The sequence below is a fragment of the Sparus aurata genome, chromosome 12 (genome assembly GCF_900880675.1).
Source record: "Sparus aurata chromosome 12, fSpaAur1.1, whole genome shotgun sequence".
In the NCBI taxonomy this organism is placed as follows: domain Eukaryota; kingdom Metazoa; phylum Chordata; class Actinopteri; order Spariformes; family Sparidae; genus Sparus; species Sparus aurata.
In genome coordinates, this window is record NC_044198.1 from 10,516,663 (window position 1) to 10,660,841 (window position 144,179).

At 40.5% G+C, this 144,179-nt stretch overlaps 6 protein-coding genes across 11 annotated transcripts; 2 read left to right on the forward strand and 4 right to left on the reverse strand.

Annotated features, from left to right (window-relative positions):
* Positions 1-14,230: 14,230 nt before the first annotated feature.
* Positions 14,231-47,892, reverse strand: galt (galactose-1-phosphate uridylyltransferase). The gene is made up of 11 exons (XM_030436013.1): positions 47,737-47,892; positions 46,819-46,988; positions 46,566-46,641; positions 45,867-45,915; positions 40,338-40,467; positions 39,071-39,127; positions 33,039-33,161; positions 26,063-26,195; positions 24,913-24,996; positions 16,094-16,248; positions 14,231-15,335 (listed from the first exon to the last, which is right to left on the reverse strand). Exons 1-11 carry the CDS (start codon positions 47,771-47,773, stop codon positions 15,240-15,242), a joined length of 1,110 nt encoding a protein of 369 aa, XP_030291873.1. The 5' UTR covers positions 47,774-47,892; the 3' UTR covers positions 14,231-15,239.
* A 262-nt stretch (positions 47,893-48,154) lies between these two features.
* sigmar1 (sigma non-opioid intracellular receptor 1) lies at positions 48,155-51,724 on the forward strand. The gene is made up of 5 exons (XM_030436014.1): positions 48,155-48,465; positions 48,607-48,658; positions 48,874-49,022; positions 49,265-49,357; positions 49,469-51,724. The coding sequence occupies exons 1-5, from the start codon at positions 48,321-48,323 to the stop codon at positions 49,696-49,698; spliced, it is 669 nt and encodes a 222-aa protein (XP_030291874.1). The 5' UTR covers positions 48,155-48,320; the 3' UTR covers positions 49,699-51,724.
* Positions 51,725-53,630: 1,906 nt separating this feature from the next.
* katnal2 (katanin p60 subunit A-like 2) lies at positions 53,631-59,904 on the forward strand. Of its 4 annotated transcripts, XM_030436842.1 has the most exons (16): positions 53,632-53,795; positions 54,552-54,622; positions 54,961-55,127; positions 55,254-55,296; positions 55,460-55,562; positions 55,647-55,733; positions 55,911-55,982; positions 56,197-56,274; positions 56,671-56,769; positions 57,616-57,679; positions 57,825-57,943; positions 58,063-58,154; positions 58,463-58,573; positions 58,861-59,023; positions 59,214-59,316; positions 59,424-59,904. In XM_030436842.1, the coding sequence occupies exons 1-16, from the start codon at positions 53,745-53,747 to the stop codon at positions 59,561-59,563; spliced, it is 1,563 nt and encodes a 520-aa protein (XP_030292702.1). In that variant the 5' UTR covers positions 53,632-53,744; the 3' UTR covers positions 59,564-59,904. The 4 variants fall into 4 exon arrangements, with proteins under 4 accessions (XP_030292705.1, XP_030292702.1, XP_030292703.1 ...); XM_030436843.1 differs by lacking the exon at positions 55,911-55,982; XM_030436844.1 differs by lacking the exon at positions 56,671-56,769 and having other exon boundaries at positions 59,424-59,563.
* Positions 59,905-60,022: 118 nt separating this feature from the next.
* hdhd2 (haloacid dehalogenase-like hydrolase domain containing 2) lies at positions 60,023-66,071 on the reverse strand. Of its 2 annotated transcripts, none has more exons than XM_030436846.1 (9): positions 65,985-66,071; positions 63,307-63,416; positions 63,112-63,214; positions 62,755-62,860; positions 62,181-62,265; positions 61,714-61,879; positions 61,486-61,536; positions 61,111-61,174; positions 60,023-60,371 (listed from the first exon to the last, which is right to left on the reverse strand). In XM_030436846.1, the coding sequence occupies exons 2-9, from the start codon at positions 63,405-63,407 to the stop codon at positions 60,268-60,270; spliced, it is 780 nt and encodes a 259-aa protein (XP_030292706.1). In that variant the 5' UTR covers positions 63,408-63,416; positions 65,985-66,071; the 3' UTR covers positions 60,023-60,267. The 2 variants fall into 2 exon arrangements, with proteins under 2 accessions (XP_030292706.1, XP_030292707.1); XM_030436847.1 differs by lacking the exon at positions 65,985-66,071 and adding an exon at positions 65,804-65,965.
* Positions 66,072-67,068: 997 nt separating this feature from the next.
* On the reverse strand, positions 67,069-69,621 carry ier3ip1 (immediate early response 3 interacting protein 1). The gene is made up of 3 exons (XM_030434717.1): positions 69,461-69,621; positions 69,058-69,159; positions 67,069-68,615 (listed from the first exon to the last, which is right to left on the reverse strand). The coding sequence occupies exons 1-3, from the start codon at positions 69,549-69,551 to the stop codon at positions 68,560-68,562; spliced, it is 249 nt and encodes an 82-aa protein (XP_030290577.1). The 5' UTR covers positions 69,552-69,621; the 3' UTR covers positions 67,069-68,559.
* An 843-nt stretch (positions 69,622-70,464) lies between these two features.
* On the reverse strand, positions 70,465-82,445 carry skor2 (SKI family transcriptional corepressor 2). Of its 2 annotated transcripts, XM_030434862.1 has the most exons (9): positions 82,121-82,445; positions 78,203-80,216; positions 77,481-77,544; positions 76,661-76,738; positions 74,274-74,339; positions 74,050-74,148; positions 73,720-73,787; positions 72,510-72,573; positions 70,465-72,062 (listed from the first exon to the last, which is right to left on the reverse strand). In XM_030434862.1, the coding sequence occupies exons 2-8, from the start codon at positions 80,186-80,188 to the stop codon at positions 72,517-72,519; spliced, it is 2,418 nt and encodes an 805-aa protein (XP_030290722.1). In that variant the 5' UTR covers positions 80,189-80,216; positions 82,121-82,445; the 3' UTR covers positions 70,465-72,062; positions 72,510-72,516. The 2 variants fall into 2 exon arrangements, with proteins under 2 accessions (XP_030290722.1, XP_030290723.1); XM_030434863.1 differs by lacking the exon at positions 76,661-76,738.
* Between the last annotated feature and the right edge of the window lie 61,734 nt (positions 82,446-144,179).

Below are 144,179 nucleotides of genomic sequence, written 5' to 3' on the forward strand. Positions count from 1 at the left end.
GAATAACAGCTACAAAATGTGTGATTTTGTGTTATTCTGTTTTTCCGTTTTTCCGTTCTGGTTTTAAAACAAAATAACAGAAAAACAAAGTTGTTTTTCTGTTATTTTAATTTGGCCTCTCTCTCTTTGAGTCCACACTTTTGTTCGGCACCATATGGATCGCTGTACGCACAAGCAGTATTCTCTTATATTGGTGCATTTCTGACACAGTACTCTCATTAGGCATGTTTGCTGTGATTTGTGTTCAATACACCTCATTTTGAACAGAACTCTGGGGAATAGTAGCCTACATTAACACACTTGCAATACCATCCGTAGACACAGGTGCCAAACCAAACAAAAATCTCTGAAACTCTAAGGTGTGTGGACGTTATACAAGTCAGGCTTCATCACTGTATCTCGCTGTCAATACTGCCCTGTGTGGTTCGGTCCACACTCAGTGGCTCACATTGATTCAGTATAGACAGTCAACTGTCAACAGACTAAGCACTAACTGATCCGTGCCTTTGTGTATGTAAACTACAGTTAGTGGACTTGTAAATAAAGTAAATAAAGGACAGCAACTAATAGACGTATCATCGGTACGGCTGAGTTTGCAGTTGATCCAGAGACAAAACAATAAAAGGGACAATGACACCAACAGTGAGCTAAAAACACACACACACACAGAAACACAGACACAAAATAAACATGAAATACACTGACAAAGTGATTAAAGAAACAAACAAGAAAAGATGTGATGAGTGTGATGAGGCTGAGAGATGGGACTCCTGCCAGCTAATCCAGTGCCAGTATCCACAGCAGCTACAGCAGCGCCAGGCTGAATCACGAGAAGATGAGGTGTCAGTCTTCCAGGCTACCGACCTTGTTCTCTGCCAGGTAAAATAATTGTGTGACTCAGGATAATCTGCATATTCAGAGCAGTGTTACACTTGTACAGCAGGTATGACGACAGCCTGCAGTCAATGATATGAAGCATGCGTGCCAAGAAAAAACCTGTGGTTCCGACAGCAGTCTATGAATTCTACCAAATATAGGAGAGGTCCTTGTCAAAACCAAGCTGATGCTTCAGATGATGCTATTGCTCAATTGGGTGTGAAAAAAATGGTAAGTAACTGTATCACCTTTGCAAACGCTGCTACACTGATGAGTACTGATGTGTGCCCGCAGTCTTTGATTCAGAGATCCGATAGTTGCGTAGTTTGTGGCTCTTTGAAAGGCGAGGCAAATGTATCTGCATAGCACCTCACACCAAACAATAATACTAAAAGCAGATGATGAAAACAATAATAGCAAGCCAAAATCTACCACTCACTACTGACTGTCAGAACTTTTCAGCAGCTGCACACACACACACTGTACAGACTGAGTCTCCTGAGTGTGCTGCTCTCTGCCCTGTTCTGATCACTACACATGTCCAGTCACTGTTTTTGTTCTCTTGGTTACTCTGCACTTCCTCCTCCCTCACTCCTCTGTCCCTCGCTTCGTCACTCTCTGTGTCTTGTTTTTGTTTTCATGCAGTCAGTCTCTTCTTGGTTGACTTCCTACTGCTCTCACAAAGCATTTGTTTTCTTGACATTTCACGCAAACAGTCATTGCGACTGCTGTCACTCCCCTTCCTCTTTTGTCTCGTTCTTCTCTCTCTTTTAGTCTCTATAATGTCAGAAGTTTGACATATTGACTGCCAGCATCAGTGTCACTGTTTCAAATGACCTCTAACAGTAAACTGTATTGGAAAAGCATTTCCTATGTTTTACACTGGGGATGCACAGGCCAGTGCATTCGTAACTGCTGATCCCAAGCCTGCATTAATGGGGAGGGTTGCGTAAGGAAGGGCATCTGGCGTCAAAAACCAAATCATATGCAGATCATAGAAATAAGCTGGGTTTAGTTGGGACCAAAGAGATAAAAACTTATTTTATTTGACTTATTCTCTTGACATTTGTTTGTTATATATCAATAGACATTGCATTATTTATTCTATCAAAGGCAGATTTATTTCCCACCCTTCTGTTGTTGCTCAACTCTCTCCAGAATAAACATCTGCTACATGAATCTTTCATACCAATCAAACACATTATCAGACATTGTTTTGTGGTTGCGTTTTTGCTTCGGCTGATTTTCACCATCTTTGCTGGTGTATTCATTTCTTTGGCTGTATTGTGTGCACACTTGTTGAAAAGATGCAACACGGAAGGCTCGAAATATCAATAATACCATTGGCAGATGGAGTGAGCAGTGCTAGAACTGTCGGCTCTTCGTACAACTCATCGGTAAAAAACATTAAGGTGTGTTTATCTTATACCATCCCTCCTCTATCACCTTATGTTTCCCGTTGCTCTCTACTGTCAACTATATAAAATATCAACTGGATCTTGGGGATCATATATGTGCCTCATCTATTATGTATTTCTCCCTGTGCTATTGTTGCATGCTGGTTCAAAATTCTCTGCCCAGAAAGAAGCAGGTCTTATTTGATTGTAAGGGACTGACAACAAAAACCTGACATTTACAGCTGCTGTTGTAGGGAGAAGAAATATGTCCTTCTATAAAAATCAATCACAGCTTCACTGGAGACATAATGTCACACATTCTGTATTTGCTCCTTATCCACAGGGATATAAAAACACTACCAATAAACAACAGTGTTAACTTGTTTTAAAGTGAATCTTCCTCCCAGAAGACCTTTCTGCTCCCTGCTCCCTCTGCAGAGGGAAGAGATGTAAATCTTTTACATATTGATGAAGTGATGTAGAATAGTAGACTCCACAGGAAAAAAATATATATAATGCAGTCACCTGGTGCACATGTGCGTATGTCCCTGCACCACCTCAGACATCTGTGGTCTTGTGAGGGATGTGTTGAGTATAAAATAGACTTCCCGGCACTGTGGCCGAGCAGAGAGGGATAATGCATTTTTTGAGGACTGATAAACAGTTTGCTTCCTGTTCTACCTCTGCACGTTCATCACTTTGTTCATTACAGCAGAAACAAGAACAATGCACATTCATTTTTGTTTAAAAGGATTTGGGCAGATTTATGAATGAACCTGTCATTTCAGCTTAAAAAAAAACAACTTCTATCCAGCTGCATTAATGCAAGCGGTTGCATTTCTCTCACAGCATAAGAATTAAAAGTATTACTGTTAACATGCAGCCACTAAATGTGGAACTCCATCTCCCCCCTTCCATTACAGCGCTGTTGTTCCAAACCATCTGCTCCCTCAAGTGGCTGCAGATGTAGATGCAGCTAATATTGCTAATGATAGTTACCTAATGTTAGCTAAATGTTAATGTTGCTGCTGCTAACATTGCTTAAGCTAGAAGCAATGTTGCCATATCTAGCTGACTTTAATGTAGCTAACACTTGCTAACTAACATTAAGGCAATACAGAAGAAGTCAGACATTGTCATGTTTTTATTTCTTAGAACTAGCAACTGCCAAGACTCTTGATGCTGAGGAAACATGGATGCCATGTAATTCCAACAGCGTTATACTGTTGGCGCATAAATCTTGCTAGGATCATAAATCAACTTTCAAAGTTCTTACACTGAGATAATAAATCAAAAAATAAATCAAAAAAACATTTGGACCCAACTAACATTTTAAAATAATTACTTCATAGTGATGATAAAGTTTTTAAGAAAAGAGATACTTTTGTTCGGCATCTTTCTACAACCTCTGTAGATGTATGTTTTAATTATTATTATTTGATTGATGTAATCAATATAAACTTTCAAATGAAACAGATTTTACATTTACACAATGTCAATAATCCACTAACAGTACTTGTCTTTTGTTTGTGTACTTATTCTAGATGGTGTTGGAGGAAAAAAAAAACAAAGAGAGAGAGATGGGTTCAACACATTCAAAGAGAGACAAAACAATCTGAGATAAGGAGAAGTGTCTGCTCACTGTATCCCCAGTGCGATTTTATTTATCACACATGGAGAGGACCACATGATGAGTTGAAACATATGCGTCCCCACGCTTGATAAATAACAGCCCCTCCTTTATGTGATACGGAAAAGCTCAAAGCCTCTCCACGACCAGATAGCGAAGATAGATTTACATTTGGGAATTAAAAAACTGCAATCAGATTGTCCCCATGGGGTAAAATTGGGTTTTGTCTGCTCCCTGTAGAGAACGTCTACGGTAAAACAAATTCCACAAGACAACAAATGGAACAATAAACACTACAGAGTGGCTGGCGAGATAACATCCACATAGCAGCAATGGACAGCATAGGTTAACAAGTGTTTGTTTAACAGCGCTATAGCAAACAGGATAAAAGACCGTTTGTTGTTCTTTCCTTGGAGTCCAGAGACCTGGAGGCTTATCCCAGAAGTCCTACGGCGTTCAATCTTTCTTATCTTGATGTGACAAGCATTGGGGTTATCAATCGCAGCCTCTCAGCACGTGCGTTTGTGTATGTGCGCGTTTCATTATCTACTAAAGTAAAATTTGTTGTAATTTTGGGGGGGGAAATATCTGATGGTGGATGAAGATGTATCCGTCTCCTCTCCAGATCTAACCATTTTCTCTCCAATGTGAGTGTGAGAGCTTTGGGGATAAAGCCGCGTGTTTATGCTGTTTATTTTGCAGACTAATAAATATTATAATCCAGCAGCCCTCTGTTCTGTTTTATGAATTGTTGTTAAGGGAATGTGCGGCAGCTAATATTGAGCCTCTGAAATCCATCTGCTTGCCAATTCTCTCGAAAGCCATGTAACTCCTACGTGGCCCCGTGGGGCTATCGATTGTATCTGTTCCCCTTGTCAATGTTATAAAAAAAAAAACACAATAACACCAACAGCTGCTTAGTCAGCACTTATGCTGATAAATTATCCCGGGGGGGCGGAGGAGGAGGAGAGGATGAGAGAGCGGAGATAGAAGAGGGAGATGGTGGAAAATGAAAGGGGGCTGTAAAAGAATAAGAAAGATGATGATAAAGGGATGAAGATAAGAGGAAGTTAGAACGAGGAGGATACAATCAGAGATGAGGATGGAGGCAGAATACAGTCTGTGTATCATTCTATAGAAGGTGTGCCATGCGCATGATAACCAGTGTGTTGTACATGAACTGAAAGAGAGTGTTCACTGAACGGGCTCATGTTTTTGGCGAACGGTAAACTGAGCATATCTATCTGTAACTAATGAAAGTGAGCATCACTGACTCCTGAGAGACTCAACTCCACTCATGCACTGTTTAACAACATCTGGCTTTAAATGGAAGAGGGTAATGGTTCCCACTGCTTTCCCCTTTTTAATTATCACAAGAAACCAATCATTGGTGTGTTTCACTTACTAATATTTTCATATAATGTAGCATAAATCCTCAACTCATGGCAGCCTTGAGAATAAATACATAGACCACAATGGAACATGACAGATTGAAGGAGAGCAGAACACTAATGATACTGACTGTCACCTTCACCAAGCGGTTGAGATGTTTCTGCATCTTATTTATCCAGAGAAGCACTTCCTGCTCTCACACTCACACAGTAACACATCTGAGAACTCACTAATCAACATTTTGACAGATGCTCGAGTGCTAATTGAGGATTAATGTTAATAATGTAACGTGTAATCTGTCTCGTACGTCACCGTTATTAGTTAAACGTCTGTTACTGTCATCTGTAGTTCATTTGCATGCCTCTGCAATCAATATAAAGGTAGCAGGCCCACATAAGTAATAACAATGTCTCTGGGGTGTTATCGAAGTGTTATTTTTCCTGCCTTAAGATTTGCTACGCCATGAAAACTACATGATATGGACAAAAGTATTGGACCACCTACATATTACACCTACAGGAGCTTTAATGACATCCCATTCTAAATCCATAAGCATTAGTATGGAGTTGGTCCCCCCTTTGCACAGCTTCCACTTATCTGGGAAGGCTTTTCTACAAGATTCTGGAGGATGTCTGTGAGAGTTTTTGCCCATTCATCCAAAAGAGCATTTGTGAGGTCCGACTGATGTTGGACTAGAGGGCCATCTCCGTTCTGGTTCATCCCAAAGGTGTTTAGTGGGGTTGAGGCTAAGACTCTGCGTGGACCAGTCGAGTTCTTCCACAACAAACTCATCCAACCATGCCTTTATGGACCTTGCTTTTTGCACTGGGGCACAGTCATGCTAGGACATTTTCCCAAACTTTTTCCACAAAGTTGGAAGCTTAGAATTGTCCAAAATGTCTTGGTAAACTAAAGCATTAAAATTTCTCATCACTAGAACTAAGGGGGCCTCGGCCAATCCCAGAAAACAACTGCATAGCATTATCCCTCCTTCACCAGACTTTACAGTTTGCACAGTACAGTCAGACAGGTAACGTTCTCCCGCCATTTGCCAAACCCAGACTCATCTATCATACCACCAGATAGAGAAGCTTTATTCATCACTCCACAGAACAAGTTTCCTCTGCTTTAGAGTTTTATACACCTTTGGCAATGGGACTGAGTGAAACACCTGGATTCTATCCTAAGGAGGTCTGTCCAAATACTTTTGTCCATACAGTGTATCTTTTGGTCACGTTAATACTAACAGTCATGAACGACTGCAAAACCCAGCCGTGAAAGTTTTCATCCCCATTTGCTGCTGCTGGTCCGATTTCAAACAGAGCTCCAAGGCAGAATGAAGTCATGCTTGGCCTGAAAATCTTTGCCAGAAGAGAATGATCCATGCAAGAAAGCTTGATTTTCCATTGTTAATTTAAATAGATAACACATTGGCTTACTTTTCATTATTTCTTATAAAGTTTTTTGTGATAATGGCAGTGCTGTGGTGATATCTGAATCCTGTTTTGGTTGTATTATAATAATAGTTTTTTGCTCTCTAGAGAGTCTCCCCATGTCAAGAAAAACAATTCTCCATCTACTTCCATTACACCAGCACTGCATGGCTGCCTGGGCCAACTGTGAAAGTTTTTAGCTGCATTTGAGCTCCGCCGCTGATCTGATTTGAAATAGCGCTCTGAGGCAGAGATAACTTGTGGGTTTGTCTGAGAATTGAAAAATGCACAAGTGTTGCACACAAGGGAAAGTCTGATTTCAAAGTTCACAGCTGTTAAGTTGCCGTTGCCTACAGAAAGATGAATCCCTTGTACCTTCTCTTCAAATTTGAGTGCATAAAGAGGATATGTCTGGATTTATAGCGTGAAGGCCCAGTAGATAGTGAGCTAAACTTTATTTAGCCTTACTATACTTATAGTCTCAACTCTGCAGAGTCCTATGTCTAAGTGTGATGTCTAGTTGGAGCAGATGATCTAATACAGTCAAAAGGAAAAAGAAAACAGAATACTTCCAAATAATATGTTTAACTATGGCCATATTTGGAGATGTTCCAAATATTGGATTAGGTCCAGAAGAAACTTCCTCTTTGAATCCGTCATTTGTCTTCACTATGTATTTATCTAATTTCTGTTTCTCTCTTATTTGGGGTTGGTTCTTAATCATCCGTCTTCCCCCTGTTAAAAACGTTATCTAAAATCATGGTTTTCCTTTGGCTTCCATTGCATTGTGCTAAAACAGAAAACATATCACTTCCTGTGTGACATCCCTGCTCTGATAAGGCTATATCTGCATTAACGGTCAGAAAGGTCACAAGCTGCTGTACAGCCCAATAGCAGTGTGTGGGAAGTAAGAGCGCCCTGCCATGAAAATAATAAACGATTGTGATGCATAAACACAAGATGGAGCTAATCTATAAGATTTTTATAGCCATTGCAGTTGAAAGGGGGTCAACTGCTGTGACCCAACCCTGCAGCTTTGGAGATTTGGGCTGAAAAACCCCACAGATCATCACCATAAATGTGGTTTCAAGCAAAAGTAGGGACCTGTTGTCAGCAAAACATAAGTAAATAACTAAATAGATTTACCGCATTGTGGGTGCATGCCTCTACACACCAGTCAAGTTGTTGTTCCAGGGTCTTAACATCGAATAATGGCCAGAACACTTTCTTGTAGGATATTATGATGATAGTGCATTCAACCTCTGACTTTTAGGATGTCAAATGTCAAAACCTTACCATTTTATGGCCAAAAATGTGATTTGTGAAGTCACAGTGACCTCGACCTTTAGCCTCCACCAAATTCTAATCGGTTCAGCCTTTAGTCATAGTGAACATTTCTACCAAATTTGAAGAAATACCCTCAATACGTGTCTGAGATAGTGTGCTCAAGAGAATGGGGCGCCATGAGTTCACAAATACCTTGACCTTTGACCCTAGGCTAACAAAATCTAATCAAATTTGTTAGAAATGTTCACTTGGACACTTCTGAAGAAATGCCCTAAAACCATTCTTGAGATATCGGACATAGACAATATGTTTCTCAGGAGCTGTTTGAGAGCAAACCAGACTTACAGAAACACCAAATAAATGCTAATGCGGCTCGTTGTTCGCTGGATGTAGGCTAAGCAGTTCTTTGCTGAAACAAAAGCCAAAGTAAATCAACTTCATATGAAGATGATGCAGTGTGTCAGAGCTGTTGTTGAAGCTGAGGATGACAATGAAGTGCGCAGATGGAGTGGGAGGGTGCTGTGTCACAGCCTCATAACAAAGGGCACTCGAGCTATGAACTGAGACAAATTGCAGGAACATCCTCCAACATAATACAGCCCAATACAATCATCTTATATAACAGTGAATTGTTACTGCTCTGCCAGGGAGGCCCTGATACGACTAGGATAATGTGTGAAGCTGTAGCTTTCGGAAGGTGGAAGTTTTTTAATTATTTTCTTTTAAATTCAAATGAAGTCACTCTTCGGTGTCCTCACATCCCGCTGCCACACCTCACCCTCCTCCTTCTGCTGCTTCGCCCTGCATCCCCTGCTCTCCTACCTCCCTGTCTATCCCTCGCTTCCCTCTGTCTCATCTCAGGGTCTCTAGCACCCGGCGAGGTGACAGATTAGCAGGAGAGAGGCTCGCTCATGCCTTCCTCTAATTGGAGTCTACTGAGCTGTTAGTTGTGCCTGCATCTATCGAAGAAGGGAGGAGAGGAGAGGAGGTTATAAGTTCTTTAATAAATCTAATGTCTTCTTGACAGTCAGGACCTCACTGAACCGTAAAGGTAAGCACATCAGAGGTGTAAATTAGACTCAGTATGATTGACATCATTATGCCCGTTTGAGATTTATATATATATATACATATATACATACATATATATGGCATTTGGTTTGACATGCAAAAAGTAAGATGACTAACATGGCAAACGTTATACCTTTTAAAAGTAAGCTTGTAAGTGTCATCATCATTTTGAGTGTGTTTGCATGCTAACGTTAGAATCTACATCAAAGCACTGATGCGCCTACATACAGCCTCAAGCTACTAGCATGCTAAAAACAGAAAGAAAGAAAAAGTTAGACAGCATGTTTTTGAGTAATTAAAGTGCTCAAGACATTTGTGTAAAATGACTTTATAAAATAACCAGTGCACACATTTGTGCAGCTGTTCAGAAGTAAATTTCAACAGCACATGAAGGGCTCCGCAGCCAAGTTAGCAATAACACATAATATATGTAGTTTACGTAATACAATGAAGCTTGCTAAAGAACATTTAACATTACGACTTTCTGACTGTTGTTAATGTTGTCAACCAGCTGTGGTTTGGTGGTTTAGATACCACAACTGCCTGGTAAGCTTTAGAAAAAGATTGTCCTCTGGTTCATAACTAGGTTCAATCTCGTAACATACTTAACAAAAATAAAGCCTCATTCATGTCATACAAAGCAAGTGACGTAAGAGCATCACTAACACAACACAGGTCACATCATTTACGTTCTCTAATTTACTTACACAACATAACATAACGGTCTCCAGGGGAAATGTCCAGTCTTCCCTTGCTCTTATTAATACTTTTAATAACACGTATTGTTGAAAAAACGTCAGAGGTGTGGGTAGTAAGCTCCCTGGTGTATTGTGTTGTAAGGCTCTCACACAGGTGTTCATTCATTTGTATCCACCCCCAAGCAATCATATTGTTGAATGTTCAAATAGCTTGCTTCCTGTGTTTTTTTTTTCAACTTCATATGTTGTTACAATGAGGACATGCAAATCTCACTAATCAGATTTCATAAAACACATTTGGCATCATTAGCTGTGCTGGGAGAACAATCCTCAACCAGAACGGCGCAGGAAAAAAGACGAGCGCAGAGAATCTGTTTGGCGAGAGAGCGAAAACAATCCTCCTTCCTCTGCCACCAAGGAGATACACTGAGGTTACACACAAACACAGACATATTCTAGCTATCTGTGTGGAGAGAGAAATATAAAAAAATATATCTTGGACACACACACGCACACACACACACACACACACACACACACACACACACACACACACACAGAGAGAGTCTCAAAGGAGTGATGAAATAGATGAGAAGAGGATCCATGGTGAGCCTAGAGGACTGGATAAATATTGACCTGAATGAATGAGGTCTGTCACAGTACATAAAAAGGGCTTTACACCAACACACACACACACACGGACACACACGGACACACACTGTCAAACCAACATCCATGCCCTCAGAGAACCTCCCGGTCTGTAAACCTGGACATCTTCACTGTTCAACCGTATATTTTAACAAAACCTGGAATCAATATTAATAATTTATGGAGAAACTGAGATTGAAGTAGTATAAATAATGAAACCCATGAGTGTGTGTCGCCGTGTGTGGAAATGTCACTGCCCTCGTGTCATCGCACGTTTACAGCTCCCCACTCACCACAAAAAAGCTGAAATACTGCAAAAAAAAAAGAAAAGTTTCTTGCCTGAAGGGGAATGGTGAATCAATAAAAAGAAGGAGCGATAATGGCTGATTGAAACAGATTTTAGTGAGGACAAGCAAGATCTGTTTTTTCTTAAACAGTGGTATACAGCTGCCAACCAACAGATAATCTGTAGTCCGCTACCGAGCCAAGATTATGGATTTAATGAAAGTTCAAAAGAAGATCCACCAGTACAACATTTATTCTGGTGATTGGGTTGACTATGATGTAAACTTGACTTAAACTTGATGGCTATGGATGATGACTAAAGTACACGCAAAACGCATCTAAACTTTCGCTGTGGATCCCAGTTTACGTAAGGACAGGCACTGCACCAAAAGTATCTGTGTGTGTTTGTGGGACGGGGGTACAACTTAAATAAGACATTAAAAAGCAGGAAATATATGATGGATAAGTAATATCTGATGCAATGCTTATGCGCGATAAAAGTGAAAATCACCCTAAATATGAGCTGAATGTGGGGATGGGGAAAGCAGAATTGAGTCAAAGGTTCCTCTTGATCTGAGAAAAATAAGAAGGTGAGGCCAGACTAAATGATGCAACCCCAAGAAACGAGAAGGCAAAGGAACTTCAGTTCCATATTCATCTGTCAAGATGGGGTAAACAGAACCAAGTATTTATGAAGAGATGACAACAGTACAGGTACATCCCACTTATAGTAGTTGAGGCAGATGGAGCCCCTAAAGTCCTCAAAGGTGCTCATTTTATATCTTGTGTGTGTTTTTAAAAGAACACAGCATAAGATATATATATAGAGAGAGATAGATGGATGGATAGATATTATGCTGTGCTCCCTGATTAAAAAATGTGGAGTTCCAGGGGACACTGAAGCCAGACTTGTTGGAAAGAAGATGACGCATGCAGCTGTTTCCCTGGTTACCCGGTGTTTTGGATGGAGGGTTAGTTGGCCTGGACAGACCTGAGGGAGTTATTAGCAGAGAGAGAAGTCATAATTGATTTAATTTTTTGAATTTTTCATGGAACCGTGTTAATCCGTCTACGCAAAACACACTTTTCATTGGCTCCCAAAAAATGCAGCTCGCCGCTGGATTGGCATTACACACACCCTCTGCTATGCCTCTCCTCCCCACGTGGCATGCAGTGACTCACCAAGATGCCAAACCTGCACAGTCTACTGTAGCGACCAACCCCAGAACTCCCCGGGAAAAATTCCACCGTGGCGACATGAAAATAGAGCTTCTGCAAATTGATTTTGATATCACGCTGAAATGAAGTGAATCCAGAAGCTTCCTGACAGGTGGAAAATAAAACTTAGGTAGTTCTGGGAGAAATGGCCATATGGTCCTTACCAGTCCGTACCATCTGACTAATTTGACAGGCAGTTGGCGCTGAAATTGCTTTAATTAGAATATGATCAGGACACACACACACACACACACACACACACACAGGCTTGTACTTAAATACTTGTGAGGACCTTCACTGATAGGACTATTTTAGCGCCAATGCAGTATACCCATCTATAATGCACTTTTAATTGTAGTTCAAATACTTAATTACATTTGATTTGAGATACTTTTAAGACTTTAATCTAGTGATGGTTGACTTTGACTTTCAACAAGGTCATGTTTTAACACAATGTTTACTTTTAAATATTGTACTTTTAGTCACTAGTTTCTTATTAACTTTTGAAGTATAATTCCGTTTAACTTGTGTTATTTATACTGAAGTACATTTCATATCAGATACTTTAAGACTTTTACTCAAGTATGATTCATATGGGTGACTTTTTATGTTTACCAAAGTAATATTTAACATGATGTCTACACTTTTACTTTAAGTATGACTTGGGTACTTTTTACAACACTGCTCCTGATGCAAAATTCAAGACTCAGTCCTGTACCTGTGTGCCCCAAGCCATCAGAAACTACACTTTTATGAATTTGTTGATACACTGAGAGGATCACTATCCGTCCTCTGCCCTCTGTTGCTTTTGCATTATTCGATCTCATCAACTACTACTGCTCCTAATTTTACTGCCCGAACAAGAAATGACATTTTTCTAATGGCGATGCATGTTTCAGAGTCTTTCATTGTATTAATGATCCATTATCTGGTGTTCCACAAAATGTGTTTCCTCTATAAAAGGCAACATGAACACTGTACTTATGTGTTTAAGAGGTTGAAAACTGACCCTGACAACATGTCTGCAGAAGAGTGGTGTTTACAGACATAAAGCCTCTCTGTGCACTCCAGGAGACATACTCTTGGCCTCTCACATCTTGCTCAAGCATTCTTCAGCACAATACTGAACACCTATTTGCTCTAGTGGTACTATTCTCTGACTGACCCTGAACTGTCTGCTGAGGGAGAAAAAGTTTACCAGCCTAAGGCTTTTAGTTCAACTGAAGAATAGAAAGAGAAAATTGCATTTGTTTAGGCTGAAGCGCAGTCAGATTCTGAGCTTAAGTCATCTTTCTCACTTTTTAAGCAACACTACCATCTGCTGTCGTCATGGTGAGAACACACCTCATTTCACATGTTAGGAATGCACTTGGCATTTTTGCTTGCATGGTTAACAGTCAGCTGACAAACACAAGTGCGTATTCAAGTTGTTTTGAACCTTGCAGGTATGCAAGTCCACGTAAGTATCTCCATCCTTTCAGCTTTAATGTGTTAGAGTGTATCCACTGAACTTTCCTGCAGATACTTGAAATTCTAATTTTATATTCTGTATTTAATTATAATGGAATAAATTAGAATGAAGACTGAATGCGGAACAAATATAAATTAAGCATATGATGTGAAATATACATATTGCTGTGTTATAATACAATACAAGAGTGCCACATCCCTGCCGCACACTTGATTAAGATGCACTTAAAAAATGCAATCCCATCCTCAAACATTCACCTCAGGTCTCTCTGTCTCTCTCTGCGGTGCTCAAAACAGTCCAACTCAGCCACTCAGCGTCTCTTTCCGTGGTGCTGAAGTGCTGAACCCCATTCTCCATTTCTCTCTCCATGGTGCTTAAATATTAAAAACTATGCCTTGTCCCAAATCACTCCCTCATCCATTAATTAGCCATCCCCGACCTCTTGTCTTATTTAGAGCACTTTTGTTCCTCTATTGGCAGGCGTACTGTCGAATAAGTACAATGAACACATCTGCCGGTGTAGCAGTGGCGTGCACATACCACCAAAGCATCGAAATTCTGTATTTAATCCTTGACTTGTTCCAGCTATTCAACCAAGTGTGAATGACAAGTTGTAAGCGATTCAAACAGTGAATATATGGTCCATTCGACAGGATAAAATGTTGGCAATTAATGTTTCTGCAAACCACTGATATGTGCACATTTGCACGTGTAATAGGCTGCATACCACACTGACATTTCATATCACACTCACATCACGTTTATGACCTGAACTTCACATCTGGAGGTGGAAAGGATTGTGGCTGACTTACAGTGAGAGACTGTTTTTCAACCTTTGTCAGTGCAGAACCACTGGACACTTTATTGTAGGACCATCAACTTTACAACATATATTTTAAGGGGACCTTGGGACAATTTCCAGCCGTGCTTGTGGCAACAAAATAGATATTCTTAGCCAAAGCATGATATTTTCCCAACCCTGACCAAGTGGTTTTTATATCTAAACCTAATCAGATCCTAAGCACAGTATCGTCACACCATACAACATAAAACTGAATCTAAAGAAATGTAAAGTTGCAACATACAGAAATGAAAACTTTCAATATGTTTTGCAGAAACAACATATATTCTTAAAATTGGGGTGGAATAGTTCAGTTTTTCAAAATTGGGTTGGAATAGTGTTCAGTGTTCAAAAACACTGTTGTAGCTGATAACAATTCCATGAAGCAAACTTGATGTTATTTCACCATAATATTGACTCTGTTAACGTAAACAGGAGAAATGGCATCTGTCAAATCATTTATTTTCAATATAAAAATAAGCATTACTCTGTCACACATTTGACGCTGAAAGCTGTCAGACTCATTCACGAATTGCTTCCCGTGTAAAACACAATTCTGAGAAACAAAGGAATTCATTTGAATCACAAATAACTCATTGTGTTGTTGGAAGGGAACGTCGCTGTGGTTGAAAGGTTTCCAACATAACCAAACAACAAACAAAGTTTGTTTAAATTCTGCAGAAGGAACAGCTGAGAAGAGGAGAGTAATGTTCTTTATCTCCCTGAAACACGGAGGACGGGTTCCTAAGCACATTTTGTAAGAAGTCCAGTTTATAATTGCAAAAAGGAGCCCAGTAGTGGCTCTGTGTGCACAGAAATGTCTTTAAAATATGAACATATACTGTAAATTGTGCAAGGAAGAATATTTTAATGTCCTGTGTTCAGTAAGGCACTTCAACAAATTGCATCATTTCAGAGAATCATGTCACAGTTAATCATCATAAAATAAAAGCAATGCATTCATTAAATAAAGCTGTTCCCCCCTTTGACTTTTACTTTCCTCCGTCTTCCTTCTCTTTTCCTCCTTTCTCCTGGTTCTCTCTATTTTTATAGTGCTCTTCTGGTAGGTTCCTTAACTTCTCGGCAGCCTAAAAATACAAGAACACAGCAGTGCCAAGCTGTTATACAGCTTTAGAGACAAAGGCAAAGGCAGAGAGGAAATTCAATGCAGTTGTTTTTGCATTATAATTAGTATGCAGCATAAGGGTCATCTTTTGATGATGGGCCTCTGATGGCCTGGGGTGAAAACAAAGCCTCTTATTTCGTATCTCACATTTAAATTAGGGGACTTGAAAAAATGAGTAATACAATGAATTAAGAGACGTCGCCATTGAAAAGGTCACAAGTTTAATCTCTAAAGCTGTTATATGAGTTGTGACTCATCGGCATCCGCCTCTGCATAAAAAATCATCACCTAGATGCCAGAAATGTAACTGCGATCTCCATCCATCCATACATTGTCTGTAATCCCTTTTATGGGGTCACGGGGGTTTTGGAGGTTTTTGCTTGAGCCAATCCCAGCTGTCTCTGAGCGAGGGCAGCGTACAACTTGGACAAGTCGCCAGCTCATCGCAGGGCCCTCTCATCGGTGGGTGGAGCACACCAGGAGCAATTTGGGGTTCAGTATCTTGCTCAAGGACACTTCGACATGCAGCCTTCGACATGCCCCCCAGCTCAGCCCAGAGCTGGGATTTGAACCAGCGACCTTCCAATCACTAGCCGACCTGCTCTACCCGCTGAGCCACAGCCGCCCCAACTGTGATCTCAACAAGCTCAACCTACAACAGACGTCAGTCTCCCTACTGTATAAACCTGGGTTTTCACAAGGGTATGTTTCAGCACTCACCTGTTCAGGGGTGAGGTCCCTTTGCTCCTGGGCCAGCATCTCATACCCCACCATGAACTTCTTAACCATCGCTGAACGCAGCAGAGGAGGGTAGTAGTGAGCATGCAGCTGCCAGTGAGAGTTGTCTTCCTTTAAATGGGGGCCGGTCGGGGCTCCTGATAAGAAAAGAGAGAAAGACTTTAGACTGGAGACACAGAGGTAGCTTTACTCACCCAGTCAATCAGAGGCTTGGGTCACACTGGCTGGTAAAAATAATCACGGTGGGTTGAGTATAGCTGAAAAAAAAGCTTTTCTCAGAGCCCCCAGAGCACTGTTAGCTGGAACAGTTCGGATATCGTCTTTTTTTTTTTTAAATCCAGTTCGAATCTGCCATGTCCGCAATTTGTAGAATAAAAAATTCTGCAGCAAATTACAAACCATATTTCACCAAACACAGGCCATGTGATAATATTAGTCTCTAATTACAAGTCTCTTAATCCTCCCATGAGGGTCACTCAGTACCGAAGACACATTTCAGTGATTTGAGACTGTATTTAACACCTAACAGCCCTATTGGTTGCCTGTGCTGCTTTCTGATTTTGGCAGAAGGTAATCAGATGTAGAAGCCAAAACATATCTCGCTTAAACAAAACACACAGATATTTTCATCAGTCCTTGCAGACATTATATTCTCGGTAAAAGCCTTTTTCCTTTAGAGTCAGTTTCCTGACAGTGGGCTCTGATCAGACACAGACAGGAGGTCGACATAAAGGAAAATAATGGATGGTGAAAGAAAAAGGAAGCACAGGAAAAGGACTGAGGAGTCCAGATAAGGGATGAATAGAGATGGAGGCTCCTATTAGTAGACAATTAAGCACTTTTAGATAGAGTTTGTGGGTGTGTTTGTTCTGCTGCATGTGTGTGAGCATTGGAAAGCATCATCTATTGCATGATCTAGAATGAAATAAAAAAAATACCCCTGGATCAGGGCCCACCAGTTGTAACAGTGTAATAATACGGTAACTGTATAAGTGATATATGTTCTACTGCTTCTATGAAGTACATCACGCGTATTGCAATGTGCCGTACTGATTCAATGTGACTAACTTTCTGCCTCCTTACATTTTCATCTCTCCCCTGCTGCATCCCAGTCCTTTATCCAACCAGATAAAACAGTCTGTAATGTGTTGTGTGTTTTCCTCCTGACGGACTAAGCAGGTAGATTTAGCTTATCCATAATTTCCCAGGCGACTCGAACGCCTTCCAACCACTTCTCCCCTCACATTTGCCACTAATAAGCCTAGCCCCAAAATAAAAAGCCGGCTGCTTCAAAATGAGCTAAAATAAAGCACAAACACAGACGGGGGAGATAACGCAACTCATTAGGTGGGCCAGCTCTTTTTGTGCGTGTGTTTGTTCCCAAAATTAGGTGGTCAATGTGTATACCATATGTGTGTGTGCGCGACAGACACACCGCATGCTCTATTATAATCTCAGCAGTCTATTTTCCCTTAATCCCCTATGATGAAGTGAAAATAACACTGTTATTTTGGGAGAGAAAGTTCTAGCAATTAAAAAACAGTTGGAAACATAACATATTTGGTAAAACGGAAGATCCTCCTCTGCACAGCAGTGCTTCCCTTCAGGGTGCAGCCGGTACAGGGCAAACCACGATGGACCAAAAAGAAAATAAAAATCAATAGTCCAGCACACACCAGGATGCCACTCACATTATTTCACTAACAATTACATTAAAACCTACAAAGACAAGTTTTGCATGTTGCTTCGTCAGATTCGCTCTGCCTTTACATTTTTCATGTCGCATGAAAAAAATATATACTATCATGGGACGTGTACTGCTGTTAATCATGAGTTTTGCATGTAAGAACAAATATGTCCATATGCGTATGCCAGTGTTATGCCATTAATATTGAATGTGAAACCATGTAAATATGTACCCATGTAAATCCCCTGAGCACAGCATATATATGTAGCAGCCTGTTATGTGATGAAATGTGGAAAATGTGGGAGATCTATGTGGTTTTCCGTAAGGATGGCATATTTAAGTCATTAATCCATTGGTGGAGTCATGCTGTTTATTGTATTTAACATGTGATACCAAAGTCTTTATCAACTTGGCTGCTTGGCCTCGTTCTTGATCTTTTCTTTCGGCATCCTCGTCTTCATCTTGACACTTTCCTCTCACTCAATTAATTTTTTTGCAAAACGAGAAACCCGAGGCTGCTTATAAACCAAACTGTGACATTTCACAGATAATGAGACGGGCAGGTGTATTTTGAAAACTCAGAGAAAAAAAGCTGGAGTTAGTGTGAAACATGCATTTGCGTAGTATTACAGTGTCTTCTGGCATTTTACACTTAAATGAAGAGACTGTAAAGGCTGAATTGTTGGTATCATTAGCCGTTAACTTAAAACTTGAAAAAGGAAAATGGAGGAAAACATCTGCCACCCCGTACGCCACAGAAAATAAGATGAATCGACTACCTGCCAAAAACACATATCTCTACCTTGACCTGTAAGTTTAGTCTCCATCTTAGAAATAAAACAGACTAGGAGATTAAAGCCAGAACTTAACACAAGATCTGTAGGAGCCTTCACCACAGGCAACTTTTAGACTGAGATTTTACTTCAAAGATTTGATATCAGATAAAATAGAAAAGGAAAAAAGTGTCCTCTCATGCCCTCTGTCCTTTTCTCTACACTTCATTTGCAGTGTACCATCTCTCTCTATTTATAAACCGTCTTTCATGTGGGCTGACTTGCTTTAAACAAAAAAAACAGACTGGCAGGTGATAAAAAGGTGTTCACAAGGCTACCGCACTTCATCCCCTGAAATGGATCTTAGATGATACAATCATGGCCTGAAAACGGTCTTTTCAACATCTTAAATTTGATGAGTTACCTCCTGAATATTCAACCTGGTCGTTAGTTCTTATTAGTCAGAACTGTGCGCACACCTCAGCGGCCTGGAGCTGCTCATAAAAGATGAAAGAGATCACAAGAAGCCCGATCATTTGGAATTGGAGTAGAACAAGATAAAACATTATAAGGGGAAAGAGAAGGAGAATGAGGTATACACCCTGATGGAAACTATTAAGGAGGTCGGCCTTGTTAATAAGAATTTTTCTTGCCAGTGGTAATTGTTGGTCTGTGTTGAAACACCATTAACCTTGAAGCTATAATATCTTTGATTTAATTAGAAACTCAGCAAACTCTGAAACTATTCCAATTATTCCATTCGATGTCGGAACAGGACGTAGAGTCCGCAGCTATGGGATGGCTCAATGAGGCCGGCAGCTGTGCTTTAAGCGGACACGCTCACAGTGACAGCGCTCTCATGATTATGTTCAACAGGTATAATGTCATCTGTGATCACCATCTTAATTGAGTGCAGTGGTTCTCAAACCTTTTCTGGAAAACAAAAGCCAGATTATTAATCTTTAACAGTTACTGGGGAAGCAACAATTAAACAAGGATCCAGGCAGAATTTTAATGAAATGAAGGTCAGCATGAAAAAATCTCCTTTGTTTATTTCCATTATTTATATCACTCTTGAACTTCGCTTCGCTCCTTGTTTCCCCTGGTCATCCACGCCCCCCCAAGCTTTTTAGCGTACTGATAGATGCTAATTAACACTCAGTACAGATGAGGGTGATGGGAGTGTTGCAAGAATTTGTTAAGCAACAACAGTTCTGTCCTGATGATTAAGCTGGATGAAACCAACTCACAAAAGTTATTATACTTTGTAAATACGTTTCAGTCTTAACCACGAATGAAGCCTCACGGAATCACCATTGGCATCATCATCATCAACTATTGATGTCTGAACAAAATTCAATGGCAATCCATCCGATAGTTGTTGAGATTTTCAGTGTGGACCAAAATGGTGGACCGGCCAATCAAACATTCACATCGCTGTCCAGAAAGTCAAACCCCTAGCAGCTAGGCTAAAGAAATTTAGTTCAAAATGCCATTTGTGCAAAAGAAACACACCCAAGGTCTTTCAGAGAAACATGTCCTTCTTGCATACAAGATGCATCTAAACAAGGGTGACAAAGGCAACACCAATATATAAAGGTGAGCACGTTTCAGGAAAAAACAATGGAAATCCCATTATGGCTAAAAGCAATGAGGTATATGCAGTGGGTGATTTGTTAATTTTTAACAAGGGGGATGGCCCAACGCGAGCATCACCCTGCCCCGACACACCTATGTACACACTCTTAACCATAACTATGACATTTCTAATTCTACAATTCCATTTTATCCAGTTATCTTCCTTCTCTACATACTACAATTGTCTTTTTATAACTGAATTAAAGTATTGAGTAAGTACACCTTTAAATTGTATGCAGTGGACTGAGTTTATTCAGGCAGCGTTTTCTCATGTTTCTCAGACATGGAATTTTTTACCATCTAAATTTCTTGAAGGACACTCAATGAACATTGTGCAAAATAGTAGAGCCTGACCGACTTATTTGTTGGCCGATTTTATCTATTTATTATATCTATTTATCCAATATTATGACAGATATATCGGTATCAGCGAATATATTGTCCGATATGAAGACCTTTTATTTAAAAACTACAAATACAGAATGAAGAAAGTCACTCCTACAGGGTGGGTAAAAGAGCTCCGAAATGTAACAGCTACCTCACTAATGGTTAAACTATAAACCAGCACAAAAATGACAATAACCAACATAACATAAGCCACCATGTTCTTAAAAGACACACTAAAAACACTCACAAAAAGTAACATTTAGTTTTAGAACATAAATAACAAACTTACTATTGATTTTAAACTGTCAGAAAAAACTCATCTCTGAAAAAAATTAAACATTACTGAAACTAAACATGTTACAGGTTTTAATCACCCTCCGCACGGCATCATAACGGGAACGTTTCAGAAGCGGAGTCTTTTCGTTTTTATACAGTCGGGAGTCTGCACAGAGTGTTTTATTTTGAACTGGCTGGATACTCTATGCCGTTTCCGTGTCTCTGACTTCCTGTTGGCGCGATCTGCTCTGTGCAGCTTGTTGCGGCTTTCATCAAAAATAAACCGGGCAGTCGGATCGCAAAGCAGCCATGCCCAGCTTGACTCCACTGTGCACCGGAGCTGATCGCGGCCACTTGTGATTTTAGCACACTATCTGCTACTAGCGGATGGAGACTGATGTCAGGTTAACACGGGGGATGCTTTTTGGTAATTTTGCTAACAAGAGGGATGGCATCCCCCCTCATCCCCCCTCAAATCGCCTACTGGGTATAAGGTTAGATTGGTAAAGGTAAAAATGCGTGACAAACTGCATCATAGCGAATTTCTAAAGTGCTGCAAACACACGTTATTCTCCAGAGCATGTGATTCACATCACTTTCACACCTAACAAACGATCCAGCAACTCACGCCCTCTGGAAGGAGGAAGGAGGAACTGCCATCCATGTAGAGATCATTCCCAAAGGGATGGCACTGTTTCAGCACACAATATGTGGACCACTGGTAACTTTGTATTGATTTACAATGACTCGTCAATCTAAGGACCCAAACCATGCCAACAAAATGCCTCCCACAATATAACAGAACTTCAGTTTCTCCACTCATTGGTTAAGGTTTTTACTTTAATTTGTGTACTTTAAATTGTGTCTGAAGTGTCTGTAGATCCATGCTGTAGTCTTGCATAATGGCACATCGAAATTCCTTTAATCTCATTCGTCAAAATTTCTTGGTACAAGCAATTTTTTTGCATATTTTTCACTTTGTCTTTAAGAAGTGATGGTGTCCTAATTTTAACAGTGGTGGCCACATGTGTAAATGACACCTATGTGAATACTACACATTTGGTGAACAGCCCGGTTTCCACTCTTTGAAACCACTCGGCAGGACAAGAATGCTGCAGGGATTGAACCTGCAACCTTTGGCTTTTGCAAGGCTCACTCAGACCACTCAGCCGTGGTGACACCGCTCCCCTCACTGTCACACATCACTCATCGCCTCACTGCTCTCTGCTAACCTTTGTTCCAGCTCGAACCTGCTCACCACAGACGATTCGCTCAACGTCTCAGTGCAGGTAAATATCAGTGGATGTCTGTGCTGCACCGCGGTTGTCTCGAAGGATGTTCCTCACCTGTCTGTACAAAGCTTGCGGTCCTCTGTGTTTGTGCAAGCTACCTCATCACACCAAGCCAATTAAACCGTTATCGTTCCCGTGGTTAAAAGAAGATTAATAACCACCTTTTGAATGCTGTGATGCACAACAGATTTATTTTGGATTTTTGTTTCTGGGGTCTATGCAAATTCGCTTCACTCTGCATGTTCTGTCAAAAGGAAAAGGTTATTGGGCCCTCACTGCAAAGATGACATTTTCAAGCATTTTTTGCATGTTGGCTTGCTTATCTCCTTGCCCGCGGTCTCAGTACTGGTTCTTTTGCTTCCTCTGACAGTGGTGTTCTGCTGCGTTGCCAAAGTAACCACAGGAGAGTAGGATAGCAGGATCCAGACACACAAATGTGAAACAGCAATTAACCTGAACATAATGGGAAAATTGCAGCAAACATTGAGAACAACAACCTTAACTTTGAAAAATATTGTAGTTTACTGCAGATTTGTGTCAAAAAGTCTCCACAAACAATACAATTAAATCATTATGATCTTAATTTCAGCCATGGAAATCGCCCTGAAGTAACACCAAACTATGTAAAGCCTTCAGTAACATTTAAAAAGGTTCAGCGGATTCGTAAGAAACATTTTGACAAAGGAAATCACCCTACATCCCCTGTGACATTATTATCCCTCTACAGACTGTATGACATGTTTTCCCTTGAGCTTTTGTGCCTGTGAAGCACTCCGTGTTCTTGCTCTTTTTAAAAGGTAGTTACTTGATACAGGAGTGTCCATGTCACTGAGAAAAAGACACTTTGGAATTAATGATATGGAGGCATGTGTGTGGACAAAAATAATTAATTACGCTGAAAGAATTGTTTGTGAAAGATAAACATTGTCATGATTCATGATGCCAATTTTTAATTAATGAGGTTAATATAAAGCTTGTCGCACTGTATGTAAAATGCTCATATCTGATGCGTCAGTTGTTTGTCGAGCTCAAACAACAGGATTTCAACTTCTCCCTGCACCAAGGGCCAAGAGAAGTTCAGCAAACAAAAAGAAAAACCTTCCTGCGTTCGCTCTAACATGATTATTCATCATTTCTCCGGGGACACGAATTTGTGAGCCAGCTCCTAGAAGAAAGTCTGAACAACACCTGGAAGGACAGGCAGCAGAGACAAACAAGTCTAACTCACAGAACTCATAAATAAAGTGGGAAACTTTTTCCTTCCAGTATAAAATATTCAGCAAAATATATTGAAACCATTGGGTTGTTTTCAGTATATAAAACCCTTAAAGCTGCTGTAATCAACATTTCATATTAGCAGTAGATCAAAAGACTATATGTAATGTGAAAGGTGTTGCTTATGGTGACAAATCTATACAGCTATCACCCAGCTGTGCAGTTCCCCCCAGCTCTACGCAGCGTTTTACCATCTTTCAGCTCATTGTTAGGTTGTTGTTTTTTTTTAAACCACCGACACTTCATTGGACCTATCTGGACACCTTCTTGGATTGCGCTCAGCAGTTACTCATCAGCATCTAGTCCAGCTAAAAATCCAGTGTACAATGCCTTACCAGCACCAAATGCTATACAGGCACAGTTAGCAACTAGCTTTTGAATATTTAGCATTTAGCAGCTAAAAATACTGATGTTTCTCTAAAAAACATCTCAATTTCTTCTTTAAAAAGAGAGCTATAAGAAATGCAAATATTAGATTAATATTCATCAGGTGTAAAGATAAGCGATGTGTCGGTTCAGTGTATAAGCCCTTAGATGCTAATAACAACTTGTTTAACCCAACAACTTTATAAGGAGATGATATCCAAAACTGTTTCCTATCATATAAAGATCATATATGTAACTTTATATGACCGTTCAAAGCTTAGATACACTGTGTGTGCCCTTTTCCTGTGAGACCCACTGCTTTACTCTGTGGTGATGCTGATGTGTTCTATGCATGCATGGATGTGATAATGAGTGGGTTATCTTACCTGCAGGAAACCTTAAACTGCACTTTAATTTACACACATCTTTCCCATCACAATGGACAAGCTAATTACTATTCATATTTCATATCAATGCCTTGTTTGTGCATGAAATCAAGTAAAAAAAAATCATGTAAAATTATTTTATTAGAGGGAAAAGATTGAAAGACAGTAACCACACCACAGCATCTAATACTGCAATGAAGAAGACGGAAAGATGTGCGGAGAACGCACAAATGATTTCAATCTATCGTTAAAAGCACTACACAGAGTGAATGCCGACCTCAAGGAGGAAAGAAAGGGATGAGAGGATGGGGAAAAAGAAATGAAAGTGCAAAAGCGAGAGAGGCAGGACTGTGAAGGGCGTGAAGAAAAACTTGAGGCACGGTGTGAAAGCATTTTAATGCATCTCTTCCTTCTTTATCGCTTGTCAGTCTGCTTTAATTTGGCTCAACGGAGTCTTTTAAAAAGCTCGACTGTGAAAAGACTTCACATACTTCATGATCGGCTTTCGCAGATTAAGATTCAGACGAGCCTTCAGACGACTGTGAGAGGAGCTCATTCACACATCAAACTGACTTTAAAATTAAAATCATCTTTAATCATTGCCCCCATCTGTCCCTCCCTCTTTGTCTTTCTCCCCAAAAGAGACTTAAAACAGGTCATCACATTTATACCAAAACTTTTATCCCATTCAACCTTCCCACTCTCCCACTGTTTGTCTTACCGTGCCAGCCCATGGAGTAGGGGAAAGAGATTTCAAACAGATTGTCGTACTTCGTCAGCAGGCGCCTCATAATGTCAGCCAGACCTGATAGACAGAGGAGAGGGGGGGATACAGTTAGAGGACAGCAGGAAGGTAGGCAGGGGGGAAGAAAGAATACATTTGTAAGTGAGTATTGTTAATAATGAATTCCACGAGGGAGGGGAGTTGAAGTAGAAAAAAAAATAGTCCCTGAAAATTGAGAAAGACACGTACAACTAGAAATGCTGCACACCGAAAAGAAGATGAAACTTTTATTATTCTTGAGAGAAAATTAAAATAAAAGAAATGTCTGAACACACGAACAAGTCAGAGACATAAAAAAGTGCATAGTTTGATAAACATTAACAAGTTCCTCCGAACACAAACCTTTGAGAGATAATTTTCAACTAAACTAAAGTAAACTACAGTCGAGGCAAAAACTGTGAATCGATAGTTTGATGTGACTGGAAGCACTGAATCAGACGTTAGTTCAGACCACAAAAACATCATCCTTCCTGACATCTTCCGACTGCAGGAGCCGATTTCGATTTGTTATTCCGCGCTGATTCGCCTCCGAAGTTCAGTGTGAAACGGCGGTAATGGGCTGTGTCTCAGAAGACACCTATCCCACTCATCCCTCTTATCTGTGTGCCTCGGGCTTCGCGACTTCATTACGCACGGGCTCAATCAGATAAACAGACTCGCGACTGTCAACAGAAGTCTTCCAAATGAGCCCTTAGTTAATTTAAAGACGCTGCGGTGTTTGTCCTTGAGAAAGAATGGTCGGTAATCTCACTAGATCAACCGGATCTTCAGAGAATTCATTCACTGACAACAACATCTGCTAGAGTCATTCAAACACCACGATTTAAGAAAGAAAAGGGAAGCAAAAAGGAAGCAAATCTGAAGCAAAAGTTCACAGAGGGTGTAAAATAAAAGTTTCCTTCAATGACAAGCTGGCATATGTTGTGAATTATCATGGAAGAGACACACACACTCACAGGAGGCACCTTGGCGGGGAATCAAACCTGCAGGCTCCCCACTGAGCCGCTGACTCACCTTAAACTTGTCTTAATTGCCTTATCGCGTTCCAAGTCACTCACGCTGCCAGTATCTTCGCAAACACACTCACCCTCCCTCTCCTCTGTTGTCAGGTCGGTGATCCTGAGGACATGTCGTCGGGGCAACAACAGCGTCTGGTAGGGCCACGTCGCCCAATATGGGACCACCGCCAGCCAATCAGGACTCTCCACCACCACGCGCTCCTAAAAGAGACAAAATTGGAATGTTTTGCGTAAGATATTTCATTGTCAGTTAAGAACTTTTCATCAAATTCAAAAACACCAATATATACCAACGGATTTCAAGTTTCACTCAGAAGTCAGGCAACACCATTCAGAATCATCTGTAACAATGCTAATGACCACAAATCCAACCACACAACTTAATCTGATGCAGCAGTTCTCTCTATTGTCATGACTGGCATAGTGCATTTGAACACATGATAAATTGCTGCAAATAAATAATAAATAGTGGCGTACTCTTTTATTTTTGTGATACAAGACCAACACCAATATGGGTTAAACTACAGGTCACTAGGTTGGCGGTTAAAGGCCAGACAAGTGGAAACTCAACAACTGCTGCATGGATTACCATGAAATTTCGACCCACATTCACAGTTCTCAGAGGAGTAACCCTTCTGAATGACTCTCAACGAATGCCACCATGAGGGTGACGTTTGTGGTTTCGAGAGAAATATTGCAACAGCTACTGGCTGGATGGTCATGAGATTTAGTGTGCACATCCATGTTCCAGACAGGATGAATTGTATTAATGCTGGTGAGTGATTTTTTTTCCAGCTAGGGCCATAATCAAGTCATGTTTTTATAGCCAAACCTGGTCAAATTAACGAGGTTCCCATCAGACTTTGGTGATAAGTTGCTAGCATGCTAAACTGCTAAACTAAGATGGTGAACATGGTAAACATCTTATAAAGAGTCAGCGTTTGCATTCGCGCTTAGCTTGATGTGCAGGCCTGTTTCCAAACCATTAGAAAAGATGGATATCACAAGTAAGAAAGAAAAAGTTACAAAAGCCGATGGTGCACAACCTGCTGCGCAGGAAGATTCTCATGTGAGTTGTAGTTACTGAAGCTAGTGCAACGTGGTTAGCCGGACCACGAAGTCAGGGCTCTGCCTCTCTGAAGGCTTGTTGGCCAATTTCACATTCTATCAGACACTTTTACAGGAAATGTAGCAGACCATCTTTTCCCTGTCTATGCTGCATTAGAAAGTAGAGCAGGTGCATATTAAATATGGCAGTACACTTCCCCAGAGGGGAAATGAAAGCATGCCAGGTGTTGAGCTGAAATTATCCGAGAAAAGTTTGTTTATTCAGTGGCAAAGTCAAACCCGCCCCCCTGACATAATTAAGTATTTTTAACTGCTGCTTTCTATATAATAAAGTCTGGGAGTACTGGTTTTTACATCTCTTCAAAACTCCCTCATCCAGTCAAAAATTTGCTTTTCTGTGGTTTTATTCAAATGCCGACCGTGTTATTTGACAGTCTTTCTCCCCTCTCTCTGCTTATTTGGTGCTTAATAAGCAGGTAATTACTGTTTCACACTGAATATTTATTCAACATGCTGATGAAATGACCGTGCATCACATTTACCCTCACACTTTATAATGAACACAGTTTTATGAATAAAGAAAGACAGTAATAAATACATGAATTTGATCACACTGCTTCGGCTTATTAAGTCACCTCCCACCATGCATTGAGACCAGAAGGACGCAAGTAAAAACAGGGAATATTAAGTGGAAGAAAATATAGAGAAAAGCTTGACTGAGCACGCTCTTATTTTGTAACCATCAAAACAAGTCAGTCAGGATTGACTGTTTGCAGCAAGAAGCCTAATTATCATAAACTGCTTAAATGCAGAATGTGTCAGAAGCTGAGATTTAACAAGCTGATGAGTGGGCACAAACAGGACCTGACCTTTGTATTACAATCCATCAGAAATAGATTAGCTCAGTGTGTGTGTGTGTGTGTGTGTGTGTGTGTGTGTGTGTGTCTGTCTGTCTGTGTGCATGTGTGTGTGTGTGTGTGTGTGTGTGTGTGTGTGTGTGTGTGTGTCTCTGTGTGTGCAGCAGTACGAATGTGTTGGTAGTCGGCTCCATACTAATCCCAAAACAACACGGACAAGCTGTGCATCGCCTGTTTTTCTTTGCACTGGACTTCCAGCAACTGCGTGTTAAAATATATTTTCCAAACACAACTCAGTCTGATCACAAACTGAAATGAAAATGCTGGTGTGCAAAGGCCTCAGAGCATAAACAACAATTTGCAACACGGTCGATAGCCAGTCGAGTGCAGTTCTTGAACCTGTATTATTTGATTTTTTTTGGTCACTTGGGGGCAGAAGAATCCTACAACAAGATGAATAACACGCCATCCTGACAGATAACAACCTTATCGAGTTGTTATGGCCCAGGTTGTTAGCAAACAACAGGCTTTTTAGACGGCAGATGGAAGCAACATTGGCATTCATGTCCTCTGGTCACCTGAGGAACACAAGTCAAAAATGTATGGCTGTAAAGCTGCTGAATGCTCCTCGTGTTCTCCAGTGTTCCCAGCTAGCTGCACACTTTGTTTGGTGTTGGGGAGGTGGCATGCAGTGAATTTATCAGAGCCACTTTCCTGAAAAGAGACATACAGTAAATGTGCCACCGACTCAAAACAATGAGCTAAAGGGGGCTAAAACACCCCATAGAGCAACATAGTTGTATGATACTTCTGTTTGATTTTACTAGCAGCTACATCAGTTTGTGCACAGTGTGGGATTCCTTTCCATATATCCAGCTAGCTAGCTAGCTGTTGGCCTAGCACTTGCTCTTTTAAAGAGGGTCCAGAAGTCGACTTGTTTCAAAAACACTTGGCACATATTTCCACATGCTTTTTGAGTGTTTCCAGGTTGTATTTTACATGCTCAATATATTTTTTTTATCCAGTGTTATTTGGTTTCACATGTCCTGTCTACCAAGCATTGTGCTGTTGAATGATCACTCACTCCTCAACAAGAGTGTCTTTTCTGTTGCTTATTGTTAAGTTGGACTGTGGGTGTATGAACTGTATGACTTCTCTTTATATGAATTTTTTCTTTGCCTTCTCTTGAATGTCAGATTAAATCATGTCATTATTTTGCTCTTATACAGGATGGATATGTTGTGCTGTTCTGTGTGAAGTACAGAAAACTAATTAAACAAAAGTTAAACATAACCAGAGCGAAGAGAGAGTGTTTGGGCATCCTGTGCTGCAAATCTCCCAGCGGTCTGAACAAAATTGCCCATGCATTAGTGCGTAATTCCTAAAAGGGGTCAGTTCGCTTTTCTTTTCCTTTTCTTTTTTTCAAATAGCATTTAACAACAAAGGAAAACACAAACATTGAAAAAAAAAAAGCAGTCAGTTCTTATAATAATATTATTATTGCCTGTCGCAATAACACAGCGGCTACAGTTTCCCCTTTCAACACATAATTTGAAACTATGAAAATGAGTAGGGAATGAAAATGAGGGCATTGTATCAATATTACGTATATCTGCATTATTGATTTTTAAACTTTAAAAACACGGACTTTGAATATTCAACTCCAACCTATAAACTAAAAAAACATTTTTTTTCTGGTCCAGTTTCAGCTTCCTCCTCCTCTTCAATATACCCTCTCGACCCTCTTCACTGTCTTTTCCACATCCTTTCTTCCACTGCCTTTAACGGGATTATAAAGAAGAACAATGAAGATAGAAAAAGAAGAGAGAACCGAGATGGAGAGGGAAGATTGAGGAGGAGGAGTGGAGTTGAAGTGAAGAGTGAGAGAGGAAGCGGAGGATGTCCTAAAGCGGACACCTCACGGACTGCAAATCCCACAGAGCACCATTCAATTAGCTTAGAAAGTTTTTGTTTCAAAGTCAAGAGTGTCACCAAGGAGCCGAACTCCAATTCAAGCTCCTCCAAACACTGCAGTGTGCCAATTTACGGTCCTAACCCCAGCTCAGAGGGACAGGCGTGAAAAGACACACACACACACACACACACACACAAGGACAAGAACAAGAAGTTGGAGGCATCCTAGCAAACACACACACACACACACACACTTCTGCTTTCACTCTGATTTTATAAAGGTCAGTCCCCATGAGCAGCTGTCTAGTGTCTACTCCACTCTCTTCGAACCCTTAATGCTATCCCTCCTTTCTCTCCCACACACACTCACTCACACACACTCCCAGTAGAACAGGTATAAGCTCATTCCCTGAATGAATCAGTGCCTGTCTGATTTCTCCTTTCCTTCTCGCCTTCACATCTACTCTCTCGTTGACTTTGTGTCTCTGTGTCCGTCCTTGTTGTTTCCATCCACTCGTTTGTCTCTTGTTTACAAACTCCTTTGGTCAATTCTATTCTCTTCTATAATCCTTAAGCCCAAAGTCAATTTTTGAAGAAGAACTAAATACTTTACTACCCTTTAAAGACTTATCCTTATCTACTCTTGAATCAAAGTTGAATCAGAGTAGAAAAACCCTCCTCTTATGTTGGACCTCAATTCGATTTCAGCTTTGTCTGTGAAGTGGCTAATCAACAAAAGTAATGGCCGTGATTTGTTCCAGGAAAACATAACAAGTTGCAGAAATGGGACCCACTGAAATGAAAAACATCAAAGAAGCTGCTGTACTTCGCCCAAACTACTGACAAAGAATTTTGGAGATTTATCAGCCCAACCTCGTCAGGAACACAACCACTTAGGCCACCTGTTAAAGGAAGTCAGGTAGTAGTATGAAGGGCCAAAAGTCAGCATCAGAAGGAGGCCAGGGTGAACAGTTGGGGGAAAACAGCAGGAAAATGTCCAGTGTGAAAGCAAAGGTCAAAGGTGACTTATTTCAACGTGGTAGTTAAATCTCGCAACGTACGTAACTTAAGCTGCTTACTTAACGTCTGTACAATCATGACGTAATTTGTAGGTATTTTAATCCCAACCTCCATGTTTTCCTGAACCCCTGAAGTACTTTTTTTGCTTAACCCAAACCATGTGCAATTTTACAATGAAGGTCCAGCCCTCCTGTTACTGGCAAGCTGCAATTACATGTGTAATTACACGTTTGGTGCTAACAAGCCTGGCACTCTTCCTTGGGACATGGTGTACAAATGTCCCTTCCTTCCCCTTTATTGCTAAGCTATGCTAACAGCTGATCATACAGATTTGCAGTATAGACAATTCAGTGGTATCGAAAGACACCTCTCACTGTTGGCTGTAAGCTAATGAGTACTGTATCTAAAAAGTCAAACTAATCCCTTAAGACACACAAAAAAAACAAATAAAATAAGTCTGAAACAGAGGAAAACCCAGTGCACAAAATCAAATCAACACAAGAGAACAGGGGAAGGAGGGTGATAAGAAGTGACATCAAATTATCATTGTATGTACCGAATAACAAAAACCTAAAACCTGTTTATCACCATTTAAATTCAAGGGACGATTATAGGTGAAAGCCTATAAAGGTAAGGTGATGCCAGAGTGGCTCATCACTGGATCAACACAACTAAAGCCACTTTAAAATAGGGTTTTAGCTGAGAACATAACCAGAGATCAAGTGTATTAAATAATAAAGTGGCATAAGTGAGTCATCTCGTCACACTCACTAAAAAGTCATGGCTCCGTCAAGTTTAATTCTCCTTTAGAGCGTTTGTTCACAGTTTCCACCAAATGTCTGCTTACTAATAAGATATTTACTAACATGTTTAATGTGCTCAGTGCTCAGTTAGGCCCTGTCCGGGATGGTTACCACTACTGAAGCTCCACACACATGGCTGGAATATCCCTCTCTCACACACACACACACACACACACACACACACACACACACACACACACACACACACACACACACACACACACACACACACACACAAGGAGTGGGTTTTCTAATCTTCACACAGGTTGAAGATGGATGCCGCAGCATTATGCTAATGAGTGTCTGTGCTGTCCAATCACACGCTTCACTGACTGAACGACAGGCAGAGGATGCTGATAGGGGGGAAAAAAGAGAAGGATGAAGAAAGAGAAGGGGAGAGAAGGATGGCGGGAAAGGGTGGAGGTGAACGGATGAAGGGAGAGGCAGTGAGGGCAGTCAGGGTGAGAAAAACACAATGTCACTGTTTTGCATATTTTGAGGTATTTTCATTTTTAAAGCAAGCCTTTGAAGTTCATTATAAACCATTATCACACAGCTCCAAGGTTCCCCATCATCGCCCCTGATTTTGCTCATGGTCTTCAAATCCAAATTTCAGTGAGGGGGGGGGGGGGTTCCACTGGGCAATATAAAAGAAGCACTTCATTTACTGCCAGTTTCTACGGTAGCCCAGAAGGGACAAACCAAACACCGCCTCTAGAGAGGGCCTCTAATGTTTTTAGTTTCCTCCATAGGGAGTATGATGCGAGGGGTATTCAGTTGGTTGCAATCTGCAGTCTCAATGCCGTATGCCAATAAATCCTGGTCCAATAAGCCATGTATTACTTCCCTTACTCACAACATTCACAACACAGTTTCATAAACAGACCTCTGTAGCCTGTAATGCTGGATTTGTTGCACATCTGGACGCCATGTTTTTTTGTTTTTTTTTCAAACTATTATTCCAGGTACAAAAAGTCCCATTTCCTTTTTAATTTTAGAGCTTCAATGAGCTGCAATGATTAATCAATAAATCAGTTAGTCTATCAAAAATGTAATAAGCCTGCCAACTATTTTGATAATTATCTAATTGTTTAAGTCACTTTGAAAGAAAAGTGTCAAACATTTGCCGGTTGCAGTTTCTTAAATAGAAGGATTTGAACTGTATGAAATGTTGCTGTTCTTTAAGGTCAGTCTGTATATTCAATTTATCAGTCATAAAGAAATCAGTCAATGAAGATTTTTTTCTTCTGATTAAACTTTCTTCCCCAAAACCACATACAGCTGACGGTCAATCAAGAAAAACAAGTCTGTGAGGGTAAAATTGAGCTTTAATTGTTCTTTTAAAACTTGATTTGTCTTTGTGTTTATGTGAACAGCAGTACCTTTCTCTCAGCCTCTTGTCTGGCGTATTGCTGCAGCATTGGCTCTCCGTGTTTCTGATAGTAGGACCTCTGACAGCGGTCTGACAGAGCAGGCTCATTAGGCAGGAAGTTGCTGGCCCACACCTATGATATTGGCAAGAAAAATGAAGGAGAAGGAGGAAGATGAGGATGAGAGAGGAATATATAAAAAAAACATCTTCCAAGTTAAGTGTGGGATATTCTCCGTTCAGAAAATAAAAGGGGCAACAAGCTAATTTTCCTGCTGCCCTGATTTCAAATGACCTCATTAGATCTGTGACTTAACGAGAACATTTATCAATACCACTCAATCAATAAAGGTTCCCAGGTGCACAGATTTCTGGGTTTCAAAACTCATTTTCATTTTTTTTCCATTCAGACTTTTTAGATTGATAAATGGGTTTCCCCTGGCAGGCACTGGCTTTCATTTATATCAATACAGTGTGAAAATCAACTTGCAGACTCTAAAACATAATTAAGACAGGTACTTCATCACAGGGAACAACATCAGCCAGGTTCCATCCACAGACATTAACGGTCCTGATAAATGTTTTCTCAAGCAGATTGTCAGCGGTAGGGTTTGAAAGTACATGGCACAACACTTTCTGCAAAAACCACAACACAACACTTTCTGCCAAAACCACAACTGTTAACTAATTTTCACATTGGGAGAGTTTGGGCAGGGCAGGGTTACGTTCGAAAAGGTGATGCTGTTCATATATTAGGATTTAGCAATATATGACCAAACCACACCCAATTAGTCTTGTCTGAGAAGATGAGCTAAGTTTGTAAGATTTAAAGTCTTGATTGTTATTCATATCCTACTATGTACTACTTATTATTAATCATACAGAGGAATACTTTGAAACCAAGTCTTCAGGGGCTTTAAGCCTAGTCATAGGTCTAAATAAAACTCTATTTGAAAATAGTCTTCAACCAGCTAAATATGCTCCCTTATAGACTTTGAATTTGGAATTTGGAATTTGTCAAACCCCATCAAATAACCTCAGAATTTCTCACACACAACCAGATTTTTCATCCAAACCAGCACCTTCCGCTCAACCAGATCATCTATTCTGCTCACTTGGTTATGTGGTCAGGCAGTTCATGACCTGTTGCTTCTGTAGCGTGCCCCTTTAGACTTGTTGGCCTGTACTTACTGCCTGCCCACACATGGCTGAATTAGATCAGTCAATTGTTGACCTTTGTCTTAGTTCAGTGCATTTAACAGATCCTGTCAAGTGAGTGAGTAGTTACGTCTTCATCTCTGTAGCCTTAAAACCTAAACTGTAACCGTTTCTGCTTTCCTGCCATGGTACTGTTGAGTTGTGATGAAGATGTAATCGGCAGGATAAAATATTGGCAGTTAAGGTTTTTGCAGACAACTGAAACTTTCAACATTTGTATGTGTCGTAGGATACGTACCATATCGACAGTTCGAGAAAAAAAAAGGTGCCATACCATGTTCATATTGGGAGGTGGAGGAGATGGTGGTGGATTTACAGGCGGGAAAGGCTGGCAAGCACGTGACTGCAGTTTGAGACCACATTTCAACATTTGGGTATTTTTAAGGAGATCGCAGGATGATTTCCAGTCATGTTTACAAGATTATTTTTAAGTTTAATCAACAAGACCTCATGTCTACATCTCCGGTCGTGTTTGTTGGCGACCTAAACATGATCTTTTCACAACCCCAACCAAGTGGTGTTTGTGCTTAAGCCTAACCAGACCATAAGCACAGCCTTGTTACAACATAACATTGTCAAATGAACATGAAGAAATGTAACACTGCAACATAAAGAAACTTAAAGTTTCATAACTATGGTGTGCAAAAACATACTTTGCCAATATATATTCTGGCGATTGGGTTGCAGAGAAACAAATGCATCACACTACAAATACTCCACTCCAAAGCATATTGTTAAAATCACACTAAATTACAGCTGTAGCAGTTGTAAAATATTAAGGTTTGGAGTAAACAAGAATGTAAATGTCAGATCAATGATCCATGTGCTCAGAGGCAGAAGCACACACTCACGGACAAAATGATCTGCCTGATTGTGATTAATAACAACTCTAAATATAGATTTACAAGTTTAAAGCAGCTGTTTGGACTGAGACAAACACGCCGTTGAAACTTTCCTCTCATCAGCCACCAACTGTCATTCTGCAGCAGACAGTATTTACGCCAAACAAGACGTCGGTATTGACTGTGAATGGAAAAGTAAACTTCCCTGGAGAAAAACAGGCAGTTTGATGCTCTAAAACAGATGAGATACTGCGGGTCGTTTCATTCGTGGAAAACATTTGTCTGCGTTACTCACTTCCACAAAACGGCAGTACACTTCGGTTTTCAATCATGCTTTTATGCTGCGAAATTAGCTTCACAACGTACTTCCACTGCATTTCAGAAAGCTTTTTTGTGGATCACGACAAACATTTGGATAATTTATGCTCGCACTTTATGGTATTTTAATGGCTCTAAAAGCCGACATAGAGTGCTAAATGACTTTAAAATGTAACTACTGACTCGCTGCTGCTTGATAAATCACTACCTGGGATAAGAACGTACTCAGGTTTCCATTGGGGGGGTATTTATATATGGGTTTGTCATAACATCATCCAAACTAATGGACACGAGTATATGCATGCAACCCGACAGCATAAAAGTGTGTATTAAAGTGTGTGTAAATTCATGCTCGGATGAGTTAGACCTTAACCAGAATATTGATTAGTTATTGCCGCACTGGGGAGGAAAGCTGTTTGTGGGTGTTTGTGGCTGGTTGTGGTCTAATTTGGTTCCTTTGCATTATTTGAGCATATTCCCCCTAGGAATGACTGTAAACTGCTCCCGCGGGGTATTCTTACCCTTTTGTCTTAATTGTTAGAGAGATATTAGGCCCATTACATTGTATTCGTGTCACCAGGAGTGGGTCTTCCAATTATAATATTCCATCAGCACGAACGGAGTAATAATCAGAGGCATTCTCTGCCGCTTCAAGCAGCGCTGCTCAAGGCTGCAAGGCAAATTGTCTCCTGATTAAACATTCCGGGATGCAGTGCGAGAATCTCACTGTCATAAGCTAATACAAATTCTTTATAACAGGGAGAAAAAGCCGCATTAACTTCATAGAGGAAATGCACTGGGGGTCCATTTGGTGAGCATTTTTTTACGTTCGGAGGCAGTGTATTAGTTTCTGCTGGTCTTTCCTTGAGGGCAAATGTCATAAAGCTGCATCATTCTGAGTTTAGATGCACGATTAATACTAAACGCGCTTATAAATATGAAATATATATATTTGTTTAAAAATCTGGAAATTATCAGCATTTGTTCGTATTCTCGCCCTAGGCCTTGTGATTCTCCGCACATTGGAAGCAGAAAGTATCTTAGCATAATATCAACATGATGGCTTTTAAACACTGGCTGAAGGCTGCAGCATGTTTATGATCGTGATACCGGAAACACCGAAAGGGACAGACATGGTTGAAGTGTGAGCTACATCTGCAGATACTGTACATCTACATGCCTCCAGGGATCTATCATTCTCACAGAAAAGTAGAGATAATACAGAGAGAAAAAAACAAAGATATACTCCTTTCCCACAGGACGGTAATTCTAAAAAAAATAACAGGCATCACTTTTAAAAGCTATGATGACACCGTCGCTCCTTTTAACTTCAAGTGCTGCTCTTCAAGAGCGGTGAGTAAATATGAACTCAGGAACCATCTACGCCTGAGAGGCAAATGTTTTCAAAGTCACTCTAAGCACTCCGCAGAATTAATACTGCATACTTACGTAAAAACGAGTATTGCTATTCCAAAGGCATAACGATTTCCTTCCTCCTCTTACATAAAAATACATACAGCTCCATCCCTACGAGACCAAAAGTTATCAGAAGCAACGCTGCCTCCAGAACATGATTTACATTTTCTGTTCGTTATTCCTTCAAAGTTTTAGATCTTTTCTGCTTCTTACGTTTTTGGTTTTTTTTGGCCTGAAGGGATTGTCTGGCTGTACACACAAATTTACGCATTAACTCTTTTCTTGGACTTTGATGTCTTTAAAAAAAAAAAAAAGTGGGGAAATCTGGACTGCAGGAAAAAAGAGACAAGAAACAAAACTGCTAAAACTTTTAAAAAGCTTCCATCAAAGCCTGGATCCAGGTTTGATTTGAAATTCTTTTGTAGCGGACCACGTGAAAACAAAACACATAGTTTTTTGATCTGGCAGCAATTACACAAGCACAAACAAGGCTTGTCTGCAGCTGAACACATGTATTGCTGGGGTTATACCTTAATGAGAAAATGTCTCCTTTAACAGTGGCTGTGTCTTCGCGTTCGTTTTTAAAGCAACTAATAAAAAATAAAAACCTCAACCAAGAATCTGACCTGATCAGTCATAGAGCATCTATGACTGTGTTAAAACCATGTTATTCTGAGGTCACATACTGCCCTCTGCTGCTAATTTGTATATTACAGCACAGCTGTAAAGCTACTAATCAACCAGGGAGGAGGAACTTACAATACAATCAGCTACATTACAAAAATACCTTTAATGAGCTCCTCATCTCAAACATTTGCAAATTTTCTATTTCAAAGTACATTTTGGGGTAGAAATATGATACTGTTTTTAGAAGCATCTTTTTCTGCTTTCACTTCTAATATTGTTGTCCCCTGTACACACAGTGTGAAAGGAAATTTGGAAAAAATGCTGCTGAAAAGCAAGAAAACAGCCGGTGTGACCAATAATGTTAAAGATGGCTTAATTCCAATAAATGTCCAAGTGAGCAATGGCAGTGAGTGAGCATGCACAAAACCAGCGTTCTGGAAGTAGTTCACCTAAATGTAATGCAGCTATCATTAAAGTAAAAAAGTCTACTGTTAAAAGGGTCAATTCCTAAAGGAACAGTTCAACATTTTGGGAATGAGGTATAACCTGTTAATTAGTGTACTTTAGGTTGGTAAAACTTTCTTTTTTTCAGCTATTCCTTTGAACATTTTGGAAACATCCTCAGTAAATAAATAGCAGGATTTGATTTGTGGGCTGCATTACTTTGTCTGCCATGGTAAGCTATGGTATGGTATGGTAGCTATGGTATGGTAAGCTGCTATGCTAAGTTGTTTTCATCTGTTTACCATCATTTTTCTGTCCTTATCTTTATTTACATGTGTTTGCTGATCACATCAGCAAATGTTGGGACATAAATGTAGATAAAAACAGAATGCAATCATTTGGAGATTCATTCTGTATACCTATAACAGTATTATAAAGTGTTTTTGTGTCCATGCATTATTATCCTTTACAGGCCATTGTTCTTCAAACCTGTACCTCAGAGTCCCCTGCTCTGCATATTTGAGATGGTTCCCTGCTACAACACACACCTTTTTTAGAATTGTGAATTTTAAATTATTATTGAAGCATATACAGGTGGCGAAATGGCTCTAGCTTCCCTGACCAATCAGAAATCCATCTCATAGGTCAGAGTGAACACAAAAACACCTAGAAGGCTGAATGAATCTATAAAAGCAACACCTATGCATTTCAAATTGTCCTGTCTTCCTTTGTGTGTTTCACAGTTGTTGTGTTTTTTTTCATTATAGGTTTAAGGCAGTTTCACTTGTTTTCTACATTGTCTGGAGAGCTGATATATTATTTTGACCACACTGACAACAGCATACCTGTTTGAAATTCAACCTATCACTCTGTTTACCCCCGCTAACCGTCTGTCTGTTTTTGTCCTGATTGTGCTCTTTCCCGACACACTGTGAAGCGACAGTTTGACAGGAAATGTCTCAAGTTGTTCATCTTGCCTGCATCACCTTTCCAAATAGGCACACAGAAAGAGATTAGACTTTGCACATTGTGAAACTGTCGATTGTTTAAAGTATGTTTTTCCTGAACTTCATGTTCTCACTTCAAGGACGAATAATTAATTCATGCAGGCGAAATCACTCAATGTTTACACATTTTGTGCACACATCTAAGTAAAAGGAATGGGGTTCGCATTTCCTACCTGACAGTGAGGATGTGGATTCGAACAACCCATCATAGCTCCTTTATTCTCAAAGATCTAAAAACAGAAAATACACGGAAAAGTTAGTTTACCTTTTACACTGGTATGTGGAGCAACAATATGAAGGTGGGGTAAATCAAAAAGACAGCAAAGATATTAACAGACGAGGAAGGGCAGTACGTTGTATGTCAGCACTGGGCTGTCCAAGTAAACTGTGACTGACAGAAAAATGCTTTTTTTCAGTCAAAGTCAAAGTCAAAAGTCTTTGTAGTACTTTGAAATCTTGATTGAGGAGACTCAACAGAATTGTCTCAGGAGGAACAGACTAATCTGGCAGCATGGCGCTGTCCTCGGTGCTGGTGTTTGGTAGTTAACGATTCCAGTTCCCCTGCGGCTGTGTGCTTTTGTTTATTTTACTGAGAGTCTTCAGGGATCCCAAATGATTGAGTGTCTGGTTCTGATACGGCAAGCAAGGCGTTTTTGAATTGGAATTTTGATTCTCGGCCATGCAGAGAAAGCTATCAACATCTACCACAATCCAGGCTAAGGGAGTGGTCCCTTAGCCTGGATTGCGGTACAATAGGTCAGAATTGTAGAATATGCAGTAACTCTATGGGCTTCACTTTTGTCTGTCAACATAAGGTAAGAATGTCAAGGCTTTACAAAGCACACACTGGTCAAACAGAGTCTGGACAAGAGGAATGGGCTTGAATATATTTGGAAGGTTAGGATCCTTGAGGGAAAGCTCTATTGTAATTTATCCTACAAAAAAATTCTGATTTTGTTTAAGATGTAAAGCTTGCACTGATGGCTTATGAGGGGTAGTGGGTACACTGTGTTCTTCCAGATTCACTCATCATTCCATCTGTATACCTTATAATGTAACATAACCAGTAAAGATGTATGTCAATGCCTATCAACAGAAACACAGCATCTTTAATGGCTGCATCAGTCTCCGCATTTGATGAAGGAAGAGTTCAATTACTACCCCTACCCGTATAAACTTCGACATATCCTCTCATTTCAATCGTTCTCTGCCGCCGTTTGAACTTTGCGAGTTTGCCCAGAGGTATCATTAAAGTTTTATCCAATCCAATACAAGGCACATTAAAATGAAAAATATGTGAGAGCATAACACTGACTGATCGGTGACGCTGGAGAGCGTGATGTAAAGTTTACCTGTTGCAATTTTACACGTTTCCAACCCCTAGGAGAAATTCCATCATTAATGTGTGAGTGTGAACAGGAAATGGCGCATATACAGTACCTGAACCCAGGGGTATGTGGCGCCTAGTTCTTCAACAAGCCCCGCCCACTTGTCAATCACCTTGACAACCTCGTGCATTTTCATGAGAGGGAGGGTGACGTCAGACCAGGGATGGAAACACATGACCTTGCTTAAAAAAACATGAAGAGAGAGGCAGAGAGGAGGCATCAGAGATGCTGGATAGTGTGGGAATGATGATGCACTGTATCAGTATCACATAATTCAGGCTGCACGGAGAATCAATTCTAATGCACTGATAAAATATGTTGAGTATGTCAGAACTGAGCTAAAATACCTCCCTCTGGTGAGGATCACGCCATGACTGAAACATGAGCAGTGTATTGAGTAGAGATGCATGATATACCGATGTTTCTTCAACTCATTTTGGCCAACTGACAAAGCCGATATAAGTAAATTTTTTTCCACCTAATTGAAGGGAACATCAAGTATCTCCTGTAATGGAATCAACCTATAAGTAAGCCTACAGTACTCTTATAATCATGGCCCACACCACTGTTACTACTACTCAATCCACGGTTCACGTTGCTCTGCACTGCAGCATCATCATAACAACCTGTCACATCAGATTCAATGTATTTAATTCTAAAGCGATTTTTTTTTTATAAAGCTATATCGTTTACCTGTTGATATTATGAAGCATTTCTGGTATTCAGCATAACCCTTCTAACACCTGATTTATAACACTGGATAACAAAAGTTTCAAAATGACTCATAAATTTGAAATGTAAAGACTTTTTATTAATCATAAATTACCTCTCGTGACCCACACTATGGGAATCAATGCTCTATAACCTGTACTTCTATTTGTTTCAGCACTATAATGTTGTTGAACATTTTCATTAAGTTGATAACCAATTTATAAACATTCATAATGACTTCTTTTGGGGATTTTTTAGTCAGCAATTGATAAACTATAACATCAGTTGTGTGTAATTAAATCACTGAAATCCAGTGAAGTCTGCACGCCAACTGAACCCTCTGGAAGTCTGCAGAAATTCCGCTCGGGGCCCCTTGTGGACTGGGTGAACTGTGCGCTTGGACAGCGCTCAGCACTCACAGACTTCCCGGGAACATGCCTGCAAGGTCTGCTGGAGCGGTTAAGTCCAGACATTTGGATTCAGCAACAGAAAACAACAGTGAGAGCCTGCATCAATGCTATAAGCACTATGAGGCATGACACAGTGCTGGTTTGAGCTACATGCAAATAACGTCAGCATGCTAGTCTGCTAACGATGACAATGCTATAATGCCGTTTTAACGCTGACGGCAGTACCCATCTTAGTCTAGCGTACAGCATGTTAATTAGCATTAAAAACAAAGTAAAGCTAAAGCTGATGAGAATTTCGTTTTTACAGAGATTTGGTTTCAAACCAAACACGTGGATCTGATGACGGTGCTGGATGCAAAGATAAGAGAATCGATGCAAAGACTCCCCAACAAATCCATCACATAGGTGTTGAGATATATGTCAGGCTGTGGATCGTCACCGAGCTATGCTAGAAAATGGTGTCAAACACTGTGCTGTTAACAAATCGCCTTCTTAATAGGACTCTCTAACGGTACGGTCAGTCAGTACTTCTTGGAATACATGTGTAACGAGTAAAAAGATGAAAGAAGTTGGAGTTTGATACTTTTAATGGGTACCTTGACTTGCCTTGACTCCATTTCTCTCACTTTTTCATGTGCACTGATCCCAGGTGTTAAAACCTTGGAAGAAAAACACTATTCAAAAGAAGTTCATTCTTCACCTCTCACTCCGTCTCGCATCCGTCTTTCTGTCTGGCTCTCTCGTTTCCTTTATTATTTATTATGATGTTCTGCTCTTGTAATCCTCGTTTGCAATTAATAAGTCATGAATGCGCTGCTGCTGTCTTGTTTGAGTTTTCCGTGACACGTATTTAAAAAAAAAGCCTTGATCTTCTGAATTCAGGACTAGCCTTGTTACAAAAGTAAAAGTGATGCTGTAACATATCTGACGCATGGTGCTGAATGGTGTGAAATGAGTCTATATCTCTCATAGAACACACAAAACAGCTACCTGACTTCTTTGACATCTTTTTCTATGGATTTTCTTTTGTTGGTGGTGCCTTTCAGACCAGCTGAAAAATGGTAGCACTTAAAGGAAAAACAGCAAGCCTAACAACTTGTGGAATCAGATTAATGTTTTTGCTCATTATTACAGAGTATTATTTACTTAATAACTCAGATTTCCTGTAAGTATTCTTGAGATCCTGTGAAACCCATCTAAATTCTGTTTAAGTTCTGTAGAAGGTCAAATTGAGATATGTGCAGGACAAAAAATTTGATATCCGATGTTTTTACACATTAACTGGAAAGATAAGAGACAGGCATTTTGCACTCACTTCTCTTTTTAAAAAGTGAGCATGACCAACTGAAAAGAAACACGGCCTCCGGACAGCCTGTAATAATGTTTGAACCACTGCACAGCCTTTAGAAGAGGGTATAGTTAATCCACATCCTCAGTGTGTGTGTGTGTGTGTGTGTGTGTGTGTGTGTGTGTGTGTGTGTGTGTGTGCGCCATGTCCATGTGTATGTTTGCTCCAAGTTTTACCTGTGGCACCCCGGGGATACCAGCACGACTGTCTGAGTCAGAAAAATGAAATTTGTATCGACAGACAGGCTCTTCGTAGATCCCCGACAGCTAGTTCCTGATCAATAATTGAACGTGACTCTGGTGTTTATGCTCTGAGCAAAACCGAATGGTCGTATTTATGAATTGTTCATGAGTATTATAGCAGCTGCCAGCACTATGTTATGTTATGTGTGTGTGTGCATGTGCGTGTGTGTGTGTGTGTGTGTGTGTGTGTGTGTAGACCTCCGACAAGCACAGAATGTAACAGAGACCCAACATTAACGTGCTCGCAGTGCCGCTGCTAACATGCTGATGCTAAGCTGGTGTAATATTGTAATATTGTAGTTAAAGCAACATCATGTAACTTTCTCACCGTGAAATAACAGTTTCAACATCATTTTGATGGTACAGTGTCTTGTGATAGGGTGAGTGGTGTCTCTGTCTCAACACCTCCGCCCTCCTATCTCTTGTTTCTGCACTCCGTGAACTTTGTGAGGATCACGGTGTCACATACACGTTTACTTCAACAGACAAGTTTTCAAGACATAACACTGTTGTCATTTTATGAGTTTTGTTTGTAGTTAGCTCCTACATTATGCCAGACAAATTGTTACAGACCTGGGATTTGAATTCACGGCAGTGGTGTTGCACTCAGAAACTGCGGGGGTACATAGTGTTGCTTTAAACGAATCATTACGCTTGCATTTGACCTTATGACCGGACAATGATGGTGCTAGCCAAAAAAAGTCAGGGCATCACAAAGGTTTTCACACCTCTCCTGACATTGCTACACTGCTGGGATGGCTTAAAACAAGAGCAAGCATAGACATCAGTTAATAAGTGGTATCAGGGTGGGTTGAATGATGTCTAAACAACTAATTTAACAAAAATCGTTGGAAACTAAATATCTTGACTTTTATAACTATGTAAATTGGTGTCGCATTAACAAAAAAGAGTGTTCTAAGCATAACAGAGTGATGACCTATTCATTTATTTGAGTTTTTAAAGAAAGAACCGGGAACTGATATAAAAGTGATCTTACTATAGTGGATTAAGTTGGGCGCAATTTAGAGGCGGTTGTTGATTTCCAGAGAAAATTCTTTTCAAGAGCTGAAAGTTACATTCACTTTGCTGTACTTAATGTGACGTGTAACGACTGACATAAGATTTCAACTGTCTGTCATATGCAGGTTCTTAAGGAATTACAGTTACATAACAGATCCTTTACTGACACCATCAAGCCTGTAAAATAGTGTTGCTAAATCTTTTGTACCAGGATTTTTGTACCATTTTGCTCGAAAGGAATCTTCGAGTGAGAAGGGGCGAATACAACAAGTCATTAGGAATTTCCTCAACCCATTTCTCTTTTCTCTCCCACAACCCAAATCCCCCCCCCCCCAATCCCATTTCCCATTTTGTTTCCCCTCTAATTGCCTCTCTGAATGTTGTTGCAGGGCAACAAGAAGTCCAGTTTCCAACTTCCTCTCTCTTTGACGTGACTGTGAGACACACACACACACACAACAAAAACCATACTGGTCAAAAAAGTGCGTACAACCACTACCTCAAAAGAACAAGACTCAATCTGTGGGGAAGCGGAAAAATACTCTGAAATTTAACAATCAATACAAACACAGAGCAGCACATCAATCAGTGCTGTATCCCTGCATTATTACTCTGTGAGCGCGTGTGGCAAGCGAGGACGGACAGACTGAACATCTGCCAACGTATGGGATTCAAACACCAGGTTCGGGTTTCAACCGGCACATTGCAGCGCAGTGTTTTGATTTAATCTATTATTCAGCTGTTGTGTAACTCTGCTGTCAGGCAGAATCATCCGAGGATTCCCGAAATGCAGGATTGTTCCTGAGCGTCGTCAAAGATTAAAACAACCCACACCTACAGACTGAGGACCTTATCTTTGAAATGGTGTGAAAACTGAGTGGGTTGCCGTTATGAGGCTACATTTGCCGATTGATCCATGGCACAGTAAGAGCAATGTGAGGTAAAGCTTCCGGAGAAAGAAAACTTTATTAGCGAAGGTTTTGTGCGACTTAACTCTCTGTTGATGATGTAAGTGCACACTAACAAAAGATTAGCTCTCCTGTTAGGCTTCTCAAACTGTCTATCAACTCTGACAGTGAATACATCCAACAGTCAGTCTATGGATCAGAGTGCCGCCCACATTTCATGACTGAACATAGATTATTTAGCCATAGGGGAAGCTTTAATCCCTTTTTTACCAACACACAAGGTCTGTGGGTACATATCACTGGACTGAAATCTGAAAGAGTGGTGAAAAAACATCCCCATCTGCTGGTGTCACAGAGAACACACACCCATCTTGATACACTGTATGAACGGTGGGAGGATTTGTGATTTTGTTTTTGCCACAGTTCAAAATGTCCTGAAAACAGGTGGCACGCAGCGCGTTGATTAACAAAATTAGCTTCACCTAATAGCTGATTATGATGATGATGATGATGATGACAACAATGAACGAGAGGCACCTCAGCGTGACTGCTCTGATTGCACTCATCAGTTCAGATGCAATTAGTCATAAATTTGAATGCATTATCATTTTTAAAACAAGAACACTGATTAAGATGCATCACTGAATATATTTTGACCTTCTAACCACATGTTAATCATGTTACCTATGTGTTTAACATTTATCTCATTGGAATATTGCGGTAAAAAACAAAGTACAATATAACAAATACATGATGCTATTTGACGTATTGGAATGGATTTAGTATAGAGTTTCAATACATTTTCAGTCCCTTTCAATACATAACAGGATGGGAGCATCAATCTAAATAATTATTACTCCTGCAGTTCTTCACACACATTCTTATTATAAGACAGGACACATTTATCATCCTGTAGTATGTGACATGAAGCTTTGCTCTTACCAGACACCCCTGGCAGCTTTAGACTGGAACAATGGATGTTGATCGGAACCTGAAGAACACAACAGCAAATGCAAGTTGTCGATAATGTGTTACACTTTCAGCAATTCATTGGCTTTGTAATTTTCAGCCCAAGTACTTTGATATACCAGTAGCCGTGATCAAATAGTTGATTTTGCCATAAAACTATCTAAAAAAGTATCATGTGCCTAACACCTGCAAAATTACATGTTCTATGTAAAGGTATGGAAATAGTGTTAATTTAAACCTTTGATTGACTGAAGTTAAATCAACAAAAAAAAACCTACATCTGTGTGACTAACGACTAACCACAAAAACTGCTGCAACTTGCAATTATTTTCATTAGCAATTTATTTGCCAATTATTTTCAAGATTAATCGATTTACAGACTAGTGTAACCTCAAAACGATGTCTTCAAATTACTTATTTTGTCCATACACAGTCCAAAACCCAAAGACCCTAAATTTATTATCATAAATGACAAGAAAAGCAGTAGATCGTTGCATTAAAGAAGCTGAAACCAGCAAATGTTTGACATTGTTGCTTGAAAAATGACTGAAACAATTAATCAATAAAAAAATTAAGTTGGCACACAATAAGCATAATATGAGCTCTTTAAATATTTTCTGTTAGGTAACACAGTTACTTGTAGTAGTTTTCAGTATCAGTAATGGCCCTCACCAGGATCTGGAGCATCTGGCTGAAGAGCAGGGAAGTCATTTTCGAACACGTAAGTGCTGTCATAGTGTGAATTTACCTGGAGGAAACAGACAGACAGGGAGGTGGAGCTGAGGTAAAAGTAGTGGCTGAAAGACTGAAAGACCTGTTTAAAAGTTCCAGAGTTCAAAGGAAACCATGACCTAACAAGCTGCCATGTGTGGTTTCATATGGCCTATATGCATCTGTTGAATTACCTGCATCTACCTGATCTTACCTTTCCATTTGCCCGTGTGTTCCCAGGACAGAGTGGGTTACCAGGGTCATATCTAGGTATATGCTCCTCAGGAGGTTTCTCCACCTGACCCGCCCATGGTCTCTTCATGCGATGGGCCGACACAAGGACCCATGTGTCCCGCAGAGGGTTATAACGCAGGTGTTGGTGGTCTGAGGGGTTAAGACAAAAGACAACTCAGTGTGTGGTCACAGCTGATGTGTATTGTTGAATTTACCAAGCATTGTTGTAACCAGTGATTTATTGTCAATTAATAAGTCACTTGAATAAATAAAATATCAGTAAAAATAAAAAAAAAATGACACAATTCACTACACATAAACAACACACCAGAAATCAGTCAGGCACATGTGATCAAGGTACATATGTGAATAATAATAGTGATGACAGTGTTTTTGTTGCAGTAAAAGCAGCAGGAACTCCTGTCACATGACTGCTCAGCTGCTGCCTGTGGACTGTAGAGCAGTAAGTTAACTAAGCACTCTGTCAATAGGTGAAGGCAGGCATGATAAATTAGCTTCATCATGTAATTGTGTCACTGCACTGGACTGACTTGAAGCCACCATATATTGATTTCAGCATAGCTGTACGTTCTTTTTTCAAATGGAAATTCAATGTGACCGAACTCCGTTGAGAAAAGCGTTAATTTAATAGTTAATCTACTATCGAGAAAGCCAGCTTCGGAGTAAATTACATTTTTGTACATATTATGAAATGCTATGACCTGCCGTTAATTTCGGCTTGTTAATGATCCATTAAAAAATCAGTTTGGTTAAATTAATATGTTGTAATATTTGGTCAACGACATTGTTTTGGGACATTAGCAAGCAAAGGTAAAGTGCAAGATTTTAAAACACAGTTTGGAATTACTCTGCGCCGAGAGCTCACAAAGCTGCATACCTTTTGCATCAAAACTGACTTCTTTATTGTCGCTCATGTCGGTCGGTCAGTCGGTGCTGTTTGGGAACTCTCACCTCCCCTGTGTTCAGCTGTCAACAATTCCCTGGATTTAAGCTAACACGGCTACCTAACAGCCTACTTCCTGTTTTCTGACAAGCGAGAACAAACGTGCTCTTTGGACAAATCCACGTGTTATGACAAACCTCTAGAAGTCCAGAAATAAGGGTGAAAACAAGAAAAATAATGATACACTAGAAATAACATTTTCTCATTTAACTTAGCGTTTTTGAATGTATCTTTATGAATGACTCTTTTATATAAATATGGAAAATAGCAAAAAATCTACCTAACGGGGGTTTTACAGTATGCTGGCAACCTTGAAGTTGCCGTCACAAACGCGAATGACTCGCTCTCTGATTGGCTGAGCTGCCACTCCCCGCCCCCGACTTATCAGGAAGCAGCTGTCCTCCCATGACTCCACGCCTCCTCTGCCGATGGCGTGTTTGGAGCTACCTGTCTGCCCCTTTCTCCACGTGTAGTCCGACCTGCTGCTGTCTCTCTGTCTGTTCGCTGTTGTTTTAACCATGTCTATAATCAGAACGAGTTTAAAACTGTTCTTGTTCGGCGCAGTTACCGTCCTGGTTGTGCTGCTGCTGCGGCACTGGATGGCCACCAAGCAGTATGTGTTCAACAAAGAAGACGTCGCCAAATTGGCCAAACAGTACGCAGGTGAGTTTGACAATGTGGAGTTTTATGTCAAGACCAAGCTGCAGTTTACTCAAATGCAAAGTAAAGTAAAACACGACTGTGTGTACTCCAAGTTGTCCCCCCACCCTCAGTGCTTTCCATTTATGTTATGTCTGCTCACAGGACAGGACCATGAGCAGGCCTTCTCCAAAGTGGTGGTGGAGCTCAGGAAGAGGTAATGATAACACTGCTTTGCATTTGTAATATATTCAAATTTGGGGATCCAGGAACTGACTGGCTATTATTATTCTTTTTTCAAAAGTAAACAATGTCCATCATGCCCTTCACAACAGTCACCCATGCTATTTCATAGTCAGTCAGTCACCTTTCTGGTGTGATTACTTGTCATGTGTCTTAAAAAACCAGCTAATAAAGTGTAACTGAACTTAGGTATCCTGGCCACATCCTGCCAGATGAGGACCTGCAGTGGGTGTTTGTGAACGCCGGAGGTTGGATGGGCTCCATGTGCCTCCTCCATGCCTCGGTCACAGAGTACCTGCTGCTGTTTGGTACCGCGGTGGACACAGGAGGACACTCAGGTGAGGAACGATGGGGATGGAAAAGTCATGTCTGTCTGTCTTGCTGTAACGCATGCGTGAAAAATTAAGTTCCAAGAGTGATATTTGGTTTGTTTAAATGTGTCATAGCCAAACCAAATTACTGAATTAATGGTGCGAAGCGTAGTATTAAGGGTCATGAATGGAATAAAATATTGATAAGTGTGTTTGGTGTATAATCACCTGAAACTAAGAGAAACTTGCCTGCTCTCCTCTTTCATCAGGACGTTACTGGGCTGAGATTTCTGACACTATCATATCCGGCACCTTCAGACAGTGGAAGGAGGGGACAACCAAGAGTGAAATATACTATCCTGGTGACTCATTGAATCTGAATTTTGATGTCTTCTTACAAATGATTTTCTATACTGAGTGAGCTAGATAAGCAAATCTTCCTTCCATATCTTTTTTTTTTTTTTTCCGCACAGGTGACACCATCGTACACAGTGTCGGCGAGGCCACGTCGGTCCAGTGGAGCGCCGGGACGTGGATGGTGGAGTACGGCCGAGGCTTCATCCCCTCCACGCTGGGGTTCGCCCTGGCAGACACCCTGTTCAGCACCCAGGACTTCCTCACGATGTTCTACACCGTACGCGTCTACGTCAAGGGAATGCTGCTCGAGGCCGGCACGCTACTCACGGAGGCCGGCGTTTTCTGAGGCTCGGACATCGGCACGGGGACACCGAAAGGTCGCCTTGTCGTCGCACGCCATTTTTTTCCCCCCTGACCACTGACATCTAGCATGAGGAAAACATCTGTGCCAGATCATTCAAAGTTTAAATATTCTAACCTGGAATTGTAGACGGTTCAAATTTGCATCAGTACAAATTTGATGTGATCACATCCCTCTTTACCCTGTGACTGTACATCAAACTGCAACACCTACCAGTGATTTAAAGGCTGTACCTCTCCCCCAAATCAATGACACACAAGAACATATCATTCTGAATGAAGCCTTAGCTCGTCCCCCGGAGTCCCACAGTGATACTCAGCATCTTACTGCACACAATGAACATTCCTCTGAGAGCTCAAACTGCCCACACACAGAAAGTCTTCAGTACCCATCAAAAATATGGCATCCACATTGTTTTTCTTAAAGAATGGAAGCCCAAAGAACTTGTTCATACAATAAAATACTCAAATGAGATTCTTAGAATAAATTGTAACCAGGCACTGGCTTATTAGGGACCCTGAGCAGCGACGGTTTAGGGGACCGCAACAGCACTGGAGGGAAAAAAAAAAGAGTCAAATACCAAATCAGATGTTTAGCGGTAGCTGTCCCTCTACCCTCACTGCTCAAAGTCCCTCTTAACTCTTTTAGCAAACGACCACTTTGAAAAACAAGCATCGATGATGAAACACTCGAGCTGTGATATGAAAACTCTGGACCAAGGAATTACTTTTTGAAACAAATATGCAATGTTTAATTTGGCTTGTAAAACAAACAAAACACATAATTCAAAGCCACTATTTTCTGAGGTAATACCCACTACATATGTATATGCATTTGGACCTAATGAGAGTCCTTATTTAATGTCTTAAACCAATAACAGAAACCAGCATCAAGAAGCCAAGAAAGCATGTATGTTCCAAAAATCAAGCCTGTCTTGACATTTGGCTCCATTTCTTCATTCACAATCAATCAAACTGTGTGTATATATACTATATATTTTTCTGAAAATGTTGAAAACCTGAGGGGATGTGTGTGCAGTGTCCTGTTTCTGGCTCAGTATAAGTCAAAGTCTGATTCATGCCAGCTCAGAGACAGCAGTGTTTTAATGGTTACGGTTACTGTCACGGTGTTAACTCAGAGCTTCAGAGCTGCTGTGCTACAACAAATTTTAAATTTTAAAGGTGCAATTCCCATATTTTTTCACAGTCCCAACTTTTTCAGGCTTGATATGAAAGATTCCAGTCCTTTTCGTTTCCGTCTCTAAACTTTGGTAGAGGTTTTTCCATTGAATCGAATCACTTTACGACATTTACGTTTATTCTTTGGACAAATTCAGGAGCCCTTTTGAAATGGAGAAATGCTGCTGTTCTATACTTCAAACCTCGGTTGTGTTATACTGTAATTGTACTCCTTTAATGGGATCGGTTGAATTAGTAAAAGCTGACTTACTTCAAAATCTGCATCTGAAATGTTTCAGGGAGCTTTATGAACTAAGAGTGTTGGTACAATCAGTTTGAAAATGTTGAAATGAACTTGAACTTGAATGATTTTTTTGCTCAAGTGACACTACTCTGCCTCCGTTCATTGTCTGGAACTTTGCACTAGCCCAACAGGGCCAAAACAGAACAATGTCCACAGGCCTCGTCCTCTACATGATACTGAGAAGAAATCACAGAAAATCAAAGCCTTTTAGATATATTATTTGTGTATTTCACCTGTGAGTTCACTACGCAAGCATATCACTGCTGCTGGTTCTACCATTTCCACACTTGAACCTGGAACCCCAGGACCATGTCCGGTTTCCACAGGAGTTAAATTATAATGTATTAAACTGAACTACCCAAAACTGGAGTAATTTGGCTTATGTACCGAAGCAACAATAGCAGTGTGGTCTCATGGATGGATGGGTGGCAAAACGGAAAAAAAACCTCCTAAATGTTCGGATGTGCAATTTACTGTAAGGTAAAGCTGAAAACTGAGAGTGCCAAAATAAAATGTTTTTGAAGGCAAATGATGCAAGCCTGTTTTATTATTTAGCACTATATCCACTTCAAAAATAAATCAGTCTGAAATAACTCACCTGTACTGAGCCTTTACTAGTGTCGTAGCCCCACTAGACTATAGGGCTTGTCATGACTATCTATCACACAAGTGTGTAATTGCAGTACATATTGGTCATGTACTGACCTATAATCGCAGTATGTACAGTAATCCATTACAGATTCTTCAGAACAAACAGAAATAAACAGGAGGGTTAATCTAACATTTAGTGAGGAAACAAAAAAAATGTGTTGCCTCACAAATATGACACGTTTTTGTAAAAACTAACCAGGTCATTCTTTTAGTATTTACACACACGATTTAACTTATTCAAAATTATCTCAATTCACCCATCATCCCCATTGTTCAGGGATTGCGATAGGTGGAGAGATGCCGCGTGAACAGACGGTGTTATTCAATAAAACAGGCCGCCAGAACAGAGGACAGACACATCAGTCCTCATCTCCGTCTGTAAATGTCAAGAGGATGCAGACAACCTGATTTGTTGTTCTCATATCCATGAGAGAGGTCCAGGTGATGATGATAGAAGTGTGTGTAATCTAGGTGGGTCTGTGTTTGCTCGTGCCTGCTTTTGTGAGTGCATGCATAGACGTGAGAGTGTGTGAATGTGTGTGCTTTTGTACATGTGTTGCGTACCATTGCACATGGGCTGTTTTGGCTTTTAAGCCTCTGTATATATACTCTGATGTTCCTTCCTCCCTGTCCACCTATCCATCTGTGTATGTGTGTGTTGCCATATTATCCCACATATAGATTTAATGTCAGCCTAACAGAACGGCCTGACCCCGCCACCCTCCTTCTCTTTAAGCCCTTTAAAGGAGATGTATTCAGAATCGAAGACGGGCGAGCTAAAATACCAGCGTGGCCGGGCAGCGGTCGCACCTTAATGGTACAGACGACAGGCATTTTGACTAATCGCTTGGCGTCCTCCAGGCCGACGATGTCCTCCCACCCCAGGGGTGAACATACACAATCACTGTGAGTTATGGATGCAAGTATAAAGGATTGCAGAGAACGGATGCAAACAATACCAAAGTAATACAAAGCAAGATGTATATTCACAGAAGTAGAAAGCCATCACACATACATAAACACATCCATCTGCGATAAGGTTTGCATAAACTGGTGTCCTTTGGAATGAAAAATCAGATAAGGAAACTAGATAGAATCTGGGCCCTCAATAATAGATGGCTTCAATTTAGACACAACAAAGCTCCTCACTGCTCTCCAGTGAACACATTCAGTATCACAGAATATTGTTTTGTTCAGTCTTTTTACATGATTTATTAGGAGCAACATATATGAGACCCTAAATGAGACTGAAGCTTTATTTTCAACAGTAATATTTATTAGTAACTCAAACTGAATCTAAATTAATCTCAACTGTGTTTACCATTTGTGTTGAAGCTGAGTTTGTGATACCTTACATGGAAAACATTTTGGATTTGCTGAAAAAATACAGTAAGTTTTTTTGTTTCATTTGTTTGTTCTTAAATTAAAGACTTAAAGACAGCTTTAATTATTTGTCACATGAAGTTTTTCTTAGACCAAAAAATATATTGCTTTTCTTTTCAGACCTTTCACCCACAAATGATCTCATGCTCGCGTCTTAAACTTGTTGGATTTTGTAGTTTTGGAGGGATTTATAAAGCTTTCAGTCATTGTTATTATACAATTCATGTAGTTATTTTATACCAATTAATAAAAGCCTGCTATAATCACACACTTTTAGCTGCCCTGTGGCATTGTCATTGTTTAACAGTATTATCTGTATCTGTATATTGTCTTTTTAATATTGTTTGTATTGACAGACACACACAGGCAGACACAGGACAGAGTACAGTAACTTTACACCTGTATGTACGGTAGCCCGCGAGGGGACAACCATACGACCCGAGACAAAAACACGGTGAACAGACGAACAGCACAAAACTGACAGAATTACAGTCTCACAAACTCTTCACATCATTATGGAGCTTTCATATCAATCAATGAAAATCGCCCATCAAGTCCGGGAGGCGGTGAGTGAAAGAGGAGTTTTGTGTTTTTGTTTTCTTGGCGATTTGACGGACAACTGTTGGTCAGCTAACAACTTTTAGCTAACTAGCGATGCTTCTTGGGAGAGAGGGGGGTGACGTTACCTCTGCTTAAAGCCTAAAATGACTGTGCTTGTTAGACAAGTAACATTATGTGTCCAGGGATGGGTCAGTATATTATATGCATGTGTTAGCAAACAGCAGGTAAACCCGCCGTGAAGCAGTTAGCCGCTAATCGGGCTAAGTTTGCGAGCATCCAGAGCCACAATAAATCGGCGTCCGCTTGTTGCCTAGGTAACGACACAGCTGGTTCTCATCTGGTGCGTTTTGTCGCCCTCTGCTGGCAGCATGTCTCTGTCCCCATCACAATGTGTCACCGTCCTTCCCACTGTGACACCCTCCACATGTGTAAACAACCAAGAGAGGAAAGGGTGCTTTAGTTAAATAGTTAAATACTATTACTCAACTGCATGTCGGACAGAGGTGTTAATAATATCATTAATGAGGTCGTCCTGTGTCATTATTAACAGGGACACATAACCATTAAAGCCCAAAGTGATCATTGTTTATTTCCACCTGTACTTTTCCTATAAATTCAAGTGAAAAAGGCCTTTGATCACGGGTTTTCCACCTACAATCAAAACACAGATAATGTCACACACTCGCTCAGCCAAACTGTAAGTGATTGCTGTTGACATCATTGTGTTTGAGTCTCAGTGCTCTGTGTCGCTGTCCCAACAGGAAGAGCTGAGGACTGAGACGCGGAGGAAGAGCCTCCTCATCCTCATATACCAACACCTGCTGGGACAAGGGTCGGTATGAGGAAGTGTGTTGGGAAATGTGTGGCTGACGAGCAGTGGCGTGGTTGGCAAATGTCACAGTCCCACGTGAATGGACGGAAATGCAATTCATTTGTATGTAGGGATTCATTTGCAGCTTACTGAGGAGGCAGGTGTGTGAGTGACTTGTGTGCGGGTGTCTGTGCTTTAGCTGCAGTTCATCAACAAAACACATCTCGACTAAATCACGCTGGACTCCGCGGGCTCAGTGAGCAAGACAGCAGACGTAGTCGACCTTGTTTGTGTCAAGGTGTGACATTTCCAGCGGCATGCATGCGTATGAGTTCTCGTGTCGGGTGTCTGTTCACCAGCTACGGGGCTGCAGCGGTGGCCTTGGACCAGGAGACTAATGGAGGTGTGAGGAGGTTCGAGGTTTGCGACAACATCGACCTGGAGATGGTGCTGATGGAGTACGAGAGCTATCACTACGTCAAGTTCCAGAAGTACCCCAAACTCATCAGGAGAACAGCAGAGCCAGGTAATGTCAGGACTGAAGTCATATCTCGCGTTCGGTGGGATGAAAATGCTGTTAAACTCTGAATTACTGGGATGCGCTCATTAAATCTCTGTTGCGCTTAGTTGATGTTTTCTGTTCTTTTTTCAGGCCAAGCTGAAAACAGATTTGGGAGAAGTAGTGGAGCAAAGCGGTGAGTCTCACCTCTTGATTTTTATTTCATGCTCAGGATGTAAAAGTCAAACACTGTCCGCACATGCTTACATATACACAGCATTAGTAACATACGAATCAAAAAGCTGATTAAAAATCTAAAAAAAAAAAAAAAATCCCCTGTGTCTGTCTCTGTGCGTCAGGAGTCAATGTTCAACTGTGAAGCCTCTCCCCAAAATCAGCCCTTCCCAGAGCCCACAGTCTGGAAATGGAGCCAAGAAGACAGCAGCCAGCTCCCATACAAATGTAAACATAGACTAACCAATATTAGAAAACTAGAATAAATACAGATTATTGTAACATCGTGATGCCTGTGCTTATATATTCCAGGAGAATGGCTCCTCAGTTTCTCCAGAGTCGTCCGAGTTTGGCCTCAACGTTTCCTCCATCAGAAATGGGGCAGCCGTGGACAGAAAGGTACCGTGGAGTTTTTTTGTTGGTATTCGTGGATGAAGGGGATTGTTTTTTTATTTGTTTTCCCCGGAAAATCCTGTCATCCAAATGAGATTTCCCTGTCATTTGTGATGATTTTCTACAAATAGTAATATACACTTTCAAGATCGATGTGTCACAATGTTGTATCGGCTGTCTTAGGGCCAGATGGGTGATGGCAAGGGTCCAATCCCTGATGCTGTCAAAGGAGCTGGCAGTTACTCAGACCACATGGTAATTACACCGGTGCCTCTGAGCAACACAAAGGAAATGAAAATAGCAAAAATCCTCATAATGAGCTTTAAATCTGGTCTGTAAAGCATGAAAAAAAATATAATATCAGTTCCTCTTTTGATTTCTCAAGACGACATTTGAATGACACAAAATGCACGAGTGATCAAGCAATAGTAAGACTGATAAAATGCTGATGCTCTATGCTCTGCTGCAGGAACGGCTGCTGAAGCCTCTGAGCGGCTTTTCAGGAATGAGCGGCGAGATGAGGGATCTGGCTGCAATCATCAGCAGGGTACTTCACACACACTTAAATATTATACTGCCAGCACTGACAAACAAGAAGCACACATGCTCAAAATAAAACATGTGGAGGAGCTGCTTTTATGTAAAGTTGTGGCGATAGGATGTAAAAAACAGGCCTTTAAGTGATTTATGTGATACCAAGTGTGTCCACTAGAGAGCAGCGGAGAGCTTTGTTGTGAATGAATTGATCTGTTGTATTAATGAACGCCCAGATTCTATCCATTTCCCTTATCTGATGTTTCAGTCTAAAGGACACCTATTTACACAGGCCTAATCGCACCAGGATGTATGTGTGTGTGTGTGTGTACATCCATTTCCAGCTTCCACATGCATCCCTCACACTGCGTGTTTGTGTGTGTGTGTTCGCCCCCCCCTCCCCCTAAAGGACATCTATCTGCACAGCCCAAATGTGCGGTGGGAGGACATCATCGGCCTGGAGGACGCCAAGCGATTAGTCAAAGAGGCCGTCGTCTATCCCATTAAGGTGCGGCCGCTGCCCGGGCACGCTGGTATTTCAGCTCCGCTCGCCCGTCTTCGATTCTGAATACATCTCCTTTAAAAGGCTTAAAGAGAAGGAGGGTGGCGGGGTCAGGCCATTCTGTTAGGCTGACATTAAATCTATATGTGGGATAATATGGTAACACACACATACACAGATGGATAGGTGGACAGGGAGGAAGGAACACACACTTGTGCCACACCATGCAGAATTTATGTATAATCCTATGTCCACGTGATTTTTGTGATTCCGCATGTAAAGACTGCACGTACAAACAAAAAACCTGCCACATGTACGCATTAGTCGGGACGCTCACACACACACACACAGGGAAAATATGTGCACACTTTTATCATCATCACCTGGACCTCTCTCATGGATATGATGACAACAAATCAGGGTTGTCTGCATCCTCTTGACATTTACAGACGGAGATGAGGACTGATGTGTCTGTCCTCTGTTCTGGCGGCCTGTTTTATTGAATAACACCGCACCTCCGCCTTCCCGCAATCCCCAACTTCTGTCTCCATTATTATATATTCTCTTGGGTATAAGGTCAGTTTGGCGGTTGGAATCAGCCTCTGTTTGCCACCTAAAATTCAGACTAATTCCCGCGGTAAGTGGTATTTGCAGCACTGACAGCTTCATAATCAAGCGAAAATCCGTTTTGTTTGCACTCAGCTCAGTTTGTGATTGGTCTGCAGAGTATTATGATGTACGTTTAGTTGCTGGAAGAATGTGCTTGCAGCTTTAGAATAACAGTGTGATTTACAAAAGCTTTTGTCTGTGCTGTTGTAGTTTATATCATCGACTCCTTGTCTCTCTTTACAGTACCCCCAGCTGTTTACAGGCATCCTGTCTCCGTGGAAGGGCTTGTTGCTCTATGGTCCCCCAGGTCAGACCTCTGGTGCCGAATGAAAGCAAACACAATCAGTAGCCTTTTTTAAAATAATGAAGTATAAGTAAAGTAAATAAGTCCTAAATGTTTTAATTCTTCCTGACATGCACGTCTTGTGACCATCTGACTCACATCCGCACAGGCACAGGGAAGACGCTGCTGGCGAAGGCCGTGGCTACAGAGTGTAAGACGACCTTCTTCAACATCTCAGCCTCCAGCATCGTCAGCAAGTGGAGAGGAGACTCTGAGAAACTGGTCAGGGTAGGTTATTCTTCTACACACGCGACAAGTTTACGTACTGTACGTCAGACACATTGTCTTCTTTACCTTGAGTTTTGTAGCCTGGATATGTATGAATCTGTCTGTCTCTATGCCTGCAGGTTCTGTTTGAGCTGGCCCGGTACCACGCTCCATCCACCATCTTCCTGGATGAGCTGGAGTCGGTGATGAGCCAGAGAGGAACCAGCATGGGGTGAGCTCAACCACTAAGTGGTTGGAATGTTATTCCCAGCTGCTGTAGGTTAGGAGGTTCACTTTCTGTATTAGCCAATGTGCTTGCCCACCAACAGCTATGTGTCCTGCCGAGGTTTCCTCAAGTAAGACAGATAACTGAGAACTGCGAAAATCCCAGGAATGGTGATTCTTTTTTTTTTAACAACTGAACATCAGACATTTGTACAAAGTTTAAATTGTACAGTTAATGTATATTGAGCATGGATACCTTTTAAAAGTACTGAATGCAGTGGTGATTATACATTGTGATGTGATGTCTTATTTCAGAGGAGAACACGAGGGGAGCCGCAGGATGAAGACTGAGCTGCTGGTTCAGATGGACGGGCTGGCGCGATCAGAGGATCTGGTGTTTGTGCTGGCTGCTTCCAACCTGCCTTGGTAACACTTTAACTCAAACACACACACCACAAGTACAAACCTCAGTGGTCATTAGTATTTTATCTTTGACATTCCAAGTCGTCAAGTACTGACATTGTGGTGGCCCAACCCAAAGCTTCGGTATCTGACAATTAGGACTGATACTCACCAGTCAACGTTCTTCGACTGCTGCATGTTCATCCTAATAAAAACCTTTATTCAAAAGACAATTACGGGTAATTGAGGACATTTGGACAGTAAGCAAACTGTTTTCTCCCACTGTGTAACTGTTCCTGCCCTCCTCTCAGGGAACTGGACCATGCCATGCTGAGGAGGTTAGAGAAAAGGATTCTTGTTAGTCTCCCCTCTGCGCCTGCTCGCCAAGCCATGATCTCTCATTGGCTACCTCCTGTTAGCTCCACAGGAAGGGTGGAGCTACGAACGGAGCTGGACTATGAAACTCTGGCGAGGGTGTGTTACAGTTTAAACAATTTATTAAGTGTTTAATCCTTTATCTGTTTCACATTTTCTTTCCTGAGTTATTATTATGAATGTATTCTGATATTTATAATTTTTTTTTCATGTAAACTATCATGTATGTCTGGTACAACCGAGACGAGAGTACATTGTATAAAATTGTATGCCTGTGTGTGTGTCTCAGGGGATGGAGGGTTACTCTGGCTCTGATATCAGACTGGTGTGTAAGGAGGCCGCCATGAGACCAGTCCGCAAGATCTTTGATGCTCTCGAGTCACACCAGGAAGGTATTGGTTCAACGACCTACAACTTTTAAGATTCCCATTAACAGCCATATTTAGTGTAAAGTGTTCGTGATAAAACACCGTAGCCTCACTGGGATTCTCCTTCACAGGAGATTCTGACATGCCTGCCATCCAGCTGGAAACTGTGACAACGGCTGACTTCCTGGACGTCGTCGCACACACCAAACCCTCGGCCCGAAACCTGATGGACAGACACGCAGCCTGGGAGAGAGAGTACGAGTCTGTCTGACTGACTCATTTCAAAGTCCCATATTTTTGTCACACATTAACACACCCTGACATTTTAAACATCATCTTACAAACACAATGCCTGTGTCATAACTTTAGTCGAGCAAAATAATTAAATGAAATTAAGGCACTCCGTGTGCCTATTTGATATAACTCCTGGGGGGATATTTGTACTCATGCCGCACATTTTTTTATTCGTTATTTTTGCCTGTCAAATGTTTTTTTTGAGTTTGTCTTCTGAGAGGAAAGAAGAAAAAGACCGAGTAAAACACAGAAAAGGAAAAACAAGGCACTGAAATGAATCAATGTGTAAAGAAATGTAAATAAACGTGTAAATACAAACATTCAGAAGAAGAACCTTAAATCTGTTGTTCTGAGCCAGTGCTGCAGATTCTTATGCAGTCTCTCTTCATGTTGTTTATGTGAAAAAAGATCCTGAGCACAATCAAACAAACAATAGTCACAAGCTGAATATTTTCTACTCAGACTCAAACACTGAAATATGACAAAACATTATTATTAGCGGCAACAGGCAGTGGGTACATCTGAAATGTGAGGTTTGCTTTTAGTTTTTATATAGGATGGTTATTGTTCCTTAATCAGACGAAGGTGAGAGAAATAATTCAACACTGGCGGAAGGAAAGTTATTTATAACGCCGACAGTCTTTAACAGTGATAACTGGAGGTGATTCTGTTGGTTCTGTCTTATAACAGATTCTTCAGGATGTGTTCGACAGCATCTGGGAAACTGTCACATGTCAGGTGGGGAGCGGGGTTGATTTTCTTTTCATCTCCTTCTCTGTATTTACCTGAGAGATGACAGGAGAGAAGGTGGGAAGCCAAGAGATGAGAAAAGAATATAGACAAAAATACAATGATATGTAAGATATTGTGGCGGTGCTGGCAGTAAATAGTTTACAGTCCAGCCCAACCTGCATACAAATATAAACATAAAACATGGAAATCAAGGGGAAATGCCCAATAAACAAATGCTCTTCCCGGTATAACAAGTACTTCCTACAAGCCCCGGTGGAAATATAAAGGTAAACAGAAGGTAAACAGAAGGTAAACAGAAGGTGTATAGGGGCTTGGGTTTTTAAGGAGTTCCATTTCCTCACTCAAAAGTTGTTGGCAGCCAAGAAAACAAAGAAGGGCATAAACAGACCAGAGTTTCTGGCTGACAATCAAAGGGGGATGAGCTCCGCAATGAGCCAGGGACAGATTCAGACTGAGGGTGCACGCCACCGGTGTGCCATTTCCCACCTCCTTTTAGCCTTCACAAAAAGGGTGTTGCTGCACCATGATTGGCTGGGAGGCAAGCTGCTTCCACTCCTCAATCAAGAGTCAGACTTTCCACCCTGCGCACAGGCGTTCTAAATTCTGGAACAATTGGACTGCTACAATATAATGAGGACATTAGAGGAGAAGATGATTTCTGGTCAGTCTCCTTCAGTGAAGTTCAGGTAGAGACAGCAAGGGGAAAAACTGGGAGGATGACCGAACCTGGCGCAGGGATGAGAACTGGAGGAAGAAATTTTTTTGTCTTACCCGTTCTGACCAGAATTCCCAACATTCCTGCGTTCTGAGCCCCTCCCACATCGTCTCTGGCGTCCTGTGGAAAAACAGCAACAGCAGAACTTTTATCTTTTTCTGCCTGATCAGGTTTCACTTCCTTTGGGGTTCAAGTTTTCCAAAGATGGCTAAATGTATTTTAGCAAATAGTGAAAATGAATGTATGGTATGTATTGAAGAAATTCATCATTCAAATTGAACATTGTATATTGTACCATGTAATTTGTATTTGGTTACCGACTCACAACAGCCTACACTCTCCATGTATGTCTACTGAAATGAGTTTGCACTAAATGTTGAAAAATACCTTAATTAACTTGCTTATTGAATCACAATTGACAATATACTTACATCTCCTATCATGACAGCTTCATTTGGGCTACATCCTAAATCAGACAGCGCCTGTTTAAGGGAAATGAAAATTTGAGGCCTCAAAATCATGAAATCAATTCAGTAAGACTGTGCAAAAAAAAAATAAAAAGAAGGTTAACTCTTCTGTTGGTCAAGTTAGAGTGCATTTTAAATGTTTGTGATAAATACGAAAGCCTCTTCTATTTTCTTGAAACGTCAATTTCTAACCTGTGTGAAAAACGTCTTCTCTGGCTTCCCCACCACGGTGGCTTTACAGTCTGTAGCATATTCAAGTCCCGTCACGAAGGGCCCGGGGCCGAGGGCCAAACCATCCTTACGTTTGTAGTACCGAGCCTTGTGGATGGCAATGAGAGGAGCTCCATCCAGAATCATTCTGGGGACAAATGTACACGATCACCAGGCAGCACTGCATTTATAAAACTGATCATCAGAAAACAGAAGGAAAAGAACTGTATAGTCAGTGATTCTGCAATTTTATCTATTCAGAACGCAGATCATTAAAGTTAATCGCTGATTTAGACCTCCCTTTTTCAAGGAAATAAAAGCAAAGTAGGAAAATCAGTAAAGGCAAATCATCCCAATCACCTAACCCTTCTGGAAAACATCTTTAAATAACTGGAACTCAAACGCTCTGTGACTGACTGAAGAATGCGTCTGATCAATGAGTTCACCACCTGAAAGCCTTGTTGAGTGTTTGGTAGTCGAAGTGATCGGGAGCGAGCCCAATGACGACAGCATTTGGCTCTGACGTGTCGATACCTGGAGATGTCACATAGAGAAGGGACAGACATGCAGACGGGGTTTCTTTGGTTCACATCGAGTTGAGTTGATTAGGTTGTGACTTTCTTATCTTGGTCACAATAAGTAAACATAACGGGCTCTCGTGATGCTGCTGGTCATTTTGACAGTTTGCAAACTAAATGGTTAATTGATCAAATGAATGTAGTCATAGTATGTTGATTAATCAGTGAGGCAACAATAAATAAGGTGACTTGTGTACGTCTATCTTTGTTTATAACGTTAGACACTGAAAAATACTGAGTGACGAACAATAATTGAAATATCTACAGTGATTTTTCATTTTCAGCTTGTTTGATTTGATCGCTGAAACAGATGAGTTTCAAGGAAAAAAAACTGAAAGAAAAAAAAAAACTAATTAACAGCTAAGGCATGGTCTCTCTCTCTCTGTCTCTCTTTCCTTCTCTCTAACACACTCACATGCGCACAAAAAAAAAAACAGCTCCCTACCGGTGAAGTCCTCCAGTGCGCTGTGCTCCACCAGCAGCAGCGGCCTGTGTTGTTTCTGCTCTAACAAACTCCTCGCTGCGCTCAGTGAAGTGAAAATCTCTTTCTCCTGCAGAGTGAACGTTAATTAAAAAAAAAAAAAAAAACACAAAGGCAGGCAACAGAGCAACAGAAAAAACAAAGCAACAGCGACATTTTATGTGTTGTTTTTCAGGTGAATTCAAAGATCGCATGATGTGATTCTCTGTTTAAGAAGCAGCACGCCTGCTTCCTCCTCGCGTATTTTATTTCAGTTTTTTTTTTTCAAAATCACGGTGAAAGCATCTGCACTAAATGAAATATGTCCCTGGGTGTTTCTACCTGGAGGTTGAAGTCGAGGCGCTGCAGTCGTTCCAGTAGGTTCCTCTTGCTCTCCTTTGTTGTGTTGGTCACAAACTTCACAGCCACGGACGCCTGCCGCAACCTGACAGCACCGAAGCATAAACATCCTGCAGTTAAAGGCACACTCAGATAAATAATGCAATAATCCTAGAAGGTGGGTGGGCTGTTTCCTACCTGTTTAGGGCGTCCTGCGCCCCGGGTACCGCCGTGTCTTCTATATGTAGAGTTCCACTGAGATCGATGAGCACGGCCTTCAGAGCCCGTCTGCCCGCCATGCTGGAGACCTGCAGAGGAGGAAGGATGGTGAGTGTGAGCTGAGGTTCTGAATACTTTTTGCAGCTGCAAGAGATTCAGTGGCCAGTTCGTTTATATAGAAATGCACTAAAAGCAGCGTTTGTATTCCACATTGCCTTTTGGTTGGTGAAATTCTACTTTCACTTCATTTGAATGAACATAAAACAGCCAAACAATCAACAGAGGCCGATTTTTAACAGGTTTCGGTCCTCATCAAAACCTGACACCCACTGAGCCTCGCTGTTAGATGGAGATGGAGTTCAGTCTCACTGATTCTGATTTTTTTTTTTTTTTCTAAACCTCCAAATATAACCAAGGTCCCCTGTAAATGGAGCTTTACTCAGTTTAAAACAAGCTTATTCTGCCTTAATAATGTATTATTTTAAAGATTATACCTTCATAATCATAATTCACATCGGTAGAATTTATCAGATTACTGCGTTGTTCAAACCTGCATCAGGACCAAACTGAGAGGATTACTGGCCAGTTTGTTCCCAGAATTTATGACTTCCTGCCTAGAATGCAGATTTTGGGATTGTATTTTACTGCTCTCTCCCTGTGTGATCCCCCATTATTTAGACATGCTTGGATTTCTGTCATGTAGTTATCAATGCGAGGGTACAATTAATGCTCTTAATGCCGTCCAAAATAGCTTAAACACACACACACACAGACAAAGCCCATTGGTCATGTGTATATTACTGGTATTTAGCTCAACTAATAACAGGAAACTGTGGAGAGAGGAGAGTGCCAAACTGAGAATAAGCTTATTTTTCTGTGTGTGTTGTTTAGGTGTGTGTGTGTGTGTGTGTGTGTGTGTGTGTGTGTGTGTGTGTGTGTGTGTGTGGCGTGGGTGTTTAAGGGAAAATGAGGCTGTAACTGAACAAGCTTCATGATTCTCTGACACCGACCTTTGTATTGAGTCTTCTGCATGACCTTGTGAACTTTAACCATTATAAATGACTGGTAAGTGTTTATGCAGGTCCTTTTATTGAACTGGACAATAAGGCAAAACGATTTTAAGAATTGTATATCTGTGTCTTAGGTCAAAGGCCTTCTCACATAACTGTCCTAGAAGCATGAGCGCAGGTCTAAGCAGCAACATTAATCATGGCTACATTCCATAATTTATGATAGTTTCTTACAATATATAGTTATATTACTTTTTTTATTTTATGCTGATTAGTAGTAGTTGATCAGCAGGTATTACTGCCACAAACACTGCCACTTTTAAATAACAAAGTAACATCAAATAGGAACTTTTACATCAGATGTATAGTAAGTGTAATAGTATAACATCAAGTGCAGCTAGTCTGTCCCTTCCCTCTAAACTCTAGAGGGCCAGCCAGGTGAGATATTTGCATTTAGGGCATTTAGCAGACGCTTTGGTCCAAAGTGACTTACAGTAATTCATACATTTATTCACACACCGATGGCGGTGGCTGCCGTGCAAGGTGCCGACCAGCACATCAGGAGCAGTTCGGGGTTCAGTATCTTGCCCAAGGACACTTCGACATGCAGACCAGGGGAATCGAACCAGCGACCTTGTGATAACAAGACGCTGGCTCTGCCCCTGAGCAACAGCCGCCCAGACATAACACTGATTAATTAAAATACGGTCAGAGCAGTTCCTCTCTGATGAAGAATCACAGAGGTGTTGCACACGGTGAAAAACGTCGCCTGTAACAGCTAATATCAGTGTTTGATAATGTCTAATATCTGCCCCGGCCTGGTGGAGATAAAGGATTTATTTTGTTGGTGGTGGTATGTTTTAAGATTACGTTTTAGAAGCAAATGAGGATTACATTAAATATAGGAGCATACGTCTTTGGTTGTTGTTTGTTGATCTGTTTTGACACCTTTGACAGCATCACTAACTCTACAGCACAACATTGTAGTCGTGGTATTATTTATTATTCAAAATGTGTACATATTTCTTTACCTGTGCTTCTCGTCTCAACTGTAAGGACATCACAGCGTTCATCTGTTAAGTATCACTACCTTATTTCAACTGGCCTACAACATCAATGTAATATTTCTTTACAAGCTTTCCATTCTAACACTCATCATGATATTGTAGTCGGTTGAAAGTCTTGTTACTTTTATGTTTTAAGTTTTGCCTACACATTTACTACACAGCTAAACATACTTTGACATTCTCGTGCGTGCTTTTGTGGCTTTCCATTGTGATTTTATGACCATACAATTGAAATTTGCACATTTTATGAACAACAACACCAACTGTTGTGATATTTACAAGCTGGCACCTCTCAAACGATTTACGGTGAGATTATGTTATACTGTTCAAAAGCTACTACATGTGTATATATTTTTTTTCTTTAAACACACACCTTCTTTATCAATATCAATGTCTTACCTACATTGAATGATGCTAACCGCTAAAGTGGCAGCTTTTATAGCTCGTAACTAAAACTTTTCATTTTTGCACATTAAGCGACATCTCTGTAGACACAAAAAAATGCGGTTTTAATCGGCAAAACTGCTCAGTAGCTGAATAAAATGTACAAATGTGGGATGTCACTGCTAACCGTGCTAACCTTTAGCAACAGCAGATGCTCCTGTTTCCTGTTGACGTTTCTTCTTCGTTGGTCAAAAGTGTGTTTCAGCCTCTTTGAGTCTTTGAGCTCAGTGCTGCCCCCGCAGCTAAAACGCCACAACTGCTTCTATCCTCTTTTAAATTCTGTTGTATTTTTTTTTCTCTCTCTCTCTCTCTCTCTCTAGAAAAACATGTTTTAATATCACTCTCATTTTGACATTACTCTCTCTCTCCTCTTCACTTTTATTTCATTTCCAACTTATAGGTTATAATCAGATAAGAGGGTTATCCCTAACCACTTAATCACTCATTAGAATAATAAAAAAAAACATATGCATCCCATCGCACTAACAACCAACAGATGTATGGCATTAGTGGGTCATTACGGCCATCCAGATAGATTTAATATGGTGGGAGGTATTATCAAAACGATAATAACCTCCTCTCTGCACGACGCCAGACATGACTGATCAAATCCTCTTTTGATGTAGTGAACAACAGTTTCCCAGTGTTGTTTTTATTTTTCATTTATGTAAAAATGTTGTGCTGTTCATAACTATGAAAAACATGATGTAGGGAACTAATCTCATGGTTTTATTGTGTTTGTCCAAACAAAATATCCTAAATCAATACCGTCTTTTTGAAATCCTTTTTATTAAAATACGTGTTTCGGTTGTGATTTTTTTTTTTTCTCTCTTTTAGTGTGAATTTTTGGAAAAGATCAACTAATGTTATTGACATTCAGCATGTCTACTCTGTATTTTCATTTGATGTGCTGAGGTCATTCTTTGGGAGTATAAATTCCCTTACTGTCCATCACCTTTTCACATTTTATGTTAGTAACATTCAAAATACACTGAAAGTGATTTTGTTTTCTTTTTCCAATTTCAGTATTAATTCTAAATTCTAACATGTGGCAAAATTATTTCTCTTTTTTGTTCTGTTAAGACACTTTCAGGGTGTGAAGTCCATTAGGTACAACTTTTTACATACAAATATCATTTTGTAACAGATTTGATGTCTACTTTTTAAATACATTTCCACAAAGAATTCATCAAAAATGAGTAGGAATGGAAACGAACCTGTCAAAACACCACTCTTATGATTTATTATTGAGAGCGTAAACACACAAACACCACACATCCGGACCTGTGAAGTGCAGATACATATTCATGTACAGTCGCCTGTGATCGCTTACAGATTTTCCTGTGAACCCACAGCTAAATTCGGACTAATCACAGATCAAAGTGGCTTTACTGTGCAAATCTCCCTGATAAACATATGCTTCTAATTCCATCAGATCCCCTATTTCCCTTCTCGCTTTCTCCCTCCCTCCCGCGTATTTAGAATCGAAAGGACAGTAGTGTTAATAAAAATATTTTGGAGCTCAGATACTTCACAACATATGGGGATTATTGATGAAGTGGAGCAGAGATGGATGGGCAAACAGTCCACAGGAATCTGTCAATATTTACCCAAAAAAGAAGTGGATGGCTACTGGCACAGCGTACTCAAGTACAAGTAGTTACTTGGCCAAGTTAAAGAACTGAAGTGAATTGCAATCCCATGAAAGCTTGAAAATTCCCCCAAGAACTGCTGGTCTGCTACAAATACAACAAAGCTTTAACTCGTAGATTTGATTGGGAAAATGAGGCCGGTGAAAAAAGAAATTAAACATACTGATCTTAAACCTCTCCATACCCGCAAACACAGCAAAACAAAAGAAAGAGTGTTCATGAAAATGACTTAAGATGTTTATTTCAAGTCAAAATAAAACAAAGAAATCTCAATATCTTCCCAATCATGTTTGTGGCATTTAGTATTGATGTGTAAACAGTACACACTATTAGCACGAATCCAGACTCATGTCCCAGGTGTATGCAGACTTAAATATTGTTCAGTTAACAGGATTCAAGTTCAATTCAATTGGTGACAACACTAAACCCTTTTACATTTCAGGCCAGGTAAATACACAATGCTGGCCTAAAATACAAATTGGAGGAAGTCATAAAAAGAACATTTTGTTTCACTTTCATCAAGCACCAACAAAGCAATTAAAAAAAGAATTTTATATATATATATTTTATAGATGGATAGAAATGTAACACCACTTAATAGATAGAAATGTAACAACACTTAATAAATAGTTAGATACTGCTCAGCCAGACTGCTGACAAAACACTTCTAACACGTTTCTCATTTGTAACATGATAAAACACATGGAAAATACCATTCATGATGCTAACATATCATGAAAGTGAGGACAAACACTAAAAAGTTTTGGATTGTGAGCAAATCTTCTTGTGTGACATTAAAAACTTCCGAGACAATTTCCATTTCATCCTTTTGGTGTCCACACCAGCCATATTTTCAGGCAGGTGACGGATCAATTCTTCTTCTCTTTGGCTATGTTTTTTTTTTATTCCCATGCCAGCTCCCTGGAAAACTTTTTCACCCTCCAGATGACTGGCAAAGGCAGGAGTCACTGAATGACACATATTTAAGTGTGAATGTGTGTTTGTTCTTTGGCACATATCTGGTCCTCCGGCTTCATGTTGGCACTCGGCGTGCCACTGTCAACCAAACACTAGTAACAGGGCAATGCAGGCTGAATTCACTATTATTAAAGGCACTGTGGAAACAAGAGAGTAAACAGACACAAAGTAAATTACATATACTCAAGTTTTTAACATCACAGAAGAAAGGGTAGTACACAAAATGCGTCTGTGGCACAAATAACTAAGTATCAAAAGTCTGGTGAGTTCACGTAATCTCTGAATAAATATTTCCTGATTTAGCTGATTTTATACTGCATCTCTTTATGAAAAAGTTATGCGTGGCTGTCTTATGTTGAGACAATACTATAAACTGATGCAAGTGATAACTGTGTTTTATTTTGTTGAATAGTTCTGTGTTTTGTTCCAACAACTCCTTTATTCATTGGCAACAGTGACAGTTGACATTTTAAATGATATCCAGTCTTACTAAACATAACACTCACTCAGGACTCTGTTTATTTCAGCAATTAAATATAATGTTTTTCCTCAAGGACACAAGGAAACCAGCCCTCTCACCTCTCATGACAGTCCGGACTGAGCGGATGAGATTGAGGATTTGAGCTTTGACTCCTGGATCGTCCCCAAAACCTCCAACTCCCTGATCAACACCCCATCCGACTGCAGAGACACAGAGAAAGAGACAGGAGGAGAAAAATATAAACAAGTCTATCAAAAAATATCAGAAGCATTAAGGTAGTATCATCTGGTGAGAGTAAACGGACAGTGTATATGTGTATTTCTGCATCATAACCCCAGTTTTCTGCCTTAAAATCTCAACATGAGTCTTTTCAGTGCTGTAAACAGGCAGCTAACAGTGCAGTGACGTTTCACACCTAGCTAGCTGCAGTTAGCTTGCTGTACGGCGTCATTTCATTCAAATGTTTAATGTACGTCGTATAAAACATGTCAGAGTACTTACTTTTGCTGAGGAACCTCTCCTCATGCAAGACGGCGATTGCATTAGTGCAGAGGATGGCAGTCTGGATGAGAGAGTACAGTGTAAACGCCATGCTGGCAACTTCTTCTTCGTCTCCTCCTCCCTCCTACCCCTCCTCCTTCTTCTTCTTCTTCGGTCACCACTCCCAGAGATGCAGATGCCGTAAAGGGGAAGCGGAAGTCGTACAACAGAATAAACTTTGATTTAAATGTATTTTTTTGAAAGTTTTCATAAAAATTATTATTATTATTATTATTATTATTATTATTATTATTAGTAGTAGTAGTAGTAGTAGTAGTAGTAGTAGTATTGTTTTATCATTATTATGATTATCATTGTTTATCTTTGCGGGTCACCAGCGCACATTGTGTTTCAAGTAATCTTTCTTGAAAAAGGAGAGATTAAAAAGAGAGAGAGAATGTCAACATATATTGAAAAATTAAATAATATAAAAAGCACATTTTTGTCTTTTTTGTGTGTGAATATTGATTAATAATCAGAATCACAAAATAATTATCCTGTTCAAGTCTAAATGTGTAATTTTTCCCTACCTGTGCATCTGTTAGTGAGGTCTCTTTATTTCAGTAGTATGTACTATATGTATGTTTTTATATAATTTATCTTTTTCTGTTCTTCCACCATGTAAGCCTTTGACTTAATACGTTGTCCTGTCACATATGATTGACTTGATCTATTTTTATCATTTTAATGTACAAACGCGAAATAACCCTGTAATCACCAATATGTTTGTGTTGCTACAAAAGCATCAATCAATCAAAATGATAATCAAAGTCAGACAAACCACATTTAGGATTTAAATTAAAAAAAGAAAATCAGAAGCACTGGCTAAAATGAACTGGTAAAACAGGTAAGACCTAAACATGAAAGCACACCCTGGTTATTGTATAGACTTTTAATTTACACATAAATAGTAGAGAAACTACAAGAACATATTTAAATACATCTGCATTAACAGTTTATAAGGATAACATTTCTCTCAGTAAATGACAGCTTCATCCATTCATTCATTTCATTCTATAAACAAGGTGGCTGAGGTCATTTTTATTCTTTATGACATACACTTGACTGCACCATCGTCATCATGTCTTTTTCCTTTTCTTTTCACGTTAGAATAAATTATATTTCACAATCAGGGTGTTGAGCCCTGATACTCAAATAAATAAATAAACAAACAAACACATAGATAGTCACACTGTGAGGTTCAGTATTCACACGTATGACATGTTATACAGTCAGGTGAAATCATTTACAGGTAGATATACAACATCGACCAACTTCAGTCTTTTTCCTTGCTAATGGCCCGGACCAAGCTCGTTTGGAGATCAAACACAGAGGAACGGCCTCTCAATGTCCATCTGAATACACCACAAATCTATTCAGCTGCCTCCACCTCTGAGTGGAAGTGAAGCCTGTCGATAAATGCTATGAAAATGTGGGTGAAGGGTAAAAAGCACCTTCAGGGTGCCTTTGGGCAAAGGATTCTCCAGCTGTTCAATGTGCTCGGAAATTAACAGTAGAAGAGGTGAAAAACGTCAAATCTGAAATGCATTGAACATTGTACTGTATGTTTTTTGTACATTCAGAGAAATCACACCCACATACTAAAACTGCTCAATTACTGTACAGTTTGCATAAAGCGTGAAGCCTTTTTGTGATACCCACCTGTATTCATATTGATCAAATTGCATCATGAGGTTTAAAACCCAAAACATTGATACTTTAGTTATTTGTTCCCCTTTGTTTTGTTCTTCATCTGGCATATTCAAGTGAGGGAAATGTAGCAGATAAAACCTGGGTGCATCATGTTGATACTTAGTATTCACAGGGAAAGTTTGGTCAATCAACACAACTGGACATGATGAGGAGAATCCCTTTGGGATCAAATGTTGCCAGGGAATAAAGGTTGGTATGTTTCTTTCTCTTCAGGGCAACAATAATAACAGCGACAATCTTAGTGTGAATTCCATCCTCATCCACAGTTTGGTGTATGTACAGTACAGTTGGGCCAGCAGCAGTCAGACTGTCATTTTTCTCTTCGTCTTTTAAGCGCTTGGAAAAGTTCAGAGCGATATGACTGCCTTCCTGGTCATCTTCAGCCCTAAAATTTACAAAAAACAAAGAAGGGTGTGGTTGCTTTGGTCCTGGTTGGGTAAAGCTTTGAGTCTGACGGAAAGAGCAGGAGTCCGTCCGTGTCCCCTCGTATTGCCAGTTTGGGCCCCTTTCAGGTCAATCAGTTTGGGGAATAAAGTGGACTCAGGGAAGAGGATCAAGGCGTCAAACTTTTACCAGCGTGCTACCAAACAGCAGCACGAGCTGGTCCGAAAGTGTTCCTACCAGACAGAGTTGAAGTGCAGGGCTATTAACAGAGGCTGTGCTGCAGAGGCAGAAACATTGCAGTCCCAGGGAAATGAAAGACATGTCTATATATACTATGAAGTGTCATATTTGTCTCTCTTGAATATTTCTCTGTCAGTTATCATTTGAAAGTTGCTTTGTTTTAATTGATCATGGGACAGAAATCCAGGCAGCTTCTTCCTCTAATGTGGGATTTTGTTGCCTCCGTCTGCAAAGACAAAACATGAATAAAAAGCCAATATTAGTTTCACATTCATGTTCAGTGTTCTTATAAAGACTGAGGTCTTGATGCACAAAGTCTGTTACAGAAAGTGTGTGAAAGCTGGTGAAAGCCGTTCTGAACTAAAATATAATGTATATGCTATCACATGGTTGAGATTGCTGGACAAGGATAACCAATTCTCAAGCAAGTAAAACATCTAAAAGTGATTTAATTTCCATGAATTGCCATTAAATCACTACCCTAAGTGAAAGATACCACTTCAATTTGCAGATAGTGTGTGTTGGACTGGCTGTAAATGATCAAATTAAGGCAAAATGTGCTTACAAAAGAGCTTAAAAGAGTTTTGTGTTATTAATTGTCAAATGTTAATATCCTTTTGTGACAACTACCTATGTTGACATGTTTCCATTAAATTAATTCAAAAACACTCACCTATTAGCTACTTGTTAAGATGGGAGCTGATCTTTTCTTTTCTGATGATGTTTGCGTAGGGAATCTGAAAGAAACAAAAGTTCAATTCAAACGTTAAATTAATTCTAAACAGATAAAACTTTAACATATTTATATGCATACTGAAGTTTTTTTTTCTTCATATGTGCCATACAGTACACTGATATGGCCTGGTAAATGTTGATAATGAAATCATAATGAAATAGAAATTTAATTTTTTTTTAATTTAACATTTAACATTATTTTCTCTCATAAACTTTGTAAAAAGAAACGATAACAATAAGATTCCAACAAAGGTCCTTAAAAAAGGGCAAAGAAAAAGTCAGAAACATACAAAGTTGAGGTGTGATATTCAATCAATTTCTAAAACATGTTGCAGGAACATAAATCTAAAAATTTGTTGGCGTTCATTTGAATGTCTGTGTGAAACAAATGTGTCATTACTCTCAGACAGATCCATCTGCTGCATCTAGACGCATTTGTCAATTTTGAACGATTTATGCACGCACGTGCACTTGAGCGTGCACGCACATGCTCGTAAATTAGCTCGAATGCCCGTTCAGTCGCCTGTCTCTGCGGTTACATGAATGCGGCATGCGCTTGTGTGTGTTTTTGGTGGATGTGGTTTGCGACCATGTGCACGCAAGCGTGTACAGTTGTTGCTTGTGTCAGAAAGCAAAGACAAACGCCGTCTGTCAGCATGTCTGCCAGCTGCTCGGGTGATTGATGTTGACGGAAACACTCAGACGACTGCAGAGGAACCGCTCACCCATGAAAGACAAACTAAACGATTGGCTCCATCTTTTGATGGACAAATAAGCAACAGCAGAAGAGTCCAATCGAATCCAATTGAGGGCTTTATTTATTCTTCATTTAATTTCTGTTTTAGTTTGAAGACACGGATGTCTACAGTCTACTGCAGTTCCAGTGATAATTCAGCTATTATAGTCACATTTCCTAATGATTTAGATTTTTTTCTTCCTGTTCAAACTCTGTATCTATATTTCATTGACTGAGTATTTCATAATTGGTCTTAATTATGTTAAGTCTCAAAATCATTACCAAAGCAAGCACTTTGGTTTTTTATTATTATTCATCTATGAAAGGATGTTATATTTGTCATTTAAAGGCATAGAAATTATATTTATTTTCCATCAGCATTCAACACTGATTATGTCATTAGCAGTCTTACCATCTGTAACTGCTGGACCATCTCTTCTCTGTAGGCGAGCTCTCGTTTCATCTGGTCTTGAAAGTTATCTGAAATTAGCGCAAAAAATCTATTATTAGTCTGAGCTGTGTTATCATTTGAGTAACTGATTGAGCGCAGTGATAAAAGACAGCCGATGGAGGATGAAGGAGATTTATAAAAACAGGAGGAAGAGGTAGAAGAGGGCGGCTGGGGGAGGGAGACAGGTACAGAGGAGAGAACAGAAAAGAACCTAAAAAAGACAGACAAGGAGAAGCTGCCCTTCAGAGTGCGGAAAAGAAAAGCGAAGGGAATGAAAAAAAAAAGACTTACGGAAGACAGGAAATGGCGAGGTGCCCTTCAGAGCGTGGAACTCTTGCTCCAGTCTCCTCCTGAAGTCGATCTGCTCCAGGAGAACCTTCTGGAGCTCCTCTGCAAGAGAAGGAAGACAGATGCAAAAAGGATTGTTAGAAATGAATATACTGTAAAAGATATATCTTACTTTTGGTGGTACAGGAGTGAGAATTGTGAGTGTGGCTCAAATAAACAGTCTTTACCTTTCTCCATGTTCTCAACATCCTTCTTTAGCGGCACAGGAGAAGTCGCACCGTGGCTTTGATCACCTGATAACACAGAGAGAGACAGGCCACATTTAGATAAAGACTGCAACATATCAGGCACATGGAGTAATTGCTGTTCCACTCTATTCTTACACATCAGACAGTGTACTTCATGTGCAACGCATGATTTCGTATCAGTCTCATCTTCTCTCTCTCTCTCTTTCTCTGTCCCCATCATCTCTGCCAGTCTCCAGTGGAGCACTGTAATTCACTCTTTGGCCTCTAGATGTCAGTGTAAGTGTGTGTTAACACTTTGACGGCACTGTAAATGGAGACATTTACGGCACTCGCTCCCTGACATGTTCAGTCTTCTCCTGTCGGATAGTATTGCTTCCTGGTAAGGAAACATAAGAAAGACACTTGCATCCAGGAAATTAAAGTAAACTGATTTTGCAGCTCACAACCCTGAAGATCTGTGCTGAAAAGTAGAAGTTTAAATTGCCATTCCACCAAGCTTCCAGATTAAACTATTACATTGCAATGTTACTTTACTACCATCACCAGTGTCTGCATGAGGATGGAAGAACCGAAAATTCATGGAAATCAGTGTTATCAAAGTTACATCATTTCCCCATTTCATGTGATGTTTGTCCGTGCTCTTTTTAAATCAATTTGACTGTTGGAGAACTCTGGAAGCTATTGTACTTGTTGCTTTAAAACTTCACCATCTTCCTCTTTTAAAAAACATCTTCACATCACACGCTGTTTTCAAATTTACCACCGTGAAAGTTCCTATATTGTTTCGTGTTCGTATGAAAGTGTTGTGTGTGCTCGCGTCTGAATTGTGACAATGAGGCATTGTGCGCCTTAAATGAAGCGATCCAGCAAACTCGATATGTATATTCTCCTCCAGTCATTTCACATCCCGGCTCCTTGAGCCTCCCTACGCTTCTCTCCCTCTCTCTCTCTCTCATTTAGAGCAGAGAGAGCTCTCCTCTCTTCTCTCCTCTCTCTCTCTCCTTTCCTCTCCTCTCTCTGTCTCATTTGACAAGCAAATTTGCAGACAGTGCCCGAGGATAACAACCTCGTTTGACAGTCAATTAACCGTGAATAGTCAAAGCCAAGGCGGTTTGCATTACATAAATGGAAAATTAGATTATTTTTTCTCCCTAGAAACAGAGGGAGAGTTTAAAGACAGTGGAGGGGGGGTGGTGGGACTCGGAGGAATCAGGCCTTCTAATCACGTAGAGCTTCCCACCGCCCAGGGAGACGTTTGGCAATCAGGGGAAAGGTGGTCTCATTTAATTTGTTTCGTGTAATTTTTCGAAATACATTATACATTATGCGCTGGGATCATTACGGTGTGTGTGTGTGTAGGGGTTTAGGGAGTGGGGGGGGGTAGATATAAATGTTGGCACAGATGTCATAAAGCACTTTTAATGTCTTCCTGACAGATATAAAAAGGCAATAAGCTGTGATCTTTTTCAAACGGGGAAGGGGTTTTTTGCGCTGAGGAAGGGAAAAAAAGGCAATTATGTCGTCAGCGATATGGGTCTAGGATGGAGATTGCTAGCGCGGCTGCTTATCTCTGAGCTGATGTTTTCTTGTTGAACTATAACGGCCCCCCTAAGAGTAACAGCCCTGGCGACAGCGCCGCTAAAGAGAGCAGCCGTGGCAGAGCGCCGGCAGAGGCAGCTTTCCACTGCTGTTCCATCTCTCCTTGTATTTATATGAATCCCTGAACTCACTGTCTGAGTGGAGGAGGAGGAGATGGAGGTGGATAAAGCTGACGCTGAAGAGTCTCATTTGTGTAATGAGAGGACGTTGTAATTTATGTGTAAAGTAAAATTATTTTTCCAAATGAAAGTCTTGTAATTGGCACTGTTTGTTTTATGTGTCGACATTTTTACATCGGCACTGTGTGTGCTGAATTACAACAGACAAGACCAACTGTAGCTTACGACGCCATTACATAATACACATTTTTATAAAATAATGTGTTCATTTTTTTTATCCGCCTCGCAATATTGACAATTCTTTTTAATCTCTGGCTGCAAATAAATTACATCCCCGCTCCGTAAATTAGTTTTTAGAGATGCCGCTTACAGTCAAAAGCTACCTTCGCAATAGTGTTTTCGTTTTGTTTACCTGATCGTGATTCAAGCCAGTGTCTCATACAGACCTCAGATGTCCTTGTGCAATGTGAAATTTAAATTACATTCCAGTAAAAGCCGAATGCAGAAATTAAATTAACCCTGCCATTCTGACAATAAGACTTCTGGGAGTATCTATTTAAAATGTTGCTGTCTTATTTTCATCTATTAAGTTGTAGTTTGCCGTCTGCAGCTGCTCTACAATCACAAAAACATATCGAGTGTGTGTACCTGAGCTTTCCCTCCAGTAGTCGGGCGCTGAGGTCTCACTCTCCGGTACAAAGAAACTATTCTGCTCTTTGTTTTCCTCTGAGAGAAAATGGGACAGAGAGGCAAGACAGAAAGAGATTTTCAGTAAGGACCATTGGTTGAGCTGGTTATCCAGACACATGGAGATAACTAAGTGTGCGCACGGTGTGTGTCCTCTGTGTGTGTGTGTGAGCGACACCGCCACAAAACACACACAAGACATTTTCTTCGGCAAAGGGTCAGAGTGGGAGATGAGAGGAGCAAATGAAACGTCACAGGAATATGAGCCTCACAGGGACACGGCGACACTATAAAACCACTCACTCAGACACTAAATGAAACAAAGATGCTATAATACAACTGGCTCAGACGTCTGATGAAACAGATAGTGTGTAACAGTTTGCTGAAATAGCTCGTGTAATGCTTTTTGATGAAATGGTGTAAAAAATCTTTTTCAAACATTTGATGAGACCGAGATGTAGTAAAACGACTGCAGGGTGAAAGATGTCGGGTCAAGCAACCGATGCAAACAGTAGAGCAAAAGGTAAAGTGATTTTTGTAGATGACATATGTTAGAGAAAGAGAAACCGTATTTTTGGTTTTGCAAATACTGAATAGTACATAATGTGTTTAAACTTTTACGATAACAGTATTTAACAGTTTAGAAAATGAATTTTACAAATCTGATGTGATATTTAAATGTACATTTGTTGAGCAATGTTTGTGAGAATAATCATATTTTTTATAGTGTGTGATCTACCTTTACCATTCTTAAAAGATTAAAAATGAAGTCTGTGCTTACCAGAAATGCTGGAGTTGTCTTTGGTTGCGTACGCAGGTAGTCCTTCGTCTCTATTTTTGTGAACCTGGAAACAACAGACGATCGGTTAGAATCTCTCGCCTGTAATGAATTGTATACAGTGGATAAATTAAACAGATTGGAATATAAATTACAGGCCGCTTGAATTTGATCCGGTGATGTGATATTTATTTTGTTATGTCAAGATGGTTTTCAGAATTTATTTCAAGCGTTATATATATATTTTTTTACATTTCTTTTTAATATTTTTTGTGCAAAATTTGACTTATCAATTATAATAGTAATAGCAACATTACTTTGCTATGACCTAATTTGTAGTATAAGGTTAAACCATTTTTTCCCTTGAGATGTATTTCTAGTATGTTAATCTGTGGATGGGTTCACTTGTGCTGGTTTAAAAAATGCTCTTCATAGCTCTACCTCCCTCCTCCGCCTCTCTCTCGGAGGCCTGGTTAATGTGGGAGTCGACAGGTTAAAGATTAGAGTTGCCCTAACAGGCTGGGGTGACAGAGGGAGAACAAACACACCGTGGCCATTAAACAATCCACACCTGGGCCTATTAGGCAGGATCAGAGTGGGGTGACTGTTTCAATTTCTACAGGGAGAAACAAGCCTATCAATCTGCTTATGCAGATCACATCGCTGCCCGAACTGCAGCACCATTTAAATAATAATTAGTTAAAGTGGCCTGGGGGGATATTTACGTTTTTGTAAGCTGGGTCCTCTCGGTGAGGTGGGGTGGAGCTGGAGAGAGGCAGGCTGGCAGTAGGGGAGGCAGGCAGGCTGGGGGACTCCTGCTGGATGAGGTCTGAGGAGGAGGGAGGGGAGGTGCTGGGATACACCGCGCCACTCCCTCTCTCCTTCCCCCTCTCCTCTCCAGGATTGTCGCTCAGTGCAGAGAGGTACAGGTTGGTTTGAGTCTGTGACGGCCTGTTGGTAAAGTTTGCCTCCTCCTCCTCGTCCTCCTGCTTCGACGACTCCACATCCACCTCCCCCTCCTCCTCACTCTCCACTCCCTCTGCCTCTCCGTCTCCTCCACTTTCGCTTCCGTAACTGCAGCTGCTGCTGGGCGACAGCCGCTGGTGGCGGTCCGACCTGGCCACCACGACCCCAAAGTCCTCATCTATTGCCCCAGTGACTCCTCCGCTGTTGTTGTGGAGCTTGGCGATGCTCTCAGCATCCTTGATCACAGGGCGGAAGGCCGAGCCGTAGCTTGGCTTTCTGGCTTGGAGATTTGGGGTGTCCAGGAGTTTGAGCCAGCCTTCAGACGTCACAGGGCGAAGGTCAGGGGTTACCGTTGTGCACTCTGGGTCAAACAGCCCAGATCGGGGTGCGGTTGTCCCGTTGCCTGGGGCCATGGTTGTGCTGACACTGTTTCCACTGCCAGCTACTGCTCCGTGCTCGCTGGGGTCTGAGAGATCTAAAAAGGCCTGCCTGAGAGAGGGGTTGTCTGCCAGGGAGGAGAGGGCGCTGGGTTGAGGCTGGAGGTAGGTGGGGACAGGGATTCCTCCTGCTGCTCTTGGTGGCCAAAACATGCAGAAAGGAGGATAAAAAGTGTCTTTTCGCCCTGGCCACAAAAGACCCGACAACCCTGCTCCTTTCTGCGCACCTGAAACATCACTGTCATCTTTTTTCTGCTGGCAGAGGCCGAACGCTGGGAATGGGTAAGGCGAGGGGAAGAGCGACGTGGGAGGGAACTTCTGCAGCATGCCGAAGCCTTTGCTTGGCACAGGTATGACAGGGTAGCTACGAGGTGTCTTACGGGGAGACAGGCTGCCTCCATCCAGATCATCCTCATCTTCATAGCGGGCTCTTTTCTGGGCACCCAGGTCGGGTCCCATCATGTGAGGCACCACTGATCCTTGAAGAGTCTTCATAGAGCCCATGGAGGAGCAGTGGGATGAAGAGGGCAGCGCTCTCTTCCGGCTGCCTCCATTGAACATAGCTTTGACGTCTTCCCAAGCATAAACTAACTCATCGGCTGGGATTTTGTCGCTTAGTTTGAGGTGTCGTCGCCAGGAGTTGAAGTTTGCAGCGTCGGGCTGGGTGTACTTGGCGTCTGGCGTGCGATGGGAATGGAAAATGAACTTGTTTGGTGAGAAGTACATGTTGCAGAAGGAGCATTTGATGCATTTGGCCCTTGAGCTGTTGTAGCGTGCCGGGATGAAGTTACCACGGCAACCCCATGCGCACTCATGTGTCACATCGAAGGCAAAGTTGTCAGGGAGTTTGGGCGGCGAGTTCTCTCCCAGGAAGGACTTGCACAGGCGCTCCGCTTCACGCTTGGTGATCATGCCACAGCGGCGTGAAGAGATGGGCATGGCACCGGCCCGCCGAAGAATCTCCAACTGAACCGGAGTGCACTGGACACACGTGATGCCCAACGCCACCCGACGATTATGAATCTCATTATAACTGTAGTTCTTGAGGAGTGTGTTGGAAATCTGTGCCAGACAGAGTCTCTCATTGTGATCAATGACCAGCGACACGATGGGAACACCGTACAGGATGACCTGGCCAACCTGGTTGGGCTTGAGGGGCGAGGAGGAGGACGGAGAGGGGGAGGACATTGAAGAGGATGAGGAGTGGTGATGGGCAGATCTGGGTGGAGTCAGGGGTTCTTGCTGATAGGGGCCTGTTGAGCTCGTCATTATAATATCATTAGGGCTTGAATGATGGGTCTTGTCCATAATGCAGGAAAAGTGTTTGTAGAACAACCTGCATGAGAAGAAGGGAAGAGAAAAGAGTCCATGTGCATTAATTTTTGAATCCTAAAAAAATATTTCTTGTTAAATGTTCTAAACTCTATTACACACAGTATGAAACAGTAATTAAGATTTATTATCTAGCTAAGGTCTAAGGTTGATATTGTTTGTTTAAAAAAGGAAAAAAGGTAATATCTTAAATTATATGCATTTCTAATGAAATGTTTCTGATTTGCAATCTAAAGACATGCGCCAAAATATATCTATAAACTTTATCTTTTAAACTAATTAAATTTGGATGTACAACATCACTGTAAAACAAAAAACAAAAACAAAGAATAAAGGACCCAAACATGCAACTCCAGGCACTCTTACAAAATTATTGAGGGCATAGGAGAAACATACACTGAATAATCATTGATCTGGTTTTACAAAGTGTTTGGTCGAAAGCAAAATCCAACACGTTATTTTTTTATTGTTGCTCCTATCAATAAAAAAAAAATGTATCAGAACAGAAAGTGTTTTATTTAGGCTATCTTGTTATTTACTGAATTATTTCCACAAGATGATAGGCAATGTAGCATTTCATAGCTCTTTATTCATTGCTCTAAAGTAATGAGTGCTTTTGCCTTGGTTTGTTTTCAACAGTAGTTGAACAAACTATGAGAGAGAATAATAACACACTCTTCAAAAAATAATTGTCACAATTAAAGTGCAATTTCATCAAGATTTCCTCCAAAACTAATACAGACAAATTATTGTTTCGATTTTGCATTTTGATGTAGCACAATTGTTATTGAGAAAACGTTGTAACCTAAAAAGGTCATCCCAAAGACAGACAGAAATGTGGCAATTTTATTTTTAAGTATACTTACTACTTTACTACTTAATACTTTAAGTGACACTATCTAGTCAAAATTATGTATTCTTCCATTTTTGTCCCGAATTTATTTACATATATTTTCTATATAATCAAAATAAAACTGCCAGAAAATGTACTGTAAAATTAAAGTTTGTATATATAGATTTTCATGTGCTGTATGACAGCAAAATGTATCACGAAATTACTTTAACAAATTGTGTTATGAATGTACAACACAAGGCACTTTTTTTGCTCAATATCAAAAGTTAATAATAACATATTTTTTTCGTTAAACGGGCTTTAATATTTCATAAAGTGGACATTTTATATTTCAGTAATTTTACATGTCGTGTGTCATGTTTTAAGAACAGAAGAAAATATGAACAACTTCCGAAAAAAAGAGAAAACACTTTTTTCAGCAATGTCAGCAAATGCTTTTTTTTTTTTAATAAAACAAATTCCATATACATTCATGACTAATTATTTACACATTAAATCAAGAAAACATTACTATAACATCGTAATGTAATATAGTTTTACAATGTTCTAGACAGGCAGGTTTTGAATTAGAACTCATTACAGCGCAATACGAACTGATACGGTAGGCTACGAGTTGTGTGGGCCGAACAACAAAGTCGGCACACTTTAACTGAAGTGTTCAGACACTGGCTTCATGTAACACACTATATCGAAGATATTCTATAATTTAATTTCAATGTTTCGTTTCTAGCAAAGTAACAGTGTAGGCCCTTTCAGTCAGGCATCGTGTTAAACTTACATAGAACAATATTAGTTGACTAAACGGGAGAGTTTTAGCAAACATATATCATGATGATGATCATAATAATAATAATAATAATAAGAAAAATAAGAAGAAAAAGAAGAATATAGCAATTCTAAATTAATGCAAAGGAATGTTAGTTATCCACACACATCTTTACAAGCTGTTTCTTCGCTAAATCATTTTGAAGCCAGGTCTCTGTTTCTGTCTCTGTCTCACAGTTTTACCTACATTCTAACCAACTTTACATCAGAAGTGGTCGAGCAGTGCTTACCTCTGACTCCGGAGAATAATCCCCCAAACGGTCACAGCGTCAAAAGAAAAATAATAATAAATAAATAAAAAAAATATCTCCGTCACGAGAGAAATCGATTTATCCTACAAAGCTCTAAAAAACTCATTTTTGACACTTAAAACTAAACAATTTCACGGAGTTATATCCGGGAAACACATGGACAGAGTGTACCGGCTTTTGTCCCCGTCGAGTGAGCAGCTCGTGAGATGTGAGTAAACTGCGCCGCTCGCGCCGGCTTTATTCGCCTTTCAGAGACGCCACGCGCCGTCCTAATCCCTCTCTCTCTCTCTCTCTCTTTCTCTCTCTCTCTCTCTCTCTCTCTCTCGACCACGCACCTGCCTTGCGTTTGATTGGCGTGTAGCGCGAGTTCAGCCCACCGTCCAGGACACACAGGCACGCACACCTTTCCACGCACACTTTATTCCTCCTCTCATTCACGCGCCGTCCGCCTGCACCGCTAACGTGACGTCTCCAGTCAAACTAACGGAACGGACGTTCGAGCCCGGACGGTATCCTGCGCGTGCGAGGTGGCGCGCGCACGAAACGACTCGATGAAAGTCTCCGAGGGAGAAAACTGAGCTGAACTTTGATGACAACACAGCAGAGCAAAGCCCAAATTCAAAGATTAGCATCGTTTTTAGCTGGTTTGCTTGCTACCTTTAGTGACAGAACTACAAGCTATCACCGTCAGAGGAGGTCTGCTGGTGGACTGTGTGTGTGTGACTTGTGTCTTTAGATATTTGAGGTTGAAAAAAACAACAACCCAGGAGTGTGACTCTCTGATTAAAGCGTGGTTGGCAGAAGACAGCCAGACGAAGCTGGCATCAGAAATGTGGTTTTTAAACACAGCTGGAGAAAAACTTCAGGCTGACCACAGGGCCAAAGACAGAAAATGTAAAGATTGAGGCAGCAGATGGATGGGCACATCAGAATAAGGTCTGTCAGTAAAGCTGATTCCCTCATTCAATGCTAAGAAGGTTTTTATTTATATTTTTCTTGAAACATGCTCTGTATGTATGTGCAGGTTGTTCAGACAGAAGGAAGCATTCTGTAGGCTGTGTGTTGTAATCAGCAGTCAGACCAGCTCCCAGCTAGCACCAAATTCTGTACAAGGCACTGATGGTCCTCAAAAGTTGCAGCTTAATTTTATTTCTTTGAACATAATCAGGGGGGGTCAAGATCTGGACTCTCTCAGTGGGGTCCCAAGAATTCCTAGCTGCAGCCCTGCTCCAAGACCTAAACCAGGCATCTTGCTCTTGCTGCTCAATTACTTCTTCCACTAAAAATATGCAGGCAAATTACAGATATGAAGGCACAGACCTAAATATGAAGTCTGTAACCCAGATATTAGCTGCCTCATAGTCATCAGCATATGGCTGAAGGAGGCAAGGAAGGATCTCATTTGACTCTGCATGGGGATGCAGTGAAGTGGTGTCCCAAATACTGATTGCGCTTGTTAATTAAAAGAACTTAATGAAGTTGTTTTCAGGACAATTCTTCTGTGGCCTACTGTGTTTCATGTCTGGGATGGAGAAAACAAAAACCTTTACGCCTCCAGTTGAGCACCAATTTCAACCCTTCTCTGAAGTTTTCTTGGATGAAACGTGATCTAATTTTTCTCCCAAAGAGCTGAGGTTAGACTAACTTTGCAGGATGCGCATTATTACTGTTGTTATAGAGGCATACATTCAGATTTAAGATGAAATAAATAATTACTGTGGGGTCAAAACAAGCAGGGATGCAATAAAGAAGCTGGTAAGTTTATTAAGTCTCACATTCTGAGCACTGCATATACACTTTTGTGAGTAATTTGGCAAGTCAAAAAGAAGATATTCATATCCTGATATATGTTAGAGCAAGTAATAACTCAATGTCAGCCATTTCTTTTTCTAGATAGACTCTCAAACAGCAAAGTCACCTTTGCTAGATTATCCATAAAATCTCTGAAACGCACAAAAACATTTAAAGTTAAAAAGAAAGGGAAAAAAGTAATTAATATTTAATCAAACTTGTTATTTTATTTTATTTTTTCTGTCTAAGCATTTCTCTCAATCTGGTTAAAAAGGTTGTAATTTATTCTCGCCCAATCTTTTCTAAATAGCATCTTAATAAACATGACAGGGTCACTTTTACCCTCACTCAAATCCGCGCGTGTTTGTGTGTGTGTGTGTTTGTGCGTAAGCGACACAGCAGAGAGCACGAGCCCCATCTGCTCCTTTTCAAACCAATTTAGGCTGTCACCGCGCGTGCTTTTGTCTCGCGGACGGACGCCACAGGAACACTGGCTGAGGTGGGACGAGAGGGGGGCTGACGGGCGCGAGCCACGCGCAGGGCCGCAGCTATCGAGACGGCTGACGTCACAATAGAGCGATGAGAAGAAATAATAATAGGATACAAAAAGACAGGTAGAGTCGTCCTGATGGCTAATAAACAGTCATTTTTACGGACGAAAAAAATAATAATCATGAAATGTTTGTGAGTTATAAAGAGCTCAGTGGTGAGTTCACGGCCTCGTAACTTTTATGGGATTTTTTCAACTTAAACATTTACCCGCAGATTTGTTTCTGTCCAGATTTGTGAATTTGCTCCAGTTAAAGTCTATGAATATATATATATATATATATATATATATATATATATATATATATATATATATATATATATATATATAAAGATGCATATTACTTATTTATTTATTTATTTGTTGGAAGCCTTGATACACTCCCGCCAAGAAATGCAGCCATAATGTTATATTAAAACCACAAAAAGACAGGGAACTAGGCGTATGGCTGCACTGACATCACTAATGAATCAATTACCGACAAATTCCCTGTTTTTTTTGTGAGAGCTGAGATGATGCACAACTTGCTCTCTCTTCCCTGAGACAGATGTCACTGACATGTTATCAAAAGCGGAGCATGTCTAAACCATGTGAAGCAGGAAAAGGGCTTATTGGAATACAATAGCGCTATTAGCCCCTTTGGAATACATTTCACTTTTTTTCATAATGCATTAGCCGGTCGCCCTACTGAGAAATTAATCATGCGTTTAAAAAAAGAATTGCTTGTGTGACCTCGAAGGGTCAAAGCAGAGAGGAAGAGGGAGAGGGAGAGAGAGAGCTCAAAACGTAATAAATGAAGAGCTACAACACTAAGTGAGCTCGAGACATTTAACATCAAATCTGTCAATAAATGAAACATGCCCCGGGTGAGCGATTACCATATTGAAATGCATCACCTCCTTTTCTCAAAAAAACACTGGAGCAAACATGACTCACAACACAGCCTCGATTTAATGATTATATCAATGAAACATTTCACCCCCCAAAAAAGTGAACAATTTTGTCCCAAGAATTTAATCTGGTTGGTTTAATAAAACAAAAAAGGATTTTCCGGCCTCATTCCAAATTGTTTCAGATTATTTCTTTATCAGAATATAATCAGTGTTTAACCGTGTGCCAAGCGACACATCTCCCAGTCCTCAGTGCAACCATCCGCCAGTGCTTTTATTAATTTATTGTGGATTTAAAGGCAGATGTAGGCTACAATATGGTGCACAGTCGCCCTGCATGCCCCAGTTTTAATCCTTAGTTAATGCCGCACGTCTTTTACTGAATGGGACTCTTCTGTTGATCTGCAGCCAAGATTTAACTGTGCATTACAATTAACACACATCTTACATAAATTGGGCGAAAAAAAAATCATAATGACGAGTGCTGACGTTGTTTTTAAGTCCGCCCATTCAACTTGATGAGGGGAAAAAAAAAACGTTATTTGTGGATTTTGAAGAGGGGAGTGGGTCTTACGCGCGAGCACGGGTAGGTGCGTGCATGCGCGCGTGCCGCTGTGGCACCATGCTTGCGGGTCATGACTCTCATCTCCCTCTCTCTTAACATCTGTTTTATTGCAGCATTAATAAAGTACGTAGGCTATAACAAATGGCTGCGATAACAATTTTGAACTCTATTCACAGTTTTAGTTAAATTGACACATCTGGGCGCACAGCAGCACGTGATCAGGCTAAGCTGACATCCACCGCATCCTAAAGCTTGTTTTTATTGTTACTATTTTAATGCCTCATAACATTTTGGTCATTTTTCGTTTTATTTACAACATTATTTAAAATGTCCCCAGTGGAAGCAGCACGTGTGTAATATTCATATAGAGCCATCTGTTCTGATTTGGCTTTTATTTGTCGAGGTTCCATCTTTACATGGTCTCGCTGTCCTCAGTTTGTTGGATGTGAGCTCGCCTGAGGCGGTTGTGCCAATTAGCACGGCAGACCAAACACTAAAGATTCCCGTATTTCGTCGAAGATCTGCAACATTAGCCAGAGTGAATGATTGAAAAATTATTCAAAAAAAAAAACAAAAAAAAAAAAAACACGCACACATGATGCAATGTTCGGAGAGGCTGAGCGTTTTGATCAACCATAACTGCACCAAAGGCCTTAAATCGTTTATAATTGAATGCTTAGGCCCCAGAGGATTTTAGTCATTCACTTATTTATTTTTTTTGTGTATGTTTTTTTGTAATTCATTCAAGATAAAGTAATGAGTTTTTTTTTCTCACATTTGTGCATGATAATTAATTTGACCATAATGTAATGGAGGCAAGCTATACAGGAAAGGAGGGGTCAAAGATTAAAGTGCGTTTGTTTCTTAATCCCTCAAATTACCTGTGCAGTGGTGTGAGAGCTTGTGAGTATTTTGCAGTTTCCTCTCAAGTATAAAAAATGGAAGGTGGCGCATAATAACACAAGATCAAGTAAATAAATAAATAAACAAATAAATAAAGTCCTGTTGTGACAACCACTGAAGATTATAAAAAAGTAAACAAAAAATAGTAAAACTAGAAAGACAGCTTATCACAACAGAAATGTAAAAACATACAACACAACATATGTCTTTGTAGCAGGTTATGAAAAAAAAAAAAATTTAGTTTTTATACTGTGTCAGACTGATGCAGGTTCATGTGAGAGTAGGTTAACAACACAGTGGGTCTTACCTGCTCCAGATCTGTAACTCCAGAGACATTTTGGGTATCTGTTACAAGATACCCCTGCAGTGTTTTGAAAAAAAAAAAAAAAAAAGAAAGAAAAAGAAAAAACACACCTAACTTAATTCAATTAAATTGACTCCATTTCCGTACAGACCAATCTTCCTCTGAGACGGGATCAGGTGATCTCGTCTGTCTCTGAACACGCAGAAAATAGAGCCGACCATTAAAATCAGTGTTGAAACTACCTTTAAAATTATATACATTATTCAGTATTTCACACTTACACACTGATGCCAGGGTGAAAGGTCAAAAACAACCAGTCTTACAGTACATCAACACTCACCAGCCACTTCATGAGGTCACTTGTGCAATCTAATGTGATCAAATACAAAAGCTGTGCCACAAATTCTGTCTTTACAGATCATAATGTTCAGCTTTGATTGACAGTGAGGTTGTTTTTTTTTATACCTACATGTTTATTATTGAGGTTGTAGTTTGCAGCGGTGTTGAACTGGACTACATTATACTGAGAGGTGTTTCTAATAATCTGGCGACCACATTTACATGCATGAGGAGACAAATATTAGAAAGACCTTGCAGTATACAAGCACTCCAGCAGCACACAAGCACCAAAAATGACCTCAATAATAAACATAAAGTAAAATTATGTCAACAAAAACGCTTTAATGGTAGAGCTGTGTACTAGATTGCGTAACACTGTACAGGTGTACCTAATGAAGGAGCTGGTGAATGTATCCATATAATATAGCAACATGAAGTTATAGAGTGTGTACAATGCATTTAGTGAGTTTATGAGTACCTTCTTGTAGCAATTTTATCTTCTCTAATTTTCCTTTGATATTCCCATATATATGCTAGACACAAACTAACCTGTCACAAACAATGAAACGTTTAATATTTTATTGTATTAGTTTATGATTCCCATGATCAATTTAATTTTGCCATGGCGTGTGGAGCTTTTGACTGCTCGACATGGGATGACTGCAGTTGTGTTTCATGACTGATTTTGAACAGGACTGATACATTCAGAGCTGCTGGGAGACGCAACTTTACTTACTGAACGATCCGGCTTAGTAATTAAAGGCTTGCTTGACTTTTAATGACCCCTGAACACAAGCAAACTTGTGCAAGTTATTCTAAGTGGAATGAGTAATGAGACGTTAACATTGAACACTGAGCTGAAGCCAATTAGCTCCGGTGCAGGCAGACTGCTGGGCGCTACAGTGTGCTTTAAAGGCGAGCAGAAAGCCTACAAGGTCAGAGGGGTGAGGTACGGTGTGAGAGTGTGTGTGTGTGTGTGTGTGTGTGTGTGTGTGTGTGTGTGTGTGTGTGTGTGTGTGTGTATGTTTGTTTGCTTGTTTGAGGAACCGGAATCATTTGCCGTATGCAAAAATTCAAGATAATAAAAACTTTGGTAGATTTGTTAAACTCCATTCAGCTGTGGCATTAAAGGGACAGTTCACCCCAAAATCAAAAATACATATTTTTCTTACCTGTAGTGCTGTTTATCCAATTTTCATGAGAGTTGCAGAGTTCTGGAGATATCAGCCAAAGGGACGTCAGATTTCTCTAGAATGTAATGGAACTAGAAGGTGCTCGACTTGTGGTACACAAAGAGCTGGAAAAATATACCTGTAAAACTTAACAGCATTGACCCAGTTATTAAAGTTAATCCACAGACTTTGATGTGAGCAGTTTCATGTTGGAGCTCTTTTCTTTCAACCCAACTACACCCACCAATTGTAATGTTTGATAATGCTGATTTGTTCATTTCAATTCCCTGAATGTGGACAGGTGATCCACATTTCTCAGCAGCAGAATGGCACATGAGCAAGTGTCCCAATTTCCACCACAGAGATGGACTACGTAACTACAAAAACATTACTACTATTGGCCTTAAAATCCATCCAGTGAGTATTTAGCTGGCTTTCTTTTGTGGTAAAAGTTTTATAATCATCTCCTCATAATGGACTTGAAATGTTTTAACAACACTTTCTTGTTTTCATGTTAGTGTGCTTGTGGGAAAGCTCTGATACCAATCAAAGCCAGGAAATCTATTAAAAAACCTTGTGGTATGCTATAGAAAACTGGTGGCAGTAATGTAACAAACCGTACAATCTGAGGTTAATGGGCTAAAACACGTTAAACCACTGGTCTGGTTCTTTAAAAGTCTTACCATCTGAATATAGCTCAGATCGATCTTTCAAGAAAGAGAGTGCGAGAAAGTGAGGCAGTAACATGTCAGTAGAACTAATAGTGGATTAATATTGTTTGTGCCTGTTATATTGTTTACAAACACAATTTCTTGTCATATTAGGTTAGGATTCAGAAATGCTATATCTGTGTTCATAACTGTCACATTTTTGGGATTAATTCAAGCAACTTTAAACTAGGAATGTAAATAAAGAGGCAACTAGGAAGAACACTTCCTCCAGCCTCTGTCCCTTCGTCTTAATGTAACAGTGCTGATACATACAACGCCGTTTTACTTCTGTCAACCCTTGTAAGTCTAATTATGGTTAACCGCATTATACGACACCGAACATACAGCATATCTTTTTTGTCTCAGGTTTGTAAAGGGAGGCAAGGAGACACAGAAAAGAGAGATCAGAGGCAAGCGACACTCTGTATCAGACTATTATCTCTCGTCCAAGAGAATCATTCAGCTCTCCACGGGGTGTCAAAGCGACACATCTCGGCGGGGAGAAGATAACTAACCGAGATGATCTCACAGTATCACGGCTTAATTTTCTTTACTGGGGAATATTCGCCGGTAATGTAACTTAAATAGGCCATTGTGAAGGAAACTGCGTCGTTTTATATGGGACATAAAATCATGGAGACTCACCAAAAAGGAAGATTGGCACTTAGGCCTGCACAATGCGTTAAAATGGATTCTGAATGAATTACCACAAATGTCGTCCCATAAGGCCTGTACTCAGTATTGTCTCGATCTGTGTGTGCGTGTGTGTGCACGTGTGTGAAAGCTTATTTTTCAACAAAACCTTCAGTTCTTCATTGTTATTAACCTAGTACTCATATGTGAAGTGCTTAACTCCTAAACGATATGAGCACATTTGAAAAGAAAAATGCATGATTAATGGAATTGAAAGTATTTTGTCTCTTTCCTGTGTTTGCACTTTTACATTTTATTGGAGCTCATTCAGCAGCTAACAGTAGGTGAGGTGAGGGTTGCAAGTGTTACTCGTGGGCACATACTACTGCTGGGATCAAACTCGCAACCTGTTGGGTCACAGGGTGGCTGAGGTTTGAGCCTCAGTAAATCAAGGAACAGGAGCAGCAGCTTGAATCAGATCAATAGGTAGACACCCCTGTTCATCCTTAAAGCAATCTAACTGCTTCAGCATTTTCCGTTATGCTGTGCCAATCCCAACATGTCAAATGCAGCAACCTGGTCAGTGGCTGTATCTTTAACGCTGTAGGTACTCCTGAAGCAGTGTTTCTTGAAGCGCCCCTCTAGTGCAGGAGTGTAAAGAGCGACGACATTCCAACAGCAGGGTGGTTGGGCGGGTCAGTCATTGGACATTCCCTCTGGGGGCCAGGGTTCACATCCTGTTTGTGATCAAGAATCGGGAGGGATTTATTTTTTATTTAGGTAACATAAGGACGTGAACGTATGTACAATAAGTGACTGAATGCAGGTATTTAAACCCAAAGTATGATCTTTTCCAATTCCTAACCAATAGTTTTTGTGCCACCTAGAAGGGTTGGTGGAGACTTATAAAAAGTTGGGAGGGAGAATGTGTTAGTTGTTTTCGTGTGCACCTGGTTCCCCATACACAAAACAAGGTCAATAAAGCAAGCAGTTTTGGAATTTTATGTAGAGGAATTTGATTTGCGTGCACAGAGCTATGACCCCCCAACCCCACTGAAGTCTGACAGGATGAAGTCAAATGTACCTTTACTACCCACCATCACTCTTGCGACTGAATGGGAGCAAGTCCCTGCAACCGGGTGCCTAAATCTTGTGGAAAAACTCCATGGAAGTTTGCAAATTGCACCCCTGCTACATATCCAACAATCATACACAGGTGTATTGTTCACATGTCCACATACTTTTGGCCATGTCATTTAAATGCATCTCACCACATGTGATGCATCTATTAGTCTCGCCTTTCCACTTTTCCATGTTTCTGCCTCGTCTGTCCATCTGCCAGAGTAAACAAGAGCTGCGTTAATGTGGACGTTAAGGGCTCTATTAGTGCTGCAGACAGGAAGCGGAACAACCAGGGCTTTTTCTATTCCTCTATTATTAATGAGGACTGGAGGTTAATCTACCGCTTAATCACCAGGCTACATAGAGAGTGAAGCGAGGATGGAGGGGATGAATAAAAAGGAGAGAGGGGAAAGAGTTTGGTTTCCCACAGACATCAAACAGAAAGACAGCCATTGGTGACCTCATCAGCTATATCAATCAGCAGTTGTTTCACTATAAATGTGGGTGTGTAAACACCTCTATTATTGTCCCTCTGACAATTGGTTAAAACATGAGATCATCCCATTAGAGCACTGTTGTTAGTTAAAATGGTCTGGGCTCATACAGCAACTCTCATGTTAGAAAATGAAACCGGGATAACTCTCCTCTGAAAATATTCTTTCCTATCTGTGTGTCTTTTTTCAGCTGTCTTGCCCCAAGGAAAACTTATTCAGCCCACAAAAAAACTCAACACACGTTCAAAATAGCTTTTGGTAATGCGCCAGGAATTGTCATTATGGAGTGGAAAGAAAATATTTCCCTTCCCATAGAAAAAGGGGGAAGATGTGCCAAGATTTTAGAGGTTGTGACTTGAGGCCTGTGCACACCGTGGCCTTTGAAGTCCAACGTGGGGTTCCACTTTGGTTGCAAATCCACCATATTGCGTGTGAGTTGAGCCTTGGTTATCAACATTCATCATCCTGATAAGTGAACTTGGACAATTGTCAATCTAAAATAAAAAAAACAAAAATGATTATAATGTATTCCTTCATCAGTATGTTTTTTTTTTTCACTGTCAGGGAATACAAGCTTAAATCCCAGCATGTGTTTCTGCGTGTATGTGTGTGTGTGTGTGTGTGTGTGTACCTGGTGTTTGTGTCGTCCCATATCAGAATGCCCCCCTGCGGCCCTGACAAGCTTTAATTGTGATCCGGCTTGTAATCCCCTCAAACATACAGCACAATATCAGAGATCTCTGCCAGATTATACGGTGTAGAGTTGATCTCTGTTTATCGTTTATATGATGTAAAAAGAATAGACCGAAAAAAAAAAATCTAATTCAGCAATCAACAACATTTCACTGACACTAAACAATGGCAAAATAAAAAAAAAAAAAGCAAATCACAAAATGCATGTAAAAAGCTTCCACCACTCTCCTTGTTGACAGACGGCCAGATAATAGTCTATGATAATGTGAAGGAAACAGAAAAATGCTTCCGTTTGGAAAATATAACTCCAAGCGATCACTTCATGTCATTGTAGAACATGAATTTAAAAACCTAATATGCAAAAATATGAAATCTGACACCAAACTTTACCAAGAACGGCCTCCTGGGAAGAACCAGCTCATGCATTTCACTGGCAATTAATGTTCAAACACACATAAAAAAAGGAAGCACTTTTATTTTTCAATTATTTGATTTTTAATTATTTGATATTTGTCTTAAATGCAGTTCTGCTCAAGGGCTCGCCATTATAGATAGAGGCTGGCTTTTAAAGAGGGGCCACCGGGCAAAATGGTAAACAACAGAATTAAATGGTAATAATTATTGTTCCAGAAAATAATTATTGTTCAGCTGCCTATCTGCTCTGGTGTTTAAATAACAAGTATTACCTCTCTTTTTTTCTTCTTCTTTGTGTGTGTGTGTGTGTGTGTGTGTGGGTGTGTGTGTGTGTGTGTGGGTGTGTGTGTGTGTGTGTGTGTGTGTGTGTATGTATGTGTGTGTGTGTGTGCGTGTGCGTGTGTGAGTGAGAGGATGATGTGGCTTAAGTTGAAACACATATGCAGGACACAGATAGGCGCACACAAGAGGCAAGCACAGTGACACACACACAGAGAAGCTTGCAACCAGAGATTAAAACATACACAGCAGGTTTTGCAGATAACAAATAACATATACAGTTTGTTATTTTGCCAGATATGTAATAATTCTTATGAGCAAAAAGCTATTCAAACTCCATAATGAAGTTATTGTTTATTTTGAGTTATTCTTGATTAGTTTGCCAGTGAAAAGTTGTTGCTAGTTACTATTTTTCAGACAGGTTTATAGTATGAAAATGCTCGTACCTATTGGAAAAAAGACAAAGTTTGGAAAATGTAAAGGTCTGAGTACACTTTGAGAACAAGTGACACTGCTTCAGTGTCCTTTTACCCTCCACACTTTATTGTTTTTTAATTTCCGCAAATGTATCCGGACTGGCTTTTCACAAAAAAAACATCCTGTTTCTTCGACACAACAACTTCCAAACAGGATCATCCATAGCACATATGTGTGGGTTTTACATCTGTATTGTTTTTGATGTGCTAATCTCCCGCATTAAAACGCAGCATCAAAACAGCTCTTATCATCGTTATTATTATTATTATTGTTCTGCTTGATCTCTCGCTGAATCACTGCTGATCCACTGACGCGTAAATACCCTTCTACAACAGTGTGTGAACTGAAGGATTAACAACAGGGCTGAAAGAGACACGCGGGATATGTGACACTGACCTGACGGCACTAATGATGACAGAAATGTGAGTCTTGACTGTTTGCGATGGTGATATCACAACAAGCCTGAGTGACGTGCAAACTGACAAACACGTACGACGCATGCTCGCTGGCATAAGTACATACACAAACACCCTGTTTTAATACGCACACAAACATGAGACCCGGCAAGATGTTTTTCATGATATTTCTGGTGGATTAACATTCCCCTCTACATTATTATAATCTATTTTTCACAACCTAATGACAGATGTTATGAATAAGAGAAGAAAAACATTTTTAATGCCGACACTGGACGCCAGCTGAGGATCATTCATGCAGTTCATTATCCTTACATAATTACAAGACTTAGTTTTGAGTCTGATTACATTTCAATGTGATAATCAGGGCAGTTAAATATCTTTTGTACAGTAATTGTGATCAGACTGGATTTTCTGTGAACCTGCTGACACACATTGGTGTTACATTTAAAGTTCGAGTTTGATTAACTTAAGTCTACTTATAAATGCCAGTAAAACATCCTGCTTGTCACTCTAAAGTCTAATGCAACATCTTGTGGCGTGACCCCAAGGATCGCAATATTGGTCCGTCGTGTTCCAGACTGTAATATCTCACTAACTGTTAGATGTACTGTTATGAAATATTGTACAGTCATCAGCAGTGCAAAATGTCACTTAGGCTATTTCATGAAATAGCTTAACATCTACTGTATAGTTTGACAAAAAGTATGGGCACAGACATTTATGGCTATACATCTTAATGATCTTGGAATTTTGGTTCAGAGTTAAATGTCTCTACAAATATTGGATGGGATTCCCATTAAATTTACTACAGATATTGAAGGCTGCTAGAGGTGCACTTTTCACTCATGATCTGTCATCTACTTAAAATCTGAATTTGACAGTATTTTGATATATCACAGTACCTGCTAAATGAATGATGTTCCCATCAGCCTCAACTGTACTTTGTGTCGGGAATGGGCCTCATTAAAATGGGGAAATTGGTAAATATAATCTGCTAATCATCAGCATGTTAGCATTGTCAATGGGGGCATGTAAGCATCCTGATTTTTAGCATGAAGCTCAAAGCACTGCTTTGTCTCAGTTTAACTAAAACAAATTGACAAAGGCACTTTTGATGCTTGTTTTCTATCAACATGAAATTTAACAAAAAAGGATTGACTGAAATAGCAACACTCTATAAACTGTAACCAGAGTTCAATGCCGACTTGCTGGAAAACTTTTGGTGGTGAATGTAACTGAAACTAAATATATCCTATTCTTTTCTTTTCTTTTAGTTTAAAAATCCTGATGATTGTTTCTAGGGAAGATTTCAAACACAACACTGAGAGAAAAAAACTGTAATATGTTCAGTTTAGTTCCAGTTGTCCTGAACTGGCCCGCTGACCTGCCTTTGACTCTTAAAATACTCCAGTTTTCACTCTAAAACAAGGATTAAAAATCATAGCTGAGAGCATAAATATGTTTGTGTCTTTGGCGTGTGATTTTGGTTTTTATCAAATCCCCACAGCATATTACACTTACAGGGGCTCTGTGCGCTAAGTAAGAATCACACAGTGTAAAATTGACAGATGGGGCTATTTGGGCTTCCTTAAGTGCTCAGGGACACTCACACACTTTGGGTGGGTCTCATGTCATCAGTCGTGATTTACTTATTTTAAGAGTAAATCTCCCCCATGCCATCCTCACTCACCCTCTCTTCCGCTCTGATGAAATTAAGAGCAACATGTTGATGTCTAAATCTAAACATTAAAAACATATGCAGGCCATTAGCATAGCCCCCAGATGTTGCAGTGGTAATCTCAGGCCTTCTGCTATTCTGATTGGCCCAGAAGTTTAATCATGAGACCATTAATGCAGAGCATTAAAAAGAAGGTACTCTGTGTGCAGGGAGCAGGAAGTGACACGCAAATACAGATGTTTAAAAACAGATTGACATTGAAAGTGGTACAGGTCATTACAGGATACAGCATACACAAGATGGCCAAAACTATGTGGACAGATGTAAACTTCTTTGTACTATCGATCTGGGGCTGCTTTTCATGGGTCAGGCTAGACCTCTTTAGTTCCAGTTAAGTTTAAAGTGTCATTCTCTGTACTGACAGACAACCTGATCATGGTCCTGCTTATTTCAAACAAGATATTGCTCAACTACTCCACTCTACAAAGACATCTTAATGCAATGATCATGCAGGACACATCTCTGGAGAGGTTCTCCTTTCAGATAGTGTTTCCATTACTGTTTATATTACTATGCCTCCTCATCGTTACTCTGTTTTGATGTTCCCCAAAGCTCTGTCCTGGGTCCTGTTTGGTTTACCTTGTACATGCTTCCTCTTGGGTGTAGTAAGTCAAAAATACCCCAAACCCTGTCATGCAGAACATTTTCAATTACACATCTTTTTTAAGCCTACAAATGTTGCACAATTCTCTATCATATATCATTGCATAATCTGTATTTCAAAAAAGAATAAAAAAAGAACTTGATGGTAAATCAAAGTCAAATGTGTTTATATATGTTCCAAACACCCACATCCATGACTGTGTGTGTGACATGGGTCTGAATGTTAGGTTGTGAGTTTTGAAAAATTACCGAAATGTTCGTTAATCTGATGTTCAAAATGTGTCTATATGTTGGGGGAGTTCTGACCCCTTTGGCCGTCTTGTCCCTAAGGTTCAGGAAAATCTTGGTGTTCTTTCCTCTTTTGAAAATCTTGGAGACAGCGGACCAGGCACTCATTATTGATTTAAAGTGGTTAGTTCATTCATGTTTCTTCTGGATGAGGAACACTGCAAAATTCAGGTCCCTACCATAACCCTAACTTATCTTTGCATTGCATCCATGGATTGTTTACAAGTGGTGACAAAACTTCCTTTACAGTGCACCGACTAATGCACTTGGGGTTGAATGGAAGCAGTCATTCAGAGTCAAGTTCCAAAATATGTTGGAAAGCCTTGCCATTACAGCAGCCATGTTATTAGAATGAGATGTTCAACAATCGCATCTGGGTTTAATGTTTCGGTTTTTACATACATTTTTAACATGCAGCTTTTGTTTGTGTGTGCAGTTTAGATGTTTGCTTCAACATGAGTGCATGTACATGTCACACACTCAGACGTGAGTACAGGAGAGAAATGCAGGGTCATGTGGTGCAGGAGATTTAAAATGGTTATTTTTCAGACACAGTTTTAAGATGATCCTCTGAGTGTCTGATCTCTAAATGAACGCTAATGTTTAAATCCCTCTCTATGTTTCCCTCTCTAACTCTCTCCTGTTGCCTCACTCTCTCTCCCTGATCCCAACCTAAACCGCTGAGATGTATTTGAAAGCCAGAGGTCATAAACAAGATATTTAAGAGAAAGTAGATCTTTAAATGTGCTGTCCACTAGCCTTCGTAGCCATTTGATTGATGCATGCTAAAAGATTTGCTTTTGCAAAGAGAAGCACCAGACAGTCAAAGAAAATTTTAATACCTGCCATTATCTTCTGATCTACTGTTTATGTTCTTATGCAAGACAATTTGTGTAAACAAAACAGAAAGGCAGAATGTTTCAACAAATCTTGTCCATTGTCAAAAGGCTGAAAATGTTGCACTTGAAATGATTTCTTATTACATCAACTATTGTTTTGATCTGACATTTCCAATGAGTTCATTTTTAAAAAGCCTAGTACAAAAGGAAGAATTGGAAAAACATTTAAAACATACAAACATATAAAAGGTGCCAAAACTCAAGATACTTTGAGGTAATGTTAAATCTATGGTATCTACGGGAACCAACAAGGCTACCGTGTAATCACAAAGGTCATACAGTCCGTCTAAAACGTTTCAAAATGATGCTGACAGAGTTTTTCAAAGCTGGTATGTTCAGAGTAAGGAATTGTGGAAAAATGATGTGGTCCAGTCAAGCAGACCTTAAGAGATTAATTACCAGCCTACAGAAAATAGAATACAACCTATACACATAACAGACAGGCAGACAATGCTGCTGGTGTGTTATTGGCCTTCCCACTGTGATTTAAATCACTGCAGGTCATGGCTGAAAAGCCAAAGAAGCCATCACATCATGAAGCATACCGAGTGGACTCAAACTTTTAGGTGTGCTGTCAGAGCCTGTGATTCCTACATACCAGGGCTGTGGGATTAGTACATATGGCCGTTGTCTCTCCAGCTGATGCAGCTCACAATTTTTTAAGCCTCTGAGATGTATTTGAAACATAAAGTTCATCCTCGGCCAAAGGCCGAACACATTCCAGGGAGAGCTTTTAACATTTACACACATCGTTGGGTGTGCATACTGTACATCATGTCCAGTACTGTATGTGCAAAGTGGGAATGTAAAATGACATTTAAGATTTCTTTTGAAATCTTTAATTTCAATGTGTTTTTTGCTGCTTAATCAAAAACTGTGTCTACCTCAATGCTTTTACCGCAGTTTATAGACCAATGGCACAATACCAACAAACATGCTGGTCTTCGTACATCCACACCGAACCGCTAACGTCTTCCGAAAGAGGTAATTCTCGGGAATTCCTTCTTCTTATTCACACGTTGTATCTTATCCACAGGCACACCTACATTCAGGGGCCATCTTTATTTACAGTTGGAAGGTATGTGAGAAATAAGTGAAGACTGTTGGAGAGTTGTGTATCACAATGATATGTAACTAGTAACTGATTACAGATTTCACCTAACCTAATCACTATTTATACATAGCCAACAATACATGCACACACACACGCACATAGACAAATAAACAGATGCACACACACACTCAAGTACAGTCGGATGACATATGGCTATGGACATATGGATGCAGTCATCATTAAACCCCATAGATGCCTAAAGAAAGCTTATTACTCGAACTACTAAAATAAAGAAAAGTGCGCTGTTGGATTCTAAATTCTTGAGAACTGCCAGAACCTGTCTGGGCATGTGTAATTCAAATCTATATTTTATTATTTAAAGATAAAAAATGCCAAGGTTTAAGTAATGAGGTTTTTAACAACAGTGACTGGGTAGTTAGAGACACATGGCGTTTTACAGTAATACTGTTCATATAGGTCAAATAGGCATCAAGTCACTTAGCCGCCGTACTGGGTGATCTGTGATCGCTGCATATTTACCAAGGATATCAAATCACTCACTTTCTGTCTCTGTACATTAAGACTTTCTGGTATTTACAGCAGCTTTTAATCATATCGTGCCATCTGTATCTGAAAGTAATCGAGAGTTGTAATAGGATCAGAGGTTAGACCGACGGCAGATTTCTGTACAAAGGGTTATAGTTAAGGTTAAGTATTCCTTGACCTTTTGATATGTACATAATCACAGTGTAGAATATATTTTTGTCTTGTAATGGCTGACACTTTAAAAGCTTAAATCTTGAAGGATTTAATTATTCATACAATGATTCTACTAGAATCGAGGAATAAAAAGCAAATAAGTTATAGCAGTATATAGTACTGCTATAACTGTCCTTCCTTAAAAAAACGATAAAAAAACTTAGCTAAATTGATTGTTTGAATGCAATCTGCCAATCTGTTTAATTCACTATTCTAAAAAAGGATCAGCTTTGGTGTGTGGTGTTTGATTTTCCATGTAAAGGTAACACAAGTATGGACTGAAGTACAGGAGATTTACCAATCATTAAAATAAGCAATGATACACAAATGTACCCATTAATGTGCATGCCTACAGCTTAGAAATATAAGTTAATGTTCCGAGTGTAAGTAGAAAATGATGGGAGTTATTGGCACCAGATGTTTCCATTTTATGCTCTTATTGTTTGTGACAGAGGTTTTAAGGATTAGGATTTAAAGCATATGCAGCTCAAGTCTTGTAACTGCAGATTTCCACACATCTGATAAGGACAAACAATGAGTTACATGACCTTTTCTAGTTTAGAGTATATATTTAATTCAATGTTAATCTCAATGTTCAAAATAAGGATTCAAGTACAAAAAGAAATAACTTGTTCTGGCAAGGCTTTGATTTTTGTATTTCAGCACCCTGGACAGGGACACAGTGCAGCGAGAGAAAGCTACTTGTGAACATGCTACAAATGAATGACGTTAAAAAGTCCAGAATATTCTGTGAAAGGAAAGCAATGCACTGTGATTACCGCAGCTCAGCCAACCTATGGCTCATTGCTTATCTGGGTTAGCAGCAGTGGCAGCAGTGTGAGCAAGATACTCCACACTTTCTTCTCCCCAGCCATGTTCTCCTGCTCTTCCCGAATGAGGCATCCCCTGGCTCAACTATCCTCTTTCAAGGTTCTGGATGTCTGAGCTCTGAACTTTGTCTCTAATGTTAAAAGGAATATGGCAAAGGAAACCCAATCCAAACACTATAGAAAATATAGAATGACTGGTAATTCAGATTCAGCTCGATCTTGACGACAAGATACTGGAACGCCCACAACAGTCACAACAGTGATCCACCCGTCAGTCTCAGGCATTACCTTAACTTGTTCTCAACCTGAATGGCGCAATCCACTATCACCTGTTACCAAGGCTTCAGACTTGGAGGTGCCAACTCTGATTCAAAAACCTCTTAAAGTCAGATCAGCTGCAACTAGAGAGTTTGTCCTTAGAAAAAGCAAACAGAATTGATGACAAGGACAACCTTGGCACAGTCAAACACCTACCCACAGAAAAACAGACCTTATTGTTAAGCTTTCACTGCCAAGGTCTCAATCCACCCTACTACTTTAAAAAACTCACCTAATCAAGAGTTTGCTTCCAGAGGAAATTCAGTGAATGCTGTTCCACACACATGCACAGGGCTCCTAGACCAAACATCACTGATGGTGGGCGCACATTATATGCTAGCTCGGACGAGGTGAAATGATTAGTCTGGACCCTTACCTGGGACTCAATTGTCTCCAGAGCATAGAAACCCCTCTATTACAACAAAGTAAAGGGATTAATTCCGAAAAAAAGCTTTAGAAACCACTGGTATTCTCAACCTTAAGCAATACTGTGTTATTGTCGCCGGTTTGCTAAATTTACTTAATTTGAGTGTTCTGCTAAAAATGCCTACGAAGGAATAAAGCATGAGGGGGTAAGATAAAAGCAAAAGCATGGATTATTGAACTTTCTAATGGTCGGGCAACATAGATAGTAAATCAAGCCTCTTAACATGGAATCTAATGTTAACTAGTTATGTCACTGATGGAGAAGGGATGGAGGTGGTGGCAGAAAGGGGCCCATGACTCAGTTGAGTGATCGCTGCAAAAAGATTAAAACTTGAGTCACATAACTGGTCTTTTGAATATTACTGATTCCTGCACCTCCAGAATGAAAACACTTATTTTACTGAGACCTTTAAGAAAAACTGGTTTCATTTCAAGTCTTTCACTCCCTCCATCTGTGTCACTGGGCGTTCCTCCTGAACCCTTGGAGAGGACTTGACTGATATGTGACATCACTTTCTCTCCCCTGTCCCTCCCCCTCCTCTTTCACTCCCTCCTTCACTCCCTCAGTCCTTCCTCCGTCACGTCATGCAGCGTGTCCTGCGGGATCCGGGAAATGATTAAGGAAGACAGTTTCAAATACCTTTCAAGTCTCTCCCAGATGGCAACGCAAAGTAGGTGGGCATGCAGAAGGTGGGAGCTGGCAAGAGGAAAATGCCAAGCTGCCTCTTAAAGACAGGATATAAGGTGAATATTTGTGTGTGTGGGTGTGTGTGTGTGTGTGTGTGTGTGGAATGTGTCACTTTTGAGTACATGAGTTTGTATGTCAAAAGTGAATGTGTTCACGCAAGTTCAGTTTAATTCACATGCGCTTGCTTGAGTACACCAGTGTGTGTCTGCACCTGTATACTGCATGCAAATGTGTGTGAGGGCAAGGATGAGAAACAACAAACGCACGGCAAATACAAAAGGGAGACAAGTTCGGCCTTATGAGCTCTCTTAGCAGAATATATTATCTCCTTTAAATCAGTAATATACTTCACACCGGAGTGTTCATGGTGACACACATACAGGGTCCCTCATTGTGACATGCTGCTCATCGTGGCATGACAGGGCGTGTGCATGTGTGAATATATATCTCTGTGTGTATGTCTATGTACAGTATGTGCCCACGTCTGTGTGCACATGGGTCTTTGTGAGGGAGAGATAATGAGATCTTGTTCAGCTGAGGCCTGGTCTTGATCCCCAGAAGCCCTGGACTCATTTCAGTGAGAAACCTCTGAACAGAGTGAACATGAGACTGAGCACCTCTGGCAGAAACGAAAAACCTGGTCTCAAGTAGAGGGATCCAAGCGGACTATGAGTCTGTTATGCGCTTTAAGCCTATATGAGTCCAGGATGAAAGCCTTTGTTCTTCAGTGTAGGGAGAACTTTTTTTGACAATATTGCTCTTCAAGGAATAAAATAATCAGCTCCTTCCTCGACTAATTCTTTACTGCATCGAGTCTGCAGGGGTTTTCATTGTACCGCCTTCTCGGAACTCTTATTCTGTGCAGCAGAGAAACAAAGGGCACTGAAACTCGTTCAATGAACCAAGTTTTGGTTATGGGGTTGTTGCATTATCTAAGATGGCATCTAGTTGACTTTAACTCTATTATTGATCTCAAACAATTTCCCTGAAGGCTAAAAAGCTTTATCATCCTATCTGTGTAAACCGTTTTAAGAGCTCAACACCACTGCAACAAAAATGGCTTTTTTAAAACAGGATTGCATTTAACCAGAACAGTAACCTCAGTATCACTGAGAATAATACACTTACTTTTTAACAGTAAACTATTTTAGGGTTTATGAACAGTTTTAGAAGGTAAAGCAGTAATATTACTTTTCTTAAGTTCAGTAAACATATTACAGTTGATAATTACATAACGTCCTCAATTGTCTGCAAAAAAAAAAGCCTTTTCAACACATGTTTGCTCACAAATCGCCAAACCTCTCCTGACATTCAACTGTAATCCAACAAAGTGATAAACATGTCAAATAAGCTGGACTAGTCTATTATAATGCCATGGCTTGAGTCTCATTCAAAACTTGTCAAATGCTGATGTTTGGGTTTTCAAATGACGTCCTGGCTTGGTAAATAGGGTTGGCCACCAACCCAAAGTGTCAGTATGTGACAAGCTCGGAATGAGACTCGAAAATCAGCTATCTTATAAATTGGACTGTTACAGTTTAACATTACATTGTTATCTCAGGTGATTTGTGGGGTAATGCAAAAATAATGTAATGAGTGTGGTAACAAATTACTATCTATAAGCAGTAAACAAGTCAAGTGATGCATTAATTCAAATAGTGACAAGTCATTTTTGAAACTTTTTTTTTGATTAACAACCCCGACATCGTTCAAAAGTGGTGCCGCTTCTACGTCTACATTTTTGTTTCAAGGTGTTTCATGTACTTGCACTTCTCCACTATCAGTCGGCAAGAGGTCAATCTGTTGACATAAACATCATTAACATCTGCACGCCCACAGGCACACAATTAACTTCCAGATGACGACACCAGATCAATAAAGTTGGTCACATAATTAAGTTAAGATAGTTTGTGTGATAGTTGAGGAAATGTCTGAAAGGCTGCGTGGTGTCTAACAAACTTAGACGTAGGGAGGCAAGAAAAAACATCATGAATTTACAGAACCCCTAATGCAAGCCGTCGGTCTTTTGATATTAGCCGTTGACCACAATTTCCCTTCCAACAACCACTAGGTATGTCAGTCTTCATGATGCAGAAGGCTACGGGCATTGAAACAGCAAAAAAGTTCAACCTGACTAAATTTCTTGCTGCAGTTTAATGCAACATTATCCTGCAAGGCAAACAATGCAAACGCATATCAAATATTTACCCTGTTTGCAGGGATAACTTTGCACAGCTGTAAACTCCGGTCTCAGTTGCATTACCAATGTCTTTCTTCCTGTCTTTTTTACTTCCTTCATTTGTCACTCCTCCCCTCATCCACCCTCCCTCTCCCTTTCATGCCTGTCAGCTAGCTTCGCAATGTGAGTTAGCCAAAGCTATCACTGTTCCCTTTTCTATTTGGCATTGTTCAAACTAAATGGAAACAAGGTAATTAGCTTGTTACAATTAAAGCGAGACGAGCGGATGAATTGTAATCACCCGCAATGGAGTTCCTGCTTTCTCCCCTGCAGCCTCCAACAGGCCAGCTGAGCTATCCTCATTTGCATAATTAAAATATACAAATGATAATGGATTTTGTAGTCAATGTCCAGAGGCTGCAGAGGCAGGGATGAGAAGAAAATATGAAATCACAATAACAACCACGCTGTCTTCGCCTAAAGGGGAGGGCAGGGACAGGGGAGGAGGAAAGGAAGGAGATGGGAAGAAAGGGAGGATGTGGAGCGACTGGAAGAGACGGAAAGAGAGAGAGAGGAATGGGAAGATAATGGAGAGAGAAGAGAAAAGACAGGCTGAACATCAGGGAGAGCAGAATAAAGGTGGACCAATTACATTTGCAAATAGCACACGCCTGGCCCTGGCCTGCATTGCCCTCCCTCTAGGGAAGTCTTTTGCCTGATTACATGAAATTGGGATAGAATTAAACATCTAAGAGTTGTCCTAAGACAAACCGAAATGAAATTAGAACCCGACTTCTTTTTTACCTTGGAGCGCCACAGAGCTGCACGACAGGGAGGGAAGGAGAGACGGAGGGATTTTTGCAATTAGGCAAGGGACAATGTCGGTGAAATTAGGCCTCAGAGCTGAGTTTTCTCACTCTGCGTTTTCCTTTTTTTTCCCCTCCCTTGGCTTTCTGTATAGTCTTCTCTCTTTTATGCCATCAGAAAGTTCGGAGGCGAAACAGCTGTGATCTCTTGATGCTGATGTGGTAATGGGTTTCAGACACACACACACACACACACACACACACACACACACACACACACACACACACACACACTAGGCCAAAATACATTTACACACACACATACACTTGTGCCCTGGTGATTTGGCCTGTGTGGCAGCTCAGTGCACAAAGTGTGGCATTAAAGTAAAGTGTGCCGTGAGCGCTGGGCATGGCCCCAAAACAACAACTAAACAGCTCTCCAGTCACCAAACAAACTTGTTTCCTCTCTACAGTAACGGTTCGAGGGAGGGGGATCTTATGTGGTGAGGGGCCTCCTTAAAAACACAAGTGTTACTTTCCCTGTCAAAGAGAAGGAGAAAAAAAATATGTTTGCTTAGGGGTTGACTGAGATCCTCTCCGCCTCTCTAGCAATTTAATTTAGCACTTTTTTTTTTTTGTTCTACAATTTCTATATCCCGCAACCAGCTCGTATGAATAGTTAAAAAATCAAAACGTTTATTTGGTGAGACCTCAAATAAAAGAGTTTGTGCCTCCACTCGTTCACCGTTTTATAAAGTTGCATATGACACAAATATGTTGTTTGTCATCTCCTTTCAACACACCTTACATGGGCGTTCTCTGATGCGTGCACTGTATACGACCACTGGCAAACTGAAAAGGAAATCTTAACTCAGGGTTCCGCTTTGCTCAGTAAACAAACATTGTAGATGAAGCCAAAAGCTCTGATAAAAGCTAAATTGTACTTTGAGATGAGAGTATTTTGATGAATCAATATGACTTATTTGCAGTTATGCCACCTCCATGGTTCATTTATGGTGGTTTATACCAGTGAAGCATCCACCCTCACCTCATTCCAACATGGTTTTGAAGCAGCACTCGAAGTGAGTCACCAGTACAAAGTAGTAGCACTTCTACACTTTACTCTTTGGTCTACCATAACTTTTTTTCTTTCCCACTGGCTCCTCTCACAAGCTACTGCCTTTTTGCCCAATCCATAACAGGTTCTTTAGACCATTCATAATGGCGCTAAATAAACTGCATTACCAGGGGGCACTAGGTGACACTTCCTTTTCGATCCTCACCTGCCTGCTCCTCTCTGATGGAGCTTGAAGTGTTTTGTATGTGCGACACACTCAAAGTAGAGAGAAGAGGCCGGAGCACTGGGAGTAAATCCTGATGGGCCGTTCTGCTTGTGCCACTCAACCCCCCTCACCCCTGCATGCCACCAGCACTATAACATCACCTCACTGCTTCTACCTTTGACGGACAACAGTCGTTATCAACAGCTGTGACTTCACAACTTTATAGTCACAAATACTGAAATCGTTTTGTTTCACTGTGAATACTGGAACAAATGAGAAAAGCTGTCGTTTCATGTTTTTTCTCAAGTGAGCAAAATCTTTTTCCTTATTGTCCCTGTCTTAACACCGCCGTCCTTCTTTTCCTCATTTTCATGCTGCATCTCTCTCCATCTTTGTATGTTTTGTTCTTCTTTTTCTTCGTTTTCCATTTTGTTTTCACCCTTTTGTCTTTGAGATTCACTACAGAATGACTCAAACAGCCATTTGTTGCTTTCTCTATCTCTTTCAGCTCCCTCTCTCTTTGATGCCATTTCCCCCAAAACTGTATTACCAGCATGTGTGCAATGAAATGAAATGATCATGGTGGTGTTTGCTGGTTCCCTCCGTCTCTCTATTTAAATAGTCATTTTCTCTGTTCTTCACCCCTTTTGCTTTCACCCTCTTGTTTCACTCCCATTGGCACATACATGCAATCCTTAAACTCTTATTTCTCTCTGCATCCCTCTTCTTTGCGTCCGAATTCCCTTTTGCTCTCCTCAGAACTTGTGTTTTGCAGCTCTATATGCAAATGTGCCATTTCACTATTTAGACTTTATACTTACACTTTGTGCTTTTGTTAAGGGTATCTTCCTCAGACTTAATATGTGTTTGTATATCAATATATGTGTCTTTCCCTGTATAGTGCCCCCCCCATCCTCTCGTCTTCTTTCTGTGTGTGTGTGTGTGTGTGTGTGTGTGTGTGTGTGTGTGTGACTGAAAGCAATAACAGTGGCAGAGCTGTAAGTAAATAATGAGGAGTAATCAAAGTTAATGGAACCCAATGGGAGCCACAGCTTCTGTGTGTGGCAATAATCTCATTTAGAGAGAGAGGCAGATTTAGTGGATAATTGGGGCCTAAGTACTCACTGATTCCCCTGCTAACTAACTAACTAACTGAGCTGCCGATGCTCGTTTTGTTTGCAATCACGCCGACACAGATGGAGCACAAACAAAGGAGGCGTACGATGCGCTCCCTCGCCTTGGCTCATCTTCTCCATGTTCCGCTTTCCTTTTTTTCTGTTTTTTATTTTTCTTTTTCTTCACTTTTAGTCCCCTGCCACGATTTCACACCTTCTCCTTTTCTCTCTTATCATCTACTTTCTCTTTTTACTGTTTCCCCTTCTTTTTTCCCATCCCTCGTCGTTTTCGCTCTTTCCTTCTTTTCTTCCTTTCCTTTCGTCTTGTCAAATCTGTTTCACTCTCTCTCTACTTTTTGCCTCCTTCCCTCCCCATTCTTTCTTTTCTCCGCGCTTCCTTTTCCTCCTTCCTCTCCTCTTTTTTTCCGTGCCCTTCATGCCAGCTGTTCCTTTTCTGTTATCTCCTGGCTGCTGTTTTGCTGTTTCTTCTTTATACACATTCACTCTCCTGTTGTTTTTACTTCTTGTCTTCTCTCATTCCCTTTCCTTGCTTCTTTCCATTCTTCTTCTTATCTCCCATCTAGTTTTTCTTCATTTCTTTGTCTTGTTGTTCTTTCATTTTCACCCTCTCTCCTCTGATATCTCTTTTCCATTTGCTTTTCTTCATGTCTCCATTCCTTCTTTCCATTCATCTCCTCGAAACTCCCCTTTCCTTCCCTCTTTTTTTACATATCCTTTCCTTCTATCCTTCTTCCCCTCACTTTTAATTTCTTTCTTTCATCTCCTCCTATTTTTGCTGTTCATCTTGCCCACTGCTTTCTTCTCCCTTTTCCTTTTTTCTTTGTTTTTTTTTTCATTCCACCTCATCCTTCTGTACCTCTTTCCTGACCTCCTTCCATTCTTTTCATCTTCTCTTTCTTTCTTTAATTTTCTTTACTGTCTTATCATCTTCTTTCTTTCCTGACTTGATCCTTTCTCATCTCTCTTCTCTTTTGTCTCCCCGTCTTGTCCCCTTTTCATATTTCATCTCCTCTGCTTTTATCTTGCCTTTCTTCTAATCTCTTCCCTTCCTTTTATTTCCTCTCCTCACCGTGTGTGTGTGTGTGTGTGTGTGTGTGTGTGACATACATGCATGTGTGTATTTGTGTGTGATGGAGTTAATGGAGGATGTTCTCAGTCGCACAGCGGGATTTCCTCTTGCTCTATGATGCTTTGCTCCAGGTGTGTGTGTGTGTGTGTGTGTGTGTGCCTGTGCTTTTATGTGCAACGACCCCTCACTCAGAGGTGTCCAGATATCATGAAAGAACAATGGTGTGTGGGTGTGTGCGTTTCTCTGTGACTATAGACATTGAGTCTTTAACCCTCAATTCAATAAGAGATACTCAGTGTGATGACTGGACGGCTGCCAGAATGTCCGTCTCTGTCTCTCTACTTATCCCTCGTCTGATTTCCCACCATTCATCTCTCGTACTTCACTCTAATTATCAATCCTTTTTCCTATGGTTGTTAGACTTCTCCCGACTTATCCTCATCACTCACTTTCAATATTGTTATTGGCATGAATCTCAGATGAACAGTATTAACAAGGCATCTAAATACAAAAGGAAATTAACCAGAGAAATAATTACCAAACACATAAAACGTAAGCCTGATTTCCCATCTGTCTCTTTCCTTTGTTTACCCGTTTCTATAGTCTTATTTGCTTTCTTACCTTCTCTCCTTTCCCACCTTCCTTCCTTCCTTTCTTTCTCTTCTAATCACATAGTGTGATTAAAGTATGATCAAGCATGTTTAATCAGCTCAATTTTCGATCATTCAAAGTGGCAAATTTCATCAACGTTTCATCACGTACGGCATCATGATGGTCGGACTGATGGATCAACGGGCTACAGGTACATTATCAGACCTAAGTTAGCGACTGACTCCTACTGCAGGTGGCAATTAAATCTGCAACTCTGACAGCATCGGTGCCTTGCTTTTGGCCTAACCACAGTGAGTCATTACTCTAACAGGTTCCCTATTTGACTGCATGCAGCCAAATTTGATGGTTCTACATGCTCGTCAAGCAGAGTAATTTCTCCAGGGTGCCAAACGGCCTCACAGGTCAGGTCACTTATTTAAAAGTGCAATTTGCAAAGCCGTCTAGCTACATTTAATATTTTTAAGTATGGTTATGCCACTGTGATTATAAGTATATGTGTTCGGTGTGTGTATGCAATGCATGGTGGCGTCTACGGATGTGTGTATCTGCGCATGCATGTGTGTGTGTGTGTTCAGGGGGGCAGAGCTTAAAGCAGCACAGCAGGCCAAAGCTGGACGGTAAAAGATGTGTTTAATCTGAAGATATTAGACTCAGGTTATTTTTACTTACCATCGCTTGGTATTAAAAAACACAGTTACACTCATTGTGTGGTCAGGAGGCATTTACGCTTATTGGAGGGGATCTTAGGAAAGCAGGAAGCAGCTGAGATTAAAGGGGCTGTTTAATCAAGGAGTGCGCACACACACCCAACTACACACTCACCCGAACAAATAGAACACACACATTGAAAAGGCACCCACAATACATACAAAAAACACATTTTACAATTACACTTTCGGATGTCTATGCACAAATTGTACAAATACAGTATGTGTGGAAACACACACAAAGCTTGTGCAAATACATATAAGGCCTCGAGAAGCTTATGAACACAGTATTTCAGTTAAGGCCCCCATTATATAAATGAGCAGGATAAGATGCTTAGATGTTATTTACACACGGGCCAAGAGAGGATTAGGATTGACCCCTGTCAGTCTCTCTTCCTTTTGTTTCACTCAGTTTCCCCTCCACTCTGCCTCATTTTCTCTTCTTTCCTCTTTTACATTGTCTTCCTCCTTTTCATGAATCCACAAAATACTGTAGATATTCTATTAAATGAAAGGCTTCACATGGACTAACCTCCTTTTTTTAATGGTGTATTTAAAACTGTTAAACGTGCATAGTGCGCAGTATATACTGTCAGTAATTGATACATCTGCTGAATGAATACACACATATAATAGAAGTGAGCAGAATAAAATACTGTTGGCCAAACAGTACAAACAACACCACTAAGTGAGTCAGAGAGTAAATCGACCTCTGCGTCGAGTGCTAACTGGAGCGACTAGTCATCCTGTCACAAGTCCTGATTGGCTCATTTAAATACCGCTCAGGTGTAATTGGCTGGCAAATTAAACTGTCATTATTGGACAGGCGGAGAGGGAAAAAAAGCACGGGGGAGTGACAGGACAAAATGGCCGCCATTTTCCCATGGGAAAACTCCGGGAAATAAGGGGAGACAGACATACACACACACACACACACAGCGAGAGACTCACTTACCTCGGAGACCTCATTCTAAAGTACATATGATACATGAACTCACTCAGACATTCATAAATACATGCAGGCCTTCTGAGAAAAAGCTAAAGTGCCCAAAGTAAGTATATAAGTGTATTAACATTACAAGAACTTTAACGCCCCACTTTTCTTATATTAAATCTTTTAGTTTGGTCTGATTCAGTCAGATTTTTTTCTAATTCAGCAATCTGTTTGTATGTCACATCTCCTGTCCACTCTCTGTTTTGACATGGCTCAGTAATAAAACTGATGGATGGACGGTGACCAGAGCTTTTCCAGGTGAACCCTGACCTCCCAGAGTGTGTGTTTGTCTAAGTGTGTGCGACTATGGCCCATCTGTGTGGGCCGTTGAGAGCCTCTCCCTCTTTGCCCTCTCATTCTGACCCACATCCTCAACGGTCAACGCTGAGAGCACTCAGGCCCCAGGGAGTGTGTCTCTCTTTGTGTGTGTGTGTGTGTCAATACATAGAGGGGTAAGTCTTAGGAGGACAAACACACAGGCGCGCACAGTTTTTCATGATCTCATCAATGGATTGTGAATACAGTATTAACGATGGCTGGGTGGCCCCTGGCCACTACTTACTGAATCAGATATGTGACATATGATATGGCTTCAATTTGAAATCCATTTGTAATGTAATATAGCAGTGTACTTTATGTGAAGGTCAGGACCCAAAGTTGGGTCATAGAAATATTATAATTATTTTAAAGGAGGCAAAAGGGCCCAAAAGCAGAGTCATTTGCTCTTTTTGAAAACAGTGCTATTTTTTTCTCACTAGCACATAATGCTGTACTTGCTGGAAGTCAAATCTTGTCCGGGCCTACATACAGTTAAATGAATGCATCCCTGAGAGCTTATCTTCTGCCATTCCTCTGATTTACCCTGACAAGCACCTTCCACAATAGTGGTTATTGCTTGTTCACCAGAACAACTGTTGGTAATGTACATTCCTGCAAATCGTGAATATGTCAAAACTTTACAACTTTAAATGTGCTCTTTTTTGCAACTTTACATATCTTTGGGTCCAGTTTTTAATTCCATGTTATGACAAAGTTGTGCTTATGGTCTGTTTAGCTTTAGACACTGAAATCACTTGGTTGGGGATAGGAAGTTATCGTGCTTTTGGCTCCTTTTGCTGCCACTTGCACAGCTTGAGATGTCCAGATGTCTTGTTAAAAATTGTTTTTAGTGGCTCCATGCTTACAAATGTTCATGCTTACAGTGGTTTCTTGCTGGTTTTGCAAAGCTGTCAAGTCACCAACACCCTGTTATCCTCTGTACGTGACAATAAGAAAATAATGTATAGTAATGTGATATGACACATATTGTAGAAATACCACCAAAACCATAGATAGGACCTTTTATTGTGGCGACTGGGCTGCATTGCTGAAGGATGGCTACTGTACATGATCACTTTTTAGGATGTGGACAGAATTTCCATTTCAGGTTTCCCTAAAGAGATGTTCCTGGTCACAAACCTGACTGATTGAGCTCTAGGCTACAGTTTGGAAGCTGTTGTATTACTGAATGCAAACAAGGTTCATGCAGGAAAATAAAAATGTTTGTGTCTGACTGTTGTGCAGTAATTACATGGCTTTTACTGCTACACCTGGCCTTACTGGACAATAGATACAGAGCTGAGGGTTTCAGCAGGGAGCAGAGTATGTTTGGCCTCATGCTATCATACTACTAATACGTGGTATTTACTATGACATTATAATGGCTAACTGTATTCTGCTAATGACATGGTCCAGTGAACCATGTGTCTGGGGAACGAGAGGACAGCAGACATTAGATCGACTGTCAGAGTTTATACACACACAAAGACACACTCACAGAGGTACTGTATGTGTGTGCAGAAACACACACGAGCACACAGGGTGCTATTAACTGCTGTTTAGGATGGAAAGCCTGTGCTTGGTGTGTGTTTGAGTGTGTATTTTGGTGCACAAAGCTCAAACAAATGGATTCAATCCCTCACGACAAACTGTGTGTGTGTGTGTTTGTGTGTGTCTCAAAAGCCCCATGCCCCTGTTGTGACATCATCTATGAATGTCATAATTGAGGGTCTGTAAATTGCCGCTTTTCCCCGCTCAGCGTCGCCCCATGTGTCAATACCGAGGTTCAAGGTGACGGAGCGGATCAATACGCAGAGACAGGACCCATCCGTTGAATTTACAGCCCAGTAACAAGAGAGCAACGAAACGACGCTGCTGTAGCCTTCAGCAAGCTGCTGGACGAGACTGAAGCGCTGCTGGGGAACATTTGTCAAAACATGCACGCCAGTGTTTCTCCAAGGGATTCTGTGTTCTTGTCATCGGTTTTGGGGATCATTTCGTTTTTGGTTTGCATTAGTCGTGGCTGTGGATTGTTTTTGCTGTAGTGTTTTCACTTGAATGAATAATAGGCCTATTTTACAGATGGTATTTTGACTTGTCAGAGAGGGGATGGTATGAGTGAAACACTGATAACGGTTCTGTTCCATTTAGATGTCCCAATGATTCAAGCCTGCGAAGAGGCACGCACAGTAGCAGGCCCTGACACATCTAACTGAAATATAAATGTTAATCCTCATTCTTTACACCTGTTCTTTAAGTACCCTACTTAGAGGATGGGTTTATTTGTGTTGTCTCATGTCTTTGACAGTTAAGTCACACAAGTAATCGCCTCACTGCTGGTATGGAACGAAAGAATGACCACAGTGAACAATAACTTTAAAGCAGATATGGTTTATATTTGAGATCTATTTTGACATCTCATCATTTATGAAAGTGTATAATTGTGTAACTACTTATATAAATTGATGTTTCAATTTCCTTTGCTCTAAACGTTGATTGCCGTAAAAGCTATGTCATGTTGTATCTTTCTTCCACTTTGTGTTTACCTTTAATTTCAGTTTTAGGTGTGACTTTTAAATCAATTAAATTGTACAGGAGTGGATGGATTTCTGAATGGGCTTAGCAGGCACATGCCCGGGGGAATGAGGGATCAGAGGGCCCTGGAGCCAGAGCCTCCATTTTAAGCCATTATGAGCATTATTTGTTGAAATGCCCGGTGTCTGATATCTTTTATTTTTTTTTGTGTGTGTTTGTTTGTTTGTTTTTGATCCTGATCTTAAATAATTCTCATTTATTCTATAAATATTAATTTTCTTTCCCAAATACAATACAGCTGTTTGCTCCAGCCTGTCATTTTCTGGTTTTGCATTTTGTATCGTATGCTGCAGCATTTTGAATGATATCTGTAGAAATGTGTGTGACTGTGTCTGCTGTTGCAGGAAGGTTACGGGACTTTGTTCATGAACAGTGTAGCGATGTGACAGAGGCGAAGATAGGACAACAGCAAGGAATATTGAAGGGGAACTTCATAAAATAAACATGACTCTAGAAGGCCTTTATGCTTTTCGTTGGTCTTCTATATGGTGCTTGTGCATGGGTGTGTGAGTATGTGTGTATTTATATGAATTCATCACAGCAGCTACAGTGTCCAGCAGGCATGGATGTCACGATGATAGTAGGTGAGCTGTGAAGGTGACGATGCCTGCTGTGTGCGTGTGTGTGTGTGAGTGTTCCAGGTGATGGATTAGCTTCATTTCCAGTGTAAGCCTTCTGTTGTGAGCGAGTGAGAGTGTGTATGTTTGAACCAAAGCGGCAGCAGGGAGTGTGTAAGTGATACGTGTGTCTGCTGGACCATGCGGGTGTGAGTATGTGTTTCTGTCACATTGTGTCCATTTATATGTGTCTCTACCTGCATGTGTGTGTCTCCTTGAGTGTGTTTGTGTCTGTGTGACAGTGGCTGAGTGATGGGTCCAGTATAGCGTGTAGTATAGCGGACAGACGCTGGGTTTTCTATTGCCGGGGGCAACGGCGAGGTGTGTGTACAATCAAACGTGTGTTGACAGGCGCGATGGACATCACACGGTTATGATGACCTCAACCTGCTGCAGGTGACACACATGCCCACCACCACACACGCGCACACACACACACACTGAATCGCTGTAAGTGTTAACATACTTATCTTGTTGTAAAAAAGGTGTTTGTAAAATCCCTCTACCCTAATATGCTCTGCAATAAAACTTTAAGAAAATAAGTATTCTGGACAGAGCTTGTTTCTGATTGGCTTATACATGCCCACTGACATGTCTCACTCTTACAGTGTCTTCCATGTTATAAAAGCAACAGGTTCAGTCCTCTGAGTCTTTTGAGTCTCAGTCGGAATGTGACGATCGGGAATAGATTAAAGGAGAATTCACTAGAATAATAACTGAGAAAAGTAGTCAGACAATCAGACAGGTTGTATACAAGCCAGCGTTACAATATTTTTCCTATGGCGGATGATGAGAAGTGGGAAACACCTATCACAAACATCACAAATTATTTAATGCCAATACAACAGTATCTTAGGGTCTCTTCAGAGTGAGTAAAATAAATACAACTTTTGCATTTAGCAAAGTGAACTTTAAGCAGAGTGTGACTTCTACCACATGTCTGTTTGTGTGTGTTTGTCTGCTGGTGTGGAGTATGTGGATATGTGCTCTATCTGTGTGTGCACACTTTGTGTGTGTGTCGTTCTTTTGTCCCCCTGTGAGCCCAAAACAAGGTAAACGTATAATAATAACATCTTCAGAATGTATCTGCCCATCTTTCTCCCTTGAGCAAAACAACACACAGCACACACGCCTCCTCCACACCTCCTCCCTGCCTCCCCCCCCCCCCCCCCCCCCCCCCCCAGCGGTGCGAGGAGCGTCCGGGTGTGAAATGTAAAAGGGAGAACGCTGTCGTTCAAACTGTCCCAACCACCCGTGTCTCCCTTTCTCTCTTCCTCCCCTCATGCTCTTTGTTTCTTCAAGCGACTCTTCCTCATGTTTGTTTCTTACTCTCTTTCTCTGTCACCATCCTTCTCTCTCTCTCTCTTATTCTTCCCTCCCTCCCTCGCTCAGGTGGGCTGGCTGCTGCAGGTTGCAGGTGCGCGGGACCCCTCAGCCAATGAAAAATGAGCGCCGTCGTGTGCTGTGACTTTGATGAACCTCGCCGTACGTCGGCCTATCACTCTTCTCCATTTGGCTTCCCCTGGAAAAACCACCCTGCGACACACACACACGCCGTGCGCGCATACACACACACACACACACACAGAAGTGGCAAGCGCTCTGGACCAAATATTTGTCTTGTTGAAGGAAGAGGCTGCGCTCGGGTAAATACGCGGTCAGGAGGCCCTTTTTGTCTGTGTGCGCATGTGTTTGTGCACTCACATAATAACCCAGATGTGGTTTGTTTTTGAGGATTATTTTTCGACGCATCCATTACAATGATACGACTTTGAAGGAAGTGCAGTGAAAAGTTGACTGAAGGTAAGTAAAGTGTTCTTAAACAATATGTAGACACTTGACACTGGAAGACAAAACACTGTCCAGAGGTCACGGGGTATATATGTGCATGTGTGTGTGTGTCAAAGGCATTGTGTGTCTGTTATCTGCTATGTGAGCAGCTATGAGAGTCGGGGGGCTAATCCCTCCCAGTTGGTCCCTAATCCGCTTCTAATCCCTTTAAAACTCTCTATCAGCCTCACAGGACCTCAGCAGGATTGAAACTTGTCAAGTCACACACCAGAAACACAAACACACACACACACACACACACACACACACACACACACACACGGGCCCTGTACTGTGGGTTAAGTTACAAATCACTGTCATCTCTTGTAAGTGAAAAAAGCTACTCTCTACTTCTTAAATGTGATTATATCACTCACTCAAACACCTACATTCACTTCACGTTCTTCCTCGCAAAAATGAAATGGAGACAATGCATTGACGATTTTGTCCTCCGAAATGACTTAAAAGCGAACAAGTGGTGGTGTTGGTATTGCTTCCCTTATTTTTTTTCAGAACGCTGCTTTATTTAAGATTACAGTTTGAACTTATTCAAGCAAACTCTGGAATCTGGTATGTTTTAATTTTGAGGGTCTTTTTCTTGAGCTAAGAAATTAAAGAATGAGGTGTTGGTAAAGATATATTTTTTGGGCGATGTAATTTTTTTCTTTATTGGGGCATTCTAACAAAAGGAACATTTGTTTGAATTGTCTTCCATTTTTAGAAGTTTGCCTTTAGTCACTTTTACTGAAGATTAGTTTCACCAGTGAGAGAACTGGTAAAGGTATTTGTGTCAATACTGTCGCTATTGTCTATGACAGTTTTAATAAACCAGAAAAATGTAAAAGGTGTCTTGCTATAAGATTTTAATAAAGACATACCAGCCAATCAGAAACAAGTCCAGTAAAACACACCACTTTACACATCAAAAGGTCTGTCAAATCCAAAAAGGAGTACCCACTTTCATTATACAAACATACACAGACACACACACTCCCTATAATCCGCCCCCCTCCTCCGCTTCCCAAACAGATAAATGCATTACACAAATGAAAAACAAGTGAGAGGCCAGAGGAGAGGCAAGGAGGGGGAGGAAGCGGCAGCGAGGGGGAGTGAGATTTTATTTAAGTGTTCTTGTAAGCCATCTAAGATATTAATGTTGCAAAGCTACTTATCAATATTTAAGAACATAAAAGGAGTGAGAGGGCGGAGGTGGAGTGTTGTGTGTGGGCTGGGCAAACCAGGAGGGACCTGCACTCTCGGGGCGTGTGTGCGTGTGTATGTGTTTGTGTGTGTGTGTGTGTCTGTGTGTTTGCCAGGACCACAGAACAACAATGAGAGACGAGATGAGGTCTCTCTGACAGTTAGAGATGAGGAATTGCTCGTTCTATGTCCTACTAAAAGCTTTAACACGCCCGCAAACATGCGCACACACACACACACACACACGCACACAGAAACACAGACAGAGACAGTGAGCGCCGTTAAGTGATGGTCAGGATGGTAAATACAACTGCTAATGCCCCGTAACCACAACATGCTTATTTTATGTTGTGGTTAAAATGTACTGACTTATGTTAATGTTACTGCGTGTATTTATGCATTTATGTATGAACACATGTATGTGTACTGTATGTGTAAGGGGGTCCTGTGTACATGGATAGACAGGTTTAAGTCAGCCTGCAAAGTTTGCATTCACACATCTTTGCCACAGATCTGATGTATGTACACATAAATACTTGTTGCTCAAATCAAATGTATTAAAACGCAACTGTAGCTAAAATCCCAGGTCTCAGTCTGTAGAGTGTACAACATCCTCTATTATTTAGTGTCGCTTTTTTTGATACATACATATTCTGAATATTTCAAGTGCTGTTTGATCTAGATACTGTTGTGTTTAACAAAATAAACAAGCCTTGTTAAATGCACTTTTAATAAAATCTTTTGTTCTCTCGGCGTTGCCAGTTTTTCTCAGTGGTATCAGAAAAGTGTGTCAAATATTATTACATTTTAAAGTACTGTATCAAAGTTAGAAAATTCCAGTATCCTGACAACATTGAAGTATAATCTATAGGATTCAATATGACGTTGGTCCACCCTTTGCAGCTATAACAGCTTCAACTGTTCTGGAAAGACTTTCCACAAGGTTTAGGAGTGTGTTTATGGGAATTTTGACCATTCTCTCAGAAGCGCATTTGTGAGGTCACACACTGATGTTGGACGGGAAGGCCTGGCTCTCAGTCTCCGCTCTAATTCATCTATCAGGTTGAGGTTAGGACTCTGTGCAGGCCAGTCAAGTTCATCCACTTGTATGTATGGGTATGAGAGTGTGAGTCTGTGTGTCTGCGTGCATATGTGCGATTGTCTGTTTGAGTGTGTATGTCTCTGTGCATGTCTTGTGGGGGTGGGAGGGTTGGGTTCTTTTAATTTTCTTCTCTTGATTTTATTTACAGTTTCTCTTTTCTGTTGTTGTTTTTAATCTATGTAAGGCACTTTGAGTTACTCCTCTGTATGAAAAGCGCCATACAAAAAAAGATTGACTGATTGATTGATTGATTGACATCAAACTTTCTCATCCATGTCTTTATGGACCTCGCTTTGTGTACTGGTGCACAGTCATGTTGGAACAGGAAGGGGCCATCCCCTAACTGTTCCCACAAAGTTGGGAGCATGGAACTGTCCAACAACTCTTGTTATGCTGAAGCATTCGGAGTTCCTTTCAATGGGACTAAGGGGCCAAGCCCAGCTCCTGAAACCCCCCCCCCCCCACACACACACACACAGACCAAACTTTACACTTGGCACAATGCAGTCAGACAAGTAACGTTCTCCTGGCAACCACCAAACCCAGATTCGTCCATCAGATTGCCAGATGGAGAAGCGCGATTCATCACTCCAGAGAACGCGTGTCCACAGCTCTACAGTCCAGTGGCGGCGTGCTCTATACCACTGCATCCGACGCTTTGCATTGCACTTGCTGATGTATGGCTTGGATGCAGGTGCTCGGCCATGGAAACCCATTCCACTGTTCTTGAGCTAATCTGAAGGCCACATGAAGTTTGGAGGTCTGTAGCGATTGAGTCTGCAGAAAGTTGGCGACCTCTGAGCACCATGTGCCTCAGCATCCGCTGACCCCGCTCCATCATTTTACATGGCCTCCCACTTCGTGGCTGAATGCTGTCGTTCCCAATCGCTTCCACTTTGTTATAATACCACTGACACTTGACTGTGGAATATTTAGGAGCGAGGAAATTTAACACCTAGACTTGTTGCACAGGTGGCATCCTATCACAGTACCACGCTAGAATTCACTGAGCTCCTAAGAGCGACCCATTCTTTCACAAATGTTAGTAGAAACAGTCTGCATGCCTAGGTGCTTGCTTTTATACACCTGTGGCCATGGAAGTGATTGGAACACCTGATTTCAATTATTTGGATGTGTGAGTGAATACTTTTGACAATATAGTGTATTTGAATAATGACAGACACTTAACAAGATGAGAACAACAAAGCAACGAGGAAGACTTTTCTAGGTTCAATCAACCATTAATTTTTTTCACAAAAGTTCCATCATTCTAAACAGTTTTCTTATTCAGAGTTTGGGACCAAAAAAAAAAAATTAAAATCACACAGATGTTTCACATAAATCACATACACATGACCATATAAAATTAATGATCAGAAACATCAAAATCAACTGTCCTTAATCCTACCATATATGTTTTAGGACAAATGGAAATTAAAAAGGTTCTCTTAAGTTCTCTTCCAGTGGTGATATCTTTGTTGGTCACCTGTCTCTCTATGCTTTTACATCACAAGACCTTTCTTTTCTTTCTTAATACGTTTGATGACTCATGTTGATCTCTTCCTTGCATACATTAATTCATTCAATCAAATTTGATTGAGGGTGAATAGCTGGCCCACATATCATATAACTAACTATCAATAATAGTAACTATAAGCTTGGCGTAGCTAGCACATCGATATCATGTGCGATTTGGATTTTTGTAGACAACAAGCTGTATTTATGTTGTATTTATCTCCTTTTTCCTTCTCCTGATTTAACAGTTTAGGTGAGGGAGGTGTTGGTGGAGGCCTACATTCTTCTGCAGCTCTGAATATCCCAAAACCAAGTATGATCCACTCACACAGTTTTCATTGACTTCATTAGACAACTTTATCGTTCTAGAGGTTCAATCAGACAATAATGACAACACTTGGATGGGTGCATGGCTTTTAAGTAGCATTAAGGTTGGTAAAAAAACTTATTCCACACCGTCTCATAGTATCTCGTGTATTCTACGTCACTTCTTACTAAAGCAATGTTTACACCTCAAACTCAATACTTCATGTTTTATATGGCTGCACCATTCTATGAAATTGAGATATTTGAGACGTCTTGTGCATAATTTTTTTACACATTTCCCCAAAATTCAGACATATGTAGCAACAAAACTGACCAACCAGCAGGTCAAGGGGTTGAAGAGATAGAATAACTTTTAAGCATTTCTTTTTAAAATGGACCTGGAAAATAATGTATCAAAATTAAGAAACTACTGTTATTATGAACATGTCTTTAAATAATCCCTGCCTAACCTCTTTGTGTGTTCCCCCCATCTATCTCTCCATCCATCTAGACCTCTATCTTCGCTGCATTTCAGTCCCTCCCTAAACATTAGAAATCATCAGGGAGGGTGATGAGAGGTCTGCTCGCAGGAAGAGGCTAAAGTACCGCAACCTCCCTGGGGAGGGAGGGAGAGAGAGAGGGATAGGGAGGGAGAGAGAGTTACACAACAAAAATCCTTTTCAATTCTCCACTCATCAAATGAAAAAATAAACCAACAAAAAGCTCCTCTATCTAGAAGACTTGAATCCTTCATTTAGCCTGTCTACATGGATGTGTGAGTTAGTATACAGGGGACAAAGACATTAAGGAGTGAGCAGCATGAGAAGGACTCCGCAGGTGTTTGCCACCTCTGTAACTCGAATACATTAAAGCCACACACGCACACGCACACACACACACACACACACACACACACACACAACTACGCGCGCGCACATACACACACACACACAACTACGCGAGCGCACACACACACACACACACAGACAAACACAGAGTGACCTCTGGACAGTGTTCTGTCTTCCCGTGTCTTCCCGTGTCATCTCTAGTGTTACACATCCAAAACACTTTCTGAACACAAACCAGTAAATGATTGCTGCAGGGTGGAAGAGGTGTGTGTGTGTTGAGAAAGAGAGACAGACAGATTTTGTGGGCGTGTGAATGAGAGAAACTGTGTGTGTGTATGTGTGCATTATGACTGTAGGCAGGGTTAGATGGATGGGTGTTCTGACCTCCCTACAGGGATGCAGGCACGCTTATTTACACAAAGCACCCTTAGGTGTGTAGGTGTATGTGTGTGTTTGAGTGTTTGTGTGTGATATAAGCCACCAAAGTTAGACTTACAGAAACCAACACCCATAAATACACACATTTCTAATATAAATATTTTAATAGCTTTGCCTTTCTTCCTCATTGAGGATAAATCTACAAAACACAAGGGTGGGAAATAACTCAAAAACTCCCAAAGGCTCAATATATGATGGGATTTAGAACATTTTAGACAAAGATGAGAACTCATTTATCTCAAATTAATGCTGCAGATGGGAACAATAATGCATCTCTATAGAGATACATAGAAATACACAAAAATTGAACCAATAACTTTCTCAAAATGAGGCTGCACATATATAGTATATGACCAGAGATTGTTCTTTCAAAGTTTGACCAAAGTTCAACTAAAGGGAATCTTTAGGGAAAACCCCTTCCTTTTTCAACATGAAAATACCTCTACGCAAACCTAGGCTTTTGAGCTTTAGTGTGGAAAAAGTGTAATTTCACCCTCGCTTTATGGACTATTATTTTGAGGCCTTGAGTTTGGCATTAAGGGGTCATTAACTTGGATCTTTGAAGCCTGAAGTGACCATATTTGGACAAGAGGGTGGACCTGGGATGGATATGTATTGCTTTACCTCTATCTTGATTGCATCTAGCAGACAATGCCCAAAAGAGCACCCTGCTTTTCATGTATTTTACTCCAAATGAGACTATTTTTTTATAAATAGAACACCATGCTCTATTGAAGAAGACCTGACACTAGCGATTGAGACCATAAACTCATTACAAGTTTATGGTTAAGTGTTTCATATGTAGAGTCATTTTCTCATTTCTTATTAACAACTAGTGAAGTTGCACCCTACTGGCCACTGGACAGGATGCCGGTTTAAGACACTTGCTGTGTCTCAATTCAGGGTCTGCATCCTTCAGAGGCCGCATTTGAAGGCCAATTACATCAGTACGGCGCGGGGAAGGCTGTCCCAATCCGAAGGCTCCTCCAAATGCAGCCCACAAATGTGGCCTTCTTTTCCCTCATTTTGGAGGATGCATGGCTACTATCCTTTGTGGCCTCACATATCCCAAGATTCTTTGCTCGCCCTAAAAAGAAGAAAGAAAGAGAGAAAATGGCGACATTGTGTGGCATAGGTCATCACATTCGCGGGCCTGGGTGGCAGTAATCGTGATCTAAGGGTAAAACGTCTGGTGACACGATCAGGAAGTGCTCCAAAGGCTAGACCATCCCATTTAACAATGGCTGACGCGGTTAACAAGGTCTCTCCGAAGGACTTGCCTTCAACGACCACAAAGGCCGGGTCCTTCGAAAGATGCAGACCCTGAATTGAGACACAGCAACTTTTCACATTGGTTTCATTTTTCATACCTGGAAGCTATCCACATTTTTTACAGATAATGGTGTGAAAGAACTTGACTCACTGTGACACCATTTGACAACATTGGAATTAATCTGAACGTTGAATGTGAGCCAAGACTCATCCCCCTAAAACGGATGATGGCTGACGTCAATAATGCTTTATGGTTAAATGGGAGTGATGTACCTGTGTCATGGTGCTTTGTTATCGGGCAGAGAGACAAATAATAAGCATTACTCTGCAAATTCTCGAAAAGCTGTCCTTTTAAGATGTTGAGGCACTGATGTCTGCCTCGTTGAAATGTTTAGAAAATAAAACCTCTTCTAAATAGAAGAGTGGCTAACATGCAAAACAAAACCAAAATAATCAGTTTGAAAACTCTGCAGCACTTCCACTACCTTACACACACGTGCACACACAAACCAATGTTCTGTGATGATTTCTCAGAATAAAACATTTGCTTTTGTGCTCCCTTTGGAGTTCGAACTTTCCTGTTAAATATTAATCTCTGCAGACTGTGTTTCGTATTATCATTACATTGTTGTTTATTTATTCTTATCTTAACATTTTAGCATTAGTTTGTTGATAAGAAATCTGATTGCACATTCAACCACTCCATGTCAGTTTGTTTTCAAAACCCTGTATATACACCCTAGTGAGTCTCAGAACATATGCTGTTGCTCCTGTTTTTCTTCTTTTTTTATAAACATAATCAAGGCTTACATGTACACTTCTGAAGAGCCCTCAAAATAGAGTCAATCAGCTGTTTCCAGCTGTGCAAATAAATCTGAAACCCTGACAATATATTTCACAGTTCAACAGCAGCTTTTCTCCAGGTTTATTGTATGCTTGAATAACAACCCTGTCTGTTTTTTTTTACACTGCATGTGAGAGAAATGTGTTCTATGTCCACAGAAGCACATTGATTTGCCTTTAAAAGGTGAATGAATTGTGTATGTATTTTATGGAAACAGAAAAATCCATGCCGCTGTTTACAGTGCGTGCTGCTTCTGTAAATCTGAAGGTGATCAATGTGCATATCGACTCATCCATTGCCTGGGTGTGTGCCTTTGTGTATGTTTGTGTATGTGAATCTCTAGTTGTGTATTTGGGGACACTGTGCATGAGCAATGTAGCTTTTTACATGTTTAAATTTTTTTTTTTTTTACTTTTTCTTGCTTTCTTCCCACCTTTTAATGTCTGTGTACCGGACATCTGCAGGTGTTCATGTCTCCATTTGTGTTATTGAATGTGTGCAAACAGGCATCCAGTTGTATTTTCCTGTGTATGCGTATGTGTGTGTTTGTCTTTTCAGCCCTCCAGCAGGGTCATTCCTGTATTGACAACCTGCTTGTCCCTGTCATACAGAGAACATGAGTAGAAAGGCCATTCTCATTTAGCCTGATAAAGTGCCCGTAGCGTCATAACGACCTCTAGCCGTTTATAAATCATAGTTTAACATGAGGGGAGACGGACCCCTAACCGCCGACTGATTGCAGAATTGATCAAAATTACTCATTCATGAATCACACAGCATTTTAAAATGTGAGATGTTCTGGTGGGAAATAACACGGTGGTTATGGTACTATAAATATTCTACTAGTTATATTCTGGCTGATCTTTTGCCTCACATTGCTATGACTTTATTTCAGTCTAAGTTATTATCTTACATTCTTTCCTGTTTTTTTTTTCTTTTACCAACTCTCTCTCTCTTTTTCTTTTTTTTCAACCACCTCCCCCTTCTTATTAATCTGCATAGGAACAATCAGCAGCTCATGTTTACTGATTCGCCCAATCAGGTATCAGGTCTCCCTTGAGGTTCAAGGTCCCCATTGAGTGTGTGCTTGTGTGTGTGTGTGTGTGTGGCGGATAATGTGAGGAATATCCCTTGGAGGGTCGAACGAAGCACGTTGATCGATCCTCTGCAATTACCAGCCAATCGAAATGTGATTTATTTCCCAAGGAATCATTTCAATATCAAGAGAGCCGGCGAGCGGATGAAAGGCTGTGTGTGTGTGTGTGTGTGTGTGTGTGTGTGTGTGTGTGCGTGTGTGTGTATGTGTGTCTGTGCGGAGGGAGTGGTAGTTTATTGACAAAAACTACCACTTACTCGTCTACTCTTCTTCTTCCTGTATCCCTCCGTCTAGCCTTCTCTCAACCCATCATCTCTACATTTCTGTTTTCTCTTCCCCTCTCTTCCCTGCTACATCCTTTCTCCTCACCCACAACTCCTTGTCTCCCTCTCTAACTTTATCTGGCCCCCCTTTATGTCCACCCTTCTCTCCCTACACCCATCCTCTATCAATTCACATCCTCCCCCAATCTTACCTCTCTGTCTCTCCCTTTTTCATGATTCTTTATCATATTCCATATTCTTCCCATATTCCTCCCATTTTACCCTTCCTTCCCTTTCCCTCCATCCAGGCCTCCCTCTTCTCCCTCCTCTCCTGACTGCTCCCCTGTGAGGCTATCATTCTGAGGCCTTGTCAATACGACCAGTCAACCGGAGAAAAAGACCAACTGACCAATTGAGATATTTTGACTCTTAATCCCCCCCATCCCTCCCTACTCTCCTCCTTCCCTCCCTTTCACCACCGTCTCCTCCCCTCCTCGCTCCTCGTCCCCTTTTTTTGCACTTAATTAAGTCGCCAAGTGGCTGTCAGGAATAATTTTTTGCTGCAGCACGGGGCCGAGGGCCGCGGTGGACTTGACATTTGATAATATTGCGTCTCCACGTTGATTGAAATTGATTTTAGGGGGGAAAGAGGCCCCCTGCTCGCCGCCGCCGTGATCGTTTGACAACTCTCAGCCAATCAGCCCCAAGGACAGCCCGTGGACCCCCCCGTCTTTTGGCGTGGCAACTCATATTCCTACGAGTGATGGCTGGGTGCCTGCTTGTGTGTGTGTGTTTGTGTGTGTGTGTCAGGGTACCAAGGGTCGGACATGGAGTACCGTCGCAGGGTCATGGAACTGGCAGTCACATTTCCCATAAATCAGCTGGGCAGTGCAGAAGAGAGAGAGTGTGTAAGTCTGAGCGTGTGCACTAGACTGTCCGTTTCCTTATGTGTGTGTGTGTGTGTGTGTGTTTGCATGGTTACACACACATTTTGTTTTGTGTTTTTACACTCTGCCCCCTTCAGCTACGTTCTTCCCTCACTAGCTAATAGAGGGTATAATGTTAGATGCAAATGACTGTTTTAATTGTTGCCTTATTAGCGGGGAGTGGGGGTGTTAACTAAAGAACATCATGATGAAATGCCACTCAAAAGCGAGCTGCAGTCGGAATCAATCAGGGCAATTAATTACAAACAAGAACACCATCATCAGTGTTTCCATAATGTTTACAATCAGACTCTGCAGTGCTCTCACGTCACTTCTCTCTCAGACTGCAGGCAGAGACCTGAAACAAGTGCCGAGGCCTCATTGTTCCTTGTACGGGTCCCCAACATGTTTACTGCTATCTTTTTATGAGCGGTTGTCCCAGGGCAAAACTTAATTGTTATTTCTGTTTGTTGTAAAAGATAAAGTATTTTGGAGCAACCTGCCTTAGGAGCATAGAATGGGAAAGCAGTGCTTTAAATTACTTGAAATGCTGATTTAATTAGTTTTGACCAATTTCATTCTCAATGTATTGGATATATTCTTTGGTTTTTCAATTATAAGTCGTTTTTTTTTTTTTTTTTACTGTTTATCTTACTGACACTTATTTATTGTTATTTTAACATGGTTTGTAATGAAAAATGCAATTCAGATAAGCAGACCAGCATCAAACACCAGCATCAAGTCATTAATGTGATTGTTTATTGAACAAAACTTTTTAAAAGTATTACATAAAGTTAGTAATTTTTGTGCCAAACCAAAACTCTTGATTTTTTGTGTTGCACACTATGAAATTTCAATCTTAACTTTTAGTAAGATGAAAGACAGACACTCACTTCGTTGTTTGTGACTATTAGACCTAATTTAGTCTGAAATATTCTTAGTCATTCAAACAGGGTGATACCTACAGGATCCAGCTGACCCAGTTGCCTAATACCTTTAGATCTACCTGACTGTCATAACCTTTATACAGATCGGAGACAAACCTGTAGGAGAGGAGAAAATGTAAAGTACAGATGCTTTCATACAGGACAAGGAGGGTCATTAAATGACTTGATAAGAATGAAAAAAAAATAAATCAATTGAAAGCTTATTGGAGAATGGAGAAGGTTTGTGACAGTTTTTCCTTTAAATTGTCTGCACATGATATGTTATTTGAAAATAAAACTGAGCTCAAGTGATTTCCCCAACAGACATATCCACAAACTGTCAGAAGCCTGTCCGTTACATTTATATCTCTAGGAATTACATTCGTTTTTCAGCACCCATTCCCTAAACATACAGAATTCAGATTTATTTGCATGTGAGTCTCTCGCAGATACTCAATATGTCTTTTGCATTCTCATTTGCTCCTGTTTTAATTGGGTTATAGGTGTCACTTGGTGTGTCTCCGTCTGTCTCCGAGAGCCGTTCCATATTCCTGATGAGGTTCTGTCTTCTAACCCCCTTTTTCAGGCGCTCTAATCGCCTCTCACCGCTCCAGGCAACAGACAAACTGTACCAGACGCACACAGCGGGGAAATTGCTTTTATTTTGGAGGGGGCCTGTCTAAATTAATTGTGATTTTTTTATTCACCAGCAGTTAACTACATTGTTTGCTCTGGTCCCATGGCCTAGATTAGAATCCACTCAACAACAGCATGAGAATAAAAAATAATGTTTTCCCAACCAAGGTCAACTTTTCTCCCAAGGCCTTCTGACTCATGCAACCAGTGTCATGACAGGTGAAGCCCTTAACATCCTGTGATGGGACTGGTCACTCTGCGAGAGAAAGGAAAGACAAACTCTCACTCAAATAGCACCTGGTGCTTGATGCTGCTGTCTAAAATAATTAAAATCGAAAGGCTCTGATTTTTCTTTTCATTTCATGGTATCTCTGCTCTTTTCACCTAATGCATGCTGGGATAAACTCAAACCTGATAGGTGGGTGGGTGGACTACACTGTCTTCACCAGAAAATAACAGCTTTGTCACATATAAAGGCAAGATGTTAGGAAGCAAGCAATCACATCCATTTAAAGAGTTGGTGCAGGTTGCAAATGCAAAGGGCTCCAGCAAAACAACATAAGAAATGTTGAACCTGGATCAACTTGCAACTGCAACATAATGTCTAGGGGTGCACCAATCTGATATCAAGATCGGATATGGGCCCCGATATTGACAAAATAGCAGATCCACAGGCCGATCCAGTTTTTTTTTTTCATCCGTCGCAGCACATCCTAAGTCATTTGTCAGCAGTACGTTTGTCGCATGCTGGAAGAGTTGAGTTAACCGTTAAGCAACATGGAGCAAGCCAAAGACTTGGCTGTGTGGAGATATTTCACGCTTGCCACACCAACTAGTTCGACAGCTGTTTGCAATGTCTGCAAAGTAAATGTTTGGAGGGGTGGTGGTAGTACTGCAAAGTACAATACTACCAATTTAATCAAGCACATCCAAAAGCACCATGCTAAGGAGCACGCCTAATTCCTGCAGCTCACCAAACCCAAGGAGCAGGAGACAGTACAGCCCAGCAACTAACTTTGGCAGATGAACTCAACGACGCGAAAAGTTTTAGAATCCATTGTTTTATATGCTCAACCAATGTCAGTTGTTGAAGATGAGGGCTTTCGTCACCTACTGGAATACTTAGAGCCAAGGTACTCTCTTCCATCACGCAAGTGTTTTTCCGAGACTGGTATACAGTTTATTATTAATTCAACAACGGTATCGGATCTGTATTGGGTATCGACAGATACACAAAGCCCAGGCATCGGTATCGGGACTGAAAAAGTCGGATCAGTGCATCCCTAGTAATGTCATAAGTCAAGGTTCTGCCAATGAAGTACAGCCAAGCACACATTCCTGGTGGTTAACTTTGTAATGTGTTAAGCTCACAGTCGCCATGATAAAGTTGATTTTACTTGCTTAAAATTAACTAAACGTTAAGGGTTGTTTTGAAAGGCAATGACAACATGGTTTACCAGACTTGCTGGAATGGATGAATTGTGGCTCAGTGCAGCAAAGATTTTTTCATTATGTTCCTGAACTCAACTTCTTGAAATCTCTGTAGGCAAATGTGTTGAAAAATATTTCCTCAATATAATTATCCTCTCTCCTTTGTTGTTTACCTTTGTTCACAAGGGTTTGGGTACCAAATAGTTTTTTTTCAGTACATGAGAGTACCTTTGGGTAAGAAGAAGGTAAGTAAAGTAGTATAAAGAGAAAGAGAGAGTAAGAACAAGCAAGAATTTGACAAAGACAACACTAAATACAATACTGCAAAATGTGTAATATTTGAAATTTATGTGTCAGCCACAAAATCAGCTCTGAGGAAGCTGAACCATCCATCAGCTCATCATAAGTTTATCAAAAATTCTTAACAATGATGTATTTATTTAGTTAGTTTGATAAATTGCTGTTGGTGATAACTGAGCATTTTTCACCAAGATTACATTTTTGTAATTACATAAAGAGTAGTAAAAGTAAAGTAAGGTACCTGTGGGTACAAATTCCAGGAATTGGTTCAGGTATTGGCTCCATTGGTGCTCCATTTTCTCATGCCAACTACACCAACACCTGTCCATCTCCTCCTCTTCTCGGCTTTCTCCTCCCTCCATCCTCTTTCACCCTCCCTTCTACTCTCCACTGCTCCCCCTCCTTTTTCCTCTTCCCTGCTCTGCCTTCTTGTCCGACAACCCAGCTATTAACCTCTGGCCTCTTGTCTCTCCTCCCATCACTGCTGCAGTAATTAGGAGGTCAATCCAAGCCTCTTCTATCATTTACCCTGACATGCACACACACTCACACACAATTTTGTCTCTCTGATAGCACAGAATGTGACGGATTCATTGCATCTACAACTGCATCAGCTCTGCCCAAACACACACAAAGATACACCCACACTTAAGACAGATAAACGTCAATACTAATTTGAAAAAAAGTGACACTCAATTACAAACAGATTGCTGGTATAAAAATAAAGCTGATTATTGGACACCTTCGATGATAGTAGTCAACCTTTAAGGCATTAATATTATAATAAAGAGCTCATCCATACAACCTATATCTACTTTTAATCATTTATCAAGTCTTATTGCATGATGATAATTTGTTAAATTTGACCAAGAAACTGTCATAGTACAAGATCATCAGCACATGAGAATGTGTTCTTTGAAAACTATAATATAATTCTTGGAAATGTAATCAAGCTTTAGAACGACTTATATACACATGTGCTCGACTGGTGCAGGGCATGGTTTATTTCAGCCCAATTTTTTTTCTGCAAATAAATGTAGGATCAAAATCAATGTCACATTTTGCATGTTATTTTGAATAATACAGACATGAACTGAATTAAATTATGTCATATAGAGTCATCATTAAAAGCAATTTTGTCCGCACTGCCTTTTTCAGTGCTTTGAATTGGCGAAACATGAATTAATAAAAGCTTAAACATTTAATATGGTAATTTGATACATAATTTTAATGTGTTTTATCAGCTAATCATGCATTGGAGAATATGTTCATCACACGTACCAACACGCAGACACAAGCATGAACACACACACACAGACATACAGACACAGCAGGGATGACCAGACTGGGCAATGAGCTGTCAGAACAGTCTCTCTGCATCACACAGGTCATTGGCTGATCCCTGTCTGTCTCTTTCTCTGTCTTTCTCCCCCTCACCCTTCTTCCTCCCTCCTCCTCTGCGTGTCATTAACACAACATACAATTAAAGTGTGTGTATCAGTGTCAGACCCCTGCTATTAGCACCTCAGCCTAAATGGCACTTGGCAGGGAGCTGAATAGCAGCTTTCTCCTCCCAGTCAAACAATTAAAAAAAGGCCTCACACACACGTTCAACGCCAAAACACGTTAACACCTAATTAGCTTGACACAGCAGTATATGCACAGTAATGCTGCAGTAAACTATATGCAGGTGGACTGGCACTGTCCAGCTCCTGTCACCTCTGTTGGCACATAATCATTTAAACAGATGATTTGAATTGCTTTTCATTCTGTTTTTGAAATGTAAAATTATTTATGAGGAATACCCTGTAATCAAGAAATTAAGATTACCCCGTCATGGCTCGTGGGTGGCACTTGTACCATCTTATTTTAAGCAAAATCAGGATAGTTGCACGCCAAGTAAATGATAAGCTGTCACACATTTTGCAGCGGTTGATGTAGTGAAATGTGGTTGAATTTATCAATTAATTCATTTGAAAATAAATGCTCAAACTTAATTGACACCTAAGCTAAAACAACAGCATGGTTTGTAGACACAGGAGCCCAAGGGAAAACAGTTAAGAAAAATCCCTTTAAAGGTCTCCTGACTGCAGTGATTCTCACACACACACACCACCTATCCTTCTTTCACACACACACGCACGCATTCATGTACGCACGTGCGCACACACACACACACACCTACTCCCACATTGCTGCAGTAAATATCTGAGATCTAAATCCTCTTCACAGCGTTGCCTAATTACTCCCAACAACATGGTAGCTGATTAACTTGTAATTGCTGCTCTGAACGCAGCCTGTCCCTCTCTCCTCGTTAGGGTTATTACTGACTATAATTACCGCTAATGTGCAGAGAGGAACACACATACACACACACACACACACATACACACATAAACTTGCATGTACACAAACAGACATGCAGGTGGAAGCTCAAGCACCTGAACGCATATATCCTCCTTCACAGCACACTCGTGCAAACACCTCGACGAGAGAATACTTATTTTCTTGGAAACTGTGACTGATGCACAAAGCAATAACAGTGAAATTTAGGCAACTTAATTCATTTTCCGTATGTTGCCTCATTTAAGCAGTGCGATTCGCAGCAGCCAAAATCCTATAATGGTCTTTATATGTCACTTCATGTCTTGTCGGTGTCCTTTAAGCGTCATCACATAACACAAATTTCACATTTTTGTCCCTTAAGGCCTGTGAGTAAGCACATCACTTGGCTGATTTCTCAGAAGTGCATTGCTTTTAATTCAATTTTAGCGTGACTGTGATGATGGAAAGATACAAGCTGAAGCTTTTTCTCTTATTGTACTTGGATTATAAATTGCTAAAGCTTAAGGAGAAAATTAAAAAAACATTTTATAGGGCAACACTAATCATAAATTATCCAGACCAGGCCAATCCTTTACCATATATAACAACAAAAACATATGTTTTGCTCGGTCTGTTTATGGTGTCAAATATTTATTCTTGTTTTTAAAATAATAATGCCAAAACAGTAAACAAAATGTCTGGCAAAGAAACGATTACAAAAATGTACTTTTCATGTTTTTTTTGTTTTTTTTGGGGGGGGGGAGAGGGGGGTTAAGTATATCCTCTCATCATGGAGATCATATCCCAAATTGTTTTGATATCCTGCAGGAAATCAGATAAGTAGCAACATATGCTTTGCATTTCCATAAAAGCAACATTTGTAGAATTAACTATCGGCTTGTAAATTTGGAATGGAATTTAGAAACGCTCATCTGTTTATGAACTTCCTCATTGGGTTCCTGTGACCTGCAGAAGGAATAAAAACACAAACTCTATACATTTTTGATATTGGAAACTACCAAATTTTAAGCACTTGATCATGATTTTCAAACCTAATGAGTCCTTATTGAACCAACTACGAGCTGTGTGCTGATAGCATGGTGCCACTACTGTTAGATGTGTTCACTCTGCAACACAAGGGGCTTCTCCTCTTTCCTTCTGCCTCTTCTGTTTAAAAAGGCATTCGCGTGAATCTATATCCAGCTTAATCGTAATTCTCCAACTAAACTTGCTGTGGAGAAAGCTATGAGCACAAAGCTCCTTTTAAGTTCATAATCACTTTCTCCTTTAGCTGGGGATAATGGTACTACTTGTGGGAGATTTAGCCCACGTCTGACTTTCTCTCTCCCCCTCTCTTTCTCTCTCTCTGTCGCTCTCTCTGTCTCTCCTGCCCTCCCTCTCTGTCTCTCTCCATTTCCCCCAAACACTATCTCTCTTTCTTCGGACCATTAGTGATATTGCCGGGCCGCAGACCTCTGTGTTAAGTCACTTAATCAAAAGCAATGGGTTGAAAATCTTGTTTGGCCTCTTACGTCTGATTCATTCCTGCAGACAAGAGCAGCAGAGAGACAGAGAGAGGGCCGGGGGGAAATAAATGGAGAGCGAGACAGATAAGTAGAGGGAAGGGAGAGAAAGTAAGTGAGCGAGTGTTGATAGTAAAGTGAGATGGCGAGGAAGAAAGTGTGAGAGAGAAGAGACAGGACATTAGGTGGTGCTACTATGTGTTATCAGCTAAGCAGCAGCAGAAAGGCCATCATTGGCTCTTTCACCGCCCAGGGGATGTGGAGGCCACTGTTCCTCTAACCACTTCTGACCACCTCTCATCCACACACACGCACACACACACACACACACACACACACACACACACACACACACGTAATGTTTTCTCTAGTTTTTTTTTCTCCCTTGTTCTTCATCTGTCTTCTTCATCTTTATAATTCATAAATCTACACAAACCCTTTTCCTCGTCCCTCCTATCCACAACACAGCTGAACAGAGACCTTCCATAGAGACTTATGTATATTGGCGGATCGTATACTAACTTTGAAAGTGCAGCCACCACTTACACTACCTGTGTGTGTAGACTCTACGCTTGTTAAATCAACAAAAGCAATTTGGCTTGATATCATCATATTCCCCGATGATATTTTGACCAAATACCTTGATGTCGATTTTGCAACAATGTGTCGATTCTAACAAGGTCTCAGGGACTAGCAATTATCAAAGTAACACATAACAAAGAGAAAAGGTCTGATGCCAACTGTCACTCATGTGGTGTAAAACCAAGCACTGTAGAAGGACCAGCCAGCAGCAGACACTCCTCAGGCCGGACAGGGGCAGAGAAAGAGCTATGTCACTGAAGGTCCTCACAAGTATAGAAACACAAACTTGCATGCATCGTGTGTGTGCGTATGTTTGTGTGTGTGTGTGCGCAGGAGATGATGGGTGATGGAGGGGCTCCATGCTCCATAGGGGGGCAAATGGAACATACGGAGCACCAGACCTCTCCTACTGTTGTACTGCAAACACACACCCACACGCGCGCACATACACACACGCACACATTCATACACACACACACACAGACACACACACACACACACATTCTATGGTAGTTTATTAATTCAAAAGAAGAAAAGTTTATTTCCCCTCTTCAGTGCAGCTGACAGGTTTAAATAATAGAGCGTTTGTCTTCTGGAGGATGTGCAACAGAGGAAGGAGGAAACACAAAAGGAAATAGTCCATGTGTGCTTGTATTCATTAGTATACATCCATGAAACAAACTTTCAGTGATTCACACTGTTTATACTATAGGAACAGGGACGTACCAGCAGTAAAAGTGAAGTTCTGCTATTTCTCAAAAGTTGCATCTACAAAACGCAGCACTTACATTTTACACTTGGGTTCGAGAGGCAGACTGAAAACTGCAGGCAAAAAAGCCCAGAGTTTGATTCCCGCATGGTCAAGGCCAAACCTTATACCATTAATGTACCAGCTTTTAACATCAATGCACTCTACGACTTCTGTTTTAGTTGTACAAGTTAAATCAGCAAAGCATTTCTATCCAAAAGTAGAAAACTGCACTAAGCTGAAGATCTGTAAGATGGTTTAAAAGTCATAAGTGAATTGAATTTTCATAATTATGGTAAAAGTCAAAAAGTGGGGTATTTTCTTATGAATTACCCTATGATGCACATCAGGGTCAGAGAGTAATCTCTAAACTCTTAAGACGATCGTAGTTTTCATTTCCTAATTGAGAGAGAGATGGATTGAGGGATAGATGGAGAGCAGAGATGTAGAAAAACTGGTGTAACTCTCTCATCCCTTATTTCTCTCTCTGTTAATAGCCTTTTATTTCATGTCTCTTTTTTCCCCAACTCATTTGCCCCTGCCCCATATGTGTGAGTGTTCAAAGTCTCCAGGATTTGGGGCATTGCATTGTGGGATAGCACAGTTAGCGGCCCTACTTAATCGAGTCAAGCCCCTTTTAAAAACTACCCCGAAAGATACAGAAAATCCCTCTCAGTACAAATCATCTAAAGCCCCCTGACTCGCATTTCTGTCAGAAATGCGCGGTTAAAGAAGAAACTGAAAAAATAAAAACAGAATTTAATCAGCTTTTTGGCTTGTCGGTGTGAGAGAGACATTTGAGATGGAAAAAGAAGAGTTGCTAGAAGAAGAGACAGACAGCATTGATTATTCATAAACGGAATCCATCAGACCAAACTGTATGATTTTATCTGCTAACTGATGAACCCAACAAACTCAGATTATAATCTACAATCATATTTTGTCATGGCCCAACATTGACAGTAAGTCTTTAGGTCCACATGGTGTATTTTGCTTAGATTTGCCTGAGAAAAAAATGGGGGACACAGAATTAGAGCTTGGAAAAATTTATTGAGGAGACCAATAAACTGTTTTTTGGATACCTTAAATAAGGAATCACTTTTTCATATATTAATCAGAGAATATTGAACATGAACTCATCTTTCTTTGACGTTCTTTCTTTCCAAAGCAGCTGATGTATTCTCTTAATAATTCAAATTAACATAGTACAAGGATTGGCACAAGTCTAGTATGAAAGATGAATCAGACATTTCACTGCATTTAATACCTGCCTCTGCATTTTAGTTGTAAATGCTTTGGTTACATTTGAAAGGTTTTATTTTCTAACATAGCTGGAACCTTTTCCATCATGCAATCACTCCAATGTTGAATTGATTCATAAACATAAAGCACTTCTACAAGGGACAGAACAAACAGCACAATTGAGCTCCTTTTGGGTGAAACACACATTTACAGAATCAGAATTATCCTCATTGCTGCATAACTTTTGGTCCTCTTCAGACAATAGTTATCTTCCCCTGCACAGCTCACCGTGTGACCCTATAGGACAGTCTCTATGGAATGATGAATTAATCTATCTATTAATGTGAATTAACAATTTGGCCAGCACATCATGGTTTGAGCACTGTTACCTTATTGCTTCCTGGACCCTTATTGAAATTGTGATTTGTTTAATTGAGAAGAGATGTTTGTGCAGACACTCAGCTTCATCAGCAGACTTTTGCCAGTTGACTAGTTTATTTGACAGAATCAGAGTGTTTGTGTCTCTCTCTCTCCCTTTGTGTATATGTGCATGGGTGTGATAAAGCATGTGTTGCTGCATGTGTTGCTGATTCTTGGGAGGTGTGGATACTTCACATCAAACGCACTCCAGCACCTGTACACACAATCAACCTCCTCCCCGCTGCCACAGGTGTGCTGTAAGAACACACTCTGGTACGCACACCTCTCAGACCTTTAAGAACACCCATTTCAATTAACAGGCAGACACATGCACACGTTCAAACGCTCTCATACCCATCCAACCACCCACCAACCAATCACCTAATACAAAGATTACATCACAGACACACACACACACACACACACACACACACACTCAAGGTTGAGATTCAATCCCATTGCAGACGCTTCTCAATTCAATTAAGACACACTAAAATACTTCTTTTGATCTCAGTATTGGATATCAGGCACACACACCTGATGCTAGCAGCACTAGTGGCCTCAGCTTTTAGCAGCATTGTGTTGCAGACAATGCTAACATCATCTGGCTAGAGGTAACAACAGTTTTCAGGAAACAGTGATATTTTCAAAGGTACAAGAGAAGAGCGTGCTGCGAATTCAATTATGTAGCTTTGTATTTCATACAGTATGTGTGTGTTTCTATGACTGTGCTTTCATGCACAACTTAGTATACGCAGTATGTATGTGTGTAGCCTCGGTGTATGCAAATTGCATTTCCATTCGATAATGAGCTTTCTCCCTGTTTCAGATTCATAGTTCATATTGCTATCAATTTCCCAAGCTAACTTGCCCTATAATGGTCTTGTTTTATCATAAGATAAGGTCCTTGCATGTGTGTGATAATACTTCTGTCTTCTAGCTTACTTTTTGTATCTTGAAAAATCATTTAGAGTGAGAGTCTTGTGTCAGGTAGATGCAAAAATCTCTATACAAGGTTTTTTTCTTGTCAGTATTTCAATGCCCTTCTTTCTGGTCCTTAACCTAAAAAGAATTTGGCCTAGTAAATGGCTCAAAATGCTGCTGCCAGAGTCCTATGCAGAAAAGGCACATTTGGTTTCATGCTGGCTCTTGTCTAAAGCATACACCATTGTATCTTTCCGACTTCTTTATGCTGTTTGTTTTGTTCAGATGCATTCAAATCATAATGCAGCTGATTGTTGTTAGTTATGCATAAATGTTTGCATATGACATTTTTTCCATGAAGTATAACATAACTTTTGAAATGAAATGGGCTATACCACTACAATTCTGCTTTTGTAAGTCTTTGGTCTCAATCACAATGGGAGTAGTTTGTTTTATCCACATTGTCCAATTACAGCAAATCAGGGCCAACAGAAAAGTCAGCTGAACTTGAACTTGTTATCAGATAAAGTTTAGTCAGTCTCCGCTTCTCCTCTTCTTCTATAATGTAGATCAACAACATCAAATGACTCTCAGTCGTGTTGCTCTTCTTTAGGAGGGAAGAGTGTCCGATTGAGTGACATAAGAGGGACTGAGTGGGCTCTGTTTTTTTGCCAACCAGTTCGAGAAGAGCACCAAAGACTGATAAGAAGCTATTCATTTGAATTAGGTGTGTTAGGGCAGGGACACATCTAGAACATATAAGGCCGGGGGCCTGTTCTGTTGTTGTTCTTAAAGTTAAAACCATTATGAGTTAATTTTGTGTTGAACATTCTCAATGCTGGGGTTAGGACCCCATTTGGAATCTCTTGGTATAGAGAAAGGGTAATAGGATTATTTCTCTGGGTTTCCCATGATGTATATGCAATATTTTAAAATGTAACCCTAAAGTCTAAACTCAGGCAATTAAAAAGAAATGTCAACATTAAAGATAGTATTTTCATGAATGAAAAGAAATCCTATATACCATTAAAATACATATTTCTATATATATCATCATATATCTTTTATCATATATTTAACTGTATCTATCTATATTGGTGATGGAAGTTCTCTGCAGATAGTCTAGGCCATACCATTGGCAGGGAAATGACATTTTTGATTGTAGTGCCTGTTTTGTGTCTCTCTACATGAATACACAGCACCGGATTTTGCATATGTAAGGTTAAAGTGGCGAAGCTCATCCCGCTGTATTCAATCCTTAAAAAAGACATTTCCTCTTTTCCCCGGAGGCTGTGTGTGTGGAGGAGGGTAGGTTGAGGTAATAGATAGGGGGTGGGCAAAACCACATATGCCTGTATTTGTGCATGTATACGTGCACACTTGAGTACATGCATGCCAAATCATTTGTGTGCATATGCGTGTGCGTCGCTCCCTGTTCATCTGAATGGGGATTCATTGGGCAGCCATTTCAAAATTAAATGCTTTTGGTGAGGCAGATTGCTTTACGTCTCTGTCATGTTGCTGTGAATGGGATGCAGCCCTTGATGGATATGAGGACTGACAGGACAGCCCCCCTACACACACACACACACACACACACACACACACCACTTTATTCATTTTCACCCTCATTCCCTCCATCACTCTGTCCTCATGCGCTACTCTTTCACCTTGTGTCTTTGTCCCCTCACACTATGTACTGTATGTCCATCTTTTTTATAAATAATTTTATGGTATTTCCTATATTCATATGATTTCTGTATTTCTGTTTAGTTTTTTCACTCAAATGCATCCAACACCCAAATGCATCAAAGATCACCAATCTCAAATCTGTTCTTCATCTACTTATTAGTTCTGGGAAGAGATTTTATACGGTCATTTTCATGTTTTTTGTTAATGATCAATTCATATTTTTTTCCTGTTATATTTGCTCATTTACTTTGTGTCACATCTAATTAATATTAATGGTTCTGGTTAAGCACTTTGCCTTTACTTTAAAACATTTTTTTAATCAAGTTTCCACAAAGTTTTAAAGTTTTAAGATTTGCTCTCTATTCGAGACATATGCTTCATACACACAGGCGTACACACACACAGCTGACGGAACTAATAGTACTACTGTAATAAGAGATCTACAGATGGTCCTCTCAAATATCCTGCACACATTTCCTTTTCCAAAAACAACTTTAACAGAATTGGTTTAAGAACAAAATGCTAAACTTCCATAAGTGTTTGTGCGTGTGTGTGTGTGTGTCAGTTATATCTAAACACAATCAGTCCTGTCAGTCTGTGAATTTCCTGCTTGGTGACAGTCTGCATCTGCCTTCCTGGTAAACGTCATCTGTCTGCTGCGCGCACACACACACACACACACACACACATTGACGTGTGCATGCACACTCAGAAACACACAGACACACACACCTTCATTTCCTACATGAAATATCATTCTTAACTGTGGGGAAACTGATCTTAGAGCTACTTTTAGAACATCAATTTGTTCTCTGATGATGCATAAAGTTTCAGAGCGCTGCCACCCTGAAGTTGAGAATCATGTCAGCAGTTTGATTTGTTGCAAAAAACCAGATTAGTTAATCTTCACAGCTATATTTAGAGTCTTCACAAGCACTTCTTTAGGTACCTATTATGTTATGTTCATACTGTATGTAATTCCCACCAATAAGTCAAACTGAGTGTCGAAATGTCATCTTATACCATGCCATTGCTACACCATTACCATACGTCCTTTTCTGTAACGGTGTAGTCTGCTCTACTTTCTTTAAGATCCATGAGTCATTAAAAACTCTCCACCACCTATTCTCTCTCTCCTTGAGTTCATGAGTTAATTTTTAGGCAGACATCCAGGAAAAGTTGGATTGGATCGATTGTTTAGTCTTTGATTTAAAAATGACTGTTCAGTCATCACTGTGAAATTATCATTATTGCTTATCAAAACTGCAATAGTCAAACTGTAGGCCCATGCACAATAACGTCTCTAGTGTGCGACAGTAATGCTGATCAGGTGGACAAAAAGGCTGTTTTTGGATTTGTAACCCTCACAACACACCTTTGAGGCTGCACTTACCAGCACATCAAGCCTGCTGAAAACTATTGTGTTAGGTCATAAAACTCTATTTGAGTTCCTCTCACACACTCTCTCTTTGGCTCCACATCCATCTGTATTTTTAGTTGTGCATTTGTGTGTGTCAGTGTGCATGTTGCACCGTGTCTCATTCGCCTCAGACGCGAGGACTTCTCACTCGATGAGCAGATGAAAGCCACTGAGAGGTAATGGAACCTCTGTTGAGACGAGCCAGCCAATCTGCAGCTCACCAAAATACATTTCAGTCAAATACATGCACGCCCGCGCGCACACACACACACACACACACACACACACACACACACACACACACTACCCAATACATTTGCATCTCGAGTGCTGTGGCAGCTAGCTAGCTAGTGAGACAATTTGAGTTACCATTCAAATGAAGGCAGTGTTTGTATGAGCCCTGGAGAGAGAAAAAAAAAGCAGAGAGAGGTTTTTTAGGAACATGCAAATACTGCTCTGCATGGGAAATCTATCTTGAAATGAGCTTTCTATTTGGGGAGCTTAAATCAAGAATCACTTTGGTACACTGATGTGAATTGAATACGTTCTGCTTCTGCTGATGTTTACATGTAAAACATGGTTGTCAGGGCCTAAAGAGAGGAAAAACAAGTAAAGAACAAGACAACCATGCAGAGAACACGACATGTATCAGCACACTGCTTCCCGCCTTCACACGAAGCATGGGTGATCAATGGTTATTCACGTTTCCTGGGGAGGTCACTAGAGAAATTACTGGGCAAGTAATTATGGGTAAAAGGGCAGTACTAGCATAAGTAATATCAGTATCATAATAACTGACAATAACTGAGTGGCACTTCAAGTCAGAAGCATTAGCTAAGTGGGCTCAGCAAGGTGGATAGCTTCACACTTAACAGACAGACATGTTGGTGGTGTGGCATGACATGAAAAAGCTTGCGCAAAAAAGTGTTTCAACAAATTCAGTCGAAACTGTCAACTAAGTCAGAACAAGGTAAAGTACATTATGAACCTAATCTTGTTTTTTCTATTATAAATGATCTAAAATGATGATGATCTGTGTCGTGTGTCAACTATTGATGTTTTAGAATTAGGTTTCAAATGCATCATCCTACCTTCCTTGAACAAAATCCTAAATTTGAATGAAATGATGTTGGATTTAATTAGTTAGACTTAGATGAATATAACTCACCAGTGCAGAAATACCGGGTTAAATCAATATAATGCAGTAATGCAATGGTGCTGGCATAGATTTGTGGCAACACTTAAGACCCAGACTGGGGACCAGATGGAGTGGAGACCTAAGAGAGATGTGAAGTGTTTCGCTAAACAACCCTATCTGCGCAAACATCAACATGAATTTAAAACATAGTTAAAATGTCATCCAGAATATGAGATATTTTTTAAATCTCCACTGTAAAGCTCATTCTGAATCAACATGATACTTAGCACTATAACTCTGTCACGCTGCTCTGTTTCCTGAGAGAAACTTAACTTATTACAGAGATGTGTACACAGCAGGGCCCTCCACAGTTGGCAGTATTGATGCACTCTGACCATAGGTACATATGTGCTTGTGTGTATGTATGACATTAGTGTGCAGTACTTGCACTCTTGCATGTACAGAGTCTTGTGAGTCATACAGTAAAGAATGAGAATAATAGGACTGTGCATAGATGCCATTCATCCATGTGTGTCTGTGTGTGTGAGTGTGCGAGATAGAGTGTGTGTGCCTTCACTTTGCAGTCTAGGGATCATAAAGCACACCTAAAAGGCTGAGAGGGTCGATGGAAAGGGGCGACAGCCTTCCGCGTAAAACTTACAGCTCTCAGATAAACTAACAGAAAGAGAAGCCGAAGAGACATGCTGCAGTAGATCACATGCAGATGCGCTCGCCGGATCACCATAACAGCGCTCTATCCCTCCAATCCCTCGTCGTAAAAGTTACTTATGGCCGTTTTTAATTCTTCCCAGTGTGAAAAGACCCTTGCCGACAGTTAACTAACTAATGGGATAAAGGAACAGGTCAGAGATTAGCCTGATCCAGTGGAGCTGTCTATCGTCTTGCAGCAGCATTGTAAATCAACACCAGTGGAGAGTTATATACTGTGTGAAAAAATATCAAGTCGAAATTGATCTGAATCTGAAGCTTTTGGAGTAAATTTGTGCTCTTACATATTGTTTGAGGGTCGTTGTGATGCTATCAGCCTGGAGTTCTTAAGATTCATAGCTTGCAACTCTGACAGTTAGCTTTTTTACCAGAAGAAATGTTATCATGTAAGAAAACGCAAGAGTGAATAATACAACTAAAGATGGCTGAAAGATTATAATGTGCATGCTGGCGCAACGTCACCCTGTTATGACTTACTGGGACACTAGAATAGAATGCAGATATTACTAACATAAATAATAATGTTAGTAATAATGTGCATCAGTATGAAGGGTCAAAAGATCTACTTTGACAAAGGCCTATTGTCACTTTGGCTCCTGCATTTATGGGACAAATGCTGTTAATCTTAGTAATACTTTATGTCAATTATATGAGTGTAAGTGTCAGCAGTTCTCTGCATTCAGTTCTTCACTAGTAGTAAATGAGTAACTATTAAATCCAGTATAAATTAGAGATTAAATCACAACACAGCTGTGTCTTACAATCTAATTATCAGTAAATTTAGTCTAAAGGTTGACCCCTAAACCAACCAGGGTAAACATGGTGAATAAATAACAGCAGACATAAAACATAGTGCAAAGATACAGCAACAGATATTTTTCAAAGTAGCGACTAAAATCAAGACTTGGATGTTTCCACCACCTTACTCCATCTTCCCTTTTTTTTGGACTGTTTGGAGCCATGTATAGCTTCCAAACAACAGTTTCACACACTTAGGTGCTAATGGTTTTTCAACCAAAGCAGGAAAAGAAAGAAAACAGGAGTTACAGAAGACAGGGTACAGGAAAAGAAAGAGGGATACAGAAGTAAGCACACAGAAAAATAGTGTCAAAAAAGAAGAACGAAGAAAGAAGACTGAAATGCCAGCTTCCTATTTAGATGATGATTAAAATTCATAGGCTCCCACCTCTAACATCCTTTTACCCCCTCCATCCATCCATCCATCCACATGCCCCCACCCCACCTTCGATGCTGAAGCAATCTCGCAGCAGTCACAGCCTTCTCTCCCTGCAAAATTAATTTGACAGGTTTGCATTAAGGCACCTGATCAATACCCACTTAGAGCCGTGAGGGCTAAAGCCAAGAAAAATAACGCACCGGCCTCCCCTCCTCTCCCTCTGTACCAGATGAGAAAAAATGAATCTTGGACACTTTTTTCACCCCTCCTCTATCGCTCGGCGGTCCTAAGCCCTGCTCTCTATCAGACAGACACACACGCACACAAATAAACACTCGCATAGACACGTGAAAGCACACAAATGAACACAGGCGCACACATGCAGCTTCAAGCTTCTCTATCACCAGGCTGACCTCCTGCCATTGATCGGTAGCTGTTAAGTTGACAGAGGGCCTGGGAGGTGTGTGTGTGTGTGTGTGTGTATGTTTTTGTATCTTTGTGTGTGTGCTTTGCGAATTTCACTGGGCACTTAACCGGGGGACGATCAACTATACAACCTTGATAAAGTCAAGACTATGTGTTTGTGATAGAGGGCCCAAAAACAGCATAATTTGTGTGGAGTTGAAATGAAACATGGTTGCATGAGTTTGACACTGCCTCACAGGCCGTGCATGTAGAGGAGGAGAGGAGTCAGAAAGAAAAAAAGAGATGAGGATACTGAAATATGAGAAAGACAACAGACAAACTCAGAACAAGCCAATTTCTTATATATAAATTTGCAAAGCTATGTATTTATCCCGATGTGCTGAGCAATTCTTTAAGTTGCTACCAAACCTTTACATTTGGAAACACTGTCATGCTCTTTCCTTGAGAATCTATCCTCCTGTTGACGACTGAGCACTTCCCCTTCTACTGAGTTAAATGTTTTTGCTCAAGGGCACCTTGTCAGCAGTTGTTAAATGAGTTCACAGTTGTTTCCTGACAGCCCCAGCTAATTCACAGAACTGTTACAATCAGTTACAGTTTGTTCCCAGCACTCTCTTATGGCTGACGGTTATGTTGGCAGCACTGCTTGAAAAACCGTTCACAGACCAAAAGTAGTACGCTGAAAGCACTCGAATCACTATATAAACAAGCAATAAAAATACACAATAAGAAATATGTAAGCAGTTCCATCATTGCCCAATTCAAAAAATATTTCAGATGTTAAGTTGGGATGCCCTGATTCAATATGCAAATTTGTGGTACATAAAGTCACTCATGACTTGGCTTCATAAACAGAAGAAGTGATACTGATTTTGTCACAGAGGGGTCTATTGGATGACTTTTCCATTGCGGAAAAGTGCCTTTATTCAGTCAGACTTTGCTGTCAGAGGCTCTAGAGATTAGAATACAATTTGAAATCATATTAGTAAACTAAACACAAAGATCTTTTAGTAAACATTAAAACAACAGATGATTAATACAGATATATGCCAGCACTAAACTTGCTTGCTATGTATGCATTCTGC

Coding starts and splice junctions, on each gene's coding strand:
- katnal2 (XM_030436842.1), top strand. CDS start 53,745: ATGGAGCTTTCATATCAATCAATGAAAATCGCCCATCAAGTCCGGGAG. Junction 55,297..55,459: donor AGAAGTAGTGGAGCAAAGCG/GTGAGTCTCACC, acceptor TCTGTGCGTCAG/GAGTCAATGTTCAACTGTGA. Junction 55,983..56,196: donor GCAGTTACTCAGACCACATG/GTAATTACACCG, acceptor GCTCTGCTGCAG/GAACGGCTGCTGAAGCCTCT.
- skor2 (XM_030434862.1), bottom strand. CDS start 80,188: ATGGACAAGACCCATCATTCAAGCCCTAATGATATTATAATGACGAGC. Junction 77,545..78,202: donor AGGACCCAGCTTACAAAAAC/GTAAATATCCCC, acceptor TGTTGTTTCCAG/GTTCACAAAAATAGAGACGA. Junction 73,788..74,049: donor CTCGCCATTTCCTGTCTTCC/GTAAGTCTTTTT, acceptor CGCTAATTTCAG/ATAACTTTCAAGACCAGATG.
- sigmar1 (XM_030436014.1), top strand. CDS start 48,321: ATGTCTATAATCAGAACGAGTTTAAAACTGTTCTTGTTCGGCGCAGTT. Junction 48,659..48,873: donor GTGGTGGAGCTCAGGAAGAG/GTAATGATAACA, acceptor AACTGAACTTAG/GTATCCTGGCCACATCCTGC. Junction 49,358..49,468: donor GAGTGAAATATACTATCCTG/GTGACTCATTGA, acceptor TTTTCCGCACAG/GTGACACCATCGTACACAGT.
- ier3ip1 (XM_030434717.1), bottom strand. CDS start 69,551: ATGGCGTTTACACTGTACTCTCTCATCCAGACTGCCATCCTCTGCACT. Junction 69,160..69,460: donor GGAGAGGTTCCTCAGCAAAA/GTAAGTACTCTG, acceptor GTGTCTCTGCAG/TCGGATGGGGTGTTGATCAG. Junction 68,616..69,057: donor AGTCCGGACTGTCATGAGAG/GTGAGAGGGCTG, acceptor TTGTTTCCACAG/TGCCTTTAATAATAGTGAAT.
- hdhd2 (XM_030436846.1), bottom strand. CDS start 63,407: ATGGCGGGCAGACGGGCTCTGAAGGCCGTGCTCATCGATCTCAGTGGA. Junction 63,215..63,306: donor GCGCAGGACGCCCTAAACAG/GTAGGAAACAGC, acceptor CGGTGCTGTCAG/GTTGCGGCAGGCGTCCGTGG. Junction 62,266..62,754: donor CGCACTGGAGGACTTCACCG/GTAGGGAGCTGT, acceptor TGACATCTCCAG/GTATCGACACGTCAGAGCCA.
- galt (XM_030436013.1), bottom strand. CDS start 47,773: ATGAGCGACAATAAAGAAGTCAGTTTTGATGCAAAAG. Junction 39,128..40,337: donor CCACATACCCCTGGGTTCAG/GTACTGTATATG, acceptor TTCTGTTTTTAG/ATCTTTGAGAATAAAGGAGC. Junction 15,336..16,093: donor GGGACCTCACCCCTGAACAG/GTGAGTGCTGAA, acceptor TTGTATTTTTAG/GCTGCCGAGAAGTTAAGGAA.